Source organism: Delphinus delphis, chromosome 2 (assembly GCF_949987515.2).
Source record: "Delphinus delphis chromosome 2, mDelDel1.2, whole genome shotgun sequence".
NCBI lineage: Eukaryota > Metazoa > Chordata > Mammalia > Artiodactyla > Delphinidae > Delphinus > Delphinus delphis.
The window spans coordinates 115,796,496-115,940,674 of NC_082684.1; the positions used below are offsets into that span (position 1 = coordinate 115,796,496).

Here is a 144,179-nt window from a genome sequence, read left to right on the forward strand (position 1 = left end):
TTATCATCCGGTGTATCACTCTGGTCAGAGTGGATGCAGCTCATTTGGTACCCAAGGCTGCCTCCCGTGCCACAGGTAACAAATGGTCCCTCAGGAAGTCTTGTTCTCGTCAGGGGTGAAAGGACACAACTTTGGGTAAAAATCTGTGACTGGTAAAAGTCTCCATGGCTCACAGCCCATGGTCTTCTTTTAAGCAAAACAGGTTGGGAAATGACAAGAGGAATCTTTTAAATAAACCAATCCTTTGTTCATCAACTCATTGATTCTTTTATTCATTCATTTCATAAACACTCATCAGACACCAGCTATGAATGGAGCCCTGTGCCAGGAACTAGAGCTAGAGCATGGACATGGCCCCTGGAGGTTACATCCTAGTGAAGAGACAGACATTAAACAAGTAATGATGAGTTAAGTACTTAATTACCACTGTGAGGAGTATCCCAAATAATAAAGGACTCTGGGAATATATAAGAGGGGGACTGACGTTTTCTGGAGTTCCAGGAAGACTCCCTGGGGAAGTGACATTTAAGCTGAGACCTCAAAGACAAGATCGAGTTGTGAGTTCATAGAAAGCCACAGGGCACAGCATGTTCAAAGGTCCTGGGGTCGAAAGGTAATGTTTAAATCATCCAAGCACTCAAAAACCCAGTGAGAGGGAGAGTGGCTAAAAAACAGGACTGACAACGTGGGCGGGGATCAGATCAAGCAGGGCTATTTTAGGCTGAGTTAAGGAGTTAGAATTTTATCCCAAAAGTTTGATTGGAACCAGTGGTTTGTAAGCAGGAAAGTGAAATGGTCATTACCATGATAGAACCTTACTACCATTTTTGAGTAGTGGTAAAGTTGCACTTTCCTTGCCAGGCACTGTACAGATTTGTAATTTATGATCTCCAATGGTTCCAGCATTCCATTGAGGTGAGAGGAAACTGAGGCTGAATGAGGGTAAGATCACACCAGATCACACAGCTGGCAGTGTGGGACCAGGTCCTGGCCAGGCCAACCCCACACAGACTGACTCTTAACCTGCTAAGCATTTGTGACACTTATATAACATTACTTTGTCCAACTCTATGACACTTTAGGAGAATTTACAATTTATTTATTGATAATGTTCAAATGATGATAGCTCCATTTAAATCATAAGAGAACTAAAAATAGTAGAACTAACTTACCTTGTCCCTTAGAAAGGAATCTTGGCACAAAGGTATTAAATTAGTGCCATGTAGAAGCTAAAAGCCCAAGATCTGGAATTAGATTGACTTGGGTTCAAATCTCAGCTTGTCCAGTTCCTGACGGTGTGATCGAGAACAGGGGGACATGGAGACTGATGCTCGGTTTCATTCTCTATAAATGGATATGTGAACACCGAGTTCACTTGGTTGTGGTGAGGATTAAATGAATAGTTATGCAAACCACTTTTCTAACTTTCTGAGACCCCCCAATACACATTTGTCACTAACACCACCAGCACTGCCACCATCTTCATCATCATTATTATCGTCATAGCATCATCATCATGGTTACTTAACTAACTTGCCAGGTTAGTGGGACATTAAACATCCCACCTCTTTCTCCTAGCATGTGCTTTTTAGTCTATTGCAAGTGCATTGCTCATTTTCTAGCTCTCACATTATAGAAAGGAATGTGCACTAATCCCTGGCAGGTAGCTGAAAACCAAGAATGCCTAATAAGTCAGGCATCAAATAAACCCAAGAACATTTGAAAGCAGCACAAAGTAATTCCAAAACGACTTAACTGTGCAGAAGAAGATACTTGATGGAGATGAGTAGCTATGAAGCATTTTAAATGTAATTCCCCTTTTAAATAAGCAACTATAACAGATGAAAGGAACCTGTTTTGCTTTGAAAACTGCTTTTTTGTCTTGATAGTTTTTTTTTAATTATATGAGGAATCAAATGGATTGGCTTTTACATGAACAAAAGTTTAATTACAAATATTATATAAATTGAACATAGATGTTTATAGGTATAGGTGATGCAAATTCCTCCCAAAAAGATATCAAATATCTAAATCCAGGGCTTCCCTGGTGGCGCAGTGTCTGCCTGCCAATGCAGGGGACACGGGTTTGTGCCCCGGTCCAGGAAGATCCCGCATGCCGCGGAGCGGCTGGGCCCGTGAGCCATGGCCGCTGGGCCTGAGCGTCCGGAGCCTGTGCTCCGCAATGGGAGAGGCCACAACAGTCAGAGGCCCGCATACCAAAAAAAAAAAAAAAAAAAAAAAAATCTAAATCCAGGAAGATATCTGGGCAGGACCATCTATCTGCTCTCCTGATGGTTGTCTAACACCCACCACACTATTTTTTTTTGGCCACGTTGGGTCTTCATTGCTGTGCGTGGGCTTTCTCCAGTTGCAGTGAGTGGCGGCTCCTCTTTGTTGGGTGCATGGGCTTCTCATTGCTGTGGCTTCTCTTGCTGTGGAGCACGGGCTCTAGGCACGTGGGCTTCAGTAATTGCAGCACACGGGCTCAGTAGTTGTGGCACATGGACCCTAAAGCATGCAGGCTTCAGTTGTGGCTTGCAGGCTTAGTTGCTCGGTGGCATGTGGGATCTTCCTGGACCAGGGATCAAACTCGTGTCCTCTGCATTAGCAGGCAGATTCTTAACCACTGCGCCACCAGGGAAGTCCCAACACACTATTCTTGGTGTTAGTTATAGACAAATTTACACAGCAGATCCACAAAAATTACTTACTATTAAATGAAACGAGGCCTGTAAGAGCCTCCTGTCCAGTGCTTGGTAGCATATTCAACCTTTGATCAATGTTAGCTATTGCAATAATACAAAAAAAAAAAATTCGGGTTAAAAAGTTTTTTGCTTTTTCTAATTTTATTGAGATATGATTGAGCTATAACACTGTGCAAGTTTAAAGTGTACTGGTGATGATTTGATACACATGTATACAGCAAAACATACGTGTGCATGGTAAGATCATTTAAGATCTACTCTCCTAGCAATTTTCAAGTATATAATGCAGTATTGTTAGCTATAATAACCATGCCATACATTAGATCCTTGGAAATTATTCATCTTATAACTGGAAGTTTGTATCCTTTGACTAACATCTCCCCATTTCTCCAAGCCCTCAGCCCCTGGCACCAGCATTCTACTCTTTGTTTCTATGAGTTTGACTTTTTTAGGTTCCACATATAAGTGGGATCCTTACAGTATTTGTCTTTCTCTGTCTGACTTATTTCACTTAGCATAGTTCTCAAGGTTTATCCATAGTGTTGCAAATGGCAGGATTTCCTTATTTCTCGTAGCTGAATAATATTCTATTGGGGAATATTATATGTATAATATATCTCACATCTTCTTTATCTGTTCATCCATTGATGGACACCTCGTTGCTTCCGTATCTTGGCTATTGTGGATAATGCTGCAAGGAACATGGGAGTGCAGACACCTCCTCAAGATCCTGATTTCATTTCCTTTGGATAAATACCCAGAAGTGGAATTGCTAAATCATAGAGGAGTTCTATTTTTTATTTTTTGAAGAGCCTCCATACTCTTTTCCATAGTGGTTGCACCAATTCACATTTCCATCAACAGTGCAAAAGTGTTCCCTTTTCTTCACATCCTCACCAACATTTGCTATCGTTTGTCCTTTTGTTAATAGCCATCCTAACAAGTGTGAGGTGATACCTCATCATGGTTTTCGATTTGCATTTTCTTGATTATTAGTGATGTTGAACACCTTTTCATGTACCTGTTGGCCATTTTTATGTTTTCTATAGGAAAATATATATTTAGGTATTCTGACCATTTCTTAATTATATTGTTTGGGTTTTTTTGCTGTTGAGTTGCAAGAGTTTCTTAAATATTTTTGATATTAACTCCTTACCAGATATATGGTTTGCAAATATTTTCTGTCATTCAATTTTCATTTTGTTGATTGTTTATTTTACTGTGCAGAAGCTTTTTAGTTTGATGTAGCCCCACATGTTTAATTTTGCCTTTGTTATTTGTACTTTTAATGTCTTTTCCAAAAATTTATTGCCAAGGCCAGTGTCAAGAAGACTTATCCCTATGTTTTCTTTTAAGTGTTATGGCTTTTGGTCTTATGTTTAAATATTTAATCCATTTTGAGTTATTCTGAGTTAATTTTTGTGGGTGGTGTGAGATAGGGTTCTAATTTTATTCTTTTGCACATGATTATCCAGTTTTCCCAGCACAATTTATTGAAGAGATTAGCCTTTCCCTGTTGAATATTCTTGGTTCCTTTGTCAAATATTAGTTGACCATATATGCAAAGGTTTATTTCTGGGCTCTGGATTCTGTTCCATTAGTCTATGTGCTCATTTTTATATTAGAACCATATTGTTTTGATTTCTATAGCTTTGTAATATAATTTGAAATAAGTAAATGTGATGTCTCCCGCTTTGTTCTTTCTCAAAATTGCTTTGGCTATTCAGTCTTTTGTGGCTCCATATGAATTTTAGGATTTTTCTATTTCTGTGAAAAGTACTATTGGAATTTTGATATCTGCATTGAATCTATAGATGGCTTTGGATACTATGGGCATTTTAACAATATTATTTCTTCCAATCTATGAATAAGAGATATCTTTCCATTTATTTGTGACTTCTTCAATTTTTTCATCCAAATCTTACAGTTTTCTGTGTACAGATTTTTCACCTCCTTGAATACATTTATTCCTATTGTTTTTGATGCTATTATAAATGGGATTTTTTTCTTTATTTCTTCTTCAGATATTTTGTTGTTGTTAATATATAAAAACACAACTGATTTATGTATGTTAATTTTTTATCCTGGAACTTTACTGAATACATTTATTAGTTCTAAGAGTTTTCAGTACAGAAACAGTTTTACTTTTTTCTTTCCAGTTTAGTTAACTTATTTATTTTCTTGCCTAACTGCTCTGGTTAGGACTTCTAGAACTATGTTGAATAGAAGTGGTAAAAGTGGGCACCCTTGTCTTATTCTCAGTCTTAGAAGAAAGACTTCAATGTTTCACCAAAAAGACTTTTAAAACCATCCAGTTTAATTCCTATGTGTTCACAGATGATGAAACTACAGTCTCAATAGGTCATAGAACTTTCAAAATATTTCACCTCTACTAAGAACAGAGTCTATACCTGTTAGGACATGAAGACGTTAAGGCAATCTGAGATCTGAGATAACCAGAAAGTTCCAACCTACTTAGCCCTCTGACAAAGTTGTTCTCATCTTATGGGACTCTTCTTTCATCACACTAATCCAACTGCCATTCCTTTCTTCTCATCTGCCCTTACTAGGTTATATGTTTCATTAAGGCAAGAACTGTGTATATGTCATTTTCCACACTATTCCCAGCATCAACACAGTCACCTGGCATGTAGTAGGTACTCAATATATTATTTGTGGAATTGGATAGAAACATATCGGCATGTAGCACAATGCCAAAGTTCAAGCCAAATTGCTACATTGTCCATCCCAGAATTATGTGCAGGACTTAGCTAAATGTTAAGCCTCCTCACTGAGACTCTGAGAGATAAGAACATTTGTTAGATAAATGTTTGTAACCCAAAGATACAAGGTGGCATGTGCCCAATAAGCCATGCTTATTGTGACTGACTCATCCTCAGTACAAATTCCTGCCTATCTGAGAGATAACTCAGTCTATAGTGAATGAGACCAGGTAAAAGGTAAAGATGGTCCAGCAACTCAAGGGCTGAACCTGAAGCTTAAGGAAAAATGGCTACACACTGGAGACCACTTTTAGGCAGAGATGCATTTCCACTGCCATCCATGCATCCAGTGCATTTCCATTGCCAATCACACTGAGGTTTTGCTCATGGCTATCTTAAATGTAGTTGGATACTCCCTCTAGTCCTGGAAGTGACGTGACAGAGGTGAGGAAGGAGTCCTGTGTCTTTGTAGGAAAGCTTCTATCAACTGCCTGACACCTGAACTCAAATATAAAATTTGTCAGCAACACTTTTCCCACTGCCTTTCATGGTAAGGCTCCTTCCACTCAAAATGTCCAGATGGGGGACACAAAAAAATGGATGCAGTTAGACATGGAGGGAATCAAAGATCACTTGCTCTCTCTCTGAGACTTAATCATCTGTGAAACAAAGGATTCTAAGACTTGCCCAATCCACCTCACTAGATGGTTTAAAGCACTACGGACAGATGTCTTCAGGAAGATAAGGTCTATACAATTATAAGCTGGTGTTTCTTTCTTGAAAGCCTTCCACTAGGTGTTACAGGGTTAACAAAATGAAAAAAACCACACAGCCCTGCTCTTCAAGGCACTTACAGTCTAGTACACACATGCGAGCACAGTGAGTTAAAAAAAAATTTATACACACACAGACAGTTGTTATTTTATCAAATATCTCTGTAAAGGAATCCATTATAGAACACACTGAAGCACAAATTAAATAATCTTTGTTTGATTGATTTTGAATACCCTTAGACCATTTCAGTCAAATAAGTATATAAAATTGTACACTTTTAGGAGAGAGGAATAAAGAATATATAAACAGGGCCCTTTATGTGAAATTCTATATAAGTCAACTCAGAATCAGACATAACTAAAATGGAATAAGAAGATGTGTCCAATTACATATCTGCCTCTTACTTCCTTTACAGCATCAGTATTCCATAAGTCCACAAGATCACAGCTTGACCGACAGAGGTCATACACAGAGCAGAGGATTTGTACTGATGAAAAGTTTATTTTTTTCCCTTATCAAAAAACAGGCATATTTGATTGCCAAAAGTGCTTAAAGTGGATTATATCTACATTTGACTTTGTGTTAAGTGCAGAGACAGAAATCTCTAAAATTTATAAACAAAAGTTTCTCTCTTCCTTCAGAGTTCGAAGCAAAAAACAACTTGCACTGTATCTCAAACATACTACAGCTTGAATGTTACAGGGACATAAAATATATTTATTGTTGCTGTAGCTCAAATTTTCCATCCTACTACATGTACAGAGTTGGAGTTTACCAAAATAGCATCAGCAACACTGCCAACAAGATCCTATAACCTTAACACAAAGTAAATATGAAAGTAGAAAAGAAATGTAACCTTTTTAAAGTTCTCTCTATGCAAATACCATGCAGAAGTCACTGACTACTGAAAACTGCACATCTCTTCAATATCTGAACCACCCCGAAAAATCATCATGGCAAGCTTGTTATTTTGATCTTTCACAGATTTCTTTAAATTCCTATTCACTTTCTGTGATGGTCTGTGTACCTACAATCATCATCTATTAATAGTACATTTCTTAAGAGTCCCATACAGGCATAACCACAAAATCACAAAAAAGAGCTTTTTTATAAAGTTTCTGGGGCTATTTATCTTTGAATACTCACTCTATGATCAAGTCATCTTCTAAAATGATCATTAAAATGAAAAATACATTCAAAATATATAAAGAACAAATACAAGTTAAGAGCAAAAAAAACCCCAACAATTTGATTTAAAAATGGGCAGAAGATCTGAACAGAGTTTCCAAAGAAGACATACAGATGGCCAACAGGTACGTGAAAAGATGCTCACCATCATTTATCATCAGGGAAATGAAAATCAAAACCACAATGACATGTCACCTCACACCTGTTAGAATGGCTATCATCAAAAAGACAAGAAATAAAAAGTGTTGGCAAGGATGAGGAGAAAAGGGAATCCTTGTGCACTGTTGGTGGGAATGTAAATTGGTGGAGCCACTATAGAAAACAGTATGGAGGCTCCTCAAAAAAATTATAAATAAGGTTTCCCTGGTGGCGCAGTGGTTGAGAGTCCGCCTGCCGATGCAGGGGACACGGGTTCGCGCCCTGGTCTGGGAGGATCCCACATGCCGCGGAGCGGCTGGGCCCGTGAGCCATGGCCGCTGAGCCTGCGCGTCCGGAGCCTGTGCTCCGCAACGGGAGAGGCCACAACAGTGAGAGCCCTGCATACCGCAAAAATATATATATATATATAACTAGAACTACCCTGTGATCCAGCAATCTCACTTCTGGGATTTTTTCCAAAGAAACTGAAAACACTAACTCAAATAGATTGATTAACCTCCATATTCATTGCAGCATTGTTTACAATAGCCAAAATATGGAAACAAACTCTCTCTATAGATATATTGCCATTTATGACAACATGGATGGACTTTGAAGGTATTATGCTAAGTGAAATAAGTCAGACAGAGAAAGACAAAAACTGTTATGATCTCTCTTATATGTGGAATCTAAACAACAAAAAGAACAGCAACAAGCTCACAGATACAGAGAAGAGATTAGTGGTTGCCAGAAGAACGGGGTGGGGGGTAAGAGAAATGAATGAATGGGGGGGGTTGGTTTAAATAAATCGAATAATTTTAATTAAAAAATGAAATATACTAACAGTAGCAAAATAAGTATTGAAACTCATGGGACCACAAACTCCCTATCTTGCTACCCCATTTATTTGAACTCTTTATTTGCATGAGTTCATGTCCAACATTGGTTGGGAGTCTGAATTGAAAACGAAGAACTTTGGAGCACAGGCATCCATGATGACACTGGAGGCCAGGTAGATGGAGCAGGATGCTGTGTATTTCCCAGGCAGTGCCAGAAACTCAGTCTTACCTTCTATCAAGACACTGCAGGATGAGGCTAAAGGGGCTGATTTGACGAAAGCCATTGTGAGACTCAGGTCCAAGATGTGTTGCCTCCAAGCTGAAGTGATGAAGTGTGACACAGATCGAGGAACCTCCCACAGCCTACCTCAGACCCTGCAGCAGCTCTGACTCCCAGCCACAGATAACGGCCGAGCCCAGCAGAGCCCAGATGGAGCTATGGAAGGGACCAGGCATGCACACGGGGTCCTGCTGGTGGCCAGGCAAGGCCCTCAAGAACTATTAATGTTAATTTGACTTCCTGGGTGCCAGTTAATTGAGACCCAGGAACATCCAATTTCCCTTCCTGTATGGAATATTGAGTTGAACATGCATTCCCCACCTGAAACCTATGAGCAGTATTTGTTAAGTCTGGAATACTTAGCAGAAAGTTACCTAAAATGTTCATTGATAACATGAAGCGTGTCCCTGTGGTTCTTTCTCTAATATAGACTCTCCACCTCCAACACTAATACACCTCTTCTATGTATTACCAAATAATTCTGCTGCATATCTTTTTTAATATTTATTTTTTATAGAAGTATAGTTAACTTGCAATATTGTGTTAGTTTCAGGTGTACAGTAAAGTGATTCAGTTATACATATATACATATATATCTATTTTTTTCAGCTTCTTTTCCCTTCTTTACAAAATATTGAGTATAGTTCCCTGTGGTATACAGTAGGTCCTTGCTGGTTATCTATTTTATATATAGTAGTGTGTGTATGTTAATCCTAAACTCCTGATTTATCCCTTTCCCCACCCCTTTCTCCTTTGGTAACCATAAGTTTGCTTTCTATGTCTGTGTCTATTTCTGTTGTGTATATAAGTTCATTTGTATCATTTTTTAAATATCCATACATAAGTGATATCACATGATATTTGTCTTTGTCTGGCTTATTTCACTTAGTATGATAATGTCTAGATCCATCCATGTTGCTGCAAATGGCATTATTTCATTATTTTTATGGCTGAGTAATATTCCATTGTATAAATACACTATATCTTCTTTATCCATTCATCTGTCGATGGATATCTAGATTAATATAGCTTCTAAGGGTGTCTAATTTACTAGTAAGAAACTGCTTAAGAATTAGGAGAATCCAGCTCCCTGTCTTTTAAAATACATTCAGTTTTCATAAAACTTAAATATTATGGTTCATCTTCTTATAATGATTGGCATACAAAATTAGGAGAATCCAGCTCCCTGTCTTTTAAAATACATTCAGTTTTCATAAAACCTAAATATTATGGTTCATCTTCTTATAATGATTGGCATACATAATTATGTGTCAATATCTAAGTCTAGAATTTGGTGCTTACTTTGTAATGTACAATTAATATTGATAATATAGAATTAAGTACTCTTGATAAGCTACTCTAAGAATCTAGGTACAGAATAGATCAGTAAATCAATGATACAAAGAAAAGAGCACTTCTTGAATTTTTTTTACTGTTGCAATGTCAGAAGTCACTTAGAAACAGAACTACATGAGTAACTTAAACAAAGGAGAAAAATCCAGAACTCAGTATTTCTTCCAGCTTCTTGTAGGAGCTCTGACAAAGGGGAAATAATCTAAATAATCTAAATCTAAATAGAAAGTTTTGTTTTATAAGCTTGTGGGTTTGTTTGGGTTTTTTTATGCAAGAGACTGTTAAAATTTACACTTGTAAATTTGTATGAATCTTCCCTTTCACATCATCACATTAACTGTCCCCTTAGCAGTTAATAAGGAAGCTGTGTTTTCCCTGAATTAGATAAAACAATATCCAGATTCAAAATAAAAAGATGGAATTACTAGCAAACTTTGCTAAGTTAGTAAATCAAGGCCTTTTCTTATTCTTTGTATAAGGTCAAAAATGTGACATTCCAGGCTTCACTGGTGGCGCAGTGGTTGAGAGTCCGCCTGCTGATGCAGGGGACACGGGTTCATGCCCCGGTCCGGGAAGATCCCACATGCCACGGAGCGGCTGGGCCCGTGAGCCATGGCCGCTGAGCCTGCGCATCCGGAGCCTGTGCTCTGCAACGGGAGAGGCCACAACAGTGAGAGGCCCGCCTACCGCAAAAAAAAAAAGTGACATTCCCTTAAATGATACAATTGAGGATCTTTACCCAGTTGTTAATTCAGAAGTATGTTCCTGTGCAAAAGAAAAAAAAAGTATTTACCATGGATTCATGGATTCATATTTTAGCATTTCTGAAAGCATGCCTTTGTGAAAAAATTCCCTAAACAAAGAAAACCTTTACCTGTGTCAAATTCAACAATCTGCTTACGTTGGTAACATGAAACACAAGCTCCTCTTCCAGGAGCTCCAACTTTGAGAATAGTTTAAGTGACTAATGACATAAAAAATGAGTTTGCTTTAGACCTTTCTTTTTGGTAGCCATGACATAGTAAGGAAAGGATAAAGAAAGACACTTGTCAAAGTAATACAGTATTTCACGTCCGCTGATTAGGTCTGTTCACAAGTGTAACAGCTGTAACCAAAGTCTTATTACACAGTTAAAAATTCCGATTTTGATGAAAGGTATTGGACCAGGCCACATTTGTGGTAAAAATGTTTTCCTTTTTTTTTTTTAACTCTTCTGCCAAAACAAATGAATTTCTCAGTCACTATATGTGATACTACAATAGAATCAGTGGATCTTGCCAAATATGGAAATCTTCTAAAAAACTGCTCTTATCAACTTGCAAGAGGCCAAAAAGTGAAATGGATATTGTGACGCCCTGTAGACTCACGATATCACATTGGATGAGGCATGTGAAAGTACTTTGTAAATGATAAATAAAGCACTACAAGCATGCAAATTATTCAAACTACCTGTAAAGCTTCCTTCATGATGATGATGGTGATGGTAACAATAATAATAATAGCTATCACCGATTGAGTGATTTTTATTATATGGCAGCAACTATGCTAAGCACTTTCCATGTATTTGCTTATTTATTACTCACAACAATTGGTTAATGTTAGACTATCATTATCTCCATTTTACAGAGGAATACTAAAAGCTCAGAGAAGTTAAGAAAATTGCCTTAGGTCACACAGCTCATCAGCCTATGACGTTAAAGTAGTTCTTTATGCCCTCATGCAAGTACAAGTGTTGGTAAAGAATTCATGGATTAGGTCTAGTTATGTTACGTGATCCAGGTAACCCCGCATATGGTCATATTACTTTTTAGTTACTGAAGAAAAAGGACACGTACACATGTACACATACATGCAAACTTATTCAGATTCCCAGAGATATGTCAAGTATCCTTGAACTAACACATAGGTGTGTTCTCTTGATTTGACAATGATTCAAATGAGTCATGTGATTTTGTTCTGCAAAGGCTCTTTCTAGCATAAGGTAAGCATGTACTAAATGTTTGATAAACATGTGTTTCCCAGCTTGGCAGTATTTGCCTTACTTGCCTGGCACGTTATTCAGAAATCTTTGGTTTGCAAATGACAAAAAGTCAACTCAAACCAGCTAAAAGCAAAAGAGGAACTGATTTGCTCATGTAAATGAAGAGTCTAGAAAGCTCTGGTTCCCAGCATGGCTGGATGCTAGCACTTGGGCATGTCTTGTCCATCTCACTACTGCTCCGGCTCTACTCTGCCTTTCTCTTCCTTGGCTTCCTTCTCAGTCAGCTTCTCTTCACCAGCAGTTATTGGATTATATATGGCTGCTCTAGAGATGTCAGCACTTCTCTCTTTATATCACCAACTAAAGTCCCAAGGAAGCCTTGAGTTGGCATAGCCTGCATCGTACACCCATCCTGGAACGGATCACTGCCTTCAGAGAGATAAGGTATCTGATTGGCCAACCAAGAAGGAGGAAGAGGAACAGAGGAAAGGAGGAGAAAGAATAAGACAAGAAGAAGTTGGTGACAAACTGAAGCATGACACAAGAGTAGGCTTTCTTAGTCCGGAGATATCTTGCTGATTTTTAGTTTCAATATTATCTCAAAAATTTAGCTTCTAAGAAAGGAAGTGAATGATAGGTCATTCCATCCTCTTTGTTAGATTACATTCTGTATTTGTGCTGTCTTATTTATTATATTTAAAGGAAATGGACACAGAGCTTTGAAGAGGGCAAAGCTTATATGGATGATGCCGTTCAGGAGGGAAATTGTTTCTTTCCCTGCTTCATTATACTTGGTGATAATTATGATCTGCACCTCGGTGACAATTATACCATTCCAAGAAATCCACATTCGTCTTCCAATTCGTAAATTAACAAAAAGACACTAGAGAGTGTGCCCTGTTACACGTTTATAATCTTTTTGTCTCAGACTCTATGAACATGATGGGAGTTTCCCTGTGATCCTTTCTCACACAGTCATATCCTTCTGCCCTATTGCACACAAAAGTTTCATTGATTGGAAGGGCAGCTACACTGATGTGCAGGGCCAAAGGGTTAAGGATCCAGGAAATTCCCAACTGGTTTAACAGGAATGGGCACCACACCTTCTTGAAGCTCTACAGTGACCAAGTCACAAAAATTGGGTCCACCATGAGAATTGGGGAAACTCAGGGAAGTGCCTTCAGACGACAAGGGTCTGTGGAGATTGAGAGCTCGGATAAGGGCAAATGAGTATCTCACGCTGCTCTGCTACATTCTAGTCTTGCATTTTTCCTAAGACTTCTTCTCACCCAAGGGGGTGGGGGGAAGTGAAGAGAGAAATGGAGAGCCATTCCACAGCCACATAGGTGCCCATCCTCATGCCCTGATCCTAAATCCCCCACAGCACTACTCTTATTAGACACTCTCCCTCCCCTTTGAGACAGGCTGGGACCTGGGACCCTCTGCTGCAGTGCTTGCACCTGGACAAATGTCTCCTCAAGCAACAAAATACAAAGAAACTATAAGGGACTAAAAATAACTGTGTGCATGTGCAGTTGGGGCAAATTCTGGACAACAAGATACAAAGAGACCAAAAAGCCCAACTGCCACTTCTGAAGAGCCAGGAAAAAAAGCAGGGTACTGCACATGCCCCCTGCACACACCACCACCAAAGGGGTGGGCAAAACACCTAAGCCAGCCCTCTGGCCCAACCCCTGGACCCGCCCTCACCCTCACCCCATATAAGGGACCAGCTCTCCTGCCCCCCCCTCAGGGAGCAAGCTAGCAAAGAAACCTGTTACCTGTTCTTGCTGCCCCCTGCTGCAGCAAGGACTCCAACAAAGCCTTGCCTGAATTCGTTGTCTGGCCTCTGATCAGTTTCTATTGATTAAGGAGGCCAAGGACTCTGGTCAGTAACGCCTTGACTCTTTTCTTGATCTCTCCTTTTTCTTTTAGATCCAGAGGCAGAACGCCAAATAAGTCATACTCCTCTACTGATAACACACTATCATTATAAATTTGTACCAAGCCCTTCCCTCATTGTTTATTGCCTTTTATCCCATTTCCCTTCCCCATTTTCCTCTCCAACCCATCACCACAGCACTAGTAGATTTGATGATCTCCTTGAATTTCCATGTATCCTCATAAAATACGTGGTATGTCCTTGTGCTGTGTGTATGTACTTTTACAAATTATGTCCACAGACTTAGTTCTGTTTCTTTTACTTTTTTGTCCACCCAGCACAGTTTTTAAGATTTATCTAGATACTTCAAGCTGTTTTGCATGGTATTGCATGGTAAGCCTCATTATCTATTCCCCCGAGGATGAACCCCTAGGTCGCCACCGTCCTCACTACCACAAACCACACTTTGATAAATATCCTGGTCCAGCCCCCTCAGGGACCTGTACGACAGCTTCTCTGAGCTCTACATCTGGGAGTGGGACTGAAGGATGGTTTCCATCTGGCTCTTCTGTCCTGACTACTCTATGCAACACCTACCACGGTGACAGTACCAGGTTCATATCATGTAAATGGGAGAATCTGAGGCTTAGAGAGGTTAAGTGATATGCCTAACCCCACAGAGCTGGTTCAGTGCTACAGAGTCAGGATTCAAAGCCAAGTTTCTCTGACTCCCAGGCTTGCTCCCTTCCACTGTACCACACTGCCTTCCACAGGGACCTTTTGATTCAATGACCTATACTAGAGGCAGCAGGACACAGAAACAGGCCAGGAAAAAGTATCCGTTCCTTTCACCAGACATCCATTCCCCCAGGGGCCTTCAAACCTGCAGGGAGAGCTAACCGTGCCACAGGGACCTGGGTTCCCCAGCCTGGCCTGCAGCACTGTGTAATCAAAGGTGCGGGAGAGCCCCACTGGCTGGGGGCCAGGCAAGCTTAGCCCCGCCTCGCACCCCTGATGCAGGCAGATTAACAGCTGCCATCTGGCAAGCAGAGTCTTTCCATGCAAACTGCAAACCCCCCCTGTGGGTGAATCACTAGTGTGTCCAATACCAGTCAGGGCCAATAAAACTTTGATGGCTCTATTAATGAAGATGAAAACTTGAGATATGCCAAATACAGATCAAATGGCATCTTGGTAACATGATTATCTCTGAATTACTAGCTGCATAGTGAGACAGCCAAGCGACTAATCCTGGAGAAGGCTGGGTGCTTCGGATGCAGGAGACACTACTTCTTGCCTCCTGGGTGTTTTTTATTGCATCAAAGTAGTACTTTACTAAATGGAACACCTCAGAAGGCCCTCTTTTACAGAGAAGATTTAATTTCTTGAAGTTCTGAGGTTCCAAATTCAGAGTGGTCTGTAACAAGATGAGCAGGGACTACGTCAGGAAGAAACGAGGAACAAACACAAGAGTCTAGCAAATGTTCATGTCTACAGCATTGTTGATAAAATTAGCAGAAACAGCAGGATAGGAATGATAGAGAGGAAAGTAAAAGCCATAAGTCTCTCCTGCTTTCCTTTTATTTTAAATTTTAATAGTAGTTTTATTTAACTCAGTATACCAAAAAATGCCATAATTTCAATATGGATTCAATATAATAATTAATGAGGTATTATATATTCTTTTCCAAGACTAAGTCTGAAATTTGGTGTATATTTTACAGTTTTAGTACACCGTAATAAGGACTTGCCACAGTTCAAACGCTCCGTAGTCTGGGTTGGGTTCCTCTTGCATTTCCATCATAACCTGTTTCTGTCATTCTTCCACTAGACTGTGTTCTTGAGATCAGGGACTCTGCTTTGCTTCCCACATCCCTAACACATAGCACAGTATACATAGTTGGTACTCAACAAATACTTTGTTACACAATGAAAAGGTGTCATTGAATGAGATAAAAGCCTTCATGCAGAGCAGAGGCTCTTTCCATTTCTGACTTTAGCTCACTATTATCTAGTAAGTTCTTCTATGCTAGTGTTTTCAATACGTGAGCTACCTTAATGCCTGTCATTTCTATGAGGTAGGCATTGTCATTCCTTTTTTCCTTATGAGAATGTTAAGGCTTAAAAGTGTTAATAACTTGGCTGGAGTCAAACCTCGAGTATTGGGCCAAGCTGAGACTCAGCCTTGGGTCCTTCCATGTCCAAAGTGAGTGTTCTCTTAAGGAAATGCCATGGTTTGACATCCCAATTTTAGGGAGCTACAGAGAATTTTGAGAGGGTTCCAAGAATTATTTCCAAAACAAATGGAAAGCTAGCCCCAGTAGAGAGGCTTTGAACATTTCACCTTTAGGACAGAAAATTGGGACTCATCAAGTGGTAGTATGTTGGAGAAGTGGGGTTGTGTGTGAAGATCTGTGAATAATTTGACACATAAAATGTCTTTCAATTTAGCTGGAATTCTGTAACAAAGACTTGACTTGGCAGCTGTGGAATAGACTATGATACCTCCAAGAATCCCATTTAGCCACAAATGTCTATAAACTTCCTTACAATTTCCATAAGAGGCCAAGTACATGAATTGGTGGCATGGCACGTGGTCTAAATTGTGTGATGTATAAAGTTATCTAAAGATGTCTTGAGAAAACCCCACATTTTTCCTTTTCTCTTGAAGTGCATTTGCGTGCACACCAGATAGCTAAACAATCACTGACTCTAAAACTTCTGATATACTGTACCTTTTCAGTCAGATGCATAATTGTGGTAGGACTCATTGTTTAATGTTTCACAGGATCATTAGCAACTTTAATTTTTCGTTAAACTCTTTTTTTTTAACATCTTTATTGGAGTATAATTGTTTTTCAATGGTGTGTTAGTTTCCGCTTTATAACAAACTGAATCAGTTATATATATACATATGTTCCCATATCTCTTCCCTTTTGCATCTCTCTCCCTCCCATTCTCCCTATCCTACCCCTCTAGGTGGTCACAAAGCATCGAGCTGATCTCCCTGTGCTATGTGGCTGCTTCCCACTAGCTATCTATTTTATGTTTGGTAGTGTATATATGTCCATGCCTCTCTCTCGCTTTGTCACAGCTTACCCATCCCCCTCCCCATATCCTCAAGTCTATTCTCTAGTAGGTCTGTGTCTTTATTCCCGTCTTACCCCTAGGTTCTTCATGACATTTTTTTTTCTTAGATTCCATATATATGTGCTAATATATACGGTATTTGTCTTTCTCTTTCTGACTTACTTCACTCTGTATGACAGACTCTAGGTCTATCCACCTCATTACAAATAGCTCAATTTTGTTTCTTTTTATGGTTGAGTAATATTCCATTGTAAACTCTTGAAATCCCTTTCTGGAAAGACAAATGAGATCACATTCTGCATTCTCCTGGTTAACAGTGGCATTATCGCGTGCAGTTCCTCAAACAATCAGCTAAATTCCATTGTCATTCTGAATTTCTTCTCTTTCTTTTGTGATGCATTCACAAACTTACTCAGTCTTCTGCCTGCTTAATGGAAGAAATTTTATAGAAACTACCATAAACGATACTTAATTGTAAATGGCTTTAAAAAGCCATATGGAAGGATGAATAATCTTCCTTTTTGTTTCCATCTTTCCTAAATATTCTTTCGCTTTGTGTTTTGCAATACCTTTTGCACTCGCTTTGGTCAAAATTGTTTTTGGCCATTTGCCTGTTTGAAATGTCCTACAAAATGAATTGCTTCTTTTGTAAATAAGAAAAAACTTCGAGAAATATTGCTTTGAAATACTGTGCTGGAGTTATAGCTAGCTGGTAGCACTTTCTGTAGGGGCAAAAGGGGGTAGAGAGTTTATTGTTTGTTCAGCATATATAAATCATGATCCGGGTAATATTTTGTGCTTGCCTTCATATCTTCTAGTGGCTGTAGTTTGGAGCATCACAAATATACTTTCAGGAAAGAATTGCATATTTCCTGTGTAATGAGAGCCTTTCATTTTGGGTTAAACTTTCCAGTGACACCCGATAGAAATTGGGACATATCTTTAACCACAAATTTCTTGGCTGACATTTAATGAGGACACCATGATTTTCAAGTGAATGAATTCACCCACTTTTATTGGCTTCCTTTTTTTACTTTCTACTTTAAGAAGTTAATTTATTCCTCTTACAATTTAAATGCTCTTCTAATATTATTCTTGCAAGGTAACTTTGGATTTGGCCACTCATCATCTTCCGTCTTTCCCATATCACCCTATGCTTTTAAGAAAAAAATATCTCTAAATGGCACATCAGGAACAAATATCAGAATTGGAGATCATTTTTATACCAGAGTAGTTGTCAAAATTAACCCAATATTGCATTGCAGGTCAATTCACTTATAGGGCACATTATCGTATAGATAATAATGTTTTTAATTTCTTGCAAGCTTAGAAATGACAGTGAATGCACACTAAAAGGAAATTTTAAAGCTCACATTTAAAAGAGAAATAGTTTTCTACTTTTACCCATTTAAATGCAATGAAATCGTATATGTATATACACTATGAGTCACTATGTAGGATTATTAAAATAACTTTCCTTTCAGAGATTTTCTTTCCAAGTACAATTCTTGAATCACATATCTTAATATAATATTCAAAATTATGAAGACAGAGAGAAAAAACTTTATTGAAAAGATGGACCATTTAAGGCAGGATTGGATTGATGGTCAATTAAAACTGTATCTCCACACTTTCATTCATGATGTGGATTCTTTTTTTTTCTTTACCTCTGTAAAGTCGTTGAAATAAGATATATTATGCCAAGATATCTGGGCAGGAAATTGCCACTAGGTGTGAACAAGAGACATCCAATCTCTCCATTCTAATGAAAATGTGATCAGTCACATTTGTACTGAGAAGAAAAGACAAAATATGACAAAGACTCAAAAATTTAGAAAAGTACCATTAAAAATCAGCTCTGTGGGGCTTCCCTGGTGGCGCAGTGGTTGAGGGTCCGCCTGCCAATTCAGGGGACACGGGTTTGTGCCCCGTTCTGGGAAGATCCCACATGCTGCGGAGCAGCTGGGCCCATGAGCCATGGCTGCTGAGCCTGCGCGTCCGGAGCCTGTGCTCGGCAATGGGAGAGGCCACAACAGTGAGAGGCCCGCGTACTGAAAAAAAAAAAAAATAGAAATAATAATAACCAACTTTTAGGCTTCAGTTCCTTGTGAGATAGATAGAGAGAGAGAGAGAGAGCGAGAGAGAGTGTGTGTGTGTGTGTGTGTGTGTGTGTGTGTGTTTTAATACAAGTGTTTTCTACAAATAAACTTGGCCACCAAACTCTTTCTTTAGTTGCTGGTGTATTTTTGTTTTCATATGTGGCACTGAATGCATTTCTGTAGTTGTGAACAACTACATTTGATTAAAATCTGTCAGATTTATCTTTTTAGCAGGAGAAAAGAAATATGTGTTTCTCCAGAAAGGAAATCAATGTGTCTTTATGATAGATGCAGAGTGGAAGGCTGGGTACTGTCACTTTAAGTGATGAAGCAGAAAGACAGGGTAGCTCCACAGCTATCACCAACCTGCTGCCGACATAGCTGTTGGGAGGCAAAGCCCTGTTTAAATCTCATAATCATTGTTTATAGGATAGACTTACAGTCACTGACCTAATAGTTATTACTCTAACTTGTTAAGTTACAAAGTCTAGCGTCTAAGGTGTCCACAGTTTACTTTGTTTAAATTTTCTTAGCAATATCTTTGAGCCAGAGCTCTACTCTGTTGCTCTTCAGAGAAAGAGTCCTCCCCTCCCCATAGGAAGGCACCAGGTCTGCAAAGGCAGATAACTGTAGCACAGAATCTCCTTTCTCAAGAGAAACAGAAAACAGAAACCAGCTCCCAGGCTATGCCAGAGACACATGAAGCAGAAAACATCCTTAAGGTGACATAATGAGAGACTGCTTCATGGCAAAAATATGTCCAGAGATCTCCCTCCTGTTGAGATCCATGCACCTCCCCAGGACCCCAAGGGTAGATAGAGCTTCAGATAGAACTGTGCTGGATAGAAAAGAAACTTCTGCCCTGACGTTGTGAGGTTATAAGTTTCTCCATTCAGAGATGCTACAACCAGCGGACACTTACCCTATTAAGACTGCCTGAGAAAGTCATGGTGAGCAGAGATTTCTTTTCAGCATGAGTATTAGTGTCTCTGTGGCTACAACCAGCAAAACCATCCTAATGAGCTTGTAAAGGAATGTCAGGGTCTATGAACTCACATGTCAGCTAAAATTACTGTCTCTCTTGCCTCATGAATGACATCTGTCAGTAAAGTATTTGAAGTGCTTGTGGCCAATTTCTATAATAATGCTCTATGTATAAGCCCCTCGCCTAACCAACTTTTTAAAAATGCTTTGTTGGTTTGTGTTCCTTAATAAGTGTTTTTAGAAGGCATTTTATTGACGTGAGCGTGCACATGTATGCTCTGCATATTAAGACAGGCCTGATTAAACTATTAAATGACATTATATGCAGAGTACCTAGGGAGGGTTTGGAACATCATAGATATTCTTCACAGGTCCATTCCTTATTTATCACACCTCTCTTCAACTTGCATATCCTACAAATTAAATAAATAAGCACAAATAACTAATGCATTTGCTCAAAGCTAAATGACTCTTTTCCTTTTCCCCTAACGTTCACTTTCCACCACCCTTACTTCACGATCCCCAAGCTATTCAAGAATCAGGGTTTAAGAATTACACATTGGGCCTCCCTGGTGGCGCAGTGATTGAGAGTCCGCCTGCCGATGCAGGGGACACGGGTTTGTGCCCCAGTCCGGGAAGATCCCACATGCCGCGGAGCGGCTGGGCCCGTGAACCATGGCCGCTGAGCCTGTGCGTCCAGAGCCTGTGCTCCGCAACGGGAGAGGCCACAACAGTGAGAGGCCCGCGTACCGAAAAAAAAAAAAAAAAAGAATTACACATTAAGAATTCATTGGTCACCATCACATCCACTATAAATGATTGGAAGCCTTCCTACAATTTATATAAAATTGAAATGATTAAGATACATTCTTGCATTCTGATAATAGACTCTAGTAATGGTGTTATATGATTCTGATACAGTGATGGATTGGATTTGCTAATGTTTTGTTTATAATTCTTGGTAGAAATTGGTCTTCAAATTCTGTACTATCTTTAGAAGTTATCTTCACAAAATGATTTTAGTACCTTTCCTTTTTATGGTTGAATAGATATTCTATAACACTGGAATTGATTTTTAAAGACTGTAAGGAATTCATCTGTAAAACCATCTAGGTCTGGTGCCTTTTATAGTAATAGATCTTTTACTTTCCAGTCTCAATGATAATTGATCTGTTCATGATTCTTTAAGTGATCATTTGAAGAGTTTGTATTTTTACTAGGAAAACCGGACTCCAGGTTTCCAAATTTATTTCTATAGTGTTGCACATAATATCTACCAGTGAGTTTTCTCCATATCTGTGCTTATGTTTCCTTTACAATGCTGAATTTATTTTGCTTTCTCTCTAACCAGGCTTTACAGGGATGTATCTAGTTCATTAATCTTGCAAAGTACCTAATTTTGATTTTGCCTACCCCTTTTCATGTTTTTTTTCTACGTCATAAGTTTTAGTTTTCATCTTTATTAACTACCTCCTTCTTTAGTCCAATTTTTCTTTTACTTTTTAGTTTGAGTATTTTAAAATTACTTTCAATCCTTATTTTTTTAAACAATAAAGATAATCTCAGGATATAATTTTTTAAGAGTACAAAGTTTGCTTGAATGTCTCATATAGTATATACTTTACTGTATTATAACTACACTCTCATAGCTGAATAAGCATCACACCTCCATAGTTGCCATATTTGTATTATAATCTTTTATGTATATATTATCTCATACAATGAGAGTCTCTTCCTCTTTAAATAATTCTTTGTATTCCTGAAATACTGAGCACAGCTTTTTGCCCATGTAGAACCTCATTAAATACGTGTAGGATTTTTTTTAAAAAATTATGGAAGGCATGAAACTTGCTAGAGTATCTAATTCAGCAAAGCCTATGCACATCTACCCATTTATCTCCAAGAATTAGGTGATGCTGGAAAACTGAATGCTCAGGGGGTGATGCTATTAGAAGAAAGCATCAGATTTAAGCAAGATAGAGCTGGGCTCCAATTCCAACTTTTCCACTTACCAATCAAGTGATTTACCTTTTCCAAACCTCAATTTATTCACATATAAAGCAGGTTAAAAAAAAAAAAAAAGTTCTATCCTCACAAAGCTACTATGAGGATTAAATAATGCATGAATATGCCTGACACATAATAAGAGCTCCACAGCCATGAGCTCACAGTATTATTGTTATTACCATTATTGTTGCAGTAGGGACAGGGTGATGGGGTGGGAAATAATTGAGAGGCAGAAGCCAGGGAAGTGGAAAAGGCGCTGGGAAAAGGACAAGAAAGGGAGGACCTTAGCCCAGTCTTGACCCGGTGATCTTGGAAACACTGATTAGGTAAGGAAATTTTAAATCCTTTCCCTGTAATGTGACATTTCTACAAGCTGGTTCTATATTTCATTTCCACTTTGCTAAATAATGGTACACAAAACGTCTCAAGAGAGTGCCTAAGTTCACCCCAAAGAGGGCTGCAGGGATGGGAGTGGACAAGAGGAGGCAAGATGGGGTAGCAGTAATGTAACCACCAGCTGTCCAGTGAGTGCCCATTTTTGATGAGTACTTCAGCTTGGAGGGTCATTAGTGTGGAGAGAGGTAGAGCCTTTTTTTTTTTTTTTTTTTTTTGCGGTACGCGGGCCTCCCACTGCTGTGGCCTCTCCCGTTGCAGAGCACAGGCTCCGGACGCGCAGTCTCAGCGGCCATGGCTTGCGGGCCCAGCCGCTCCGCGGCATGTGGGATCCTCCCGGACTGGGGCACGAACCCGCGTCCCCTGAATCAGCAGGCGGACTCTCAACCACTGCGCCACCAGGGAAGCCCGGTAGAGCCCTTTTGCATTCTTTTCTGGGTGAAGTAAAGTCAGGGCAGAAGCAGCTGTAGCTCATCACTGTCTTGCACGGCCAGAGATCTCTCCAAGGCAGAATGGGCTCTGGTGCCAGATGGCCAGGTTCTAATCCCACTCCTGCCATTGACTAGCTGTGTGGCCTCAGACAAGACGTTTGATTTCTCTATGCCTCAGTAAAAGGAGAACTTTATTTACAATCATTTAAATAGAGTTATTTTATGTGCTTTACAAATATTAACCTATTAAATCCTTACAAGTATAGGAGGTAGGTCAGATAGGGTGCGGTGAGAATTAAAGGGTGAATATACTTAAAGTATAAGTACTTAAAGTGCTTACAGACCTTGTTGTTTGGCATATAGTGACTACTATGTAAGTATGAGCTGCTGTTATCATTATTATTGTAAATGTCATATATTAGCTGCTGTCCTCCTCATTATCATCACATCTTTCTGTTCTGTTGCAGTATGGGACTTGGTGGCATTTCCTCTCTCCTCATTCCATCACCAAGTTCTCCCCACTTCTCAGGCGCAAAGAGTCATTTGAGTATTTCCTTCACATTCTTACCATCTTGCCCTCCACTGTCTACATTCCTCTTCTGCATGTTCTGAGACCCTAGTTCTTCCATCTCATTTAGATGAGTATCAACTCTCCTGGGCCTACAGGGTACCAAGTATAGTGTTAGGTATTCTCACCTACACACAGAGGTCTGTGACCAGACCCAGTCAGAAAGCTATAATTCAATCAGCTGTCTGTTTGCATTTAAAGCCCACTCTCTTTTTTTTTTTTAATTGGAGTATAGTTGCTTTACAATATTGTGTTAGTTTATACCATACAGCAAAGTGAATCAGCTATATATACACTATTGATACTATGTATAAAATAGATAACTAATAAGAACTTACTGTATAGCACAAGGAACTCTACTCAAGGCTTTGTGGTGACTTAAATGAGAAGGACATCCAAAAAAAGGGGATATATGTATACGTAAAGCCCACTCTTATCCTAATATCCTTAAAATCTCCACCTCGCCTTCCAAACTTTTTTACCATCACTCTCAAACACTGGACTGGTTTGTTTATAAAACATAACATCCAAATTTTTAAAATAAAGAGTCAAGCTAACTTGATGTTTATATCTTATTCTCAGTTTTCCATATGTTTTAATTTTTTTAAGGTGATGTACTGATTTGCAGCATGTAATATGCTTTCTTGACAAACAATAGTTTCTTATTCTAGCACATAAACCTTTGAGATGATTACACCAATCAACATCTTACTCTACATATTTTAAAGCAATATCTTCAAATAGAGAAAAGTTAAAAACCACCAGATCGTGTCATAAATGCAAATTGTTTAAATATGCATTAGCAAATCCAGAAATGGAATAACTTGAAGCCATAAAAATGATTCTAAGGAAATAAGTCTAGTGATAAGGATGTATTTGATGCTACATTAAATGGAAAAAGCTGGTTACAACATATTATGTAGAATAAGATGCAATTTTATTTACTTACAAGAATATATAGCAGTGCAATCACAATGGCTGATTTGTGATGAAAGGGAAAATTCATTTTGGGGGTGCTCTTAGTTTTGCTTTGTATACTCTAATTTTTCTCTGTAATGAGTATACATTGCTTTTATAGTATCAAAAACAATAGAAAAAACTGCATTTTGGTGGAAAACACAGTTGGGCACTTATCTCCACCAGCTGAAACTAGCCTCAGTTAAGCCTTTTAATCTGCTGTCTCATCAGGCCATGCATTTGTTTGATAGATGGCTCAGTTGCCTCTGGCCTGTCATGTTGTTATTTGCTTTGAACTCTGAACATCTGGGTGGCAAGGACTAGCTGTCTAATATTGTTTTTTTAGTGTTTGGATATACAGAAAAATACATTAAAATTCTTCTAATCATTAGGATGAATCAAGAACCACTATTCCAATATGTTGAAGGCAAAATCAACCTTCTAAGCTTGGAGCACAAAGAGAAACAAAAGTGACCCATGTCACAGTCCTCTGTCCCCTTCTAGTCACTTCTGCAGAGTACGGCACACTCAGCCACCTTTAAAACAACCACAAACGCAGATTCCTTAACCACTGACTGTATTTTCTTCCTGGTATTACTGGGATTTATCTTAAACTATGCCTTTGCTTCACTACATATGTTAACCACATTCATTAACAATTTTTAAAGTTCTCCTTCTTCTTATCACCCTTAAAGTACACTTTATTTATTAAAAGATAATGAGCACATGTTCAGGAAATAGTAAAAGCCAAGCTTACATTTTTATCGAATTCATATTTTACATTTATATTTTCTGATTAAAATCAGAAGGGTAACTGGTGCTTCCTTCACTTCTACAGGAGAGAAAGACGGGCTGCGCCTCTTGAGAAACAAAAATGTATCTGAAAAAAATTAAAATTTATCTTAAAAAAACATATTATACCTTTACAATGTCAAATACATTAATAATTGGGTGGTAGTGATATTTTTTTTTTATTTGGTCAGTTGGCATTATGTAGAATGCCACAGTGGAAATGATGAACTTTTCTTCAAAAATTAGGATAGCCAATAAAAATTAATTTAAAAAAAACGGACATAATTAAACAAAACCAAACAAACAATCCCAGACATTTATAGTAAAACCTATAAAAGACCTAAATGGTAAAACAATTATTCTACAATGATCTATGAATTCAATGTAATACCAATAAAAATATACTTAGACTATTTCTATTTTTTTAATTTTTTAAAAGTGTAATGATAAGAATTAGCTACACATATAAGTGCTGTATACTAAACATGGAGAAAGCATAGGTTTTGGGGTTTTTTTAAACATCTTTTTGGAGTATAATTGCTTTACAATGTTGTGATAGTTTCTGCTGTATAACAAAGTGAATCAGCTATATGTATACATATATCCCCATATCCCCTCCCTCTTGCGTCTCCCTCCCACCGTCCCTAAACCTCCTCTCTAGGTGGTCACAAAGTACCCAGCTGATCTCCCTGTGCTATGTGGCTGCTTTCCACTAGCTATTTTACATTTGGTAGTGTATATATGTCCATGCCACTCTCTCACTTGGTCTCAGCTTACCATTCCCCCTCCCCATGTCCTCAAGTCCATTCTCTATGTCTGTGTCTTGGTTCCTGTCCTGCCCTTAGATTCTTCAGAACCATTTTTTTTTTTTAAATTCCATATATAAGTGTTAGCATACGGTATTTGTTTTTCTCTTTCTGACTTACCTCACTCTGTATGACAGTCTTTAGGTCCATCAACCTCACTATAGATAAATCAATTTCATTTCTTTTTATGGCTGAGTAACATTCCATTGTATGTATGTGCCACATCTTCTTTATCCATTCATCTGTCGATGAACACTTAGGTAGCTTCCATGTCCTGGCTATTGTAAATAGTGATGCAATGAACATTGTGGTACATGACTCTTTTTGAATTATGGTTTTCTCAGGGTATACGCCCAGTAATGGGATTGCTGAGTCGTATGGTAGTACTATTTTTAGTTTTTTAAGGAAACGCCATATTGTTCTCCATAGTGGCTGTATCAATATACATTCCCACCAACAGTGCAGGAGGGTTGCCTTTTCTCCACAACCTCTCCAGCATTTATTGTTTGTAGATTTTTTGATGATGGCCATTCTGACTGGTGTGAGGTGATACCGCATTGTGTTTTTTGTTTGTTTTTTTCTAACATCTTTATTGGGGTATAATTGCTTTATAATGGTGTGTTAGTTTCTGCTTTATAACAAAGTGAATCAGTTATACATATATATATGTTCCCATATCTCTTCCCTCTTGCGTCTCCCTCCCTCCCACCCTCCCTACCCCACCCCTCCAGGTGGTCACAAAGCACCGAGCCGATATCCCTGTGCCATGCGGCTGCTTCCCACTAGCTATCTACCTTACGTTTGTTAGTGTATATATGTCCATGCCACTCTCTCGCCCTGTCACAGCTCACCCTTCCCCCTCCCCATATTCTCAAGTCCGTTCTCCAGTAGGTCTGTGTCTTTATTCCTGTCTTACCCCTAGGTTCTTCATGACATTTTTTTTTCTTAAATTCCATATATATGTGTTAGCATACGGTATTTGTCTTTTTCTTTCTGACTTACTTCACTCTGTATGACAGACTCTAGGTCTATCCACCTCATTACAAATAGCTCAATTTTGTTTCTTTTTATGGCTGAGTAATATTCCATTGCATATATGTGCCACATCTTCTTTATCCATTCATCCAATGATGGGCACTTAGGTTGTTTCCATCTCCGGGCTATTGTAAATAGAGCTGCAATGAACATTTTGGTACATGACTCTTTTTGAATTATGGTTTTCTCAGGGTATATGCCCAGTAGTAGGATTGCTGGGTCATATGGTAGTTTTATTTGTAGTTTTTTAAGGAACCTCCATACTGTTCTCCATAGTGGCTGAACCAATTCACATTCTCACCAACAGTGCAAGAGTGTTCCCTTTTCTCCACACCCTCTCCAGCATTTATTGTTTGTAGATTTTTTGATGATGGCCATTCTGACTGGTGTGAGGTGATACTGCATTGTGGTTTTGATTTGCATTTCTCTAAAGATTAGTAAGTTGAACATCCTTTCATATGTTTGTTGACAATCTGTATATCTTCTTGGAAGAAATGTCTATTTAGGTCTTGTACCCATTTTTGGATTGGGTTGTTTGTTTTTTTGATATGGAGCTACATGAGCTGATTGTATATTTTGGAGATTAATCCTTTGTTAGTTGCTTCATTTGCAAATATTTTCTCCCATTCTGAGGGTTGCCTTTTCATCTTGTTTATGGCTTCCTTTGCTGTGCAAAAGCTTTTAAGTTTCATTAGATCCCATTTGTTTATTTTTGTTTTTATTTCCATTTCTCTAGGAGGTGGGTCAAAAGCATAGGTTTTTACATAGATAGCATTGAGATATTTGGCTCGTTTTTCGTATCACTTAAGTGATAACTTAAGAAGTTTTAAGTGTAAACTTAAAAAATTAAACTATGGATAGAAAAAATATACAAAAGTTACAACAAAATGAATTTGTTTCTTGTACCTTTATCAGAGGCTTTTGGAAAACATGAAAAGCACAGGTGAAGGTTATTAAAAGGCATATATTTGTAAATAAGTATTATAAGAACTGACATAACTGAATATGAAGAAGTATTTAAAAATGAAAAACATTTAAGAAACATTAGCCTGGAAAAGAGAAGAATAGGGTCTACCTGCTGAAATATTGAATCATGTCCAAATGAAAGAAATCATGTCCAAAAGAGAAGAATAGGTTCTAAATAAATAACAGGATGGAAGAAAAAACAGAGTAACCACATTGTTGCCAACCCCACTTAAAGACAATGACTCATGAGAACTGCCTTTAAACTGTCATGTCTTGGACCAGACTTCTCATGCTGGGCAAATGGTGAATGTCCTTCAACACCTCCTATTCAACAAATATGCCACATATAGGGACTGGTGGACACCTGAGGCAGGGACACAGATCTGAGCCATGGTGCCATAGAAGGAACCAGGAATTTTCCCACAAAAAGGCCACTGATAACTGAGGAAATGCAGAAAATCGAGGAAATGCAGAAAAAACTGGCTGAATGGACACAAAAACAAGACTTGTATATATGTTGTCTACAAGAGACCCATTTCAGACCTAGGGACACATACAGACTGAAAATGAGGGATGGAAAAATATATTCCATGCAAATGGAAATCAAAAGAAAGCTGGAGTAACAATTCTCATATCAGACAAAATAGACTTTAAAATAAAGATTATTACAAGAGACAAAGAAGGACACTACATGATGATCAAGGGATCAATCCAAGAAGAAGATATAACAATTGTAAATATTTATGCACCCAACATAGGAGCACCTCAATTCATAAGGCAAATGCTAACAGCCATAAGAGGGGAAATTGACAGTAACACAATCATAGTAGGGAACTTTAACACCCGACTTTCACAAATGGACAGATCATCCAAAATGAAAACAAATAAGGAAACACAAGCTTTAAATGATACATTAAACAAGATGGACTTAACTGATATTTATAGGACATTCCATCCAAAAACAACTGAATGCACTTTCTTCTCAAGTGCTCATGGAACATTCTCCAGGATAGATCATATCTTGGGTCACAAATCAAGCCTTGGTAAATATAAGAAAACTAAAATCATATCAAGTATCTTTTCTGAGCACAATGCTATGAGACTAGATATCAATTACAGGAAAAAATCTGCAAAAAGTACAAACACATGGAGGTTAAATAATACACTACTAAATAACCAAGAGATCACTGAAGAAATCAAATAGGAAATCAAAAAAATACCTAGAAACAAATGACAATGAAACACAATGACCCAAAACCTATGGGATGCAGCACAAGCAGTTCTAAGAGGGAATTTTATAGCAATAAAATCCTACCTTAAGAAACAGGAAACATTTTGAAAAAACAAACTAACCTTGCACCTAAAGCAATTAGAGAAAAAAGAACAAAAAAAACCCCAGTTAGCAGAAGGAAGGAAATCATAAAGATCAAATACAAAATAAATGAAAAAGAAATGAAGGAAACAAGAGCAAAGATCAATAAAACTAAAAGCTGGTTCTTGAGAAGATAAACAAAATTGATAAACAATTAGCCAGGCTCATCAAGAAAAAAAGGGAGAAGACTCAAATCAATAGAATTAGAAATGAAAAAGGAGAAGTAACAACTGACACTGCAGAAATACAAAAGATCATGAGAGATTACTACAAGCAACTCTAAGCCAATAAAATGGAAAACCTGGAAGAAATGGACAAATTCTTAGAAAGGCACAACCTGCCAAGATTGAATCAGGAAGAAATAGAAAATATGAACAGACCAATCACATGCACTGAAATTGAAACTGTGATTTAAAATCTCCCAACAAACAAAAGCCCAGGACCAGATGGCTTCACAGTCGAATTCTATCAAACATTTAGAGAAGAGCTAACACCTATCCTTCTCAAACTCTTCCAAAATATAGCAGAGGGAGGAACACTCCCAATCTCATTCTACGAGGCCACCATCACCCTGATACCAAAACCAGACAAAGATGTCACAAAGAACGAAAACTACAGGCCAATATCACTGATGAACATAGATGCAAAAATCCTCAACAAAATACTAGCAAACAGAATCCAACAGCACATTAAAAGGATCATACACCATGATCAAGTGGGGTTTATTCCAGGAACGCAAGGATTCCTCAATATACACAAATCAATCAACGTGATACACCATATTAACAAATTGAAGGAGAAAAAACATATGATCATCTCAATTGATGCAGAAAAAGCTTTCAACAAAATTCAACACACATTTATGATAAAAACCCTCAAGAAACTAGGCATAGAGGGAAATTACCTCAACATAATAAAGGCCATATATGACAAACCCACAGCCAATATCATTCTCAATGGTGAAGAATTGAAACCATTTCCACTAAGAACAGGAGCAAGACAAGGTTGTCCACTCTCACCACTATTATTCAACATAGTTCTGGAAGTTTTAGCCACAGCAATCAGAGAAGAAAAAGAAATAAAAGGAATCCAAATCAGAAAAGAAGAAGTAAAGTTGTCACTGTTTGCAGATGACATGATACAATACATAGAGAATCCTAAAGATGCTACCAAAAAACTACTAGAGCTAATCAACGAATTTGATAGAGTAGCAGGATATGAAATTAATGCACAGAAATCTCTTGCATTCCTATACACTAATGATGAAAAATCTGAAAGAGAAATCAAGGAAACACTCCCATTTACCACTGCAAAAAAAAGAATAAAATACCTAGGAATAAACCTACCTAAGGAGACAAAAGACCTGTATGCAGAAAACTATAAGACAATGATGAAATAAATTAATGATGATACAAGCAGATGGAGAGATATACCATGTTCTCCGATTGGAAGAATCAACATTGTGAAAATGACTCTACTACCCAAAGCAATCTACAGATTCAATGCAATCCCTATCAAACTACCAACAGCATTTTTCACAGAGCCAGAACACAATTTGTATGGAAACACAAAAGACCTCGAATAGCCAAAGCAATTTTGAGAAAGAAAAACGGAGCTGGAGGAATCAGCTTCCCTGACTTCAGACTATACTACTAAAGCTACTGTAATCAAACAGTATGGTACTGGCACAAAAACAGAAATATTGATCAATGGAACAGGATAGAAAGCTCAGAGATAAACCCACTCACATATGGTCACCTTATTTTTGATAAAGGAGGCAAGAATATACAATGGAGAAAAGACAGCCTCTTTAATAAGTGGTGCTGGGAAAACTAGACAGCTACATGTGAAAGAATGAAGTTAGAACACTCCCTAACACCATACACAAAAATAAACTCAAAATGGATTAAAGACCTAAATGTAAAGCCAGATACTATAAAATTCTTAGAGGAAAACATAGGCAGAACATTCTATGACATAAATCACAGCAAGATCTTTTTTGACCCACCTGCTAGAGAAATAGAAATAAAAACAAAAATAAACAAATGTGATCTAATGAAACTTAAAAGCTTTTGCACAGCAAAGGAAGCCATAAACAAGATGAAAAGACCACCCTCAGAATGGGAGAAAATATTTGCAAATGAAGCAACTAACAAAGGATTAACCTCCAAAATTTACAAGCAGCTCATTGCAACTCAATATCAAAAAAACAGACAATCCAATCCAAAAATGGGTGGACGACCTAAATAGACATCTTTCTCCCAAGAAGATATACAGATTGCCAACAAAGACATGAAAGAATGCTCAACATCACTCATCATTAGAGAAATGCAAATCAAAACTACAATGAGGTATCACCTCACACTTGTCAAAATGGCCATCATCAAAAAATCTACGAACAATAAATGCTGGAGAGGGTGTGGAGAAAAGGAACATTCTTGCACTGTTGGTGGGAATGTAAATTGATACAGCCACTATGGAGAACAGTATGGAGGTTCCTTAAAAAACTACAAATAGAAGTACCATACGACCCAGCAATCCCACTACTGGGCATATACCCTGAGAAAACCATAATTCAAATAGAGTCATGTACCACAGTGTTCATTGCAGCTCTATTTACAATAACCAGGACATGGAAGCAACCTAAGTGTCCATTGACAGATGAATGGGTCAGGAAGATGTGGCACATATATACAATGAAATATTACTCAGCCATAAAAAGAAACAAAATTGAGTTATTTGTATTGAGGTGGATGGACCTGGAGTCTGTCATACAGAGTGAAGTAAGTCAGAAAGAGAAAACAAATACTGTATGCTAACACATATATATGGAATCTAAGTAAATAAAATGGTTCTGAAGAACCTAGGGGCAGGACAGCAATAAAGACACAGACGTACAGAATGGACTTAAGGACACGGGGAGGGGGAAGGGTAAGATGTGATGAAGTGAGAGAGTGGCATGGACTTATATAATATATACTACCAGATGTAAAATAGATAGCTAGTGGGAAGCAGCCGCATAGCACAGGGTGATCAGCTGGGTGCTTTGTGACCACCTAGAGGGGTGGGATAGGGAGGGTGGGAGGGAGACTCAAGAGGGAGGAGATATGGGGATATATGTATATGTATAGTTGATTCACTTTGTTATACAGCAGAAACTAACACAACATTGTAAAGCAATTATTCTCCAACAAAGTTGTTAAAAAAAAAAAGAATTCCAAGGATTCCAGGGAGAGGAAACTGCATGTTCAAAGACACTGAGGTATCACGATATGCTCAGGGAATATACTTCTGTGTGACTAAAGAGCAGGACAGATGGCAAGAAGAGGTCCTGTAGAATCAGGCCCAGTGCACGTTAGCAGAAGTTTTCCTTTCTGCCATGTTAAGAAGTTTGGGTTTCGTCTTCAAGACAATTGAAGCTCTTACCGCAAGGATTTTTACAGGGAAATGACATCATTGTATTAGCATTTTAATGTTTAAAATATCATTCTGGAAATAGTATGAAATATAGATGGAAAGAATGTAATTTTGGAGACGGTTGCGATGTTTCAGACGAAAAGTATTAAGAAGTGAATTGAGGGTATTGCTATAGGGATGGTGAGACAGAAGCAGAGTCAAGCAGTGGTCAGGAGCTAGCATTGACAGAAATTGTGAATTGCTTTGGTGAAGGAGAAAGAGGAAGGGAAGAATCTAGGAGAATTGTAGTTTCTTGCCTTGGGTAGATAGTGGCACATTTTCCCAAAATAGGCAATACAGAAAGAAAGGGGTGGGGTGGTCAGGAGAGATAGCACATTTAGTTTTCTAGGTATAGAGTTTATGGTGCCTATAAGATATCAAAGGAAAAAGTTGCATTTACTAGAATGTGAGATTCCTGAGGGTAGCGACTTTGTTGGTTTATTTATTTATTTATTTATTATTTTATTTTAAAAAGGTTAAAATGATATGTATTTTTCTTTTTATTTTTTAATTGGGGTATAGTTGTTTTGCAATGTTGTGTTAGTTTCTACTGTACAGAGAAGTGGAGTTCCCTGTGCTCTACAGCAGGTTCTTATTAGTTATCTATTTTATGCATATTAGTGTATATATGTCAATCCCAACCTCCCAATTCATCCCACCACCACCACCCCACCACCCTGTTCGTTTAGTTCAACGTAATCATTGTTTAGCACATTATCTGGCAGATGATAAATGGTTAGTAAATTCCAGTTGACTATGTGTTTTTGTGTGAATTGGGTCTGGATCTCAGGACAATGTTCTAGGCAATTATTAATGCTCTTTGGTTTCCTTACACAGAAAATTCTAGAACCTCTTCTGATGTCCACCAAGACCATTTTAGTTCCAGAAATAGGACAATTCTGGTCCACTCCAAAAGGAGTGAATTACAGAAATCTTACTGAGATTCCTAATGGTCCTATTACTCTTTAACAGATATAAGAAGGGTTGTTTGTTTACTGACAGAAGAAGACAAATTTGCAAAATAAATTTTTAAAGTGATCAGAGTGAGCAGAATGAATGATAAGTCATAGCATTGGAGTGAGCCTCTGATACTTTTTTAATCACATGTGTGGCTTTTAAGTTGCTATTGAAATGGTTAGGAGAGCCAAGTATGATTGCTGAGGATGGCTGTGATCCACATACGCATCAAAACTCTAAAAGAGATTGTTGCATCAGAATGAGAAGCAGTGAGAAATGCAGAGCTCAAGTAGAAATCTGGAAAAGACTTTAAGAAAAAAGAAGGAAAGAGAAAAACACCCTATAGTAAATGGCTGTGCTACTTGGAGAAACTGGAACAAATCTTTTTTTGTCAGAGAAGCTTGAACTACCTGCCTATCCCTTTAAGCATTTTCATGTACAAATCAAACACAGATGGCCCATTACGTTTATGACCTCCTGTCAATTACTCTCGATGGAGCATACATTAATTATTGAAATATTTTCATAGTATATAAGTTGTTAGTGGTTACATTGCCATAGATAATTTCAGTTTTCTGATTAGAAGCCGGTATAAACAATTTTATTTATAAAAATTAATCTCTTGAATGTAGTACAAACTACAAATACAGTAGTAAATTTTTTTTTCCATTTAACAAAGCCAAACTAGAAATCCTGGCCTCTGTCCTTGGAAGTCAGCATTGTTAGCACTGCGTACAATACATAAACTCTGTCAAAATCTATTACAATTATATTAAATTTTGATTACTGGAGTTGTTTGTTATTTATGTCTAGAAGATAAAGATAATATTGGGAATAACCCTCTTCTATTCGATGCATAAATTACATCCATAAAATATCTTGTTTTGTAAACAGTAAAATTAAAAAAAAAAAGACTAAACTTGGTTGAAGTTTCAAATTGTTGCATCTACTTTAGTTCAAGTAAGTCCATAAACACTTCAGATGGTGGGAAAGTCCACCGAGTGTTTAGACTCTTAACTGGGTTGCTAGTTTTTGTCTGGCTTAATAAACAAAATGCTGGGGTCAGTTAACTGTTGGAGAACAGTAACAGCATTCCAGTGAAGCAGCACCTTCAGAGAATGTGGAGAAACACTTTGAAGAAACTTAGAGAAAAGCCTAGGCATTTTCTGTCACTGTGGGAGGAAGCTATTCATTCAAGAAACATCAACTGAGCACCTACTATGTGCAGGGAACTTCTCTAGGCATTTGGAGTACATTTGAGGGACAAAGCAAAGATTTCTGCTCCTACCAGTGTAGATTCTAACAGAACTGATTGCCTCCTTTAATCCTCGGACAGCTGAGCTAACTTACCTAAGGTCACTCAGCAAAAAGGTAGTCAAGACAGAATAAGAGCCCAGGTTGTCAGAGTCCATGTTCTTAACCCACCAGCTCTCTCAGGCCGTTACTGTTTCCAACTCACCTTTCTCTGGGTCCTTGAGACATGAATACTTATATGTTGTTAGCTAAACTTTCTTCAGTAAAAGTCTTCAGTTAGGCAGATTAACCCTAAAAGAAAAAGAAAAAAGTTGTCTTTATCTATTCTCTCTGAAATTCACTTTTGAAAAGAATGTTTAGGCAAAGAATGGTACAAAGGAGATAGTCATCACAGGAATGCTGATTTCACAGCCCAGTGGGATAAGGTGGCCCTGGAGGCAGCAGGCAAAGTCAACATGCTTCTTTCATTGGCTTCTTTCTCTGGCCAAAGCCAAAGAGGGTTAAAAACTATAATTCTCGAGAGAGATGAATAGGCAGTGCTGATGGCACTCTGCTTTCACAACGGGTTTGCGCAACATGGAAAAGAGCAATTCCCACATACCTCAGCTGCAACTAAGGCTGCAGAATTGTGGTTCCCAGCTAGAATCATGCCACAGGATGGAAATTTAGCATATATACCAGGTGCAAATCATCTACCAGTGAGCAATGCTTATATATTGGACCCCTCTCAGACATTCATAAGAAACATGACCAGTGGGGAGAATTCATGTAAAATTTATTGACATATTAATAAATGCTGTTCAATTAATTTTGGGTGTTAATTTTGCAAAATTAAACGGTAATGTATTTTCATATCATTAATAATGAAACTCTCAAGTTTATTTAGCACTTCATATTTTTTTAATTGAAGTATAGTTAATTTACAATGTTGTGTTAGTTTCAAGTATACAGCAAAGTGATTCAGTTATATATATATACATATATATATATATATATTCTTTTTCACGTCCTTTTCCCTTATAGCTTATTACAAGAGATTGAGTAGAGTTCCCTGTGCAATAAAGTAGGACCTTGTTGTTTGCCTATTTTATATATAGTAGTGTATATATGTTAAACGCAAACTCTTAATTTACCCCTCCCACACTAACCCTGCATTTCATATTTTTAAAACCTTTTGGTAAAAGAGAGAGAGGGTCAGAGACTTCAGATGACTTGTCTGAGGTCACATCACGTTTAGCAGAGAACAGCCTAGAACCTAAGCTTACCGGTTTACATCAGGTTCTAGACACTCCTTCAGGCTTCTTATTTGATCCTCGCCAAAGGAGATAGAGAAGGTATTATCATGTCCATGGACAAGTGAGAGCCCGAAGCTCAGAAACTCAGAGCAAGTCAGTGTTTAATTCAGTTCAAAAGCAAGTAACCAGGCATACAAAGTCCAGCGAGGGTGTGTGGGTGAGGAGGGCATGGGTAGGAGAAGCTAAGGCACACAAAGATAGAAAATGCAATAATAGAAATATGTGCAAGGTATGGAAGTTGTACAGAGGTGGAAGTAATTAACTTCATCTAGGATTAAATAAAGATTCAACTAGTTGCAAATATATCTGTGTTGTAATCAAAACTCCAATGATCTTGTGACTAGTGATGCAGTGTCTAAAGCTATTGATTTTTATGAGATTGAACAAGAAAATTACATGGGAATCTTGGAAAAAATAGACTTATGCTTACTGAATCAGAAACTTTGGAGATTCCCCCAAGTGATTTCCTCTCCACATTCAAGTCTGAAGAGCACTGGTCTACAACATCCCTCTCCTATTATACCTTAATCCTATCAGAAAAAAATCAGGCAACTTGACATAGACTGTTCTTAGCGAACCCATGAGGACTCCAAGCCAGCTAGGCTTCCATCTCCAATTTCCTTCCCAGTCTAGTGTTCTCGATGTACATCACCCTCTGATCAAGGATTACAAAATACTCAATTAAAATTTTCTCTTAAATTTTGTTGAAATTCAACATCTAATTCACGGGCTATCAAGTGTTTCAAGCATTCCAAAATTCACCTTTAAAATATTTGGAAAGTAAATCACCATTTGTACATCTCTAAATTCCCAGTAATTCTCCCATTTCCCACATTTCTAATCCCATCTGCTGGTTTTCTTTGCCCCCTTATAAGATAATCAATCCATCAAGATGCAGAGACCTGGGTGTGTTTACAGTGGCTGGGGAAGCTATGATGAATTCTACCCTGTGCTGAAGCTTCAGGTTTCTCTTACAAGTGTTTGTTTAAACCAGGCTCCTCGAGAGCAACTGGGGCAGTTTCTACTTGTTTGCAATTGTTCTCTTCCCGGCTTGGGGAACCCCTCCAGCCTCCATCCTGGGATAAGAGAAGAAGGAATTATCCTCCTCTGCTCCAATTCTCACTACTCAGCTAGGGGCAGTAGAGCTAGTATAACTCATTACTGTAACATTAAAAGAAATTTTAAATAAATAAAATTACTTGCAAGTCTACCATCCTGACAAGTTCATGGTCCATATATATATAAAGTTAAGTTTATGTATGGGTTTGCTTTTTAACTTTCCTTAAGAGTACATCACAAACTTTTTTCGATATTGCTATAGACTTCATAGCCTTTTACTGCAATCTTGATATGCTATGTGTATGGAATAAATCTACTACTCTTGGACATCGAGTTGGCTTCCAATTTTTCATTATGAGAAATAAATTCTAAAAGCTCATTTTAGAGATTTTTAGAGATTCAATCCCCATATTGAACAATTATCCTTAAAGAAAAGAAAAAAACTGGCCCAAAGTAGCCAGGATTACTTTGTTAACTTCCATTAGCCTACCCATAAGTATATATCATTAGTCACAAGAGGGACCAGGCAGAAAAGTATAAAGAAAATTATATAAAATTTATCCTTATCTTTAAAAATCAGCTGAATATACATGTTCTGTTGAGACCCAAAAGTATCATTTTCATTTATGAATTACTATAAATAATATAGACTAAAATATATTAGTTATTAATACACATGGGTTAGCTTCATTGCACTGAAAGTTTCTGAGTTACAAACAATTCATGGGTTACATGGTAGGCCATTTCCTGATTGATGCCTGCACTTGGGTAGAGCCGACTAGAGATTTGCTATAGCCTAACATTTTAATAAAGCTGTAATTTGATTACATTCTCACTTTCTGTTTTAGACTGTAGAGCTGAAAACACATTACTATCCCTCACATAGAATCTGTTTAACCTTTATTTAGATTACACTCAATCCAGCCATTGCACTGAGAACCAGCCCAACATCTGACTTCTGTTTTCCCTTTTCTGTTCTACTACCTGTCATTGGCCCCTCAGTAATGGTGACACTTATTTTGGTGAAGCATGAGGATGACAGTAGAAGCCTCAAGGAGTAGCCCACCTTTGAGGACAAGGGCTCCTCTGGCATTTCAGGCCATGAGAAGGGTGGAGAGGCAGAAAAGTTGAGGGAAGCAAATTTTTTTTTTTTTTTAGTTATTACTATCTTTATTTTATTAATGAAGCAAAGTGACTAATTTTTCTACAGCTACACATCTAGTAAATGACAGAGTTAGATTTTTTTGTTGTTATTAGTTTCTGCTTTATAACAAAGTGAATCAGTTATACATATACATTTGTTCCCATATCTCTTCCCTCTTGCGTCTCCCTCCCTCCCACCCTCCCTATCCCCCCGCTCCAGGCAGTCACAAAGCACCGAGCTGATCTCCCTGTGCTATGCAGCGGGAAGCAACTTTTTGTTGTTGTTGTTGTTTTGCTAAGTAGATGATCAGCAAAGGAGAAGGAAAAAAATAAGTTTTAAAAGATGGTTTGGGGATAAATCATGGAGGGCTTTGAATGACAGGAGAAAGAGTCTGGATAATAAGAAAGTATTTTAAGCAGGAGTAAATCAAAACCAGATTGCGCTTTGTAAAGGTTTAGCTCGGTGAAATGGATGGAAGAGAGAAGGGCCTGCCGAGGCTAAGTAACTAGGGAGCCACAGATGGTTAAAAGCTGGTGAGAAGGGTCTGGATGAAGAGGCAGGAGTAAGAAGGGAGAGGAGGACATGTGTGTAAGAGAAGAACAGAAATCATTGGGTGAAGGGGACAAGAAAGTTGATCTTAGCAATATGTTCTCAGGACAATCTCCTTCACAGGCCCGAAGTCCTAAGCAAACACCACTTTGTTACAAGGCCATCTTCTAAAATAGTAAAAATCTATAGGCCTCAGGTATCAAACTGGCTGAAACAATTGTTTGCACCTGGGCACAAATGTTGTGATTGAAATGTAAATGTGTCATTGACTTTCTGACCACATTTGAAAAGGACCAATAGGTGTGGTTTGGTTTGTTTTTTTGACTAATGCTGCCCAATCTCTGAATGGCTGACTACCTCAGTGGACATGAGCCACCCAATTTCTCAACATCTGGTAAGTGATTAGGCTGCCTGGCCCCGCCTGCCCTGGAAGAAGGAAAATTCAGTGAGAAAGTCACAATGGATGTTCTCCGTCTTCTTGGAGAAGCAAAGGCAATGTTAAAGAAAAAATGAGGGCTTCCCTGGTGGTGCAGTGGTTGAGAGTCCGCCTGCCGATGCACGGGACACGGGTTCGTGCCCCGGTCTGGGAAGACCCCACATGCCGCGGCTGGGCCCGTGAGCCATGGCCCCTGAGCCTGCGCGTCCGGAGCCTGTGCTCCGCAACGGGAGAGGCCACAACAGTGAGAGGCCCACGTACACACCCCCACCAAAAAAAAAAAAAAGTAAAAGAAAAAATGAGAAAATGCAAGAGGGAGGAGATGTGAGGATATATGTATATGTATAGATGATTTACTTTGTTATAAAGCAGAAACTAACAAACCATTGTAAAGCAATTATACTGTAATAAAGATGTTAAAAAAAAGAAAAGAAAAGAAAAAATGAGAGTGACTGAGTGACGTGTGGGTTTAAGTAGAGTTGAGAAAAGTTGTATCAGAGATTCTGGTAGGACTCACTGAAAATTAAAATTGGTAAATAATTTGGCAGTAACTATTAAAACATAAAATATGCATATCCAACAATTTCACTGTAAGTAGCCATGCTAGAAAAATACTCATAGCAAATGAGTATTATGCATATGAGCGCATGAGAAATATTTTGGCACATAAGGAAGTATGTACAGGGATATTCGCTGCAGTGCTGTTTATAATAGCAAAAAGGTGAAAAGAATCTTCCTGTATATTGATTGTACAGGAATAATATGGCTATGTTACTAGCCATAACATGGGCAATCTAGAAACAGAAAGCATAATGTGTATCTGTTCACTAACAAGATAAGCTCTCCAAGACACTGATGAGTGAAAATATCAAGTGCATAATGATATTTAGAATATGACACATGTTTTATACCAAAGACATCTTTCCTCTAAAATAATTTATTTTTTTTTAAGTCAAGTGAGCTTTAATCCAGGGGTTAGTGGTTGAATAGCAATAGATGATAGACAGACAGACAAGCAAACCTCCACTGGCAGTCTCCATTAGAGCTACCAATTTTATGTATGATTACCAAAACCACTCTGTTCAATATAACGGTGCAGCCCTCACAGCTTAAATAACTTGGCAAAATAAATATCCAAGGGCATGCTACTGAATTACCAACACAGGAACATCCTCATTTATGTCATATTTAAAAGGGAGCGTGAAACATTATATCCTCCTGAGATGAAATCCATCAGTGGCACTGATTTCAAATCAGCTCCAAATAATCTAGATTGGAATTTATTCACTCAAATATTTTTCTTTGTTTAGAAATAAGTGGAAGCAAATTAACTTCCAAATTAGAAACTATGTCTACCGTACCTTTCTATCAGTTCTAATTTTCGAGGACGAGGTAGAGCTGATGCAATTTTAATATAGTTTAGCTGGTAGTGATTATTGCAAGATCTTCTTTTGATCCCTTAGGACTTTTTCACTTAAAAACTTGATGGTGTTGGGGTAAAGTGTTATAAGAGGGATTCTAGCACATGACAGAAAAGAAAATATTAACCCACTACGTAGCCAAGAGCTGGATTAATCTTTTAAGCAATCCAAAAGAGAATCAGAACATGAACCCTAAAAGACAGTTCAAATATTCTGAAAAATGCTCAAATGCATCTACTTGTAACAGTCCACTTTGGTGGATTTTCAGTTATTTTGGTCACCTTGCTTTGACTCCTTATCTCTCAGAAGTAAGTTTTCATGTAAGTCGTTTTATTTTTCATGTGTTTGAAAGTAATCACCACTGAATATTTCTTTGAACCTAAAAGTTGAACAGTCTGTCATGCTGAGCACATGAGAGTCACTATGGAGAAAGGGTGTTTAATGAATAACTTTGCAGTAAAAGGCCTTGAAAAGTTCCTCTAAACATTAGACTCGTGCTTGCTTTCTGAAATACATTAACAGCCTCCAGAAGGCTCAGAGTTGCTGGCAACCCAGTTAGGCAGACTTCAGAAGTCCCTGATACTTGAAGTGCTTCGCAAGGTTTGTGAAAACTCTCACCCCTCCCCAGCCCTGTCCCTGCTCTCCATCATCCCCCACTCCCCCACCTCCATCCCCAGCCAGTGTTTGGAGATCACATGGATTGGAGTTCTCCTGGAGAGAAAGATTGATAAAGCAAAGCCATTGGAGTTATTTCCTATGCATGAAATTGATTAAATCCTTCACTAAATGGCTTATAAATTTGCTTCTCATATTTCTGTCACCCACTGAAAAGATTACAGAAACTCTGCATATAACCATGTTGTATACAATACCAAATTACAAAAGGTTGTAAAAACTAATGTTTTGTTTAAAGTTTTGAGCAGGACCATATGCCTTCAGTGACCTTGAGTAAGCTATTTTAATTCAAAACATTTCAAAGAATAGAGAGGGGAGAAATATTCAACTCCATAACAAACCAGACAAGTGGTGGGTAGACCTCGGTTAACTTTGCTGAACTTCTGCTCTTTCCTCCAAGAGTGGAAAGTGAAGCCCCTCCCACCAATGCCTTATAGCTCCAAAGCTGGGAAGCCCACGTTGTGTCAACAAGGATATATTTACAGAGGAGATGAGAAAAAAGGGCTTTTAGACCTCCCAAAGTTGAATCTGCTCTATTATTTTTAGTTCAGAGACACATCCTAATGAGTTCTGGGTCTTGCATAGACCTGTAGGACTATGAAGAAAAGCTGACAAATGTTAGCATGGGTGATGGGATTGTTTTATGTTTAGGTTTTTTGTTTGTTTATTTTTCATCTTTCCCCATCTTTCAAATGTCAGTTCTCTTCTTTCTTCCACGTGAGAATTCCTTCCAACTCTTGTGTCACCATGGCGGGATGGGGTGGGATTTTAGCAAAGAAGAGATTTATAGGCAAGCACGTGACTTACAGATGTGACTTGGGAAACTAATCCTTTGCTTAACATGGCCTTAAAAGTACCTTCACTTGGGTTTCCCTGGTGGCGCAGTGGTTAAGAATCTGCCTGCCAATGCAGGGGACATGGGTTCGAGCCTGGTTCGTGAAGATTCCACATGCCACAGAGCAACTAAGCCCGTGCACCACAACTAGTGAGCCTGTGCTCTGGAGCCCACGAACCACAACTACTGGAGCCCGTGTGCCACAGCTACTGAAGCCCGTGTGCCTAGAGACCGTGCTCTGCAGCAAGAGAAGCCACCACAATGAGAAGCCTGCGCACAGCAACAAAGGGTAGCCCCCACTCACTGCAACTAGAGAAAGTCCGTGCACAGCAACAAAGATCCAATGCAGCCAAAATTAAATAAATAAAATAAATAAATTTATTTTTTAAAAAATAAAGAAAATAAAAAGTACCTTCACTTCTACAGGAAAAATGATATTCTTTCATAACATTTATAAGACATCATGTCTCCAGCAAGAATTAACATTTGGCATTAACGGCCAGCTCTGACAAGAGCTTCAAGAGGAGACGTTTATAACCAAGGATGTGCTTAAGATCCCTACTGGCCTGACCTTCGTGGTACACATCCCCAACCTCCTGTCACCTTCAGGAATAGCCAGAGTAGGAGCCAAGATGCTGCCACAGGCGCCACCATCTGGACCCCAGTACAGTGGAAACAGGGCGATGCTGTCACGGGGGCCTGGGGGGACAGGGGGAGAGGGGGAAGGGCAGAGGACTTTCCAACACCAGCCTAGGTACACATCTGCTTTTGTATAACATTTCTGGGTACATGCAAGGAACTGTAATGGAATTATCCCTCATTTGTGAAAACACAATGTAATCTCAGTAGTAAAATCCAGGTTTGTTTTGTTTTTGTTTTTGTTTTTAATGAGTACCTGTTCTGGGACATATGCCAACAATTCAGGGATGATTTAACCAGACCATCAGCAGCTGGACAGCTTACTTAACTCTTTGGTGATGACTACACAAACCTGCTTGCTGGCTTCAAGCCACCACATAATTAATGTGGACACCAGACATACAGGGTTTAATAAATTATAACAAAGAGATTCTTTATTACACAACACAGAGAATAGCTAGCTTCTACCCACAGGTGTTTGCCATCTTAGAAGATGTGAATGCATGTTTCCTAAAGGTTACTCCCCTAAACACTAATTCTACAAGATTATCCTTTATAAAAGGGTTTTGCTGATCACATCCATTAGGCAACAACACTCTTGGAGAATCACAGCACATAAAAATGTGTTAGAGGCCCCTGCTGCAAACAATCCCTCTAGTTCAGTGTACCTAGCGTTTCTCATTTGACCCCAGACATTTTTAATTTTTTTGTATGAACACTTAGAACCTGGAAATTGTTCTTTGAAACATGCTCTGGGAAACACTGATTTAAACTTACTGCACATCTGGCAGACCAGTCCACCTCTTTCATAAGTGTAGTAAGCTCTGGACTGCCCCTTTAGTAAGAAACTCTGCCAAAATAAGAGAAATCTCTAACCTCACTGCAAGAAGGTCTCTTCCTTGCAATACACCAGCCTTGAATCGTACACACTTTCCTCTCCTAATTGGGGTAGTTGCATGTTCTACAGATATAGATATATATACATATAGAGAGATATTTCTTTTTTTAAGTAGATTTCACTAATCTACACAAGCACCTGTGAGCGTTGAATGCACAGATGGATATCAATTGTATTTATTAGTAAATAAATGCTTCACATACCTCGATTTTTCTTACAGATTCCTTTTTATGTAAGATTACTCACAAACCCACTTACCTTTTCTATGTTATTTTATTTATAAATTTATTTATTTATTTTTGGATGTGCTGGGTCTTCGTTGCTGCACGTGCGAGCTTTCTCTAGTTGCAGCAAGCAGGGGCTACTCTTCATTGCGGCGCGGGGGCTTCTCATTGCGGTGGCTTCTCTTGTTGCGGAGCATGGGCTCTAGGCACACAGACTTCAGCAGTTGTGGCTCTTGGGCTCTAGAGAGCAGGTTCAGTAGTTGTGGCACACGGGCTTAGTTGCTCCGCTGCATGTGGGATCTTCCCAGACCAAGGGTTGAACCCCTGTCCCCTGCATTGGCAGGCAAATTCTTAACCACTGCACCACCAGGGAAGTCCTCTATTTTAAATAATAAAACACAAGCCAAGTTTCTCCTTCCCCTTCTGTAATCAAAATCACTCAGACATCAATATCATGCAAGAAAACCTAGTGGTGTGTGCAAGTGAATGAGAGTGACGTGATTATGGAGATAAGCTTGGATCTACCCTCATTTAATTTTTTAAGTCAATCATTTGCACACTTCAGCCTCTTAACTAGTATGAGTAGAAAATTACCCATGAGGTGCCTGAGAGAACATGAATGATAGCGTTGGGTGGCAACCCCCTGGCAAGAGTCTTTGCTCTACAGCCTTGGTTCTCAAACAGTAGGGAGCATCAGAACCACCTAGAGGCTGTGTTAAAAAAAACAGATCTTGAGCCGCACCTCCAGAGTTTCTGTTTCAGTGGGACTGGGCAGGGGCCTGAGAATTTGCTCCTGAACTTGCCTAATCAGAGTTGCCTGGAGCCTTTGTTATAAACACCAAGTGGCAGCCCCATCCCAGACTCCTGAGATGGCATCTCTAGGAAGGAGACTCGGGAATCTCTATTTTTAATAAACTCCCCAAGCCATTCAAAACATCCAGGTCTGGACTACCTCCGCCAGAGGAGCAGGGCTTGCCTTTTAGACTGGGGCCTCAGGTCTTGGACCCCTGCCTGCCTCTGCGCATAGGGAGTCTCTTCCCTGCTCAAGGCCTCTTCAAAGTGCAAGGAGGCTGAAGACCCGTGAATGCCTCATCCAATAACTTGTACGGTAATTGGTATATTGATTGCTAATGTCATCATGTTTTAGTATATATAAACCCCTCACTCTATTACACAGCCCCCAACAATCCAAAAAGTCATTGTTTATTCATTGTGACTCCCAAACTGCCCCTTGTCAGTTCCCGCTGGAGGGCTTGCTGATAAAAATCAGTAGATGATTGGACGCACACATTCTTAACATGACTGACTCATGACATCTCAGAGGGCAGCCAGGGAGCCTGTCATTACAGTACAATACTTTTCTTTCTTCCTCCTTATCTAGCCCCAGATGACTTTGAGATTTTTATTAACTCATTAATGACTGAAGATGTCATTAGAACCAGTAGAAGGGTTTTTTTTAATTTTTTTTTCTTTCATTCTTTCTTTCTTTAAGTGAGAATAAGTGCACAATTTGCTCCTGGTGAGAGGGTGAATGGGCTCACGGATGAAGCAACTAAGACAAATCAAGTGGAGAGACCCTTTAACTTTATTAGAACTTGAAATCTGATTGACAGGTACTAGGATTGAACGTCTACACACAGAAATACCGTGTTGCTTCAGAAATAGGTTGGGCAAGAAAAATGGGGCAATTTGGTAAGGAAATAGCAACCCATAAAATTCAGCAGTTTCTATTGTGTTGTGGGACCAATCTTTCCAAACTAACAGCTAAATTTAAGAAAAGAAAAAATTCAGAGGAAGGCTACTGAAACCTCTAAATGTTTCTTAACCTGCACATTCATTAAACCATATCTGTTTCTGCCTGCCTTTAATTTTCACATCTGCAGAATTGCTTTTAAAAATCAAATTAGATCTTTAGAAGGCACTTAAATTGCAACAACCTTATGTTTTTTTATATACTCTTGGGTTTCAGGCTTTTCATCTGGGTTGTGTGTGCAATTAATGGGATATCTCAAGGAAGCACTAATCATTTCGAAAACTTGAGAATCTAAAAAGCAAGCAGACTATTTTCATTATAACTGATTGGATTGAGAATAAGCTACAGAGGAAATGTTCAATAATTATGATAACTTTTTTTAGATGAGATCACAAAAAAATGTCAGTCACATAAGGTGCTTTTCATTGCAGTGAAGTCTTTGAAGTTCGTTTCAGTTGATTCCTCTTTGGGGTTCAGCCTCGGGCATATCAGAAGGCTACTTAGGAGAGTGGGTTTACACTGATTTTATCAGGCTGGAATAATCACTTGGCAAAGCAAACGTCTATTACTAGATGTATCTCATATGTTATTAAGTGTTTATGAAATTTTACTATTGTCAAAACACATTGTAAATTAACAGATCCTCATAAAACATGGAAACTACTCACCAGGAGAGAAAATTGTTGTCTGAGCACCTAAAAAGATTTCTGCCCAAGGAAATTGCTGTCAGTAAACTATGACCAAGATTTCAATATGCCTGAAGACAAGTTTTATTCTTAAATCACCTAATTATATCTTTCTTTCTGTATTTATTTGCCCGGTGGAGAATTGTAGTCAGTAAATGTTATGTTAAACAGAATAATTAGTTAATATTTGAATATTAATTAAATACAATAATTTTATCTAATTCAGTAATGACCATATTAATTTTTTTTTAATTTTTCACCCTTCTGTACATGATATCAAACACCCAGATAAAACCTGGGAGAAAAAGAGTCAAAAGCCCAGATGTTTTTAAAGATCCAGATGTATGGTGTCAAGTAAACAAAACATCAAGGTTTTTTACTATTTTTTTCCATTTTCATCCAGATGTTTGGTGTCATACAGACACAGTTTTAATCTGTTCAGTCATAATCACAGTGTTCTTTAGTATCGTTTGCCAATATTTGAATCCTTTCTTCACCAAATTTTTTTCTAAAAATTTTGTTTAATTCATTCATGGGGGAAAACACAAAGAAACAAAAAATGTAACGCCCAGCAGACTCATAACACAAGACCACCAGCTAGAATGGTGCTCATGTCTTTCTGTTACAAAACACTTCCTATCTGCATTTTTAAATGATGAAAGATAATTTGACTTAAATGACTGGAATGGCAACTTAATTGACATGCATGTGCTAATTTCAATTCTAGTACATAGTATAGGAGAATCACAGGCTCTCGAGTGTAAATGATGGCCATCTTTTCAATGGGTTCCTTTCCCAACTTACTAAATCCCAAAAGAGATGACTTGACATTTTAGGAACAATTTCTGCCCTGGTGACTTTGGGTATGTAGAAGAACTGACCTAGGAATTGAAAGACTTGACATTGAGCCCCAGCACTTCCATTTTAACTGTGTGACCTTGAGCTCATCGCTTAAGCTCTGAGCCTCAATTTTCTCTTCTTCAAAATGGGAATAATAATCCTGTCCCCAGTCAACCTGGGGATCTAATGAAAGAAATTTGGAACCACAAAATGCTTTGCAGATACAAATTTTCATTAATTATAAAATACTTTACAATTATTTAATGTATGGTTAATGTTTAAGTATTAATAGGTAAAAGTATTGTTACTGTTCATATGGAATCCAGGGGCACAATAGAGATAACCACACTCAGAAAGATCTGGTCAACTATTCACTGCTTACAAATTGTATACAGGAATGGCTATAATTCCTGCGTGTGCAAAACAACACCAGATTATACTCCTTTGCGCACCTACGCCCTTCCTGCACTTCATCTAGCTGAATGGAGAAATAATTTTAGGGATACTCTCTTTGGTAACTAAATAGACTAATCGTAAGTCCCATTGAATGTGTCTGTATTACAATAGGACACTTCTGCCAATCTAGAACCATATTCTTGACCCACTGGTGCACTTCACTTTGATGGACTCACCCACCCTCCTGGCCGATGGCAAAGACTCAAAAGTTTGCATATAGCAATTTTGTGGCTGCTAAATATTCAAACAGACCTCGTGGTTTCTATCAAGGGAGATGGATTTTATGGTTTTGTGCTTATTAGCAAAACATACATCCTGAGATATTGTCATCAACGAACAGGCCAACCTTCCTCCCACAAGATAAGAGTGTTTCTAAGTGAGAAATCAACTCATGCATTTGTAAAACACTAAGCACTAAAAACCTTTCAAGCATTTTCATCTTAGACTTTTTTGTCATGACTCCAAGATTTGGGGGAAGAAAAACCCCAAAACTTTTTAGTTCTACTTTTAAGATACGAAAAGTTCCTTGAAGTACAAAAAAAGGGAAGAAAATAATCGAACGGAAGACAAACCTGGTTAATTTTAAGTTTAAAAAAAAGTCTGCAGTGTTGGAACACTACAGTACAAAAAAGCTCCCACATTAAGAAATTTCTTTAAAAGTGGAGTCTGACTTTTTTCTCAATGATGTGACTATAGAGAAGATGGAATGAGTAATCAGGTTGTAGCTCCTCAACTTTCTGAAGTCACAATCACTCACCAGCACGTGGCTCTGTGTGAACACTTGCTGTGAAGAGCCAGAAATCAATACAAAAGGAAACAGTAATAATAAAAAGAAAGATTTCCACCATCAGAATAGGGAAAGTTGTGTGAGCTGGAAGAAAGTACAGTACCAAAGCCCATGACAAGTCATGATAAATGGGTCGTTATAAAATTCATGTTTAGGCAGCACCAGGCCGGGGATAATGCCATTCGTCATGGCAACACTAGGCCGCTAATGAGCCCTCATTGCATATTCATGTCTGAGGCGTTTCTTCTCTCCCTCCCACCCTGAACTAGTGCCTGGAAATATCTCCACCTCAAGCTGAAGCTCAGGCCTTCTTCTTCTTCTTCCTTTTTTTTTTTTCTTATTTGTTATGTTGCAGCAATTACACTGTAAAAGTGCTGTCCAAGATTGATTGCTCTGATCTGTAGTTCAATTGTAAATTAGAATACACATCCCCCCAGGGACACATGGCCCCTATTTGTGATTAAGAAAAAAGCCCCATAATAGACTAATAGCTAAAGTTCTCTCTCTTTTACTTTCAGGCAATTAGCTTGATGAAATGGCCTCTTTTTGTGTACCCTGGAAGTGTAAACCGATATCATAATGAAGTATATGATGTTTATTCTATTATTTTCACCTTGCTGGGTATGCAGGAATGCATAAGTAATGGCTGCTTTGTCTGGTGCGTTTACCGATTCAGAAGTAAACTATTTCTTAAAGATGCAGTGTGTGCATTCTGAGGCTTGAGGTAAGCGACCCCTAACTGCAGGTTGACTTCCGTGGAAAGGACTCTCTACTAAAAAAGGAGAAAATTTTCCCAGGTAGTGGTGAGAGCAGGACACTGATATTGAAGAGCCATGTAGCTGCTGGGTAGCTCTGGGGTGGATGAGGTGATAATACTTGGGCAGCATTCAGACTCAGTGAAGACACCGGCACACTTTGGCAAAGTGTTCTGTGGCGACCTTATGTCCAGTGAGACTCCAAGTGACCATAATGTGTGTTTTATCTCCCCAGTTGGTTCTGGAACACCAATTCAGTCTCTACTCTTGGGTGGTTGAAGCTAACCCTACACAATGTATAAATTATATAGCCATCTTTAAGTGGATTGCAGCCCCTCCCCCCCCAAAATTCTTGTCTTGTCAAGATCTAAAACTCTGATCTCATAAGTTGTCAAGAAAATATTCTTCAGCTTCCTACACAAGCCAGCTGATTAAGGTTTTGACCAGTGAGCCAATGAATGCAATCACTTGATATTGGTGCATTCCCAAAGCCATTTCTTCTCTCCATGTGCAATATTTTAATATTTGTTTTAGTTTCATTCATGAGAGTCTCAAGAGTAAAGGAAGAAATAAGTGTCCCAACTGGCAAGATAGAAATAGAAAAGAAGGAAAAAGAAAAGAAAACAAAAAAATCTAGCTTGGTCAAAAATTCCCTGCCACTCATGTGTAACCCGTTTGTATGACCCACCAGACACTTCCTGGGCTTGTGTAGTCTGAATAAATCCAACTCTCTCTTCTTTACTGTGAACCCTATTTGCTTTTCTCAACAAATCACTTTTATTAGCAAAAGGATCTCACTAGTTTCTTAATGCTGAATTGAACATGCATGTTTAGATTTGCTATATTTTAAAATTAATGTTTGTGATAGTCTTTTGTTACATATAAAATATGTTTGCATTTCCTCCCAGTTCCTGGTTAAATAAAACCTTTTGGGAAAGTTTATCACTATACCCTATAAAGCAATACTAATGTTACGTAATTTCCAATAGTACCACAAAATGAGCTACTCAGAAATATTTCAGGAAAATTTACTTGATACTTTTCTTGCTAAAAATCAAAAGTTCTTACCAGTCCTTATTTGGGGGCTTTCTCCTTAACTTTTACAACATTAAACTGCTGTGTAAATTATAAACCTGCAACATAATAAATGTACATTTTCATTGCTCTTTGAAATGGTTGACTGTCTAGCTGCCACATTGCTGCTGTATTGGAGATATCCTAAACTTTCAAATGACATTAGGTCTGGGAAGGTATCCTCCACACTTACAGCACTTCCTTGCTGAAACTTGTCACATTTTTTTGAGTACATTTTTCGATAACATTGATGACTCACATTTACCATGCTTCATGGTTTTTGCAGTTCTTTCATATAAATTATATCATATAAATAACCCTATGAGATAAATGAGGCAAATAATTTTATTATCACCCCAAAATTAGAGGGCAGACAATTGAGGCTCAGAGAGGTTAAGTCACTTGCCTAAAGTCACAAGTCAGTAAATGCAAAATTGATCCTTGTCCCCAGGCCTTGAACTCAAAATCTGAGCTCCTTCTGTCAGGCCATGCTGCCTCTTTACTAGCTGCAAAGTCACCATTAGCAGTAACTCTCCAGAATACAGCTCTTACCATAAACAGTCCTTTCAATCTTTATTTGTACCTGGGCAAGACTGACAAATGAGTATAAAGACACACACACACATACACACACACCCCTTTATAAACACCAAGTAAGAAAGGGATAGAATTCACACTGCATTGTTACCTCCCTACCTAAATTTAAGATAAATAATCTATATTTGATTACAAACATATGCTTAGACTGGAGAGATATCAGCCACAAAATTGAAGCAATTATCTAGATAATTCAAATTTGAGGTATAGGGCAAGGACCACTCTTTTTAAGAGATATGTGTTTATATCCAAATTTTCCAGAGATTCGGTTGAGTCTTTTCACCAAACATCTCTCCAAGACCTTTGCACACACCCTCTGCCCCACTCTTACCGCTTGTCACACATTCCCATAGAACTAACTCAACCCTGACCATCAATCTAGAATCAGCTCAAAGATCACTTCTCTTTAGAAATAGTCCCTGACTTGTATCTCTACCCCTGTTCCAAATACCTCCTTGATTTGATCTCCACAAATGAGCCTCCTTCATCCCAGTAATGGCCTCTCCCATCCTGAAGCCAGTGAAGACAGGATTTGGATCCAGAATCCAGAAAATACAAACTCTTTCGAGGGTGTGCGGGACCTATCTGCTGCAGATCCCCAGCATACTAAAGTGTCATGCTCATGATTCAGAGCCCTGAGATTAGCAAAGCAGCTCTGGGCTGTTCTTTGCGAAGGAGTGGCCACCACTTTGATGAGAGATAGGCAGCTGACCCATGGTATGCCACTTGTAGAAGTGGCCTTGAAATGACAACTCTATCAAATAAAATATCCAAAGCAGAAGCCTATGGGAGTAGGCAAAAATCTAAGATAAAAATCACAACAGCCATGATTTCCTATGAAAAACTATTTCTGCCTGAACTGGAGAAAGAGAAGACACCAGAAATAAGCCTAAAACAAAGGATCCCAAAACAGTGTAAAAGTATGTCCAAATCCCAGTTTGTGACAGACAGTACCTAAAGTTATAAGAGAAATGAGGGGATATGTCATTATTTCATTTAGTCATTCATCCCTCCATTCAACAATTCATTCAATAAATACTTTTGAGTCTTGAGGAGATAATGGCAAAAATAGGCATCATCACTACCCTCATGGAACTCACAATTTAGTGGGGGAGACACATATATAATCACACCATTGAAGACAAGATTGCATACTATATAATACATATGGGGAGTATAAGTGAGGATAAAATGGGACTCATAGTGGGATCTTGATACAGACAAGTGCTTCAATATAGAAAGTCTTACAAGAGAAGCCTGAAGAATGAGGTTATAGATGAATGTTTAGAGAATGGGGGTAAAGCATTTCTGGAAGCAGAATTTGCAAAGGCCCAGGAGTAGAACACAGCTTAGCAAGTTAAAGGACCATTAAACAGGCCAGTGTGACTGGACCGCTAGGAACTGGAAGTAAAGTATAATGTGTTGAAACTGAGGACATAGGTAGGTTAGGTAGTTCATGTAGGGGCTTGTAGACCACAGCAAGAATTTTAGATGCTACCTTCAATCTAATGCAAAGCAACTGAGGGTTTCTAACCAGGAGGGGCCCCTGATCATATCTGCAGTGAGCTTTCTGGTGACAATGTTGTCACAGTTTGAGTAAAGAACCTCAATTTGTTAAGAAAGAAACATACAATGGTTTTGTTTCTCTAGCACTGGCTACCAACCATGCCCTAGGGAACATTTTCCCCTTTACTGTTAGAAAACAGAGCCCTCTCCAAACTGTTTCCTGTGTGAGCCCAGCACCAGGCCCACCAGTGCTGATGGGGGGGATCTGGCATAGCAGGTATGATACCAAAGACTGACTTTTGAGTCAGTTCTAAGAAACAATGACTGTTCTTGTGAGACCAAGACATCTGCTCAAATGCTGCAGCAAAGCTAGATGATACATAAGCTCTGAATGAAATGGAGTAGCAGCTGGTCCAAAGATCCCACAAGTAGTCAGTTTCAATATCTTGGAATGCTGACTGGACTACATGACATGCTCCTGAGTCACTGTCCTGCACCCTTTGACCCGGTCAGGACCTACCCACTCTGAACCCCCTGTTAGAGCCCTCTGCTGTCAGTACTTCTTAATGGCCTGTCTCCTCCACACAGCAGTAAGATTCACAGCGCAGGAGAGGCATGCATCTTAGTGACCACTTAATCGCTAATGCCTGGTACATTGCCAGACACTTGTAGGTGCCTAGTAATGTTGGTTTGTTTCATTTGTACTATGGTCTGCAACACTGTGTTGTCATTGTGGATTTTTTATTTTCAATCTCCCTCTGTGAGTTCTTTGAGAGCAATGTCACCATCTCTGTATCTCCAGTTGGCACTTGATATAGGATTGATTAATTGTTTAGTTAAGTAATGTATGGACAAAGTAATTAATATAAAGGATATTCATGAATGCCAACGACTCCACCTTATCTTTAGGCAGCCACAGGATGTATAAAACCACATCATCTGAGAATCTTGCATACCATCAATATTCATTGGTGAAAGATGATCCCTTAACACTGATGGTTAATGCATTTCTACATATTAATACACAACTAAAAAGAGAATGTATGTAGAAACTGCTGAGCTCCAAATAAGGTCTATAACTAGGTTAACAGTACTGAATCAATTTCCTAATGTTGACAAGGTACTGTGGTTATGTAAGATGTTATCTTTGGGAAAACTGAGTGAAGGGAACAGGGGATGTCTCTGAATTCTTTGTACAACTTCTTGTGAGTTTAAAACAGTTTTTAAATAAAAGATTATAATGGCTTAAAAACAAATTTTAATTTTTTGCTCTTATACATCTTTATATATTTTATATTTGTACTTTTAATTTTCATATCTATTTTTAGAATAGCTGAGAAAAATGTAATGATTAAATGATGCTGTCATACACCACACCATCATGCAGGAAAGGTAATGCCCTAATTCTGGGCACTGTTCTTTTGATCCAGCCAGGCTGGCATTTAAAATATGCTGGGAGATGAACAAGATGCATTACTTTTGCCTGATTCAAGTATATCCACGAAATGGTATTTTCATAAACAAACTGCCGATGGCTATGATCTTCTCTCTTATTTTCCTTTTATCCTGTCAGGTCAATAACAAATATCTCTGTCTCTTCTGCAGAGCCCAGGTTTTGGAAGATAGAGAGCAATTACAGGCTACAGGGAACTATTAGTGAAAAACTCACAGGAAGCCAGAGAGCCTTTAAACTTCCTTCTACTTAGCACCGTCCTTTTAAAAAAAAGTCAATTTTAAAAAAAGATGTTTTAAACAAATGTGGTTAGTGTGTACGCTCCAATGGTGCTCCTGGAGTTTTTAAATTACACGTTCAAGTGTCCACTGGTGGTTACATGGATAACAATGTGTGTCATGACATCAAAAGTCTGAAGCATAGTAGGCAATTTTTCTACTATTGGATCTGAAAACCACCAAAAAGAAATGCATATGTATGTAGATTAAGGAGAAATTGCAGTTTATCTTAAACTGCTTAAACATGGAAAGTCAACAAGAACTTCCTCAGCATGAAAAGCTTCAATTTCCAATACTATTTGATTAATAAACTTCCTGGAGTCCATACGATGAAAATTATGAAAAATCCTGTAGCTATCATAAACATAAAGTTAAATTCAAAGATGAATGACATTCCCCCATATTCATCCTTTTTTTTCTGAAAACTGAAAACCTTGAATAGGTATATCTGAGAAGACTACCTGCTCAGAAGTCCCTGTGGTTTTGTGATAACCTGTTTAAATCAAGTTCAGCTCCAGGTATGGCACTGTGACATCATCTTAGCAATCCATAGTCTTTCTCAGAAAAGATGCAGAAGGACTGTGTATGATAACCAGGTGCAGAAAAAGACTGCCTCTCTGATGGCTAGAAAAGCTCATTAGACAAGGGCATCCATCTTTACTTCTTCAGGATAACAGCCACAAGCTGTAAAGACAGAGTTTCACTTAATAAAAGAAAGGGAGGGAAAATGCAAGAATGTTTTTAATATTTGGCTTATTAATTCATGAATCAAAGAAGAAACTATAATTATCTCTGGTTCTGTCAGAACTGAGAGATTTCTTCCACACAATCTTTTGTATGGCAGGAACAAAGCTTTATTCCAAAGAAAATTCACTTTAAAATATCCCCAAAGAGATAAAATACCCGCAAGATTCTGCAGCTCTTTAATGCTTGCCATAGGCCAAATCGTGCAATTAGAATCAGTCACTTTAAGGGCTGAAGTCGTATAATGCTAATAGATCACTTTATAATATGAGCAGATTTTAAAAGTCGTATTTAATTTTCCATTATTACTGTACTGAATGCTAGTTGTGTCCATACAGTCAGTTAGAGATTCTCAAGTCCAGAGAGAACAGAGAACAGGGACAGACAGACTGCCACTTGCCAGGGCATTGCTCTATCCTGGCTTTAATTCTGAGATCTGAATTAGAACTCTAAAATAGACCATATTTCAACTTTCTTCCTAACTGTGTTTATTTTTACTTCCAAACCAAATGACAAGGGCTCCTTTGGTTTTGTAATTATTTTATTTCAAAAAGTACAGATTGAGACAAAATCCCCTATGATGTGTGTGTGTGTGTGTGTGTGCACGTGTGTGTGTGTGCACGTGTGTGTGTGTACACGTGTGTGTGGTTTTCTTTAAGAAAATGAAATGAACCATAAAATAAGCCCTTAACAGTAACCTAAGAAATAAAACAAAATCATTTACAACACATGGGATTGTTGCAGGATATGTCAAGATTAGATGGTTTAAGGGAGCTCTCCTGAATGTGGAAGCAATTATCATGAAATTCATGACTCATTAGCAAACATTCCATATTGTGTTTCTCATTTCTGGGTCAACGTTATAAGGAAATATAGACTTGAGATTTAGCTGTTTCACTGACTTCAGTGCTAGATTAGAGATAGTTGGACCATACGATAGTATAAAGCAAAGGCTCCATGGTTTTGAAGTTCTTCATTTCTCAGTTGCAGGCAATTTGGTCCTTAAGTATGAACAAAATAACCTCGAAAGCACATAGGTAAGAATGAAGTTGGTGATAGAAGCGCTGCCTGTAAACGTAAAGTTAAGAATTGCACACTGCACATACGTACTGGTGGATGTCAGAGGGGATTTCACAGACACACTGCTTGGTATGCAAAATGGCTGGTGAACTCAAGTACCCAATACTGTATATAATGGGAACCAGATGTCTAACAGAGAGAGAAAAATATTTTATAGCAATAAATGTGACATTGACTCTTAAAGGGTTTGCTGCTTTTAAACAACTTCCCAGTCTTCCTTTTCCTCATGTATTTTAAAGTAGATCATGGAAAGAAATTATTTTCACATTTTTAAAGGAAAAGTGTTTAACTTGCCATGAACTTCTAAAATGCATACATAAGGAGAAATGATCTGAAAAAGATAATTTTGGAATTTACGAAAGCCCTGTACTCAGCAATCCAAAAAAAAAATTATTAAGGCAAATAAAGCATAATTCCTCCTGCCCTTTAGCAACTTAAAATATACAAGATGTGATAAGATGCATACAGCTGTTACGGGGATGTGGCCAAAGCAGGTCCTGGGAAAGAGACACAGAGCGTTCTGAGAATTCAAAAGAGGGAGAGAAAATGCCTATGGCTGGCAGGTTCCATGAAGGAAGATCCCGCTGACTCATCCTTCTCTGGGCCTCCCATAGCCTCCTCTGCATGCACCAGTGTTGCCCTGGTGAAAGCCTTCTGTTCTCTTGCTGGCCACTGCAGTGGTCTCCCAGCAGCTCTGCTCTCTCAGCCTCCCTCCACCCACTCCCAATACAACCCTGATTTTGCTGCTGGGGTAGTTGTTCTGAAGCATTGGTGCTGTCAAGGAAGCTGGTTAAATTACAAGCTCTCTAGTTAGGCCTGGGTCCACATCTTGCCTTGCTATTTACTGGTTGTGACTTGGGGAATTCACTTAACTAACCTCCTTCTACCTGCATTTTTCATCTGTAGGGTGAGGATAATCAAAGTCCAAGTCTCATGGTCTTGGTGTCAGGATTTAATGAGGTCTGCACAGAACGTGCTTTGCTAGATGCCACCATGAAGTCAGGGCACTGTTGGTTGAGACTCTTTTAGCTAGCTGTTCCCCTATCAGGTCAGATCCAGTTTTTAAAGGACAAAATCTAATGTCCTTCTTTTGGGGTGCCAGGCTGCTCAGGAGCTGGTGCTTGCCTGCTTCTCCAATTCTTTCTTTCAATCCCTTTCCTCAAATACCCAACTCTCCTACCATCCTTGTCTGCTTGTCATCATCCAAGGAGGCCTTCTGGGCTCCAGCCCCTGTACCCTTGCACATGCTATTCTGCCTGCCATGGATGCTTCAACTTCCACCTGTCTACATGGTAAATCCTTGCTGACCCTGTAGGTCTCATCACTAGCAGATCTCTCTGTGTCTTCCCTGATATCTTGTGAAAAAAATAAGTGCTCCCTTTACTAAGTCAATGGTCGCAAACTCACGGCCCACACAGATAGCATAGCTAAGTGAAGGAGGACAAGGTAATGCAGTAGGGAGTGGTGGGGACTGTGGCAAAAAGGAGAACCCATGCCCTGGCTAAAGGGTCAGCCACTCCTCACTGTGGCCATGATAAAATGAGCATACGGTATTGCCCAAACTTCCATTTCTTCAAGGTAAGAAAGAAATCTGCATTTTTACCTGACACCTCCAGTTGTTAATTGTTGACACCTAAAAAGAATTTTAATGCTATAACTTTGAGCCAAACAAAACCCTCTGGGGACCAAACGGCTAGCTGTGTGCAGACCTTGGCTCTTGGGTCACCTGACTCAGGGATTTCCTTACAGGTGCACCCCTCCATTCTTGGTCCAATAATTGTTAGCACACCTACTTCTCCAATAAGGATAAGGAGAACGTTGAGTTTTCTTTGTCTTTCCAGTGCCCAACACAGTGGGTGGCTCAAAAAAAGCATCTCAGTGAATTTTACATTGATATTTCCTGAGCGTGAAAGCCAAGGTAGGGTCTGCAGGTGGGAGATCATTCCAGGCAGGTCAAAGAATCAAGGTGTCCCTATTCCAAATGTCCCTCTTTCTAAAGAGGAAAGATTTCATAGATATCATAAGCCTTGGTCAATATCTGACTTCTTCAGAAGTTTCTGGAACTCTTCCTACAAAGCTCCAAAGCCCACTCCACGGTTAGCAACACTGGAGTCAGTCCTGAAAATATAAACCTAGTCTATAAACATAGTCTATATATAAACTTAATCTGCACCTGGCATGTGAGTGAATAATTCAATGAATGAGTTAAATCTTCCTGACAGAGCCCCAACTCAAGTGTCAGATATAACACTGTCTTAATTTTGTTGGAAGGTGACCAGAGAGCAAATGCTGGATCAGAAAGAGACATGTTGTCTCTGAAACTGTGAACAAGAAGAAGAAAATGTTAAAGGTTGGGATGTGGACAACATAGAAGATTCAGTGAAAGCAACAATACATTTTTTTTAACTTTTTGAATACCCACAATCTTTGATCTGATGAGGCACTTATTTCAAGGAATAATCATACACAAATATTTGGCTACAAGTATGTTCATTGCAGCTTTGTTTATAATGTTGAAAACTATAGGGGCTATTACATGAGCAGTAATAGAGGACTTATGATTATTAATAACAATAGATGAAATCTACTGAACACTTATAAGGCAGACTGTGTACTGGGAATGTTGGATTCATTATATCACTTAACCATATTGTTCTATCCATCTTACAGATGAGGACTCTGAGACACAGAGTGCTTAAATAATTGGTCCAAATCACATAGCAAACAAGTGTCAGCACAGGCATTTGAACTCAGTACTCATTTAATGCCAGACCTTCCACTTCTCCCATAAATATTCAACATCCACTGTGGTCGTTGTGCAGTCACCAAAATTTATAATCTGGGAGGATATAGGATGGTACAGACAAAACTTACGAAGTGAAAAAAGCAGGTTACCAAAAAATGTGTCATCTTTCTCAGGCATCGTTAGAGGAAAATATCAGAACCCTTCAGACACTGCTCCACCACTAAAGAACGCTTTGAACTGAGAAGAAATGCTATCCCACAAAAGTCACTGCAGGATTCGTGCTAGATACAAGGAGTATCTCTAGCATCCTGCCATCCATTCCTCTGCTTCTCACCCTGTGTCTCTTTTGCCTGTCTCTTGCAAACCACCTTCTTCAGTAACCCCACTTCACTGTAACCCAGCTGAGGCCTGAGCTTCACCCTGGTCCACTTAGCTGGGGTCAGGGGCTAGAGTTCTATAACAGCTGATTCTACAAAACAGCAAATGGTTTACAGAAAAGTGCTGCCCATCTAAGTAGTAATTCTATTTTTTGTAACTAAAAACCATAAATATGGAGAAGAAAGATGGGAAAGACTCACAACAAGGTATTAGCAGTGTTAAAACATACAACATTTGTCTTCTTATGTTTGTTTCTCTATATGTTCTAAGTTTTCTACAGTGGATATAAATTATTTCTGTACTAAGGGGAGAAAAGAGGCCAAACCATATAGGTCTAGAGTGGGTGACATTTGGAGACTAGAAAGAGAAAATAAAAGTGTCCTTAGTGCTGCTAAGGTATAGGAAACTCTTACCAAAGAAAGGTTAGCAGCTGAACAGCAGACCCCACCTGGAAGTCGCCAGATGTGGAGCAAGACCTCGCCTTGAGGCTGTCAAAGCTGTATTGATGGAGATGTTAGGCATTGAGTGCACCAGTTCCAGCGCCCTGTGACACTGTGCTGGGCAAATGGCTCCTAGGATAAGGCAAGTCAGAGCAGAGAAGAAAGGCATGAGCTACACGGAATATAAGATATGATTATAGAAGGCAAGAAACAGTGACCATAAAAGAGGAAACCAAAATGAAAATACGTGTTTCAAGCACTCAAGTGAGGAATGGGACAAGGAAAAGCAGGGATATTGCTTTGGTCTGAAAAGTGGCAATCGAGTTGCAGATAGGTGATGAAGGGGAGTGAGAGGTAAGATTTTCTATGCACAGAAAGATAAAGTGATGCCAAGGGAGATGAAGGAATGGAGAGATTTTTTAGGTCCATAGAAGGTATAGTACATAGAAGAGTAAAGGAGCTGAAAGAAGGATGGTGGTGGAACCAAGGTAGGGCAGAAGAAGAAAAGACAAGTAACAGGAAAATGAGATATTGAGGGCAAACATTTGGGCCTGAATAAAGCTAGCAAGGACACCCAGTCCAGAGTTAGGGAATGTTACCCACTGCCATCTTATTTGCCTCTGATTCTCCCCAAATCATAAGCTGCCGTGGGCCTTCCTAATCTCACACTGCCTGTGGCCTCTCTGGAGGCATGTGTTCATCTTGTACATCACTTGGTACAAGTTTCCCTATCACCTTGCTCGGCTGAAGAATAGATATTTCATTACTTTTCACTACTTACTTCATCAATTTTTTATAACTCCCACTAGACAGGAAGTTCTTGGAGATTGGGGGGTTGGGAACAGTTGACATTGTTATTGGACATCAGTAGTTTTAAGATGTGTCCACAAGTTTTCTAACACTCCTCAAATCCAGAGGAGGGGGCTATGTGCTCTCCCCTTGTATCTGAGCTGAGCTTAGTGACTGGTGGACCAATAATGTATGTGCCTGGGCTAGGACAAAACAGATGCTTTAGTTTTTGCTTTGTTTTCTTGGGATGCTCATCTTTGGAGCCCTGAGTGGCCAGGAAAAGAGCACAAGAAAGATGCTGTAAGGAAGCTCAGGCCACATGGAATGACCAGGCATTCCAGCTGATAGCCCCAGGTGAGGATGCAGCAAGGAAGGACCAGCATCAACCATCACACATGTGAGTGAGGAAGCCTCAGAGGTCGCTCTAGCCTCTGCCACCATCAAACCTCGTTCTCGTGAAAGGCTGCTTGAGAACCACCCAGCTGAGCCCAGCCACCACTCAGAACCATGACGGATCATAATAAAATGTTGGTTGTGTTCTTATGTGAGTAAGTGTCAGGCTGAATCTGTCACACAGAAATAAATAACTGGAGCAGGCCTGGTTGGTTCTCAACAAACATCACATTTACTTCAACAGCAGATAAGGGAAGGCAACAATGTCTTTGGATCTTTTTCTCCCTTTTTGTCTTACTCTCCATTATTTTCTGTTCCTTGGTCAAGCTCTCCTTATATCCTCAATCTCTCTCTCTCTCTCTCTCTCTCTCTCTGCAAATCCAGAATTTTCCCTGTAGAAGAGAGAGAGAGAGAGAGCCAGGGCTCTCTTCATACCTATAAAAGGCCACTTTTATTTTCTCTCTCTTTTGGTGTAAAAGAGCTCAAATTCTTTATTAAAAACAAAACAAAACAAAACCTTTCCCATTTTCCTGTTCTTTACTGACTTTATTCCTCCTTCCCCAATGACCTTTGAGTCTTGTGTGTTCTTTTTAGGTTGTAAAAATTAAGAACAAGATACTCTACCAGTGATGATCTTGGCTATAGCCTCACCCACATCTGGAAAGCACTGTTGTTTGGGCCACCTTCAGATCATCTTGCAGCTGCCCCACCCATCCGCTGCAGGAGTCCTGACTCACTTCCCCAGGCAGTACAGGGGGTCCGCAGGCAGCAGCTGCATCTGGATCCTGAGTGGGAAGACAGCAAGCCGGGTGGTCAAAATGGCTGTGAGGATGCTGAGTGCAGCTTCAAAGGTCTCATAGGAGGGACGCTCAGACCATGTAACCTGGAGACTGGCCCGGCTCACCTTGCACGAAGAGGGAGTGAGGCACTGAATGGTCACTAAGCAGCTGGTAAAGCATGGAGGCTGAGGGATAGGCAAAAACTAGACCAGAAAATCCCCCCACCCCCTATGTGGAAGGGCGTGCATACCATCTGTGCTGCCCCTTGGGAGTAGCCTGCGCCCCTACCTTGAGAGATCACCTGTGACAAGCCTAGGTGGGCGCACATTGACAGAGTGATGCTCCTGCATAAATGCATGGAATTCTGGAGGAGCACGGAGCTGAGGAATGAAGAAGCAAGCCCCAGGAACGCCAAACACGCTGCTAAAAGGACCACGTGCAGGGTTGGCCCAGCTCACTAGCAGCAGGCAAAGTAATATCATCTCAGGTCAAGGAGAAAACCCACAGCCCAAAATAGCCACCTTCCCAGTTGCCACTGGGTCTAAAATTATACCATTGAAGATTTATTCCTTTGCACACCTCACTTTCCCTGGGGCCAGTCCGGGTGAGGGCAGGGACCCATGCACCCATATGTCTTCACATTAAGGTGTAAAACGCCTGACAGCTCCATGGAGTTACCTGGAGGTGGGAAAGGAAGGGAGGTGTTGAAAGGAGAGGAACAAGGCAAAGGAAGTGTTGGTGAGGAATACCAAAAGGAAACTTCTCCTATTTCAGAGTTTTACCCAGAAGGAACCTAGCTGGCAGCTACATCATAAAACAAAGGCCTGAGCAATTTGCCAGTAAATCTGAACCATGCATGTAAACAATTCTAATCATTTATTCTTTGAAATGCCTTTATAATATATTATTATGCAGAGTTACACATGCTTCTACTTCAAATTGCCTAAAGCAGGTGTGGGGGTGGGGTGGGGGGAGGAGTAAATGAAAGAGCAATTAAAAAGTATAACAAGAGGGAACATGAGGAAATGGTATCTGCCTATCAGGCTAGAACACAAAAGGAAGCTACAGACAGGTAATCAGATCATCCTCAACCAAAGTCTCCACTTCTGGGGGAAGATATGTCCTCAGAAATTCAGGCAAGGTCTCTGTTTTTATATAGAGAAGATTGGTTAACCTTACCCTAGAAGATTAAGCAGTAAACAAAATGAAAACAAATAATCACTATTGGAAATATACTTCCAGTCTACTGTTCCAACAACTACCACCTCCATCCTATTCTATCTTTAAAGTCCTTAAGAAATAGACAAAAATGTCAGAATGGTAACCCACCCCCCCTTTTCTTAAGCCACCTCTTGGGCAGAAAGCTAAGTACATGGATGCCAGGGATGAGCTTTAGGCAGAGGCAAGAATACACATAGGGAACAGAAGAAGGAAAAGAGTGAAAGGCAAGGAAAGAGAACAGAGTGCTGAGAAGGACGGGTTCCTGAAAGAATGAGCAACATGTTCACACTGTTTGGCTGTTTCTAAAGGGCTGCCACTGAACTTTACCTCCAGTCCTCCAAACTCCATGAAGGAAGGAAGTTTTAGTCCCATTTTTATGAATGAGAACACTTCGGATGAGAGAAATTCGCTGACTTGCCCAAGGTCATACAGCTGGGTATTTGGGGACATGCGCAGGTCTTGAAAGCTGAGTCTAACTAAGTAAATCCCCTGTTCCTTCTACTCTAATAGTCTTTGGAGTTACCAAACCCAGGGAGTCAAGAAATGTTCCTCCTGGGTCTGTGAGTAACATACTGATGATTTCCGTAACTAAGATTTCCCTTCTTAAACTTGATTCATTCATTCACGCAGCAACGATTGTGTTTCAGCTAGCTCTGGGCATTGTTCTAGGAGCTGGAGTTCACCTTTCATGGGTGAAGGGTTCTCCTTGCATCTATGTCACACAGATGACTCCTTGGTAGTCAATCTCAACTGTCCCCTTTTCAGGGGGACAGTTGACCAGGCCACCTCAAGTGGCCCCTGGCATCCTTTCCTAGTGACTCTTGTCTAATTTTCCCATAATACATAAGACACCTGAAACAATGTAAGTCCTATCTTTTTTTTTTTTTTGCGGTATGCGGGCCTCTCACTGTTGTGGCCTCTCCCGTTGCGGAGCACAGGCTCCGGACGCGCAGGCTCAGTGGCCATGGCTCACGGCCCCAGCCGCTCCGCGGCATGTGGGATCTTCCCAGACCGGAGCACGAACCGTGTCCCCTGCATCGGCAGGCAGACTCTCAACCACTGCGCCACCAGGGAAGCCCTGTAAGTCCTATCTTTATCCACTATTTTACTGCTTGTCTTCTCTCTAGGAAACCAGGTCTTTCAGAGCAAGGACCTTCTCTTATTCAAAGCTGTCTCTCCAATGCTTTGAACAGTTCTTGCCCATAATAGATGCTCAATAAATGTCTCCAATAAACAACAGTGAAAATCACAGAGAGCTTTTCCCAGTGCCTACTATATGTCCAAAGCAGTATGAAACTCTTTCCATCAATCATCCCATTTAATCAAGATTACACGTGCCAAAATAGAAAATATATGAAGAAGATAAGGTTTTAATAATGGCAGAGAAAGTGCTTGGAAGAATTAAAGCTCAGTTTGAAATGCCTGTACCCTGTACCACTTAATGCAAGAACAAGGGCCATCTTGTGACATTAAAAGGTAACAAATTTAAAATGAATAAAAGGAAATACTTTTTAAAACAGCATATAATCTACCTGTGGAATTCACTGCCGCAGGATATTATTGAGGCAAATAGTCTAGCAAGATTCAAGAAAGGATTAGACATTTATATGAATAGGAATAATATTGGCAGTTACACTAACTAGGTTAAAAAGTTACAAGGCATGTCCGTCCTGGGCTCCAGGGCATAACTGCTCACCAGCTGGAGTGAGGAAGGAATTTCCCCCCGTGATAGAACATTGCATAATTGGCCAGATGCACAATGGCTGGTATTTTTGCAGTCTTCTGTAACAGAGGTAGAGACCGCTGCCCAGGGGAAGTTTCTGGAGAAGTCAGACCAATGACCTCTTAACATGGTTATTTCTGTCTTCGTGTTGTACAATCCTAAATAGAAGGTAGAGAGGACACATAAATTTGGGGGGATTTGTACCTGAAAATTATTCAACAGCAGAAGGGGTAAAAATAATTTTCTTCTTCCTGATGATGAAAATATTTCATAGAATGAAATCATACTCTAGCTGTAATCTTATTATCAGCATAGTCAATAGTTCCAGGAGGCTACCTGTGCAATTCCAAACCTCAGCATGCTAAAGTCCTGGCAAAATCTTATATAAGGGCATCATCCATCCATCTTTCATGTCCATCTAACACTATGCCTTCTGCATGTGCACTTAACAAGTATGTGTTTAATGAAAGTACATTTTTGCAGGTGTGGCAAGCAAAGCTGTTCATAATGCAGTCCACTCACATTTTGAAGCTTTTCTCTTTGTTATAGAGTCAGGCACTTCCTTTGATTCTTAGTGATGCATATCCTCCTTTTTTTTCTTCATCCTAACACGGAAAACCAAAAAGGCAGTTGTTAGCCACACATCGGAATACAAGTGGCCATAATAACATGTGAACATATTAAAGAAAACATGAAAACTAAATTATTCATTATACTAACTTACTTTACAAACCTTAGTTATCCAAGTATAGATAAGACTCTGAGGAAACTGTATCAGTGTTTGAACGATTTAGGAAAGAATATCCCCCCAAATTGTGGGACAAAGAACACTATGAAAGCCAAAACATAAAAGGGAATTTTAATTTAAGTCCTCAAACCATCAATGAACCCAAAAGATTTCAAAGTAGAATAAAAGTAGATAGATATGCAATAAAATGTTGTATAAATATTAATACGATGGGCTCTTGTTAACTGCGGATTCCACATCTGAATGTTCACCCAACCAAAATTTGATCCGCAGTTGGATGAATCTGTGGATTCGGAACCTGCCACTAGGGAAGGCCAATTGTACTACATCATTTATACAAGGGACTTGAGCATCTGTGGATTTTGATATCCTCGGAGGTCCAGGAAGCAATCCCAGATGGATACTGAGAAATGACTGGAGAGAGAAAAACAGAGACAGACCATAGTTATCATTAGTATTTTCAAATATGTTCTCACACAAAGTAAGTTAAGAACCACTGGTCTAGGACCCAGTCCACCAGAAAATTCTCAATTCACCCTGGACAGAGTCTTTTCCATCTGCATACAAGAATTGCTCTCATTAAGATTTGCTTCTTTAAGTTGGCAGAATAATATTACTTAGATTCTCTTGGTAAAAGATCAGACATGTCAAGGGGATATGGGGATATATGTATAGGAATAGCTGATTCACTTTGTTATACAGCAGAAACTAACACACCATTGTAAAGCAATTATACTACAACAAAGATGTTAAAAAAAAAAAAAATGTAGGATCTAATTCCCATCCAGAGGAAAGACCTTAAACATTTAAGTGTTGTTTCAGATAGCTACCTGTCATTTTATTAACTGGTGGAAGATGAGTCTTTTCAAGTTTGGCTGTTTTCTCTTGGTTTAAGCTTTCCTATTTACTTTTTCATGTGATTATCATAAGAATAGAGCTTGTCAGACGTTTGTTTATTGGTGTTGGGTTGCCTTTAGTTTGGGGTGCTTTTTTCTTTCTTTCTTTCTTCTTTTGTGGTTGATGATTGTTTTTTTTACTCAAAATTAACCACATAGCATGAGGAATTGCATGTTGTGTAAGGTCTGTCATCAACCAGGATGGGGTTCAAATTTCACCCTAGCAGTGTTACTCTAGATAAACCAATTCCTGTGACTCTCTTTCCTCATCTGTAAAATGGAGATATAATAAATTTGGCTTAATCTGGTGAGCAGATTAAAGGAGACATGACTATAAAGCATTTGACACATTGCCTTTTATATATTAAGCAGAGAATAAATTTTATCTATTATTATAATTCTGCATATTTTGCCTGTGTATTTGTAATCATTAAGAGTGCATATCCTATTTCAATATTATTACAGCAGCTGCATAACAATGAATATCAAGAAAATATTTTATACTTCCATTTCCTGTTCTAACTATTATAAGCAAGAGTTTGATGAACATTTTCGAGCATAATCTTTTTGGTACTGAGAATGGATTCCTAGAAGTAAAAATTAATTGGTCATGGGTTATAAAAAAATCTCATGGCTCTTGATACACATGGTCAAATGAGTTTCCAAAAGGGTTTTGCCAACGTACCCTCATCTCAGCTATACAGAGTGTCAGTTTCGCTGCTCTTTGGTGAATAATGGGAATTCCTATTTACCAGTAATAAAAAGAAAAAAAATTAAAATAATGAAAAGACTCTGTATACGTAAGCCATTGTGTTTCCAGATCTAGGAAAAAAACATTCTTTGAATGGTACACATTTCCATTCCTTCAACATCAGCAAGTTTCCGTCCAAGTGTTTTCTCAAAGTGTTATATTCAACCTCTGAGGAACTTTTCATCCTACAGTCACACACCTTGTAGTTTTCTGGCTGAGCGAAGTCACAGAAGGGAAGGAGAAGTTTCCTGGTTTCCTGCCAGCTGTCCAGTTGTCCCATGAAGACCAGCGATTCACTGCCTGCCGCTGGCATGAAAACACTGCACGCAGGACCATTCCCAGAGGAAATGGGACCTAATGAGACTCATACATAAATATTTTCTTGCAAAGTGGAATACTATAGAATGACACAGCACACATCAGACCACAAAACAGGGAAGGTATAACCCAAGGAGGCATAGCACCTGAGCCCTGAAAGGGATAATCTGAGGAGGAACAGTTGGTTTGTGCCGCTTTGCAAGAGACCTAAATAAGAGCTGGTTTTGTGGCAAGAGAGAAAAAAAAAAGGAAAGAAAAGAAAGAGAATACTTTGGCCTTTGGTAGTGAATTTATACACCTGAGAGGTGAGGGATTGACAATGTTGAAATGGAAATTTTCTAACTCGAGGTGACCAAGTAGAAGCTTTTTCTTCCCTTTCTACATTAATGTCCTGCTGACCCCCTCTTTCTCTTTAAACAAATCTTGAGGAGCCCCAGAATTTCATTTGAAATCTATGTGGGCATTGTTCTAATAAGAAAGCATCTGACCACCCTCCACACCAAACTGTCCGATGAGAAATCTCTTTTAAGATGCTGTCACTTAGAAGGCTAGTTCAACGGCTTCTCCTGGCTCAGTTACAATGCAGTATTCACATAAGGCGCAAATCACAGTTGGGCTCTTTCGACATTTATGGATGGTGTAGCATTATTTATTAAATTCCAGAATCTGGTGTTGGTTAAATAGGCTAAAATGATTAGTGACTCCAAAGATGGAGACCATTGGCATGACATTTTATCCTGGCTCCATGGATGTCTGCACACGTGGGTGTGAAGCACACCTAAAAGCAGGCAACAGGGTAGAAGGGATAAAGACTCAGCCTCCTATCGCTACTACCTGTGTGACCCTAATCAAGCAATGAACCTCTCTGGGCCTTTGCTGCTACTCTGTTAAATGGAGATAGTAACACCTGCCTTGCAGAGTTATGTGAGGAAAGCGCCAGTTCCCAGTACAGCGGAGATTCACTGTTGTGGCCTCTCTCGTTGCGGAGCACAGGCTCCAGACGCACAGGCTCAGCGGCCATGGCTCACGGGCCCAGCCGCTCCGCGGCATGTGGGATCTTCCCGGACCGGGGCACGAACCCGTGTCCCCTGCATCGGCAGGTGGACTCTCAACCACTGCGCCACCAGGGAAGTCCCCGGGGAGATTTTTATGTCTACACACATGAGCGCACACACACGCATATGTGAATATGTGTGCGTGCACTTGAGTTTTTGAAAATCAATTACACCTCTCCATTTTTATAGCTCACAAGGTGAGTTTTGAAAAGTCAATCAAGAAAGGAAGGAAAGAAACAGATTTTCCTTTCCAACAAGAAAAAGCAATTAAACGTCAAATATGAACTGTTCCTGGGAGTAAATTTTTTTAATGGGTTAAAGACTTGGCCATTATAGACCTCCAATATGTAATTTCTAAGAAAGGACCAGGTAATATATATATATATTTTTTTTAATTAAGTGGAAGATAAAACGCTAGAACCAGTGGATCCATTCAGAAACCACTTTTTTAGCCATTTTCCAGAGCTTCCCGATTGCATCATGCCTTTTAAGAGGTCCGATTTATTTAACAGCACTTTATTTTAAACCTTCATTTGTGAAAAGCATTGATTTATGATGGGCTGATTAAAGCAATGGTATCTTAAGCAATAATTATTTCAATTATTGGACTTTCACCAATGTGCATTATTCTGGCTTGCTCTCCATTCTTTCCCCATTTTGATTCACTATAAGAGAATATGGTAGGTGACTTAATTTTGAAAAATTCCTGTACAAATGTAACATGAGAAAGAAAGGTATAGACAGATGGACCGCTATACCCTTTTTGATGATGTGAGGGTATGGTATTTTAATATGCTCTGACAAACTTGAACAAGTCCCTGATGGGCTCCTACTCAATATCATTTGGATTATTCCAAGCTCCAAGCCTGCTCTATTCTCCCTGGAGCACAGAGGAGTCATAGGAATGTACATACTAAAGATGACCCCTCGAAGCCTAGTACTTAGAATCTTGCCTTCTCTTTTCATGGACCTGGAGAAAACAGTTAAGCTCGCACTCAGATCTTTAACTCAATTCAAAATTAGCACTGATATAATGCAGACCAGATATTCTCTCCTGATCTGAGAGCCTGTCCCGTGGACCAGGCTGGTAAATAAAAACAGTGAAATTGGCCTGGAGTCATATGCTAGGGAATAGTGGCAACTTGGAAGGGACACTGTATAATGGGGGCAGCTGCTCCTGGGCCCCAGCTAATTGTCACCAGCTGTGGCCCAAACGGTCCCACATCTTTAGATTTTTCAAAAGAATCCAGAAATCCATACTGTTGTGTGAAGTTGAAGTTTCTCAGTTTCTAAAGGTTAGAAAAGCACTGGCCAAATTTAGCCTGTAGGCCACCTCTGCTCTACTTCCTAGCTGGTGCACAAGTGGTCAATCCATCTAGTTACTGGGGAGAAGATATGCCACACATTTTTTAAATTAACAAAGTATTTTTATTCCACTATTTCACAAACATTTAATGGAAATATATTATGTGCTAAGAACTACATGCGGGGCACTGGGAAAGCAAAAAAGAAAGTAGCACCTAGTATCTGCCATCAAGGAATTGACAGTCTAGCTTTTATGTATATGAACCATGAAGGACTTGGGGTTTAAAATCTTAAGAGGAAAAGCAACCTAACATTGGGGCTCAGTCTATCACATTCCTTTTTGTACATAGCTCCTTTGTTATCCTTCAGGTAAGTTAGTTTGTCCCTATGTTCTGCTTTGAAGCTCTCTTTTAATTTCAGGACTACTCCCATGAATATTAAAGTCCACGTCACGCACATTCCCATTAAAACCCCCAACAGCAATTGGAAGGGAAAATTCCATTTGTACCTTGACAGTTTATCTCCATCAAATCAACTTTACAGATTTCTTAGTTTGGTGCTATTAACTAGACTCTTGCATGATTTGAATCTAGTTATTCTATGCTGCTGTAGTTTTTATGAGAGCTGATCAGCAAATGCTTTATGTATTAATCCCTCTGGAAAATCACCTTAATAACTTTTATAAGTTTTGGGGGGGAATTATAGAAGTCCCAAGGCACAAATGAAAGCGTTTGGGTCCAGCCATTAGAATTTTCAGTTTAGCACTTGAAAAATGATGCACCTAATTGCTTTACAGAAGAAAATCAGATCAAAGTTAAGATTCTTTCTTCTTAAACTCTGTAATTATTTCTCAGACTCCTACTTGAAGTGCCTTAAAGTACTTCCATTGAAATGTATATGGGCTTTTTCCCTCTTTCTTTTAAATATGCCTTGACGTTGCTGGGTCGCTTTTCATTGCCCTCTTTGATGGCACGACCTGAAAGGAAAGTCCTCAAACATCACCATCACTTGCATGGTATAGAAACAGACAAAACAGGTGGGGTGCAGTGCTAAGAGCCAGGCATTGCACCAATTTAAAAACAGCATTTGATACAGTCTGCAGCTCAAAAACAGGCAATTACAGGTGGTCTCATTTCCTTCTTTGCGTATAATTCGCAGTCAACCCTTTGCATATAGATCCCCTTCCCATCCTCTTTTTCCCAGCCCATCCCCATAGCAAGCTCAGGTATGGCTTCTCAGGGAGCATTGAATCATGGGTAACATGCTCTGACTGCTGTGGGTACTGGATGTTGGGGGACATTTGACGCTTCTCATTTGCTTAACACAGCAGGCAATTCTTACAAGGTCACTGACTTTCTCAGTTGAAGCTACTGTGCTGATTCATTGCCAAACCCAGTATTTGACAGATGAAGGAGAAGAGACTGAGAGAAGGGAGGTGACTTGCCTCGGGTCACACAGCTGGCCACAGTGACTTCCGTCTAGCGCTCTCCCCACTGCCACTCACGGCCATGGTACTGTACAAACCTCGTCTCAAACAGAATTTTACTTAGGCTTCACAATAAAAACTAATGTATGATAAAAGCACAGATGAGCTCCTGTTTTGCGCCAAGAGCCTGCCCATTGCCAGAGACTCAACAATGAATGGGAAGCAGCCTAATCCTGATTCAATCACCTGCTGATGATTTGTCCCCCCTGAATTGATGCACAGAGGGATCATTGACTGAACACTGCCTAGATTGTAAAAGGAGGAACCTTAGAACTTTCTTCCCAACTTTTGTTTTACAGAGGAGGAAACTGAGGCCCCTAAAAACCTTAAGAGCTAATTCACACCAGAGGCAGGTTTAGAACCCATGATGCTGATCACTGAGCCATGTTCTCTTCACTTCCGTGCATCCATCTAATTCCGAATGCAACCTAACTTGGGGGCCCAACCTATCACATGGATCCCAGATATCTCCTTTGTTATCCTTCAGGTAAGTTAGTTTGTCAAGTGCTCTGCTTTGAAGCTCCTTTTTAATTTGAGAACTAGTCCCATGAATACTAGAGTTCATGTAAGGTACATTCCATCAAAATCCCCAACAATTGGACAATGGTTCCTGGGACCCAGAGTTTAGCATGCAGTGACTGGCACAGTACACATGGGTCCCAAGGGGCAGAGATTGGGGACATCTCAGTAAAGAGGGGCAGGTCATGAATAGAGCCTCCATTCCCAGCTAGGGGCTCTTGGGTTCTGCCAAGCTCTGGGCTTAAACGTGAAAACTGGACAGTACACAGAACAGCACGTACCCATAGCTCTGGCATATTCAAGACAAACCCAGAGAAGTGGAGTGATAAGCCAATGTCCACTGAGACCCTGGGGTTAGTGTTTGTACCTTTACCAGACTAATGGGCTTTTTAGCCTTCCCATAGATATAGTTAAAATAGTAGCTGCAGTTTATATATTTTTTCAATGACCTTGTAAATCAATAGTATTCAGTAATCTTAGCTGAAACTATAAATGGCTGCTGGACCCATTAAAGAAGTAAGTTAGATCTTCTATTTTTTTTAATATGGTCTTCCAGGAAGCTGCCTCTGGACATAAGTACAGAAAATTAACACAATAAGTAAAGCATTATAGAACAGCTATTAACAGATTACACTAATAAAAACCAAATGGGGGCCTTAATGCTGCCCCTCTGGGAGAGAAGGACAGATAAAATAAACAACAGGAAAAGAATATGGAGTAAAGGAAATTGATTTTAAACAATAATAATACAGAAACCTCCCACCACGTTAAAAAAAAAATTAGATCTCTAGCTTCATTTTGGGAAAGATAGAAGGAAATTTTCACTCTGCCTTGGTAAGACTTAAGTTTGATACTAATAAGCGTGTTATCCAGGCTAACAAATTGGAAAAATGAAGACGTGCTGACAAGGAAGTTCTTAAATGCCAGGCACATGGCCACAAGGACTATTTACTGTAATATCAAAATGAGGAGCCCTTCCGGTCTCCTTCAGCAGAAGAGGAAATCTAAACATTTGGAGCTCATGGTCCGTCACGGTAGGATGAAAAGTCGGTTCCAATGATACTTGGCATTCACAGCAAAGGCCACGCCACACAGAGGAGTAAGAGTTTCTATCTCCTTGGGAGGTGTTCATGGGGATGTGTAGTTTAGAACTGCACACACACACACACACACACACGCACCCGCCCCAGGTACAGCACTGCCTGTTGGCTAAATCCTAAAATCCTTGAGCGTGCTCAGGGTTAACTCTATGTAGAAATTTATAGTAGAGAAGGGTCTCTTCTTTCCATTTTGTTACCTATAACATGGCCCATATCCCTACCTTCAAACCTAGCCGGAAGCTAACAGTTCGTCTTTGTGAGTGCCTGCTAGTTGCCAAGTGTCCTCCAATATGCCTTACACATGTTGTCTCTCATTCCTGTATTTTGCTTGCAAGGCAGGTAATGATCCACAATCAGAGTTGAAGAAATGAAGGGTCAGTGTGATCCAGAGACTAGTTCCATTTCCCACCTTGTAGACACTCACCCTTCTTCCTTCCCATAGGTAACCCCGGCAGGATCCCTAACTGTCGCTGTTACTCTTTTCCTTACTCCGTCTTCACATATTGTTCTAACCAGCTGAACCCATGGAGCCAATCCTTTTTTGCATGGCATATGCAAAATCCCAGGTTATTTTTACTTTTCACTGGCAAAAAGTCAGCAAATTCAAATGAAATGATAATTTCTATGTGAGAAAAATAGTTTAGCATTTTCTTAAAATGCAAACTTAAAAAAAAAAATCTTACACAAGACTCTAACTTTTAATTTGGCAGAAAATAGCCCAGTGGTTTTGTGGGATACACTAAGTAAAACAATAGTGGTTTAAACGTGTTGGCCTCAGAATTGAAGGTGAGCTTTACCACAGTGAAATGTGGGTGTTTCAACTAGAAAAGAAGCGTCGGTAGGTAAGAGATGGGGTTGTCTGTATGGAGATAGACTACTCGTGTATTAAAAGGGGATGACTTGTTCAATACTGGGCAGAGAGGGGCTGGAAGGTATACAAGGGAACCAGTGAACAGAAGGTTCACAAGGGAGATTGAAATTTGAAGCTTTGAACACATTCTAAAAGCTGCAGCCCTGCAAAAATACATTGTTTTCAGGCCACCACACGTGGTAGTAAAATATTGGAGTCATTCCGAATAAAGAATATTTTAAATAATGTGGAAGTTTACTCTTTGGTAATAAGACAGGGAAAAAATGAAGAAATTATATAATTTGAAGGAAAGGGACAAAATTATCATTTTCTACAGATGATAAGATTTAATTAGATGGCTCAAAAGAATCCACTGGCAAACTCTTTGAATAAGAAACCAGTAAAGTGGGAAAATACAAAATAAAAAAGCAAAAATACAAAATAAAAATCACTTTCCTCAGAAAACAATTATAAGATTTAATAGGGAAACTGTATTCACAATAGCAATGAATAAATTTGACACCATGCACATTGAAAAATACATGAAGAAACTACAAATTTAATAGGAGTTCATGTGAAAAAATAAATTAGAAGGCATGCTTTACTTCTAAATGAGAAAACTCAGTATTAAAGACCTCAAATCCTCACACAGTAATGTATCAATTGTCTTTTCTTACATTTTGAACTTGATGAGTTCTTATGGGATAACAAATAAGGAGGCATAACCCAAAAAACTAATTGTAATGAGAAAAAAAAAAACTGCATTACTGGATATGAAAGCATATTCTTAAATTGTGATAATAAAAATGGAGGGTTTTGGCAAAAAAAGTGATGAAGACAGAAAGATAATGAATAAAATTTTAAAATACAGAAATAAGCCCAATAGCATACAACATTTAGATCAGTGAGGAAATAGATTCTTACCACACAGACCAAATATGTGACAGATTTAAATCCTTTAAAAAGAGCCACAAAAGCACTAGTGGAAAATATAGGTTAACATTTCTCTGACCCTGGGATGTGCCTTTCTAAACATAAAGGTAGAGGAAGAAAGACTAAATGAAAATAATTATGTATTTAAATTCATAAACATATACATTAAAAATCCATTCACAATTAAAACTTAAGTGACAAAATGAAGAAATGCTTGCAATGGGCAATAGTGAAAGGGTTAACAAATTTAATAGGCAAAGAACTTTTACAACTTTATATGCAAAGAACTAACACAATTGAAAAATTGAATAGAACTTCTACAATTTTAAATAAATAGAAATTAGAATAACAGACAAATAACATACACACAAGACAGCCAAGAAACATGAAGAAGCTAGAATCACAATCAAGGAAATACGAATCACAGTAAGTTCTAAGTTTCTTATCTTAGTTTGGAAAGAATTAATGATGGGTTGTGAATTCTGTATTCTCACTCACTGCAGGTGGGAATATAAACTGGCATAAATACTTTGGAGGGCAACTCTGCAAATTTTAGCCCCAAAAAGACTTTGACCCAGGAATTTCACTCACAGTAATTTCCAGAGGGAACAGAGATGCACACAAACGTTTTAAAAAGGCAAAAAGTTACATGAATATCTAACTAGAGGTCAAATGAATTATGATACCTTCAAATAAGGAAATATGATGCCAACATAAAAATCATGTTTTATAATAGTTTTAACAACATGAGCAAATATATATAAGGACTTGTCAGATGGGAAAACCGGATTCCAAAATAGTGGATGACAGCAAGGTGTCAGTCTTACCTTTTCAACATACAAATATATGCGTGTAAAAAAGGAGAGGAAAAAGATGAGAAAATGCATATCAACACGTTGACAATGATTATATACAAGCGGTGGGACTAGCAATTTGTATTGACTTCTTTGTGCTTTTCCATAATTTCCAAATGTTCTGTGATGAACGTGTATTATTTTTGCAATCAAGAAAAACATAGTTTCATGTGTGTTTTAAATCCTAGCTGGCTGGAAGCGTGGAACTGTGAGGTAGGCTGTCCAGAGAGAATGCTGCGGGAGTATAAAGGGAACTTCTCAACCCCGTGAGTCTATGCCTTTACCTTATCCTGGCCTTTTTTTGCTCTTTTTTGTCAGTTCTCGGAAAGTTTGCAGCTTCCAACACCATTTTACATGCTCCCCCTGTGACTGACAGAGCAGTGTCCCAACAATACTTAATGTATTTTGGGTCAGGGGCCCGTGGGTCAGCAAGGTTATTAATAAACATCGCCTCTTGTTCTAATTTGGGTCCCTTCTCTCCTTCTTGTCTCTCCTCCTGCCCTGCTTTTCCTTTCACATCTCTTTCTGTCTGACCCTTTTCCCCTTCTCCCTGATCTCAAAGATTTGGCCTTCATTTTAGCTCGACTTCTGGCACTTTTACCGTAACACTTTTCTGATGTATTTGTTGGTCCTGTTAAGTTTTCATAGGGAATTTCATTTTTGAGGAAAGATTTCGTGTCCTAAATCGATTTGACGTGGGTTGATATGATTCTCTGATCTGACATGCCTGGGAGGTGGGGGGATAAGTCAAATTGAGGCAAATGTGGATGAGCAGGGGAAGGACCTTGTTTTTGAAAAAGAATTTTTGTTAAACAGTATTCACTGACACAGAATTAGCCAGATTTAAGAGGCCACTACTACGATCAGCTCTACACAAAAGGAAGAGAACTGGAAGGCAGAAGTCAGCTTAATTTTATTATTATTTTTTCTATTATCTTTGATGAGACAAAAAGAATTTAAAGAATTTATCATGTATATTTGGATGTATGTACAGCCATTTTATTTTATTTTTTAGAGCTTGATTTATGACCTTAGCTTATATTTAGAGTAAATCTTGTTGTATTTTTTCTGATTTTATTACACAAATAGAAGTGGCTGCATGGTCATCACCACTACCAAATTTTTACACATCAGCTCTTCAAAGCCCCTGAATTTGGTACAAATTCAATTTTTGTTTTTACTTTCAACATTTTCTAACTGTAATTTCAAACCAGACAAGATTCCTTTGTCAACTGAAAAAAGTCAATTCCTACACACACACAAATTTGCACGTACTCTTTCCAAATTTATTAAACTTCAGTTGTTATTTTCTTCTAATAAACATAATATCGCATCTCCCATCAGAGCGTTCAGAGTTAAATGTGCCAATGGGAGTTACTTAACAATGATAGAGCAACATATTTATATCAGAAAACATATAAAAAGAAATGTTTGAATCTTTACTTAATTACTCATACTTTTCAAATTTACCTATTGCACTTTTTCCTGTTCAAGAACGCCTTCTTTTTTAAATGTGACCTAGACTACCCTTTTTAGAATGACTGGAAGTCTTTTAGAGTGATATAATTTTTTAACACATGATTAACATGATTAATTTTACTATAAACTAGGGTCCTCATATTGAAAAAACTGAAAAAAAAATGAAGAAATGGCAAGGAAGCTAAATTTATCCAGAAGAAAGATAGTTTTCTATACCTAAACTTATTATCATGAAACATACTAGTTTTGTTGCATTACCAGAATTGCACCTGAGTTTGATCCTTCACAAACTAAGACAATCTATGTGAACTTTGAATGAACTATGCATTCCGCTTCTTAATATGGTCACCCCTCACCACTGTACATTAACAGTCAGACAGGCAGGGATCCTGAACTCAGTTCAAATCACCATTGGAAGTAGCCATTAATCAGACTTGACTAAATGTCTAATTTGGTTCCTTGCTTACTCTTTAGTTTTTGATTTTCCTTTTGAATAGATTATTCTTATCTGTTCTGTAACAACTATCAAAGGATGAGAATAGCTTTAAATGTGCTCTGTCACATGTGTGGCCATTTGTCACACATGGGATAATATTTATTTTCTTTAAACGCCGTATTTTTCTTAATAGACCTAGGTTTGCATGAGCAGTAACTTGTTAGGCTGTCTTGGGTAAGAAGAGAGGAAAAAGAAGGAGGAGGAAGCTTTTCTTGAGTGCCTACTATGTACCATACAGTATGACATGTGCATCCATCCATTCGATGGAGCTTTTATGTTGTGCTAAGTGTTTCACACATCTTTTCTGGTATTGTCTGCACAGCATCACAGTGAAGAAGAAATTGTTAACCTCAGGATACAGATGAGAAAATTGGGGCTTAGAGATGTTAAGCAACATGTCTAAGACACACAATTAGGGTGACATGAAGCACAGACTGGCACCCAGGCCCTGCTCGCCAAACTATGGCACTTTCACTGATTATGAATAGACTTCATTGTCTGCAGTGGCAAGGGCTCAGAATACAGATTAAACCCTGGAGTTTATTGCAGGCTGGGCTTGAGGTCAATGACACCTGATCACTTATAAGGTATGACTTGGGGTTGTCTGAAAAGCCAAGAAAGACCTCCCAAACAATTACATTAGATAACATGGCAAAAACGTTATGAAAGGACTAAAAATAAATTCTCATATTAGTATGAAAAATATATATTATAACACCCATGACACCGTCTGACTCAGACTAGCGGCTTTCAAGAGGTGGGCATCTATGTACCTTTGTTGTATCTATTTTAAATATTCTCTATTTAAAGAGGGTCACTGGTTCCAAGATGTTCCTCGAAATTTTGATAAATAAATGTTCTGAGGATCATCTATGTATGGGGACTTTTTCCCTCACATAATCAGGTTGGATGCAGAGCACAGTTTTATGCCCTGTAATAGGCCTTTTTTTTTTTTTTTTTTTTCCTGATCTCTCTGTTTCGGCTGCTTCCAAGTCCCAGGCTGGGATCCGCAGGCTGTGGGATGAGGGTGGTGTGGCAGGTGGCAGGCTACAGTTCTTCATGCTCTAGGGGTAAGATTTCTTGTGAAAACGGACAGCTTTTTTGTTCTTCCTCAGCCTTTTTAACACACAGCCACATCTCTGGCTGTGCCTGCTGTGGTTGTGACTGTACTGAGCTAAATTTATGCTGCTGACAACTCGCACTGAAGTACATCGGTAGCACAGAGTCAGTGGGAGTTGTGTGTATATAAACTCGGGCAGCCCTTGGCCCGCTGAGTGTAATAGCATCTCTGCCTTGGTAGATTATGGGTATGATACGGGTGATGCGTAATGGATGGGGCAGTCTGTGTACAAATTTCCAATGACTTGCTACACCCCTTTAGGATGGTGGCTGTCAAAAGTGTTAGCAGGGCTGCCCTGGTGGCGCAGTGGTTGAGAGTCCGCCTGCCGACGCGGGGGACACGTGCCCCGGTCCCGGAAGATCCCACATGCCGTCTGGGCCCGTGAGCCATGGCCGCTGAGCCTGCGCGTCCGGAGACTGTGCTCCGCAACGGGAGAGGCCACAACAGCGAGAGGCTCGCGTACAGAAAAAAAAGTGTTAGTACTTTACACCCACAACAACCACGGATCCTATTACCTACCGGTGGCCCCTGCGCTCACAGACCGCCTCTTCCTCCGCTTCTAGTAGGTAATTGCTGCAGGGGTACCTATCGAACATATACAAAGGAGGAAGCACGGGTGAATTTTCTTCCTTGAGCTCCACTGTATTAATAGAAGGAGGAAAATACGGAACGTGTTTGAATTAGCCTGGACGGAAGTTCAAAGGGAATTCCATGTAAAAGATATCTCTGAAAGATTTCACATACAGAAACTGAACCAAAGGGGGCATTATGTTGCTATGCACTTAAATCAAGACCTACCCTGATGTCAGCGCTTCATTTGGGGTGTTAATGGAAAGGTACACAGATGTGGAAACTTCCACGCTGTGGATGATGTTTAAAACATTTAAATTGTTTATCATGTCTTTTTGAATGAGTCTGACGATGGCTGGGGAATCTACAAAAGTTTAAACATGAAGATCTGACTAAGGAACGCTAGCATTCTTGGGTTAAGAAACTTTTCATGCTAAAAATAGACAGTGTCACCTCTCAGATTGGGGCAGGCAAACTAAGCTGTATCCTTGCTCTTTTTCTGCGCTGAGACTAAACTTCGTAGTGTGATTTTTCTGGTCTTCCAAGCTAAACTGAGACATAACAGATTAACATCAATAAAGACACTGGTGACAATGATGATCGTTCCTAGAAAAATTGGGGGCAAAATAACCACCCCGATGATGACCTGAGATTGAATGTGGACAACTTCGTTTTTATAATAGTATTGAAAATCTGTTAGCATTGGAAATCATAGCATTGATTATATTATCTGTCTGCATCTAGTGTCTAGAACACTATGGAAACTCACTCATCCATATACTCAATTTACTAGCCCTAAATATATTCCAGGCACAGTGCTAGTCTCTGGAGACACAGATACAAACGAGAGACTGTCCTTGTCCTTAGGGACCCTGTCTTGATTTATTTTCATTGTATAATAAATAGTGTATGCTATGTATCTGTCACTCGTCTAAGTGCTTTACATATATTAACTCATTTAATCATCAAAACAACCATAGGTATAGTTATATTATTCTCCCCCATTTTACAGATGAGGAAACTGAGGTACTAAATCAGCAGGCCCAAGGCCACACACCTGGTATGTCAGCAGACCCAGGATTTAAATCCAGGCAAATCTAGTTTCCAGAAACCTTACTATTAATGGTTGCTTAGGAGCTAATTAAAGAAATAAAGCTTTAACTATTTTCAGCGTAACTACTAGTGACATCAAAGAGCCTAGAAACCCCAGAAATCCTGGCTTCTGCAATATTCAGATCAATGATTGGGCAAAACTGTAAGAGACATGCTAATGCAATTTGTAAAGGAACAAAAGATGAGAGAGATAGACTCTAAAAGCCACCAAAAGCCAAAACAAAATGCAGTTTAATGGGGATAAACATGAGACGTTCTTAAATGCAATAAATCCCCCATACAAGCCGTAGATGACTGAAGTCTGACTCCACAGTATGGGGGCTCCTCCCTGACCAGGGCTCTGATTAAAGTCACGTGACCTGATAGATAGCACTGGTCACGAGACTTCTGAATATTTTATTTTTTTCTGGATTCTTCTTAAGAGACTCTGGCAAACTAAGGCCAACTCAGGAAGACAAAACTTCTGCGTCCGTGTCATATGGGGCACTGGGGAACTTAGCCAATAAAACAAAAGCAGTGGCTTGAAGGGGTGGGGGAGAATGAAAGTTACCTTCAAGGTTTTGAAAGTCTGCCATACGATGTAGGGATGAGGTGTTTCAACTCTGTTGCTTCTGAGGACAGACTCCAACTCTGTAGAAAGATGCTCCAGGGACACCGTTCTGGTTCCCACAGAAGGAACAAAACTTTCTAAAAAAAAGCTCCCAATAGTGGTAGCCTGGGGGAAAGGGAACCCTATCCCTCCCATCTCTTAGGTGGCTGGCCAGGGCTAACTGGCAACCTTCACCCAGACCTTCACATATTTACATTACCTGCCTTGAATTTACAACTCTTGAAAATGCTGAATCGGTGTCTGCCTGACCATCTGCCCATTTCCAGACCTCTGGCTTCAGTGGGAAGTTGGACCAGTGTCCTCCAAGCTTCCTTCCAAGGGAGCCATTCATGACTTCTTGATTCCATTATGGAGCCTTGAATTCCACAATGTTTTAGAAACCGGTTATCCCTGTTATATAGATGAAGAAATATCAGAGGGCTTAGTAACCAGCAGAGTGAGAGGCAGATAACATCTCCCCCTCACACATAGATTCCTGCTCACACTTGAATAGCTACTTCTACACAACCAACCTTAGCGTTGTTACAGAGCAACTTAGCCCTAACCTTATTCTAGAAAATTGGTCTGGTCCCCAGTGGCCACTATATCATTTAGCTGAGAGCTTACTATCATTTCTAAGTTAATTTGTGAGTTAATTGTAAATGTCAGGAAGCTCTGACACTGCCAAAAATGGTAAATTATTGAGATAGACCAGGGTCAGAAGAATCCAAAATTGAATAAATTTGGTTGTTGATCAGTTTTTATCAAAAAAATATGTTGACATCCAAGGGGACCGGAATGCCCTCAGATATGAGTTGCCTCAGAAGACAGCCCTCCATGAAGTGGACCCTGGATTACGGGGTAAAAAATGTTTTCCAAAACAAAACAAAATGTTTTCCGATCCTAAGATTCCCATAATACTCCACAATCACAATGCCAATCACGTTTTCATCTAAATGACTATCCAACCTATAGAACTTTAAAAAGAGCTCAGTCCCTACCTCTGGATACATCCAGTTTGATGGTCTAAATGTGGTATCGAAAGTGGTTAAATTCTAAACCTCTGAACACGTGCATTACGGCCACTGATAAAATAATGACTCGTCTTTTCCACACCACTGGGTTTGGCAGGTCTGTGCTTCAGGAATAGATATGCCTCCCATTCTTCTTGCCTTCTGACCTCTGTGGTTCCTTTTCCCCCGGCAAGGTCAAGCCCTTAACATCAGGATTATGTTGAAAGAAAGACGAATATTTTCCCCAAACTTCTGGAATTATCAGGATTATATAAAGTGGGGGCTGGCCTCCTTAGTAAAGGGAGAAAACGAAATCTCATTCCCAAATGATTCTGACCTGTATTGGCCTCCAAGTTTTGGCCAAATGATGCCTCTTTTTTGCCCACATGGCTGTATTTACCATAATCTGTGTCTCTCCATTCTCAGCAGTACAGTCCTCATGGTAATGATGCCACTAACTCCCATTTGTTACGGATTAATCCACAGCATATTGGAAAACGGAGTTAAAGTGGAATGCAATGGTAATTAAGCAAAAGATGTCAGAGAGCCTTTACTTTTAACTTCTTTTGCAAAAATCATTTTTGAGGAGTGGCAAACTGAAAAACCACATCCTGACACAGCATCCACAGTCAATTAGCCCCTTCCCTGAGTGAGAAAATGCACGCTTTCCTTGCAGAGGATCTGTGTTAAACATCTTACCTGGAAGACAACATTCAGTTCCCCATTCATTGACATTTTAAGGCAAGTAACAACAGGGTTTTTCTAGCTGCATTTCTCTACCCTCAGACACACAGGTCAAAAGAGAAGGCAATGTTAGGCTGAAATTTCTGTAATTTACAATCTCCAGCTTGTGGGCCAGAGCCAAAGGGCTCTTGGCTACAAAGTGTAAACAGAGCATTGTTGCCTCTTAATCTGGGTAATTGGTCCCAAATGCTGTTGCCACTTTTCAGATCAGATGCTTTACATACTTTTTAAAGAACCTGGAACTTTTCTCCTTTGGCAGAGAAAAGTTTGGTGCATTAACTCAGTCTTTTCATCAGCACTAAGACTCCTATAAACAGCCATGTGATTTCATTTGGGGGCCTGTAAACACAGGAGACTGGGGGCCCGCTTGGAGAGTTCCAGTCCATGTTTGAATGTTCATCCATCTATCGTTTGCTCCCCCATCCAAGCCAACTTCAGAGTGTTTACTTAACATACATAGCTTCTGCAAAAGTTGAGCAGACAGGCCACCTCCTAGAGGGTGCCCCCAGTTATCAGAAGCCAGGTTATGTCCCATTCCAGCAGAACGTGTTCTTATCAGTACATGCCTTAAGTGTGATGCACCGCAGTAAATTTGGCCTAAAACCAGTTGTTCTGTGACATCATCTTCTGGGAGAAGTCCTGGGGATGCTGTGGGAGAGAAGACAGTGTATGGTGTTCTGGGAGGAGACGAGGCTTGGGACGATGCAGGGGGACCACAGGCTGCATGACCCTGGGCAGGTAACACAACCTCCCTGAGCCTCGGTTTTCATATCTACAAAATGGAGCTAATAATATAAACCTCACAAACTCATCATGAGAATTAAATGAGAAAGTGAATATAAAGGTTATGGGGGCATTCCACATACTATTATGAGGTAAAGTAATTTTAAAGCCATATGGCTTAAAAAATACTTTACATCATAATAGTATATATATATTAATAATTGTATAGTATATATATATTACTATCATATAGTAATATATGTAATAGTATATATTATATATATATTTATATATATGTATGTGTATCTATATATATATATAATATATATATGCCTATCTTTCTGCTTCAACCTACACAAGGCAGGGAACATATTTTTGTTTTCCTGTGAAATCTCTGATTTAGGCTTCAGTATTCCAAGAAAATATAGCTTTCATTACTGGTCTTGCAAGAAAATGACAAAATCTGAGTTCCCTTAATTTGTTTTTCTCTTAGACCTTCCTCTTTACCTATTTCCAATCTCCCTGGTGACATTTGTAGGCCTTCATTTTCCTTCTAAATATTTCTAGAGTGCTATTGAGTTCTATATTAACTATTGCTTCTCCAAGTTTCCCTTATTTAGTTCTTCTGATCTTTCCTCCCAAGTCAATCTCTCACCCTGTCATTTTTGTACTTTTTTTCTTTGAATTCCAGTCCATTTATCTCTATCTCTTTGGCATTAAGGTATTCTACATATGTAGCATTCCAAGTAGACACTCAGCAAAGACTTCAGGGAGATTTGGGACTTCGACTCCCTTCCTACTTCTGGGTTAAGAAGATTAGACAAGAATGAGCTTTCTCGACCTTGGTTTCTGCCATTACATTTACTTCTGTTCTCAGCAGTTAAAAATGGGAAAATACTTCTCCTATGTATAGTCTGTAGCAGTTTGTTTTCCAAACAACATTGCAATTATATTTTCTCTAGGGAGGCAGTATAGCATTGTGCTTAAGTACAGAGATTCCAGAACCAGGCATCCTGGCATTCAAATCCCTTTTAGGAGCAGTGTAACCTTGGGCAAGTTATGTAATTTCCCTGTGCCTAGTCTTTCTTATCTGCAAAATGGAGATAATTGTGTTTGTTTGGTACTGTTATGGTCAACTAAGTTGAGTTAATACATGCAAAGTACTTAAAATTGTGCCTGGTTACAGTAAGCACTCAAGAAATGTTGGTTACGGACATTTCATTTAGATTCTCCTTTTTTAAAAAATCGTATGCGTATTTAACTGTCAGTTTCCCCTCTGGTCTCTCATATGTGGTCACATTTCCACATATATCATTGAAAATGGGCTTCATATACTGTTCTTCCCTACTTCAGAATGTTACAGGAAATACGAAATAAAATAGGACAAAACAGCAATTCCCAAAACATCTAGCTCTCTTCCCCAGCCCATCATCTCTTCATCATTAGCTAAAGTGGGATGAAAGTTTTATTATGAACCCAAAACACAACTGTAGTTTACCCCAAAGTGAGTGACTCTGGGTTAGCTTTAGGAAAATCTGGTTTGAATTTTAGGTGAACCTCCTTTTTACTCTCAAATGCCGAAAGAGGATTTACAGTTTCAGGTGGATACCAAATGAAATTTGGTAAGTTCATCTGAGTTTTACTTTGGGTTTGTCATTTGAATGAACTCAAATTTCATGCAGCCTTAATCCTTATATTTATGGTTTTCCTGCCATTTTCACCTCAGTTGATAAAAAACATTTTTAAATAAAAATTGAGACATGCTGTTCAATATTTCAGCAAATTGCAATATTTTAGAGCATATACATTTCTTTGTCTCAATAATATACAACTATGAGGAAAATACAGTTTTGGTAATATATGCTTTAATGAGTCATGTTATTTTTGCAAATATTCTCCTTTACTTCATACTGTGTTTATTAGCCACAAAATTCCAAGTTGACCAGACAATAATTAACAAGATTATCTATTTCTGTCAACATTTAAAGATCTGCAGCTGCATCAATTTTTAATCCCTGGCTCAGGTAAACCATGACTTTAAAATCAAATTTGTATAATATAAGCTTTCTCCAGTTTTACATTTCTTCCCCCCCAGAAGTCAGAAGCCCAGACTTTAGCTAATTTCCTCAAATTATATGCTAGAGGTTTGAGGAGATTTAAGGATAGATCTTTTATGTCAAAATGGTAGGTTCACAGTTTGTGACTGATGATCTTGGACATATAAATGATATATGCCCATTAAATAAAGAGGCCTTTGGGATGAGAAGATTAGGCAAAAGTGAGTTTAGGGAAATTTCCAAATCCTACATTTGCAGAGATATGGGCAACATGCTTACAGTTTCTGTTTTATTATAAGGCAAAATAATCTTAAATAACTTATATATTGAGACTAATATATCAATGAGATTAAAAAGATTATTTGCCTAGAAGTGCATTTTTCACTCCAATAGTTAACTAGAAGCTTTGCAGTTACATTACTTTGAATACCTACTTTTCTTAATGGAACTAAACAAAGTTACCCTGGGATTTAAAAAAAAAAAAAAATTCTCTTAAGAAATGTGCATTAGATAAAATTTCTCCCAAATACTACTGACACTTTTTCATAAATTAACCACACTTTATATTATTTAAAAAATTAAAACCTGAAAACACACACAAAAAATGTCACACATTTTTTCTTCTAATCTGTAGTCCCCAAATGACTGGTAATAAAAATAAACTTTACAACATCTTTGAGAATACCAAAGAACCCCAGTCAAGATTATTTTGGCTAGAAAAGAAAGCAATTTTTATATTCAAAAATTTGGCCTTCGGACATATATACGCTACCAAATGTAAAATAGATAGCTAGTGGGAAGCAGCCACATAGCACAGGGAAATCAGCTCGGTGCTTTGTGACCACCTAGAGGGGTGGGATAGGGAGGGTGGAGGGAGGGAGATGCAAGAGGGAAGAGATATGGGGATGTATGTATATGTATAACTGATTCACTTTGTTATAACACAAAAACTAACACAACACTGTAAACCAATTATACTCCAATAAAGATGTTAAAAAAAATTTTTTTTGGCCTTCCTTAGTCAATTCCCAAAAGGGAAAAAATCAGCTAATCTTAGAAAGGTGGTAAATTTAAGTGATTCTGTAATCCAAGTTAGTCCTCAATCATGTTTTGAAATATGATAAAACAGTAAGGACCGGGAAAAGACATAGAAAGTTTCAAAAGTAACTCCAAATAGAAACACCGAGCATTTCTTTAAGAGGCTTTCGGCTTCTAAATTAGAGGATGAATAGCGTCTAACTGGAAAATAGCAGCAAGTTTGTGCTAGCGTGCCCGCTTCATGGTATTCATGGCAACCAAAAAAGAAGAAAAATACTCTTAACGTATTCTATTACCGGATCATTTAAATCAGCATGAAACATATTTTTGTCGGTCACGTATTCCAGGTATCACCCTAGACAGCAAGTCAGCTAAATATGGACACATCCATACACAGGTTCTAACACTCATACAACAAACAACTGGGCATGCACGTACACTGGCATACGCATGCGCACACACAAACATATACGTCCGAAACCTGCCCAGGCTTCCCTCTGGGTCCTTGAAAACTCTGGCATATTGTAAAGCCAGGAAAGAATTTTAATCTACATGGTTTTAAAATAGGAGCCTTTTAAATATGCTGCATACAATTTGTGATGGTCATCTCTAAGATGCTGCTCCATTATCCTTTTCCATTTGGAATGAATGAGGCTAATTAATTTCAGGCCATACTTGATGAGGTCAGCACCATACGAGGGGTGCGTGCTAGACATTGCTAATCTCTTTCAGCTGAGAGTGATGAATTAAAGATGAAGCATGCCTTTGCAGGCCTAATTTAGAATGTATATCAAAAAACCTACAGCCAATAATACTATACCCTACAACAAAGAAAAACTGGTTCACTCAAACTCCCTGAGTTGTGTTGATTTTAAAGACATTTTCAGTCCTCTTTCGAATTCCATCTGTGGATGGGTGAACCATATCAAGAAAATCAAGCCATCTCTCACACATAGCCATGTGGACAAAAAGTGGGATTAAAGGAAAGAAAGAAAGAAAACAGAAACAAAATACAACAATCAGGGTTTGATCCCTTATGTATTAAAATTCCACCTACACATTAGACGTTTTTTTTTTTTTTCTAGAGCTACCAGACTGACAAAGATCCCAAATTAGCAATACCTGTATTCAAGCAATGACCACCCAGCTCTGCTGAGACATTTCAAAGCAACATGCTAAATGAGGCAGCCTGTTGTTTTTAAAGCAGGTATCTTAATGAAGCTTATTAGGTTTTTCCATGTCTCTCTTTTGAAAGCCAATAGAGATTGACCAGGTAGATAATGTGATACCTTTTATAAAGCCAAGAAAGAAATTGTAATACTGATGCCTCCAGGCCAAAATGTTCTTATGAAGTTAATGCTGAGCCAACTTCCGAGTTGTGAAAATGGAGATACTCGCTGATCTAAACTCTAAAGAGAAGAAGGAATTAGTCTAAATTTCTCAAAGGTAACTACTCCAAGTCCCTAAGGGTGGCAAGAAAGGTGTTTCAGCCCAGAGAGTAGAGAATACACCTTGAAAAAAGTATTTCAACATACCTAGCAAGAGAAATCCTGACATTCTAATGAGTGGGCATTTCCTACTGGTGGCCACAATAACTCCTGCCTCTGTATCTCGGTAGCCTTCACTAGAAAAAAGCTGCTTCAAATTAGGTCCAATCTACATGCTGAATCAATCTTTCATCCCTTTGATTGCTTCTGAAAATATTTATATTTCTTAATAATGCACATTTTGTCTTGCAACTTCTGATTAAACCCAGACGGGGTTTCCCAAAGCAGCCAATGTATGTGGAAGGGTGATTTGGGACAGGAAAAGGAAGATAAAAAACACAGGTTTTTCCCATTGGGGAACCATTAGAGAATATAAATCTAGCAATTTTGGTTATGTAAGCATAAGAGGAGGGTTGTAATAAATACAGATTGGAATATTACAGTGACCTAATGGAGATTACAGAATATTTTTATTATTGTGTGATTCTTCATTGCAGCTTAAACTCTTCGGCTGGTTAGCTTAACAGATTTTATGAAAAATTATTGTGGGAGAGATTTAGGAAGATTTCATATTACAACCAATAATAACCCACACAAATTATCATATCAAAATAATTAGAGCAGCAAAATAGTTATAATAGGGACACGACGAGATCATCTAAAATTTTTTTTTTTTTTTTTTGATGAATAAGGAGCATAGTTTGGAAGATATTGGGGGAGGGAGGGTGGATTCCTGGTTTGGGGCCCAAGAGAAAAGGAGTCTAATTTCAACCCTGTCATCAATCAGCTGGGAGAACTTACAGAAGTCACCCAACCTCTCCAGACCTCAGGTTTTTCTTCTTGCTTTTATCTGGGAAATAAGGGAGGTAAAGTTCTCCTTGTAAGTTTTAAATTCTATGGTTTTGTAAAGCATTATCCTTGTCCTTAAGCATTCCGTGTTCTCTGAAAGCAGAGAGGAAGAAAAGAGACTTTGTCCAATGCTGTGTCCCCAATGCCAGTCTCTGAGAGATGGCAGTCACAACTTCTCAAAGTACCTCATTTGTCACTTGTCCCTGCTTGCCTCCTCAGACATGGCTGTCACTTTTCTGTTCCTTACTTCTTCTCTCTTAGAGACCATGACAAAAGGAAGCACCCAAAAGCAATGCCCATAGTTTCATTTGACCCAACCACCCATTTTAGAGATGAAGAAAATAAAGGCCAAAGAAGTGAAGGTCACATACTTAGTAACTGGTAAAGCTAGTATTTAAATCCAGGTCTATTTCCAAACCAGGATCTATTCTGCTATGACACACTGCCTCAGAGTCTGAGGGATTTTTATATTCCACAAATAAGTGGGTTTCTTGTGACCACTCAGTGCAGTTGAAGACTCCTTGCAATTGGAAACGGGAACATAGGATAGGGAAGTGGCTTTGAATGTAGACTTCCTGGATTTGAATAACATGTCACCAACTTACTAGCAATGTGAGTTTCAGGCAAGTCCCTAACCTCCATAAGCCTTGGTTTGCTTTTTATTTTTCTCTTGGATAATGGAAAATAACACCAACATCTACCTCAGAGTTGTGTAAGAGATTAAATAAAATACATGTGTATGTTTACCATAGTTCTGGTATATAGTCAATGTTGGCTGCTGTTAGTATCACCACCCTTTTCTTCTTCATTTACATAGAGAAAAACCCTGAAAGGATCCTAGGAAACCTAGGTATGAATTCTGACTGTGCTCCTATTAGTTCCATGGCCTCAGATAAGTCTTTGAGCCTCAGTTTACTCGTCAGCAAAATGGGAATTTAAAATATCAACCTTGCAGGATTTTAGTAAAAACCAAATGAGTTATGCATGTGCGAATAACTTTCATAAATAGGTAGAGTCCTATAAAAATACAAGGGTTGATGGTTTTATTAAAACATTATTATTCCTAGGTCAGAAAGCCTCTGGATGCTTAGAGCTGGTTAACAGATGATAAAAGAGATAATGCCACTGATTTGTTTCTCAAATAAATCTCCTTAGAAATGAGATACATGCAACACCATGTAATCATAAAAGAATAAATGCGTTTCCTCAGTTATCACTGTTATCCATTTAATCCTATTCTACTGCTCTCTACCTAAATTTGCAATTCTCTCATAATTTTATCTTACCAGGGAATTAGAAGATGATTAGGTTGCAGGAGCAGGGTTTAGAACAGGAAAACAGCACTCTCTTCTTTGCCTTCCAAGTAATTAGAGAAAGAAATATCTCAAAGTAAAGAAAACACACTTTATGAAATATTCAATGACAGCTTCCAAGAAGTCTTCATACCTTGTTAAAATACTGTCAGACTTTGCCATTGACCAGCTGTCCATTGCACGTGAACTTAAAAATATATACATTATTGAGATACAACTTTTTTTAAGCTAAAGAAGCATCATGGGACGGGAATTGTTTTCTGAGTAGGATTAGTAAAGAGTTGGGGCCTAAAGGTGTATGTCTATTTTAAAAAGAAATTTTCTGATTGCAGATAACTTCTCAATTTGATTTAGTGTCGAACGATAGTGATGGGGTTGATAAGTGAGCATTCATCGGTAATTCATCTTGTGCTGGTAGAAATTTACAGCAAAGCAGTGCTTTCCCAACAGTGACAAGCCCTATTAATCTTCTTCAGACACATTTCAATAGGTGTTCCCATCTGTGGCCAGCATCTAAACATTCTGGCATCACTGGCGACTTGAAGACACCTTCATTTCAAGTTACACTCGTGAAAATGTGATACTAGATTGTACTCTATTTTTTAACCTAATTCTCTCTCCTCATTCAATTAGCCTTTCTTGCCTAGATTTTCTGCTCATGTGTAACATCATTTCCCAGGGAGAGCTCTCAAAGATTTGGTTTCTCAGAGATGCACAATCTCCCCCAAGGTTAACAACTAACAACTTTTTTACAAATTAAAATTGCATAGATTCCTGTTCTGGCAGTCACTGGCCTCAGATTGCATATGTCCTTAGAAAGTAGAACCTGCTCAAATACAGCATTGAGAGGCCTGAGGAAAAGAGGAAGGCTAGAAATTCCATTGTGTTCATATTCGGAATGCAATTTGTTATACTGAACTATGATGCTTAATTTCAGTGCAGGGGAATGCCGGGAAAAGGAGAAGCAATTAGGAAAACCGAAAAAAAAATGAAACAGCAGCCAAGTGTTCAAAACAGCCACATGTACTCAACATAGTCAGTCTATAGGATAAAACCCCTCTCCTGTTCTTTGCATCTGCTGGAGGACCTCCAGTTAAGAAAGAAATACAATAAGCACTTTAGGGATAGCTTATTTCACTTAAATTGCCTTTATCTACAAGCAACATGCTCTATCTGGCTGCAAGGTTAGTCTAGGTGAAAAATCTGGAGGGGGTGTTTGATTTTGGATTGCACCTAAGTGCTTTTTTGTGCCATTTCATCCTCATAATGGATTTGGTCTTGCAAGGTGGATTTGAACAGCATTTTTCTTGTTCACTTTAGAAATCATTCAAAAGAGAAAACTGGCTTACACATTCTTAGTTTAGAAAGGTTAGATCTACCTGCATCATGAATGGATATTTTTAACTTTACTGAACTTTTTTGTTTGCACGTGATCTGACATGTATGTGTGTTACTAGTATGTGTGTATGTATATATGCATATGTATGTGTGTGTATATGTGTATATATATATATGTAATAAAGATATTCATTCTCAGAAAGATCTCCCGCCTTCACACAAACTATTTTTCACAATAATCATCTGAGTTTTTTACAGATCTCAAAAACCTTATTGTAGGTGGCAAGTTTAAATGTGCCATATTAATAACTTGTTACCCAAGACAAATTAAGTCCTTATATGTCAAAAGCACTTGGCACTGTATTATCTACAAGACAAGTATTTATTGAATAAATGTTGAATCCAATTTCATTTTAATGTGACTGACTGTATGTTTCAGCCTCTTAGAGATAAAAACACTCAGACCCATAACTGTGTTGCAACATTACACCTAACTTGTCTATTTCTATTATTGTCTCCTAACTTAGAATATGGAAAGAAGGGTTTTTTTGTTTTGTTTTTTTTGGGTTTTTTTGGTTGTTGTTCTGAAGAGCAAGGGAAGAGATAGAAAAACGGCTGGCATTCAGCCTAAAGAGAAATCATTGAAACAAATTAATCCTATGCCGTTTAAATTGACGTGGTAATCCATCATCAGAGAAGGCAAACTCTGAAAGCAATCTAGAATCTGCCCTGCTCTTTCACTAGCCCTGGAGGCACAAAGATGGATAGTAAAGGAAAGGGGGGGGGGATCATAAAAGTTAGTGATGCCTTAGAAAATAATAAAATTGGTTATATCAGCTTTCACTGTCGTGCCTCTGAAAACCTTCTTTGGAAAGGAGAGGTTAACTTTCAACAGTTGCTTTCCAAACTTTACCTCAAAGTGGTAGGTCATCTGCAGTTGAGCTCAGAGAATCTGCCTCCTTCTTGAGGCTGCCAGGCTATGGACTAGAGTCTAACCACTGCAGGACCCACAGTTACACAGAAACTTTCCTTATAAGTGGTAAGGGTGGGGGTTAGGATTGGGGTTTCTTTGGGGTTTTGTTGTTGTTTTGTTTTTTGGTGGCGGAGAGTGGGAGGGAGTCTTTTCTTCTTTTTTCTCCTATAATTATCTTGTTTTGCACCCAATGAAAAAGCATGTTATTGTAATTTTTAAAGTAAAACTTCTGTAACATCCCTAAAAACGGAGGCAAGCCATCATGCCCTGTCACTTATCTGTGTTTTTTTTAATTCTGGAGGCTTATTTTTCAAATTTTCTTCACTTCAAAAAGCCTGTGATATGTTGTTAAAACTTGCTCAAAATTCAAAAATCATACAAAACTGAAGTGTCCCATCTTGGTAGATAAGATGAAAAAAGCCTTGTAAAGAGCTCCATTGTAAAAACAATGATTCTGTATTTCCAGCACACTGAAGCCTAAGGTTTTTGTTTTTGATTTTGTTTTCCTCTTTAGCTTGTATATGTAGTGATGTTTTATTTTTTGTTATTAGGGTTTTTTTGGGGGGTAGTGCAGAAACTCACCTCTTTACTATTGTCTGGACATAGAAATTTGAACACAGAAGTGAATATTATTTTCCAATTTAATAATGCATTGAGCTATAAAGGCAAGACAATTTGAAAATATTTTTTAATCTCCAAATCTGCTAACAATAGACAGTACGTGAAGACAAAAACCCAGATACCTTAGTGCCAAAGGCAAGAAGGCAGAAGCACACGAATATAAACCATACCCAATAGCTGCCCTATTTAAATTTATCTAGGATAGAGTTTCTTCTAGTTTATTAAAACTTTACATGTTCCTGAAACTTCAGAGTAAACATCACACCTTTTCTCTATAATTAGAATTTTATTCACTTTTTTTAAAAAGGGGATGAGTAATTCTTGCATATGGACTAAACTTTTTTTAAAAGTATTTAAGCATAAAAGACAAATTAGAGGCATTTCCCTGCTAAACAAGAAGAGAACAAAAGGCTCGTATATAAAATATTCATCCACAGCCATGCCAGTTGCAATTTTAAGAGTTGTTCGGAAAGAATAGATTCAGGTGTTTGTAAGTGTGTTTGTTTTTAATGGAACCTGGGAAATTTAAATAGTAGCTCTTCATTAACTGAACATTCAATTGCACTTTCTGAGAAAGATCTGATGCCTTTGAATTTGTTTTCAATGTATAAACAATGACTTCAGCACAATAGTATATGATTTTAAAAGCTATTAAATTAATCAAAATCATATGAAAAAAGTCAATGAGTAACTAAGCATAATTATTGAAGACTATAAAGAAAAACATTGTTTAATATTTTTTAAACCCCATCCCCCCTCGCTTAAATTTCACTTCTTTCTATTTGGATGGCAATATGGCAACAAAGTATATGCAAAATAAAAAATTCCACCATAACTTTTGGAGTCAGTAAATACATTATTAACATGCATTCTGCAAGAAATAGGGTTGCCTAAATTTTTAACTTCTCCCTGACATGCGATGTAATGTGGTCCTGTCAATATATACCCAATGTGACATTTATCACTGAAGTCAATATTTTCTTCCTTCTACATTTTCACTTTTGTTTTAAACTATTTTAAGTGATATCATCTCAGTCAATTTACCTCAGTCAAGCACATTGTACTCCCTTTGATAAGGTTGATTAATTTATTATAAATTGTAATGTAGGGATAGGAAAGGTACCTTTCTGTGTCCTGTATTCAAAATAAAAAAGATCAGTGTAAATTTTATTTAAACATTACACTTTGTAAAGCCTCAAGTTGATACTTCCTATGGTCAAAAGAACTGAATATTATGTTAGCCTCCTCTCACTTTTGCACAGAAGTCCTTTATTTTTAATGTGTATGTTCAACATTTCAAGAAACCATCCATTTAAGAAGAGAAGTGCAGTTGATAGTTAATTAATTATGTTTTCTAAATTCATACATTATGTTTTTCTATTATGGCAGTATATCTGTCTTTGTCCATTTACTTACTTCTCTAATTATATGCTTTATATTGAAACTGGGGTTTTTCTAAAAACCAACAGAATGGAAATTAGCCCTTGTTTTCTCCTTCTGAAATTCACCTTGAGTTTGTGGCTAAAGAAAATTAAGCAAGATAAATCCCCTTTGTTGTTCTGTTTGTATTTTCTTTAAGTACACTGATGCAGCTAATTAACAACATAAATTTACCTGGATATTTGCCTTACTAACACCTGCACATTTAAATGACTGGCACTTGATACCATTTGATTAATGCCTTTTTTGACATACCAAAAATGAACTGTCATTTAAAGGTTTCATTACCAGTCTCCTAAGAGAAAAAAATACAGAATCAGACAACCTTTCCTCACCCTGTCCACTTCTAAATAAGAACTGATGTCCACATGGCTTTAGATATCTTTAAAACGTTCTCAGCTGGAGTTGCCTTGCAATATAATATTAAAAGCATATACAGCCCACATCAGACTTAGTTAAATGGGCAACAAATCCCTTATGCTAGCATCTATAGCTAGAGCCTATTCTCTTTTAATTCTTCAATTCATTGAAAAGTAAAATAAACAGAGTAGCATATTGTTGAATTTTAAAATAAATGTATTAGGCAAAAGATGTTCACCTCTTGTTTAAATGCCCTGCCAAAGCTACCAAACTGAAAACTGACGTTTTTACCTTGAAGTATCTTTCCATGATTCTGCAAGGCACAACAGCTTTACCATTACTAAGTTGCTTCAGCTTGTATTTCAACAATAGAGATTCCAAGGAACTCATTCAAAACTCTTTTTTGCACTGTTTTCTGCCAGACCCTCAGCATGTACACATGAGTGACAGCCTCTGTCTAGTGCTTGAGTATATAAACCTTTAATCTATCATGGAACTTCTACCACCATAAGAATATATACACACCCATGTGCATATACCTTCATTCACATAACTATTATATAACTACTCATTAAAAATGCCACCAGGTGTGAAAACAGCAGAATGGATTTTCCTAATCTCATCTAGATTTCATGGCTATAATTTGGCTACTGACAAGATTCTAAATTAGCTTTTACTTAAATGAAAGAAGGTAAAACGTATATTAGGATTTGTATTTTTTAAAAAACCTCTCCCACAATAATTAATTGTTGCATATATGTTAGAATTATTTTTCAAGTGAACTGGGTAGTCAGTTAAATAGAAGAAAATATTTCACTACATTGTGTTTTCTTATTCCCTAAAGTCCATCTCCGTGGAGTGAGCTGCCTTGATGGATGAAACTGTTGTCTCTCAGAATGGAAACCCGCTTTCGTAGGAAGGGTGGGGGTGGGGGAGGACCAGTGAAAGACAGAGCTCTAAAATCCTTGCAACTAGAGTGAATTTACCTCCCCTCTCTCCCCCTTCTTCCCTTTCACCCTTCCTTCCTTTTTTGCTACAGCCCCTTTGGTACATTAGTGTAGTTAACCTTCGCTCTGGCCGAGACCAAGAAGGGTTAATGGAGACCCGGCTTCTGACAGCCTCCAGGTCAGCGATGCTCTCGAGCTTCCATCGCAGGAATTAGAGGATTACCGAGGAATGAATTCGAGGCACCAATCGCCTCACACCTGAACACATCACTCCAAGCCACTGGGATTCATACTTAAAAAAAAAAAAAAAAAATTCTCCCTTCTGAAAAACGGTTAATTAGATCTGCAGTTATATTTCCTGTTGCACCGAGGAGCCAAGTAGGGCAGCCTGAACTGAATTCCTCAATCTGCCAAGGAAATCGAGCAATTTGGGGAGAGGGAAAATAAATAAATAAATAAATAAATAAATAAATAAATAAATAAATAAATAAATAAATAAATAAATAAATAATAAAGCCAGCAAGCTATCGGTTTCTTCAGCAAGGGCAGATTTTTAGGAAAAGGTTAAGAGCGAGAAAGGGAAGAAGAAACGAAAAAAATTCTTCCCTTTCCTCACCTTCGGTCTCCCCTTTTCCCCCCGAAATTAGTGCCTTCTTGATTATTTGCAGCTGTTTCGAACCTCAAGGTTTGTTCACAGCAGCGACCGATGCCTCCCGCTTCCAGAAGTGAAAAGCCATTTTCGCGCCAGGACTTTGCTGCTTGAGTTTGGGGAGAAGGTTTTCTTCTCCCTCCTAGCAAACTCCACCCAAAGCCTTGCTAACTTCAGCGAGCCCCGCAAGGCTTTGCGCCCTCGCACTTTAGGCTTCTGCACCCAGCCTTGGGGCCACAGAACCATTTCCCTCGCTGGACTGTCGCTTGAGACCCCCAAAAGCTGATTTCCCGCCCTGGAGAGGACGGGGACATCCAGGGGGCGTCGTTGGTGTGTGTCACCCTGCCTCTGCCTTCCTGCTCCCCCTCAGACTTCCTCCCACCTGCCTAGGAGCCCCGAACCTGGAATCCACTTGCCCTGCGGTCCGCAGCGGGTTCCGCCACCCGGCGGCCGCCCTTGACACTGGGTGGGTGGGATGGAGAGGCAGCCCGCTGGGCTGGGCTGGGCCGCTGCGTCCTCTCTGGAACACTAGGGGAGACGAGGGGGCAGAGGTGCATCCGGGAGAAAGTTCGGGGATGCTGCGTGGCGCGCCGGGGGAAAATGCAACCCGTTTGGGCCACGTCGTTACTCCGGGAAGCTGCCTGGAGAGCCCGCGCTGTGCGGGAACCTGCCGGCATCTCCACGCCGGGCCTGCGATCCCCTTCCGTGGCCACCTGACCACTGGCACTCGCGACGTAGAGCCCCGTGGCGCCCAAGCGCTCTGCCCCGCGGCGGCCCGCGCAGCTCTCACCCAGCGCCAGCCCAGCCGCGCCGGGACGCGGCGGACTCCCTGCCGCTGGCTGCGCCCTCGCGTCTCCCGTCGAGGAGGGAGGGACACAGGCTTGCCCCCGGATGCTCTCTGGCGGTGGTCGGGTCGCCCCCCTCGAGGCTCGCTCCCCCCTCTCAGCCTCGCCAAATCCCTGAAAGCCCCGGCCCCCTTCGTCACCCCGGGGGCTTCTAATCACTCCGTATCGATTTCCCTAACTCTTTTCATCCAGTTGAAGACACATCTTAAAACACTCCAGCCCGGAGTGTGCTCTGGGCTTTATCCACACTAATAAAATGATTTACCCTTCTCTCTGCGCTCTCCTCACTGAGGAAAATCGTTCGAGCCCCGGCTATTTGTGTGTGATCAGTAAATATTTAGTGCGGTGACATCCTCAGCTAGGCTTCTGATCGATTCGGGGCCCACCGGGAGGTGCGCACGGTCAGGGCGGGGCCGCGCCGAGCCCGCCGAGGGGGCTCCTCCCGCCCTCGCCGCTGGCCGCTGATTTACGGCCTCTGCAACCAGCAAAGGGGGGCGAAAGCGCGCCGGGAAAATTGGCTTTTCAACCTTTTCACTTTTGACATTCAGCTGCCTCCCCAGGCTCTAATTCTCGCCCTACTCCCCCCTCCTCACCCCAACCAAGGGCGCCCCGTGCGCCCTGCGCGCCCTTCCTAAGGCAGCGCGCTGCGCTCGCGCCCCCGAGGCCCGGGGACCACCTAGCACAAGCCTACGCCTTGACGCGGGGAGGCCCAGTCCCCTGCCCTGGGAGTCGTCGCCTTCGGGGCGAAATGCACTCTGCCCGCCCACACCTCAGAGGGTGGAGGGGTTGTGGAGAAGCCGAGAGCTGCGGTGGCCCGGACGGGGAGCCACTGTCCTCGCTACCTTTTCTCCGACCCTCAGTCTTTTCCCCAGTTCTGTGTCTGGTCCTCGACGCCCCTCGGGCCGGATGGCGTCGGGCGGGAACTTTACTTTCCTCGCAGAGACGCTCCCGTTTCCTTAGAAGCGGAAAAAGCGCTTAGCTTGGAGGAGTTGGAAGGGGGCCTCCTACCCTGATCTTGGCTGCCAGAGGGTTGCGGCCGCGGCAGTGAGAGTGTCCTCATCCCCACTGGCCTCCCCGAGGCGCACACTCTTTCCTTATTTCAGGGCCGCGCCCTGAATCTAGACACCAGGCAATGGGCCGACCTGGAGTAAGGCATGACACGCTCTCGCCCCCTCCTACAGACCCACCACCTCGGGCCGCTGCCTTGTCAGAGGAGGAAGATGTGAAAGATACTAACCCCCTGGGCTCCACCGCTCTGCAGTCGGGGGCACGGGCCTGAAAAACTCCAACACTGTTGCCCACCTGTTAGCGGCCCTGATCCCCTCTCACCTGAGGCCGAGGCTTCTGCAATTCCCCCCGGGTCCAGGGAGGGAGGTGAGCCACATCGATGGTTCACGCACCCCTCCCCAGCGCTAGCACCCTCTCCTTTGTCGCACACGTGATTTTCTAAACCACTTTATCTGCAGACTATATCTTTATACTAATGCATACTTAATTGGTCCGTCTTGACTGTCCATATAAAACAATTTAATTAGGGTGCTTTCTTGCTTTGGAAAGCAAAGAAAAAAATCTGCCCAGTGCTTATTGTATTTAGCACCAATACAGGCAGAAAATGTAGCACAAGTTTTTGGTTGAAAGAGCACCTCTGTGCCCATTGAAGGGCGTTGATCCGAAAAGACAGAAAGGACAAGTAAAATCGATTTGAAGCGACCCTCTCTGTCCCTTTCACACCATTCAGAAACTCCATTCCTTCTAAGACAAAGACCAGAGCCTTGGGAATTCTCAGGGAAAAAGAGGACTCCAGTCCCACAAGCCTAGGGCACTTTTTAAAAACCTTCAATATTGCACTTAAAACCCGCTCTCGGTTCTGTGCCCCCCCCCATGCGGGTTTCACTGGCACCCTCTCCAAAGCGTCAGGCGGCGTGGCTGACAAGCCCCCACTCCTCTGCGGGCTCGGCCTTCTGGCCAGGCCGGACCAGGCTTTTAGGGTTAGTGCAGCCCTCACCTTTGACCCCCAAGATCGAAGTGGCTGCCACACTGCAGAGTGCAAAGCTACAACCCAGGCCAGAGTTAAAACAAAACAGCAAAATATTTCTCTACTCCCAAACCCAGGGAAACCAGTTCTGGTTCAGCCGCCTGAGCCACCTTACCCAGTAATACCTCACTCAACTTTTTTTTTCTTCTTCTTTTGCAATGAACTGCCCTAGCCACCTCTAAAGCAGGGAACTTGGGTTGTCAGGGCTGCATCGCTGGGTAGCGGTGAGTTGTCCTCCATTAGGAACCCAAACACCAGGTTATCCGACAGGCGCCCTGGCTGGGGAAGGCAGTCATCGATCAGACCTGGCAGGAAAGGGAGGAGGGAGAGGAGGAGAGAGGAGGACGAGGGGAGGGGAGGAAACAGGCTGAGCTGTGATCACCTTCACCTGCCCTGAGCCCGGCCCCCCTGTTCAACTATCCCTCGACCTTCTGCTGGGGTTAAAGGGGGCGGGGGTGAAAGGGAGGGGGGCATCCCCAGTTACACAAGTGGCCTCCTTCTATAAGAGAATGAGTTCATCACCTCCCCAGAGAAGCCTCACCATCCATCCACTCGTATAACTGATGAGACAAACCACAAGGAAAAACTTCTGTAGCCCATATTTATGGTATTAATGAATAGTTAAAAAAAGATTTACACTTCTTATGATCAATATTCTGAGTTATTTCCCTCAAAGTATATAATTACAGTGTCTTCAGAGTTTTCATCATTGTTTGAGGTGGCAAAACTATTTGTAATTTTCATTAGCCAGTAAACATGTAATTAACATTCAGCACTGTGTTTAACTTAATTCCTGTTTAAGACAAGGACAAGAAGCAGCCGAAGAGGGTTAGTTCCATTTGTCAAGTCTGACATACATCTTACCATAACAGTTTCCTAAAATAAAAGATCCGTGTTTCCCCATTATTCTTCTCTTAAAACAAAACAAAAAAATTCCATTAGTTAAAACGGTATTAAACTGCGAGGGGAAGCATAGTTTATTCTCAAATTTTGCTAGTTACTGTATTCCTGCTTCCTTTATTCATTTTGGGAGGTGGATGTAGAGAGGGGGTGAATTAAGCATGCATTATCTGAAGACAGAAAGTGGGGAAACCCCTCCCCCCAAAGAAATAGGTTTCCTCTTCAGGAAAGTTCTAGAAGGGGAACTGGGAAGGGGGGACATGAATCTGCAGGGGAGAAGGAAAAATCACTTGGGGGGGGTTGAGTTAAAAGTAGAAAATGAGGATTTCAACGGATTCCTAGGAAAGATGTTGCCCTCCTGTTTCAAGTTCTATCTTTGATCTAGGGTGAGGGGAGCCTGTCTGCCAGTCTGCGAGGCTGCTGCTTTTTTCCCCTCCTCTCCCACCTCTGTTTTTTTCCAACTTGCTTTAGGATTAGCCTCCATCCCTCTCGACCCCAAACAGTGGAATTTGGCTGTGCCTTGGGTCGTCTTTGCTCTGCAATATCGCCTATAGTTGTTGGCGGTTTTCTGCTGAGGCTGAGCCGTTAGCTCCAGCCTCCGACTAAACTCATTAAGTTGGGAGATTTTTTTCAATTGGACGGGTGTTTTTAAAGTCTCGTCTTTCCAGCCCCAAACAAGGTGTAACAACGCACTCTTCCTTCTAAGGAATGAGATGAGAGACAAGGATCACTCCAGACATCTCCTACCTACGGTTTGGGGTTTTTTTTCTTAAAGGCGAGGCTTGCATTCCTCAGCAGCTATGTACAAAGCTCCCTGAAACCTCGTCTCTCTAAAGTTACTGTGCAGGGCTTTCCAAGGCTGAGAGCGCCTAATACATGGGGAAGCACTTCCCTGAGGTGGAAGATCTCTCCCTTCACCTTTCCTCTTTTTCCCTGCAGGCTAGTGCCTACTTTTTATCAGTTTGCACAATCGCTTAGATAAACACCGAGGAGGAGATTCTCTTTAATTATCAAAGACACATCTTTTCAGGGGGCCAACAAAGCATTTATTTCACCCGCCAAACTAAAGGAGAGTTATTCCAGTTTAGAAGGAAGATGCAAGCGGTTTGGGACCTTGAACAAGGCAAATATGGTTTTGGTATGTTTACTTACAGTATTTTTTTCTCTCTCTCTCTCTCCTTTCTCACTTTCCTCCTTGTGCTGTGTGGGGTTGGGGATGACTTGGGGATTTTCAAAAAATCGGATTGCTAACGTGTATGAAATGCCTAGGACTGTGGTTTAAGGTGTTCGGGGAAGGGGGGACAGTCAATTCAATGCCTTGCCATATTTTATTACATGTGTGCGGTAGGAGAGGTGGTGGGGGGCGGGGAGAAGGGGAAAATACAATTGCGAAGCTGCCAAAATATGATTAAACCGAAGCGTAAAGACTGCGGTGCCTCCCATCTCCTCAAACTCATTTCCTTCGCTAGAGCAAACTAAAAACCAGTCCTATAAGCGTGTTTTTCCAAGCAATAGACGACTCGGTTTTCTAGCAAAGGAGCTGCTAGGCTCGCACTAAGCGTCAGAATTTACTGTTCGATCTGCCTCTGCGCTGTATTTTGCAACCTTGTGCAACTGACATCCAGCCAGGCAGGGAGGGAGAAAAGCTCTGCCCGGCGCCCTCGCCCGCGGCTCGGGGAGCAGAGCGCTCGGTTAAGCTAGGAGAATCGCAACGAGAAGGGTACTCACCATCGGGCGGGGTAGTGGAGCTGGCGTGCGGATTTCAGGCAAACGTTTACCTTTTTGCTGTCTATTACAACCGTGTCGGGCTGACTTAAGCAATTCTGTGCTCTGTCCAGAACGTTCAAGGAACGGTTCCTCATTTTTAAAAAGCCAGCGAGAGAGACGACAGAGACAGAGAAAGAAAAAAGAGAGGAGGGGGTGAGGGGGACGCGCATAAACCCAGTTCAGAAAAAAAAAAAAAAATCATCACCTCTCCGGCAGTGACTCAGGAAACGCAGAGGTGGCGAGATCGGAGTCCGGTCCAACCAAGCCAGAGCCAATTAATTTTAAACCCTGAAGAATTATTCAGATTAAAATGTACAGAAGTTTCATTCTGCTATGCCTACGTGAGCTCAAAGTCGTTTCCCTTTAAGAGCTCTTTTCTTTTAAAGTTGCGTTTTAGGCAGCGAGGACTCTTACACTAGGGGGCAGACAGATACTGTACTTGCTCCAATCTTAAGCAATTTTTTCCCTCCCAGCATATGCTCTGATTTAGCACTGTAAATTTTTCAGAGGACCCAACTCTGACAGCCCCTGGTGATTTTCAAAGTACCACAAGCCAGTGGTTAAAAATTGCATTGACTTGGAAGTTCAGAGAGACACAATGGAAGCCCCTTTCTCTATTCATGGAGCTCCAGTGTGGTGGAAGAGAAAAACACACACGGACTAGATTGAGGGGAAGGAGGAATTCAATGAATCCTGGTGGACAGAACTGGTTTCTACTGAGTTCAGAGTTAATCTCGACATTTGCTGAGGTCTGTATTCATATTATGATTTAATTTGTGGAGAATTACAGCCACTTTCTGGAAGAAAATCATATTCCTGGGTGGCTTTTTTTCCCCCTACAGTAAAACAAATGTTTTTTCAACTTTCTCCGGCCAAATTAAAGCTTGCCATTCTTCTCATTAAAATAAATTTACATCTACAATAAAAGACTGGGCTGGATTTTCTTAAAAAAAAAAAAAAAACAGTAACAACATATTGATATTTATCTTTTAGCCTTAGAGCTGTTTTAATCAAGGAATATGAGCATCTCAGAAGAAGACATTTTAAAATATTTTCTCCTTGTTTTTCTTCTCAGTCTGCAGTCTTCTCTCTTCTTCTATACAATAAATTAACTACAATTGAAATGGTCATTTTTTTGTTGTTTTTGTTTTTTGGCTTTTTAATAGCACCCCCATAACTGAATGAGTCCTAAAATACAGAGTAAAACACCTCTGACTTATTGGCAGCCCTGTGGTTGTATGCCTATCAGGATCCAGAGCTGTAGGAGATGGTTGGGAAATCCTTCATTTTAAATCTGAAGCCATCAGAGCGTACTTCAAATACCAAAAATCTCAAAGTGTCCTGGAGAAGCTCTTCTTCCTCAAAAATTTCCGACTGCATGTTTGTAAAAGGTGATCTTGCCATGGAAGTGTCTGTACCCAAGAGGCGAGTTTAGGATTTCCTTATAATCAGTTATATCTTCTATTAAATTGAGATGGGGATGCCCATTAGATTTTCTATCTCAACCCCAGCCCTACCACATCTCTGCTGAGTTTGCCCCTAATCTACTGACATTTGTAGCATTAGGAAATTCCTCAAATCATAGAGGTTGAAAAGAAAAAGAGTAAAAAAAAAAAAAAAGCACAGCCTTCTCCGAAATGATTTCTTTTCCATCCTTCTCGTCCTCTTTAGGAGAAAGTTATATTGTGTCTCTAATCAACCTGAAATTTTCTGCCTGGCTTTGCTCTATGGCAATCTCATTACACACCAGGTTTATGATAGCTCAGTGTCCACTATAGTTCTTTTTTTTTTTTTTAACAACTTCCAAATAATCCCAGCACCTGCAGCCTTAGTGAAATATGTGATTTCAGCGGAGGAAGGGTGAGGGCTAAGGAGGTTTCAAGAATGAAGCATAAGGAGAATCTTTCCTTCCCTATAAACTAGTGCCTATCTGCCTACATCTTCATTTAGTTCCTACCTCGTATTCTCCCCATGTGTGTAAAGGGTATTGAGTGCAAAGTGCAATCTATACATGTCAGTTATATGTATGGTTTATTATTTTTTAATCCTTCATCACTCCGATTTTTTAAACTATCAAGGATGCTTTCCTATGGTCATTAATTTACTCTTTGTGTTCATGTTTCCTGAAGCTCAACATGTTTTGTGTAAAATATCTTGTTCATAAACCTGGTTGCATTACCAGTCTACAGTTTTTTCTTGGTGCAAAGAGTGTATGATGGAGTCACAGTTTTGTTCTATAAATTTTGAATAATCATAATCCACTAACTGGTCAAAATCCAACAGACAGGTTACTGATTTGGAATACAGTGTGTTCTGAGGGGCAATTCTAGATGTTTGATGTTTAAAACCAAAAGCCCTGGAATTCAGAGACATAACTGGCTTGATGATTTTAGCACATTGAGCAGAATGGCACAGGAGATGAAGTTGTTCTCATTGCAGTGAATCTCCTGAGGAAGAATATGGCTTGTGCGTGATTCCTGTGAGTTGTACTTGTTATTATTCCCAATTTGGGGCAGAATCTCTGGGTGTGTTTTAATGACTGTATGAATGCTTAAAAGGAACTTGAGGAACAATGAAGTCGTACTCAACTGTTCTATTACCTAGAAGCATAGTCGCTGAAGCCTTTGTCTGTGTACATTGACAAATGCGCATCTGATATATGTGCGCTTACATATGTGTACAGAGGGTATGCACAGGGGACGCTGGGAGGCTGCCTCCGCTTGTCCATCAGCGGGCAGAAAGGTCTTTTCACCTCTCACCACGACTGGGTGTGTGGCAGGACGTGGGCTTGGGAGTTAGCTGAAACTAACGAGAGAGGATAAAGTTGAAGAAAATTGATTTTAATTGCATCATGACAATGAGATGAAGTCTATTTCTGCTTCTCAGCATCCGAGATGCTTTATTTGAGCAATTAAAATGTCAGGCCACATTCCTGTGAAATGTTAACCCTACAAGGAAAACACAGCCACTGACGGCTCCTTTTCTCTAAAAAAACGAAAGAGAGAGAGAGAAAGAAAGAAAGAAAGGAAGGAAGGAAGGAAGAAAAGAAAGAAAGAAAGAAAGGAAGAAAAGAAAGAAAGAAAGAAAGAAAAAGAAAGAAAGAAAGGAAGAAAGGAAGGAAGGAAGGATGGAAGAAAAAAAATAGCCACCAAACCAAGCAAGTGATCAGAGTATACTAAGGGAAGGGTCTACCATCACCCGGATTTGACCAAATGTTTCGTTTGGAAAATGCCTGCAAGCTCGGCTCGAGGCACCTTCCCATCCTCACCCACTACCCCTCTGCAAAGAAACCGGGGAACTTTTCTCTTTCTCTGGTACTGTGGGCATAAAGATGCGCTGGGAGTCCCGGGTGGTGCGCGAACAACGGATTTGGTGGCATCGCCAAGTTGCGAGAGTCGAAGTCCTCGATTCCATCCAAAGCCTCTCGCGGAGCCTTTAAGAGGCGTTGTGTGTGCGCGCCGCGGTCCTCTCCCCTCTGGAGCGGAAACCTCGGGTGCGGGGTGCGGACAGAGCCGTGGCCGCGCGCCCGGGGCCAGTGTGGGCCCATCCCCCGCTTGGCAGTGGCGGCGGCACAGCCGCCCCCTCCCCGCCCCCCTTCGCCCCCCGCGCCAGGGCCGCGACACTGCTCGCGCTAGGACCGGGCTGAGCCCGCGGCCGCCATGGCGGGGCCGCCGCGCTCCGGCCAATGACTGCGAGGGGGCGGTGCGCGCGCGCCTGGCCAGGCCAACCCCGGCTGCTGCCTTATAAGGCGCGCCGTCGCCATGGCAACGTGCGCTAAGTTGCAGCAGTCGTGTCAAAGTTCACTATATAGAGAGCTCAGTGAGCTGATCGCGGAGAAGCCACTTCTGCCAGCCCCGGCGCCTATAAATCGCATTCCCTCCCGCGCCCCCCTTTTTAGCATATTTGATCACTTTGATTCTCTGTTCTTTTCTCTCCGCGGTGTGTGTGTGCGTGCGCGCGTGTGTGTTTTCTTCTCCTCCTCCTCCTCTCCCCGAGTTGTCTTCTTTCTCCGGGTGCCGTGCTGCCTTTTTTCCCCTCTTTCATTCTTTCTCTCCGTCTTTTCCTCCCCCCTCTGCGCACGAAGGATGTGCTTCTAGGTGGTGATCTGCCCTCCTCTCTCTCTTTTATCATTTCTCCCCCGCCGCCGGCGAGTTGACTCTTTCCCTATGTGTGTGAGGCGGCGGCGGCGGCAGCAGCAGCAGCAGCGGCTCCGGCGGCGGCAGCAGCGGCTTCAGCGGCGGCGGCGGCGCTAGACGCGGCGGCTCCGGGCCCGACCCGGCGGCTTCGGCGGCGGCGGCGGCGGCTCCAGCGGCGGCGGCGGCCCAGGCGGCCCGCAGGGAGCGGCGAGCGGCCTCTATCCGGCGAAAGCGGGCGGCGGCGGCCGGAGCAAGCGAGGCGCGCGCCGGGCGCCTGTGGCAGGCGGCGGCGGCGGCCCAGCGCCAGGACGACGCCGCGCAGCGCCCGACGCGGACCACTTTCATGCTGATTCCCCCGGACCCGGGCAGCGCTCCGGCCACTCCGTGGGCCGCCGGCCTCCGCCCCGGCCTGCCTGGCTCTCTGGGTGCGCCCGAGACCGGCGCCTCTGCTCTCCTAGTCCTCCTGATTTCGATGGCTTTCCTGAATGGCTGACTGTGGGCTGCCCTGGACTTGGCCCCCGGACAGTCGCCTCTCCTCCTCCACCTCCTCCTCCTCCTCCTCTTCCTCCTCCTCCTCCAACTCCTCGGCTGCACACCAGCTCTGAGAGCGAGAGAGTGAACGAGAGAGGGAGGGAGAGAGTGAGAGCGAGGGAGATCTTTGGAGAGATTTTTTTTTTTTTTTTTTTTGCCTCTTACTTCTGTCTTGAAGCCAGACAATCGACTTGCAGCTCTCCCTCCCCTCCCTCTCTCTCCACGTTCTGCTCCCACTTGCTCTCCCCCGGCCCCATCCCCTCCCCTCCCGGCGGAAAGCCCCCCGAAAGCAACAAAGCTGAGCCGAGAGAAACAAACAAAACAAACACACCGGGCCAGACAAGCAATCGACAAAACTTTGCAAAGCAGAAACAAAAAAGGAAAAACTAACCAACCTCAACCAACCAGACCCCGAGCCACCCGGGGCGCCCTCTCGCACCCTTGCACACACAAAAGGCGGCGCGCCGGAGCCCGAGACCCGGGAGCCGCCGCCGCCAGCAGCCAGGGGAGCAGGAAGTCCGGACGCGGCCCCCATAGATATGGCAATGGTAGTCAGCACGTGGCGCGACCCCCAGGACGAGGTGCCCGGCTCTCAGGGCAGCCAGGCCTCGCAGGCGCCGCCTGTGCCCGGCCCGCCGCCCGGCGCCCCGCACACGCCACAGACGCCCGGCCAAGGGGGCCCGGCCAGCACGCCGGCCCAGACGGCGGCCGGCGGCCAGGGCGGCCCTGGCGGTCCGGGCGGTGACAAGCAGCAGCAGCAGCAGCACATCGAGTGCGTGGTGTGCGGGGACAAGTCGAGCGGCAAGCACTACGGCCAGTTCACGTGCGAGGGCTGCAAGAGCTTCTTCAAGCGCAGCGTGCGGAGGAACCTGAGCTACACGTGCCGCGCCAACCGGAACTGTCCCATCGACCAGCACCACCGCAACCAGTGCCAGTACTGCCGCCTCAAAAAGTGCCTCAAAGTGGGCATGAGACGGGAAGGTATTGGCCTCTCATTTCTACCCCCCTCGCCTGGGGTCCCGGGGCCCTGGGTGCGTTTGGCTAGCCTGCTCTGGGTAAGGACACGGAAGCCCCAAGCTCTTCTCTTCGTATTGCAGCTGAAAGGGGTTTTATACTAGAAGCAAGTTCTGCATTGGAACCCAGATCCCCAAATCCGCATGCTTTGGCCGACTGATTTCCTCTTCTACTCTCTCTTCGGGCTCTTTTAATTTTCTTTGCATTGACTGCCAGTTCATTCGAGTTCGCCTTTCTGCAAGTGATGGGGTGTTGTTTGTTGTTGTTGTTTTAAAGCCTGGTTTACTTCTCTTTCCTCTCAGTTTTTTTTGTCTCCTTGTTTTTCCTGCATGTTCAACACATGTCCCTCCTCCCCACCCCCTCCCCAGCCCCCACCCGCTCAAAAAAAAAACCAAAAAAAAAAAAACCCAACAACCTGAGATTGTACTTTTGTACAGGAGGTTCAAATTACAAATGGCAATTTTACGCACTTCGCCGTATTAACGCTGCCGCCCGGGCAGCACTCATGTGACCCTCCGTGGATTAACATTCGGCTGAAAAAAAAAAAAAAACCCTCTGTTTTCTTTTTTCCTTTCACTTTTGAAAGGAGGAGAGCGCGATAGGGAGTTAGGGGAAGGGTGGGCGAGGGGCCCTGGGCGGCTGCTTTCGCTCTGAGCGAGTTGGGTCTTTGTGATATGAAATTCGCCGAGCGCCGCAAGCCGTGCTCGGCCAATGGCGCGCTCGGCGCCGGGCGCGGGCTCCGGGTTGGGGCGAGCGAACGCCGCGGTTTCTTTGTGTTTCTGCGAGAGCGACTCTCCCCGTCCGGCGTCAGATAACAGCTCGTGCCCGAGCCTGGCCGGCTTTCCCCGGCCCTCCCCGGCCCTCCCCGGGCTGCGCCGGCCGCCCGCTCCCCGCCTCTCCCCGGCTTCCTCTCGCCTCGGCCGGCCTGTCTCTCCGCCCTCTCCCTCCGTCTCTCTTCCTCCGAGCACACCGATTAGGATGCCGCCAGACCTCGGTTCTCAGCTTGTCTCTCACCGGGGGTGGCCCGCGGGGCTGGGGTTGCGGGGTTGGGGGAAAGCGGTTCCGGGGTGGCCACAGGCCGTCCGGGGTGCAGCTTGATGTCTTTTGCAAAAGCGTCTCACCCTCCCCCCAGCCTCGCCCCTCCCGCTCCCTCTCCTCCAATCAATAAAAAATATCAGCCGTTTAGCAGTAAGGAAGAAAGATGCCCCCAGAATGCTCCATCCCTCCCATCGTGCCGGGGACCGCGAGGCAAAGCGGCCAATTCTGGGTCCTCGGCCGCCCAGCCCGGAGCGGGCCTCCGAGGCCAGTGTGCCGCCCTGGCCGCCAGAGCTTGCCTGGGTGGTGATTTGAGAGGAGTGCAGCCGGGCTCCCGGCGACTCCCAGGTCTGTGGCCCTAGCGCGCTGGTGAGAGGGGCAGGCCTGCCTGTTCCTGCGCCCCGCGGGGTCTGGGTCAGGTGGGGGTCGGGCTGGGGCAAACCCTGACGGGGGAGCAGGGGAACGAAGCTGGTCATTAACTGCGGAGTGTCTCCTTTCCTCCCTGCAGCGGTGCAGAGGGGCAGGATGCCGCCCACCCAGCCGACCCACGGGCAGTTTGCGCTGACCAACGGGGACCCCCTCAACTGCCACTCGTACCTGTCCGGATATATTTCTCTGCTGCTGCGCGCCGAACCCTATCCCACGTCGCGCTTCGGCAGCCAGTGCATGCAGCCCAACAACATCATGGGCATCGAGAACATTTGCGAACTGGCCGCGCGGATGCTCTTCAGCGCCGTCGAGTGGGCCCGGAACATCCCCTTCTTCCCTGACCTGCAGATCACCGACCAGGTGGCCCTGCTTCGCCTCACCTGGAGCGAGCTGTTCGTGCTGAACGCGGCACAGTGCTCCATGCCCCTCCACGTCGCCCCGCTACTGGCCGCCGCCGGCCTACACGCCTCGCCCATGTCCGCCGACCGGGTGGTCGCCTTTATGGACCACATACGGATCTTCCAAGAGCAAGTGGAGAAGCTCAAAGCGCTGCACGTCGACTCCGCCGAGTACAGCTGCCTCAAGGCCATAGTCCTGTTCACCTCAGGTAGGAAGGAGCCCTGCCCTCTCATGCCCATGCGCTCCTAGCTCAGAGTTAGGGCCTAAACTCTTCGGAGCCCCCAGAACTAGCCCAGCCTCCCCCTTAAAAAGCCAAACTGTCTGTGCAACTTGGAATGGGAACTTTGCATAGCTGTTGGGGCCCCACCAGGCCTGTCCTGGGGAGAGGGGAGAGGAGAGGAAGGCTGGGTTGCAAGAAGGATGCTTCAGACACAGACTCTCAAAATAGGCCATGGGGAAGCCTCTCAGGCCTGTTCCCCTCCCACCAGACTAGGATGCAGGCTTCTGCTCCTTCCCTTAGCTCAGGCCCTCTGGGCCAGCTGAGCCTGTGGAATCTCCTCTACCCCATGGCTGTCTCTGTCACCCTGGCTGAACCTCTAGAAGATGCCCCTAGGCACTGGAGCAGTCTTGGTATCATCCCTGCAGGGGAAAGTTTGCCCCTGCAGGGGAAAAGTTTGCCTGCTAATTCAGTAGGAGTTGGAGCTCCAGGCACATCCAACCTGAGGGCAGCAATTTTCAAAATCATATTTTTATTAAAACAATGCAGACTGCCAGGAGAGGGGAAAGAGCTGTCAGAAAGGGGCAAGAGGAAGAAAGGGGCCATCATAACTCTTCAGAATGCCTGTAGGGGGTTGAAGACTCTGGCCTCTCGCTTCCCCTGCCCAGGCAAACAGTTAAGGCAATTTTCAAATAACCCAAAGTGTATGCCAACTTGGGCTGAGTATGAGTATTGCTTGAGATATAAAACCATCATTGACTGCATTATGAAATCTAATTAGTTTGCAGGTAGTTTAACCTGTGTGAGTAATAGACCTAATATTAATTAACTCTTGAGGCCAAACGATTGTTGAAGGTGTCTGGCTTACCACTTTGGGCCACACCTGAGCCTTTTGGCTGCCTCCAGGCTGAGTTCAGCAGAGCCCAGGTGGGTGGAAATCACCCCTTCCACATTCCTGTTCTAAGTTGTCAGCTGATCCCTTTGTCACGGCTGAGAGGGGAAGGGGTTCCCAGTTCAGGATAACAAACATCTGGACCTGGGTAGGGCTTGGAACCTAGTCACCCACTGCAGGTTTTGCAGCTTGTAATCAGGACACGAGGAGAGCTGTGGAATTCCTGTGGCAGACAAAAAGATCCACAGTCTCTTCCTTACTGTTCCAAGGAATTCTGGGGGCCCAAGTCATTAGCTGAATCTATTGCAGGTTCTGAGTCCTTAACCCACTGTCTTTTACATATTGCTGCTCTTCACATAAAATCCACTGCCTCCACTGCCACCCCAAATTCTGCCTTTGAAAGTCCTTAGGTAATCAATTAAAGGACAGTGTCTGGGCAAGGAAGAGCTGTATGCAGAGGCTTGGATCTGGATTATTTTTCTCGGGGGACCTGTCATAACTAGAACATTTGCCTGATGCAGAGGTACAGGCAGAATCTTCCCCTAGCCTATAGGCACCTTCACCCCTTCCCAAAACCCTAACCCAGCCCAAGTTCCCAGACCATCTGGGTGGTGGTTCATTTCTTGATATCCTTGTTAGCTCTTAGACTTACCCTTGGTCTTCCAAGGAAAGAAATGTCTGATACTGTCGTAACAGTTTAATTTATTACTATTTGCAAAATGTAGAGGCCTGTGTGGAGAATGCAAATCACCTCACAAAGAGATAAAGGTTCCTGTTATCTGATTCTGAGACAGTCCGCTGTAAGAAGGAGTCCTATGCAAACAGATCTTTTAATTCCTGATCACAGACACCAATGCATTCTGTATACATGCAAAGTCCTAGATCCACACATGAGGAGATTGTATGTGTGTTCTGTTTCTTGGGGTGGACGTGGTGGCAGCTCTTTTTGAATATCTGCTTTAAGAATTCACAGTATGCATGTGTTAGCCCTCGTCTTGCCTGGGGAGCCCCCAAAGGTCAGGTCACAACCTGCACTGCCTTCACTGAGAAGCCTCTCATTTCAAAGGCACTTATTGTATTTTCACGTATCCGAAAAAGAAAAGTGTTTTCCTGAAGATAACGGGGAGGGGTCTCTTCTTGCAGGGACCTGGGTGTAAAAAAAAATAAATAAATAAGGGGGGGCTGGTAGTAGGAGAAAAAGGGAGAGAGAAGAAAAGGAGGGAAAAGAAACAGCTCAAATGAACAGAGAGATCACAGTTTGCATGGCTGCCCTTCAATAGGCTAAACTGACAAGATCAGTTTTAAAGGGCCACTTAAATCAGTTTCAAAGACTGGAGAAAAATGAGTCGCCCTCTTTGGGGAGAATCTGAGGCTGGGTCGTGGGCGCCATTACCCGGGGCTGGGCCAGGTTGTTGCCCCCCCCACACACTGTATAATTATAAGCCAAACTATTATTTACAGAGGAGGAGGGGGCAGAGCACTGGCAGTTTTGGTTTCATCTGTTTGTCTGTCTGTTTACTGACCTGGGCCAGATTTACCCAATGCACTTCGCTTGGGCCTCCCAGTGACCAAGCCTGAGGACTCGGACAGGGAAAGCCTGCAACGCATTGAGCTGTGTTTTTATTTTAAAGCAAATACCCCAGGACCATCTCTTGCGGTCCCCACCCCCCCAACCCCCTCCATCCCAGTTTTCAGTATGTAGGCATTTGCTCCAACTCCGGTTGGGGCAGTTTGACAGAGCACCGTACACACACCTCATGTGACCCATTTCAGACCTCTTAATCTGATGACTGAATTCTTCGTCTTCTTCTTCTTTTTTTTTTAAACTTTCTTCCAGATGCCTGTGGTCTCTCTGATGTAGCCCATGTGGAAAGCTTGCAGGAAAAGTCCCAGTGTGCTTTGGAAGAATACGTTAGGAGCCAGTACCCCAACCAACCAACGCGATTCGGAAAGCTTTTGCTTCGTCTCCCTTCCCTCCGCACGGTCTCCTCCTCAGTCATAGAGCAATTGTTTTTCGTCCGTTTGGTAGGTAAAACCCCCATCGAAACCCTCATCCGGGATATGTTACTGTCCGGCAGCAGTTTTAACTGGCCGTATATGGCAATTCAATAAATAAATAAATCAAGATAAGAAGGGGGAGTGAAACAGAGAGAAAGAAAAGGCAAAAGACTGGTTTGTTTGCTTAAATTCCTTCTATTAAGAAAGGATATAAAAGGATGTTACAAGTTTGCTAAAAGAAGAGAGGGGAAGAATTTAATGGACTGTGAATTTCCAAAAAAAAAAAGACTGTCAAATGAACTTTTACAGAATGCATTAAAAAAAACAAACTCCTGTGTCGTTCAGAACAACTTGCTACTTATCATTTTTGTATAAAAAGGAAATTAGTCTTTTTCTTTTTTTGGTAAATTTTGGAAAAATATTGCTAAAAGTGCATTTAAGGAGATTGGGAGAAAAATTAGCAGAATGGAGAAAGTAAGTCTTTTTTTTTCCAAATTATTAATTGTCCTGTGTCTATGTACCTCTAGCTGTTCTTTTTTGTACTTTTCTGGTTCCAAACCAGTTTATTCTGTGGTTCTATAATAAGTTTTGATATAATCTTGGCTTCTTAAAAACTGTGTATCCTTAAAATATATGTTCTGCAAGAATTAAAACTCAGTCCATGAAAATATCATAGGAAGACATAAAACTTTAAAAGGCAACTCAAAGATGATGGAAACGCACTTACAAGTGGTGACCAAAAATTTTAGGTGAAGTTGAGCACTCTAATTTGAGAACTGGAGGAACCACATACAACACTTAACTTCCCCTACCCTCCCCACCCCCCCAAAAAAAGATACCATGACAAACCTAGCTTTTTAAAAATATTTTAAGAAAGAGAATGAACTGTGGAATTTATTGGCAGCCAAGGAATGTGTCCAAGACACATGCTGAGGTTTTGAATAAAAAGTGAACTTTTGTAATTTGAATTGGGTCCCGCTTACTTCTTGAATTGTTATGAAAATCCTATATCTGTTTGTATATTTGCAAACCCTTTGTATTATAATTGTTGATATTTTCCCTTTTTAAAAAATACCATTGAAATCAGCATGACAAAATAACACTGTTGGCACTTATAGGTAACGTGATTGATTCAGTATCTTAGAGTTTACAGTTTGTGTTTTAAAAAAACTGAAGGTTTTTTTTTAAGTGCAACATTTCTGTATACTGTAAAAGTTATAATAACTGAACTGTTTGGTCGAGTCTTTGTGTGTTATATTCCAAGGAAAATTGAAAGTATTCAGAAATTAAAATATTATTTGATATCTGAAACCTGTTTGGCTGTCCCCACTCACTGTCTTTCCTTCGAGAAGCCCCTGTGAGCTCTCACTGAGCTGGGCCGGGGGCTCTATTTGTTTACTCCCCTCAGCCAGTTTGTTCAAAGGTAGACTAGTGTATTTGCCTGTTTAATTTGGGTGTGTGTGTGGGGGGAGCTGAAGTTAATGGTTTATCTATGGTTTAGGAAGTGCCATACTGATATAGTAAACCACCCCTATTCACCTAATCCTTCTTTTAATTAAAAATGGATTTTCCAGGAAAAAAAAAGGCCCTTATATTTGTCACACTTAAGTGCCTGCTTAGGGAAGGTATTGTGAAAAGTATTAGAAATCTTGAGATCAGTATCTATTTTATGATCAGGAAAAAAATACTGTTTTGTACATTTCTGACAGTTACGCAGAAGACCGTTCAAGCAGGCTATCACAGCCTTGTAAATAGAAGGCAGTTGTTTGCAATGAGTTTTTCCTTAAGTAGGTGTGATTTTTAAAAATATTCTGTGGTTCTCATCTAGTGTGGTTGTTGAGAGGATTTCAAATTCAGTGGTATAGCTTAGAGCGGCTGAAGGGTTTATTTTTAATGTATATATGATAACTTGCAGTTGGCCTTCCTCCCCCCTCCCCCCGTACGTTCATTCTGTGAGAGCATGACCACAGGTCAAGGGAATCTTTTCCATTGGAGTTCTGTACATAAAAACACGTCGACATTTTGACATTTCAGATTGTGTAGATGCAGCCTGTACTGCTCTTGGGATCCTTTGTCCTTAAAAGCCAAATTAAGAAAAGGAAGAGAAAGAAAGAAGGAAACTTTACAGGGTGTGCGGATTTGGAAGTATCTTGTTTTGGAGTCTTTTCCTCTTTCTCTTTTCCTGGTTCGGAGGAAGCTCGGTGTGTGGGAGCTTTTGCAATTTTTGTTCCTATTGAGGCTTTGCAGCAGCCCCACCACTATCCCGTGCCGTGGTTTGATTTTAAAAGGGGGTGGTGGGTAAGGGGATGTGAAAGAAAAGGGATCATTTTGTAAAGTGTATTAAACTTTGATACTCAGTTCCAGTCAATACATGTAGACCAGAAAAATCTGTCTGATTTGTGCATTTGAGCGGAGTTCTCCATCTGACCCTCAGCTTCTTTCTGTAGATATATACATACATAAATACAAGTATGTTCTTATGGCAGAACATCGCTGACCTCTAGATCGAGGTTTTGTAGGTTGTTGTTTTTCTCCTCTTGCAAGTGCTATCCATGTGAGTGTGTGAAGTTTCTCTAATAAGTAAAACACAGGCCTTTTCCTTGTTTGTTTTGTGTTAGTTTATTGTAAACAGCCATTTGTTGTAAATTATTATTGGCATTAAATTATAATTTATGATTTTCAAAGCAAAAGACAGTCCCTGTTTTATTATGCTTTAAGCATGTGTTCTAGACGTTGGAAATCTCTCTCTCACTCTCTCTAAGTTTCAGCAGTGAGCTTGGGGTCTGCGAGGCAGAAAAACAGGACCCAAAATTTTTCAAACGGTTAAAACAAAACCCCTTGTATATGTTTAGAGTGGCCGGAGGAGGATCTGTTTAGAGTCTTGAGTTTGGTTTAAGTTTATTGCATTTAAAGAAAGTTTTTCTTTTCACGCTGAGTTAGAACAAAAGATCTTTGCTGCGACTGAATTGGACAAAAGACGAGGGCTGGGACCCAGCGAGTGCGTTCTGTGTGAAATTGACGAGATCTTTTAAAAAGCTGCTAAACATGGCGACTCTTTCCCTTTAAGTGTCTCTTTTTCCTTGCTGGTTTTTTTTTTTTTTTTTTTTTTTTTCCTCCATCTGATCTGAGCTCGCTTTATTTCTTTTCCCAACCCCGCTCCCCCTCCTCCTGTTGGTGCTCGGGGGAGTGAGAGAACCCAGTTAGAGGCGAGATGCAACAATAGTCTGAGGAGGGAGAGGGAGAGAGAGAGAGAGAGAGAGAGAGAGAGAGAGAGAGAGAGAGAGAGAGAGAGAGAGAGAGGGAGAGGGAGAGGGTCGGTCGCTGCTTCTCGACACTTTCAAACAAACCTGGGGGGAAGACTAAGCTGGGGTGGGGGACGGTGAATTCTAGCCTGTTCGCTCGGCTCGCGGTCGTCCTGCCTCGGCCTTTCACCAAGAGTTCTCTCTGGGCCGCCAGGGACTGGGGCTCAAAGTTAGCGGGCGACGTCCGGGGCTGGTTCCGCGGAGACCGCTGGGTTAGCATCCGGCCGGCTGCGGGGACGGGAGCCTGGAGTTGGCAGCAGCTGCTGAAAAGTGCCTGCCCCCCCAGCCCCCGCCCCCCACTTACGTGCGGCGGAATTCCGCCCGCGACCCCGGAAAGTCCGGGGTGCCGGGCGCGCGGAGCTGCACTCCTGGGATGTGCATTAAGCGGCGACGGGCGGGGGGCGGTCAGGGGGAGCTCGAGCGTGTGAAACTCTGCCTCGAAGCTCGCTTTTGACTTGGTCCTATGAGCTGAGCCAACATGGCGTCTCCCATTGCACCGCGAGCGCCGGGCTGCCAGGCACGGCAGGGCCGGGTAATAGAAAACACATTGGTTACCAAAAAGAAAAAAAAAGGGGGGGGGCGGCTAAAGGCCATTCCATCTGCAGGCAGAAAACCCTCTTTTAAACTCTCTGGCGAGTGAGTGCGGTCCTCGATTATTCTGTAATTAAAGCAGCAGAATTACTAGGGAACATATTGGTGACACAGTATCCCCTTCTCTGTTCGCTCCCTCCCCCTTATAATCCGGAGAGTTTATTTCAGGCCTCCCCTCCCAACAAGAACCAAATGAGAAAAAGTCTGTATCCTCAACCGTGATCTTAAATGTTTGAATGGTATAGGGGGAGGGGGAGAGGCCAGTATTAACAGACCTCGGTCAGTTCTCGCGCTCATTAATGCAGGGGCTGCGCCGGGGGGTTGTGCCGGGGCCTCCTCCGAGCTGGGGGGTGGGGACCGGGCTGAGATCCCCGCCGGACGTGGGCACAACTTGCTGCTTGCATGGCAAACTTAGAGGAAAGCTGGCTTTCTGGGCGGAGGGCTGACTTGGGGGTGCGCAGGGGCCGAGGGCGGGTTCCGGGCGGGCGGTCGCAGGCGCTAGAAATGTGTGAGCCGGCGTGGACGGCGCCCCTGACAGGAGCACTTCACAGCGGGGGATCCCCTTTATCTAATAGGTTTGAGAGGAGGCGAGGTCGGCCGTGGGACAGACCTGGCCGCCCAGAGAGGGTCTTCTGAGAGCCTCTGGAGAGACAGTGTCTTGGCCCGGGCTGAGCCTTCAGTCGACGGGGGAATCGCCCCTTACGTCCAACTGCAACTCCAGCCCAGGCCTGGAGACCCTTACCCTCAGCCGCCTGGGAGGGGAGTGAGGTACTCTGAATTCTGGGCCGCGTCAAGATTTATTGAAGTTAGGTTTAAAAAACGTGCTTCAGATGATTTTTCCCATTTTCTCAGATTTCAAAGGCTCCCTGCAGTGCGGCTGCCTAATTAATGGTGAAATTCAACTAAATCTAATTATGCAGTAATTTTAAAGCAGTTAGTGCTGGGCGTTGGTTTGTAATAGGACCCCAGTTTTTTAAAGTTTGCTTACTCTGTTGGTTTAGGGGAAAGCTATCTTTTGTAAGGCAAAGAAAGACGTGGAAATAGTTTTACTGCGTGAACTGGAGGGCTGAGAACGGCCCCCACCCCGTCCATTTCCATCCCCACTTCTATCTCCCTTCCCCTCTCTCTCTCTCTTTTTTTCCTCTCTCAAACTCACGCTCAAAAACTGAGCGAGGTGCTAACCCAGCCAGGGGACCCGGTTTCATAGCCAAAGGGGAAAGAGAATTTTTCATAAGGAGACACAAAGGGACTTGGTATCTGCCCTCTTGGACGCATCTGTAAATGCCCGAAAACAGGGAAGCGACTCTCATCTCTTCTAATAGAGAACAGATTTCCTCTCCTTAACATCCATTGTCATTAAGGAGAAAAGCTGACTCTTGGAGTTATAAATCTTATCGTCCTTCTGATAACACACTTGTAATAAGTGTCTTATTCAAAGTGAATTGTAAAACTGCCTCATTTAATATGGCATCTGTGTCATTAAAACTTTTCATCCCCCCCCTCCTTGCGTCTTGCAGGCTTGGCATTCGAGCAAGCGCCTAGGTGCCATGTGGGCCTCTGGGGTAGGACCAAGGGGGAGAGAGGTGTAAGAGATGGGCTACCCGGATTTAGCCTGTGGATCTTAGTCTGGGGTGAGAGACCCCTGAGGCAGAGAGGGCCTGGTGAGGGGGGGTGCTGTGTCCCCCTTTCCCATCCCCCGGAGCAGCCCCCTCTAAATGACGTTCCTTGAAAGAAACATGCTTGTGATTAGCTAAGCAAACACATCTGCTTTCGGAGTTGGGCCTTCGTTAATTAGCTGAACAAAGGGCCGTTTTGCTTTTTACCTTTTGCTGGGGGAGAGGGTGTTATTTCAGGAGTGTCGCGGGCCCTCCTCTTTTCAATTGCAGCCACGACGTTAATTTTATTGGGATTACTGATGGGAAATGAGGTGGCGCAGGCTTCCGAGAGGAAAAGCTTGATCATTACCCCCTTTGGAACTATATTTTTCCACCCAACCTCCTGCTCGCAAGGAGGGGGTGGGGGGCGAACTACGCAGCAAGTTCGGAGCAATTGGAATCAGGTTCGCCGTCCGCTGATATCGGGTGACAGAGCGTGTGTTGAAGCTGAACTCTATAATTTGCGCCTCTGTTTCTTTATTAGGCCTGGACAACGAACTAATGAGCTTTGGCCCAGCACAGTGTCACTTGTATTTATTTTCTTATGGCAACTTTGAGATAGCAGAAGTGTTCCTTACCAGGAGCCAGAGAGGGCTCGGAGTCCTGACTCAGGCTGTCCCCGGCCGGGGTTGGTGGCTGCGTCCCCGGGGAGCGAGGGCCTGCGCAGAACTGACGGAGCCCGGAGACTGGGCCTTTAGGTGAGGCCCTGGGGCGCTCAGGAAGGGGTTAGGCCCTTTGTAGGCCCAGACATTCCCGCAGGCCCAGCTCCCTGAGGTTGAGGTCGAGGGGCGCGGGGCTAGCCTAGGGCAGGTCCCCAGGCAGGATGATGGTCGGAGGTGCAAAGGTGGCTTGGCTCCCTCCTGGCGCCGGGCGGAGGAGGGATCCACAAGCAGAGCGTGTCGGGCCAAAGAACCCTTGGAGCGAGCGGGACTATCCCACCCTGAGGCCAAAGCGTCTGTCTGCTTTGTGTTGAGGGAGCCCTGGCTCAGCTCTCTGGTTAACTGGTTTGGGGGGTGGGTGGGGGAGAGGATGCTTTAAAGTAGCTCGCGGGGTCCTGAAGTGCGGGGGCTTCCCTTCCCTCTCTCCCTAGTTTGCTCCAAAGAGTCTCAGTTGGAGAGGCCTGAAATAAAGTAAAGGAGGAGCTGGGGGGTGGGGACCGAAAAGGGTCAGCGGAGGCAGCACGAATATCCCTTGTGCTGTGGCAGAGAATACGAGCCCCCCACGCGGAAGGGGGGTGGGGTGCAGGGAAAGGGGAAGCCCAGGGAACTGCGAGGCGAGCCAGGACTTCTCCGCTCCGCAGCAGTCGGAGACTTCCCGCGGCTGCCGCCTTGCTCCCCACCAGGCAGCCCTGGCTAATAACGCCCAGGCTCTGTGTCCCCGCCCGCCCCATCTCTCCTAGCTCCATCCCTCTGCCTTACTAGCCCCCTCCCCACCTCTTCCTTCCTTCCTGCAAATGGGTGTTAACGTAGGTCTTTATGTTCTGTCTATAACTAGGATGTAATCACGCGCCCCATGCCTCTCTCTAAAAGCATTTAATAAATGTCTATTAAAGCGCTACAAATGTAAGATGAATTTAGTGGCGCGGCTGCCTCCCTGAATCCGAACGGTAATGATGGATTTATCAACGGGGATTCGCCTTCAGCCCAGCAAGGGAGGTTTACTCAGCAAATATGTCGTTGAGCACCCACCCAAATACAACCATTTGACCCCCTGCAGGCGTTACCCACCTCACCCCTTCCGGCCCCTGCCTGGTGGGCCAGGGTTGCCCCGGGGCCAGCGACAGCCCGAGGACCAGAGGGGCACCGCCCCTCTCCTGGCCTCTCGCCCCCTCCTCTGCCTCCTCTCGGCCTGCGGGTCTCATCTTTTGGCGAGTGGGGGACCTGGCTTGAAGGTTTAGATGTGGGCAGTGGGTGATAGCAATATTAGAGCACATGACGAAGCGTGGGCTGTCTTGGTGTTGCCGACTCACATCAGTGGGCGCCTTCGCGCTCCTGTTGGTTTTTAGGGGGTAGCAGTTGTTCCTGAGAGTGGGCTCTTGAGCACTCAGGCTTTGACCAAATCTTAGGTTGTGAGATCCTCGCTGGGCCCCCAGCCCATCCCTGGGCAGCATTCTAGGCGAGATGGCTCGAGGACAGAGGCCTCGGCCCCCAGGCCCTCCGAGGGCCCTAAGTGTGTCCAGAGTGGGTGCCTCTAGTGCCCACATTCTCCAGGCTCCCCGGACCCGGCCAAACCAAACTAGAGGCGGCTATTTTCCAAGGTTAGGGTGTAGCCCCCAAGGCAGAGGACAAAACTTCCAAGTCTCTTCCCCTAAACAGATCTGGCCTCTCTCCCACCTGCCCTGGCAGGGCCCACCGGCCATTTTAAAGTTTCTGTGGCTGTGGATTTTGTAGAATTTGGTTTGGACTGTGATTATTAACGCGCACAAACCCCGGTGACCACCACTTCTTTCTTTTTGTCTTTTATCTTTCTTTGCGAGGGGGAGGAAAGTGCTGGCCTGTTCCGTCAAGCCCAGTTCGCATTTGCTTTGGCCTCTGATTTCTTTCTTCTTTGGAAATTTCATTGAGATGTCTCTGTACTTCTCTTGTCAGTTATCTTTGTTCCTTTTAAATAAAGGGCTTTTAAATGGACTTATTGCTCCCAGCGTGGGTTCCTCTCTCTAAATGTTAGAAAATTGTGCCATCTACCCGCTATGCTGAGTACTGTCACACTCGGAGACCTCGGGGACCTCCGGGCCGGCTTCAATGCAGCGGTGTCAGGGGCCGCGGGCGGCAGGAGGAGGGGTGGCTCACGTGGATTTTTTACAGATCTCCGCCTGCAGTCGGCCCGCGTGGCCACGGCAGGGCACGACCAGCAACGCGCGCAGCCGCCGGCTTGATGGCGGCCGCGAACTTGGCGGCTGCGGCTGATCCGGCACCACATCACAGGCGTGGCTGGGACTCTTCCCTTCTCAGAGATGCCCCGGGCCGCGAAGGGGAGCGCCGGGGCTGCTTTTAGACCCGAACAGCCGCTGGGGGTCGGGGATAACAGTGGCCAATGTGGGGGGAGGCTACCAGGGAGGGGCCGAGGGGGGGACTTGGCCACGCCGCTTTGGAGCGCTCCTACCCGCCTCCAGCCCTGCTGTCTCCCTCGGGGAAGCCGGGCCGAGGCCTGCGGAGAGTCACAGCCGCCAACTGGCTTCCCAGCCTGGGTGAGCGAGAGGAGGGCTCGGGCCAGGCAGTTCGGTTGCAACTTTCAGCTCTGTCTTCTGGAAGGCCACAACTTGCTTTGCTTTAGGGGAGTGTAGTTTAGTTGGACCAAGTTTGAACGAATCAGAGGTCTGACGTGGGGTCTCCTCGCCCCGACCCCTTCTCTGCAAAACATCCCACCCGCAACCGCAGGTTCTTTTTGAATGAGTTAGAATGGATTAACAGTTCCGATTTTATTATGTGGCTACCCCTCTCAGATGCCTTTCTTTTTTTAAAAAACCAATTAAAAGTATTAGCTAAGATCTTCAAGTGTCATTTGGGTATTTATGCTTGTGTGTGGGAGGGGGTGGGGAAATCTCCGATACGGTTTATGACTTTTATTACATGTTTCACACTGTTCGAGAAATGGAGTTTTAAACAACATACAATTAAATCTATATTGCTCTTTGGAGAAGGGCCAAGGAACTCGACAGTCAATTAGTTTAGATCTTTTGATACTTGTTGCTAAAATCAAAGTGTGAAACTACAACCCCAATGTAGAGCTGCTTCCCCATTTTCCTAAGGTCGTGGAGCTACCACATAAGAAATGGCAGTGGCTTTTTTCCACCCCGGGTTGTTTTTCCTGATAATTCTGCACAGATTATTCTTTTAAAAAATCAGACTATTTTCTATGTTTTTCCCCCATTTCTCTCATCTCCTGACTTTATCAGCCCGATTTAGTTTTTAAAAATACATTTACTTTTAATTTGTATTATTTGAAAGTGAATTTTCCATTCACCCTCTCTCTCATCCCTCCTCTCCTTGCCTGACAGTAAGAAGGGAAGCCAGGTTGTTTAATAACCACAATAATACAGTGGTTTCCAGACAAAGGCAAAATTAAATTCCTTATAACCACAACAGGACGAGAATCGGGGATTCATTCTCCACCCCCACCCCCCCACCCCCGCTTTCTCTCATCTCTGTCTCTTTCAATAAGCAGTTTAGGAAATAATCTGCATTGAACAGAAACTGCTTCCTCCTTGAAAATGTCACCGTTCCCACCTCCCTGACTCTCTCTGGGCCAATCCTCTTGACTGCCTGGTGGCAGTCTGCCTGTCCTTGGCCCGAGCAGGGGCTGATGGGGGTGGGGGCGCCTATGGAGACAGAGCATCACGAGAAAGCGGTGGGGTCCAGCTCGCCTGTACCGGGCCGCTGAGGCAGGGCTGCTAGCAAGTTCCAAATAGGGGCTTGCGAATTGTTTAGATAATTCTTACTTCCCCTCAGCATCTTCTCCCTATAGACACCCAGGTTTTCAAAATGAGGGGGAGGGGTCTGAGGTCTCATATCTGTCCCCCCATTTTCTTCTCCATTTTCCAGGCTGGGTTGCCCTTTCACCAGCTTCATCACTGATTTTAATACCCTGTGGCTTTGGGACTGAACAGGCCAGTCATTGAACTGTCATCTCCACCAGGTTAGAACATCCAGAACCTCCTCTCTTCTCCAAAAGAAAGGTTCTGAACCGAGTGAAGTGATTGGGTGGAATGTCATTAGCCTCTCTCCAGAAGCCTTCCTTTTCCTCCCAGGGAATGACGACTCCCGGGTGGGGAGGAACTTTGCCTCCACCAGTGCTGTGGCCTTGCAGGGTCTGGGCCTCGAGTTTCCACCCCGTCTTGTGCCCATCCCTATGCTGTGGCCCTAATTGTAAGGAAGGTCTGGGAAACATTTTCTCTGCTAATTTTATATTTCCCCTTTCCCCCTTGCAACATTAAACATAATTTTGCGCTGTCACTGTCACTAAGATTGTGGTTTGTTGATGTCTCTACTTGGAAACATGACCCCTTCGCCTCCAACAGGGAGTCCTCCCTGTGCAGCTTCTGGGAGGCCCCTTCTCCATCCGGGACTTCAGGGTTTCTGGAAAACCCTGAGAGAGAGAGAGAGAGAGAGAGAGAGAGCGCGCGAGCACGGGAGAGAACTGCAACAAAGGCCAGAAGGGTCCCTACCAGAACCCCACAATCATTTCAAATCCCCTTTCCCTATGACAGCAGGGGCCAATGTGTTTTTGATGTGCGTTTGGTTGTTGGCTTGTTTGTTTAATAAAATCTGTGTGTGTGTGTGTGTGTGTGTGTGTGTTTTAATGTCTCAGTGTCTGTGATGTGTAACCATAGCCACTCCACTTTAAAAATTTCCCTTCAAATTTCTTTTTTGCTTGTTTGTTTTTGTGTCTGTCCTCTTCAACCTCTCTCTGTTCTTTATCCCCCCACGCCCATATATTTTCTTTGCCTAAGCAATAATCCCCTGGCCCAGTGACCACGTTCCTGGAGATAAAATCCATTTATCCCTTGTGTTGCTTCACCAACGCCCAGTTATCCGGGGCATTTGGTGACAGACTGGAGCAAGAGAGATGAAGATATTTTTTATTTTGCAGGCCCTGCTCCTTTCTTTAATGTGCCAGCCTGGAGGGGCTTGGGAGTTAAGCAAATGCACCAGGGTCTATGGGTTTGATCTCTGTGCCTGGTTGTGGTTCTGGTTGCTTCTCATCTGTTTTCCTTTTCTTTGGAAGAGCTGCTAGCTACTCTGCACTTTCCACAACAGTGTTTCAGAGCCTGTGTGCACCAAGGCTGGTGAGTTTCAGGGCGATTATCTCATTTCGCTGGTGCAGAGTGAAGCGGCTTGCAGCCCCTGGGTCAGGCATTCAGCGGAGGGCCCATGTCACAGACCCAACCCGAAGGTTAATTTTCCCTCATTAGCATGTCCATAGTTTGCTTCTAGCCCAGGATCTCAGGTCCTTGCTGTGTCACCTCCCTGCTCCCCTCTCAAAGTCCCTGGTATATTCTGTCTCTCTCCTGGACCCTTCTTCACAACCTTACATTCTGCCAGGTTCCTACTGGGTTCATAGACTCTAATCACTGAAAACCCATTTCATCAATTTTCAGTTTGTCTATTTTTATTCTAGAGCCTCTTTCCTCCATCCACCTCTCTCTCTCTCTTTCTCTCTCTCCTCCATGCACTTCATTTACAAAGTATTCTGCTTTATTTGAATTAGTTCACTTCTCCTCTTTTACTTTCTCTCCCCCCCCACCCCTTATCCTTTGATTCACTGCTAGTAAAAGCAAAAGATACAAAATGGCCAAGTTCAGCTGCATGTGCGTGGGGGGAGCCAACCATCCCAGCCACCTAAAGTGAAGCTGGAGGTTTCTAATGACAGAAGAAACAACAAAGAAAAGAGAATTGCATTTGCAGCTTAAGTGGGGGCGAGTGTGTTTGTGTGTCTATATCTGTGTGTGTGTTTTTAAGATTTTTTTAAACTGCTTTTGTGCTGACTTGACAGAGGCGTTTGCCGAAGCTAGTCACAGTATAGGAACTTTGAGTTAACCTCTTATATCAAATGAATCTTCTCATTTAGAGACCAATACATCTCAATCTCTAGCTACGTTGTGTAGACCCAGCCTGAGCTCAATGATACAAGACTGGGGCTTATAATAAAGACCAGATAAAGTTTGCCAAAGTTATTTTTTCCCCTCCATCCTTTTTTAACTAATCTAAAAAATTCCCCCATCTAACAAATAAAAGTTCGAGGAAGTAGCAGCTTTTCCTCAGTGAGCAGAAGGTTGGGGATTTCTTTACCTTTTCACAGCAAGCCTGTTGACTGAAGTGGTTTTCCAAGCTCAGACGCTGAAATGATTTATAGTTTTTCAACGTCATTATTTTGGTGTGTTGTTTAGGTGGGGCTGAGACAATCTAATAATCAATGTAAGGCTGGGGGGAGGGGATTGCCTGTGACCAAGAGGAGAGTTAACACCAGAAACATGAAAGCCAGTCCGGTCTCCAGGGGTGGAATTTGGGAAAGAGCCTGCACACGTCTGCTCCTGGGCTATAAAGAAATACATTGTTAACAACAACAAAACAGACAATGCCCTGAGCTCTGCCTTGATTCAGAGCTGAGCTACTTTCAAGATTTTTTAGCAGCACTGTTCATTTTGATGGGGTTTCTGGGCCATTTGAAATTCAACCTTTAGCCAGCCTGCTCATGGGGTATGGTTACAGAATTCATTTTCTGATTTACTACCCCTCCTCCTATATTTTCTTTATTTCCTGATGGCCTCCCATGAGGCTAATTTTTTCCCTTTCTTTTATATTTTCCAGTTTTGTTCTCCCCACAAACGACTCAGTGTTTTTCCTGTTTCTACTGATCACTCATTTGCTTCCTTTCTTTCCTTCCTCAAGAGACAGAGGAAAATAAAAAGCATGGGAGGGGGATTTCCAAATCGTTCCTCTCTAAGTGTTATTAATTACTGTTACAAGGCAGGCGATTCTTAACTAATAACAAAGTTGTAAATTATCCCTGACTTTCAAATATTTCTCATTTGTCAGCTCTGATTGACTTGATTAATATTCCGTTCTTTGAAATAATTTTAGCCACACTTACAATCAGCTCTACTCATGAAGCACTGAGCAGATCATCACCCCTGCACAGGACCCTGTCCCTCTGGTTTTACTTTTCAAGTGAAGTGTTGGTTTTCATCCTGAGGTCCATGATTCTGCCTGCAAAGCAGTGCTGGAAAGGCTCACGGGTAGTTAAACTGCAGAAATTGAGTGGATGGGGTACCTGCGTATGTTCAATGATTATATGTAATTTTGAAAACATTGTTGGGGAAATTAATTGTATTGAAAGAACCAAAAAACTTCATTTCCTAGGTCTCCTAAACATTTTTTTCCCCCCAGATTCAAGGCTGAAGGAATGGATGTTTAAAGGATGCCTAAACCCGGGACATTCACCCAAGCTAAGACCTATTTCTCCTTATTCTCCTCCATACCATTTCTAAGAAAGAGCTGGTCTACTCCTAGCTCACCTAATCAGAGATGGGAATTACTGATGGGGAAAAAAGGTGTATGTTGGGAGTGGGGGGCAGAAAAGGTCAAAAGGGCTCCCGGGACAGGAGCACTCTGAAAACCCCACCTTTGGGAAAGGGGGGTTATATTTTCCAAAGGTCTTTTTCCCTTGCACCATCATATCCAGAATGCGATTTTTGAAGCTATCAATACCTGCTGCCTCCAATACCTCTGGAGTTTTAATCTTAATTATATTATTAAGTGAAGTACTGTGCTGTCAAGGAATTGAACATGATTTATGACGTCTGCCTATTAAAGAATCGATTGTGAATATCGCTACCATCATCTGTCAATATTCTTAGGCCGGGGGTATTTCTCGCTCCACGGTTGTTATTTGTAATACCGAAATGATAGACTGCAGGATAAGGCTATTTCTTCTTCGCAGGACTAGCTTTCCAGGTGCGGCGGGGAGTGAGCGTGCGGAGACAGGAAACTCCGCGCGGCCCACCACTTCTCTCACCCAGGGAGAGTTTTAAGTGTTTTTTTTTTTTTTTTCTTAATGTGAAAACCAGTGAATTCTCCTTCGGGCGCGTAGTAGAAGAAGGAAAGCCAGAGTCGTTTTTAGGGAAAGAAATAACCTCTGCAGGTCGATATCAGGAGCGAGCATTTCCGAGCTGCCAGGTGATTTGCAATGAGACCAGAAGCAAAAAAACAGCGACGAGGGAGCCCCTTTATAGGAGAATGGCTGGATGGGGGCTGGTGGAGCGGGCTAGGGCAGATACCCGGGTCGTGGCTATGCCCTTGGACTCGGAGGTGTTCAATTTCTGGGATCAATCAAGGCTCTCTACTACGAGCCACCCCTACCACGACACTTCCACCTGCTCCCGGATGCTCTGCATAGGTGGAGGCGGGTGCGAAACGCGCAGCGGCTGAGCCCGGAGGAGCCTGAGCGCGGAGGCCTTTTGTCTCCAGACAGAGAGCAGCGCCTGCTTTTTTCCACCCTCGCGGGGCACGGCACGGGGTCATCGGCGAGTCTCAGCCCCTGTTTTAGGGGGATGGGAGGGAGAGGCCATGCATGGCGCCAAAGTCCGGTTCCCGGAGAGGCCTCGGAGCGGAGGCTGGAGCACCCGTGCGGCGTGGGGCGTGGAGAGCAGCCCGAGCGCGGCCAGGGGGCGGCACGGCCTGCGCCCCGTTCCTGCCCTGGGGCCCGCACCGGGCCGCGAGGGCTGCGGAGGCCCCGGAGCCGGTGCAGTGTCCCCGGCCCCGCGAGGGAGGCGCACCTCGCCTGGAGCAGCGCCGCCGCGCCCTGGGCCTGGGCGGGAGGAGGAAGCGCGGAACACGGGGCCTCGGGCTTGGCTGTGGGCCTGGTCTCGGCACGCCCAGCACTCGCCCTGACCCTCGCCTGGCCTTCGCCGTCCTCACGGCCCAGTCGACTTGCCTCCAGAGTTCCAGCGGGAACAAATGAGCACATCACTGAAACTGTTGGTATTCCTTTTCCCCGGCCAGAGATTTGGGGCCCACACCGTGCGTGGCCACGCGGGGCAGGCCGGATATGGGAAGAGGACCACAGACAGGGAGGGAGGATGCCATGACCCGGCTCCTGGCAGCCCGCAGTGCCCCCTTCTCACCGGGCAGAAAACGGATTGCGGGGCAGAAACCTCTATCCTCAGCCATGGGATCCCACCTAACTGGCTACCTGCCTGCTCCCTCCCGGCTTCCCTGCTCTGAGGCCTACCCTTGGCCACGATGGTGTATCCTCGGCCAAGGGTAGGCCTCCCTGGGGGGATGGACACGATGTCTGGTACATAGTAAGCACTCAATAAATGTTAGCTGTGGTTCTTATTATGAGGCTCGTCCGGTTTCCTCCGTGAGCATCTCCTCTCTCCTACACGTTGATCCCAGATCAACCACCGCATAGCTGCGGTCCCCAAGCCCCCAACACGTGCCTAGGTGTCCACCAGCTGCTTCTGCCCCCTCTAAGCCCCAAAGGCACAGCCCTCCACCCCTAACATACAGGGAGAAAACCCGAGGCCCCTGCCCTTCCTCCCCCAGCGTGTTTGTTCAGGCCTGGACCACTGTGAATGGAAGACACAGAGGCCTGAAGCAAGTGTTAGCAGGTTTCTAATGCGCCCTGCCCCGGTCAGCGCCAAGGGAAGGGAATGTCTGTTAAATAAGAACTTCCTGGGAAAGGGGGTAGTGGTTTGTTTTTTGAAAGCAAACAAGAAAAAAGAAAAGACACTTCAGTGTGGGGTTTGGGAGGAGCAAGGGCAGGCCGAGACAGGGGGAGCAATAGTAGCTGGGTCAGAAGCATCGGAATGACACCTTTTTCTTCCAGAAACAAGTTCTTGGGTAAGCCTTTAATCGGCCTAGGCCGAGGGGAATAAGTTGTCATAGACAGGCCACTAAATATACATAGGACGCCTTGAGGCCGGAATTTATCTTAAGACCTCAAATAAATATCACCCCGCCTTCTAGATTCTTCTTATTATCAGTAATACTCCGAATATTGTCGTTATTGTTTTGCAAACGACGTTTCGGTCCCGGACAGCCCCTGAATCCTCAGCAGGAGCCACGCCCAGGACGGCGATCACCTGCAGCGCTGGGGCTGGGACTTTGCCCCCATCATCGTCCCTGCCCTCCTCCCCACTCCCCTTAGGCTGATTGATATTCTTGGATGTGGACCCCTTTGAAAAGGACAAATGTCAATACAGACCATCCATCCCCTCTTGCTTTCTAATTGTGTGTCGGAGCGAGGAGGGACCCAGGCGCAGGCCCAGCGGCGCGTGTTACGCGGCCTGCGTTGTACTGTAATCACCAAAACCTTGGCCTAATTTACAGCTAATAGATCTCGAGCTAGGGAGTCGGGAAGAAATCAGTGGCCCAAGGAGCTGATTTAAGCTTTGGAAGGATCGGAAATTAAGAGACTGGAAGGAGGATGTGATTCATATTATTCTCTCCCCCTCCCCCTCCCACACAGGACCAGGCGTCTCCCGGCTCGGCTTTTGGGGATGCAGCCCTTAGCTCTCCGCGGCCTGTGTCCCTGTCGCTCGCTTCCCTCGATCGGGACCACTGTGCGTCTGGGGCGCCCTTCCGTGCGCTCAGACCCCGCGCCCTCCGCCTGGCTTCTCCCAGCCCCCGAGAGGAGGCGCTGGCGCCCGGGTCGGCCTCTGATCCCTCCCAGCCGGCGTCCCGGAGCCCCCATTCACAAAGCCCCGCTTGGAGGAGACGACACACACACGCACACACACACACACACACGCACGCACACGCACACGCACACAGCGAAGAGGCGAGCTTGATCTTGTCTCATTGGTGTCTCGGGCCTGAAAGGAAAATCGTTTGGGTAAACAGCCAAGCTTCCAGGCTTAACGCCCGGCTCCCGCCTCCGCCCCCTCCCCCTCCCCCCTCCGCCTCCCCCACTCCCCTTCCACCCCACCCGCCACCCACACTCCGCGCCGCAGCCGGGCCCCGAGCGAGCTCCGCGCGGCGGGCCGGGAGCCCAGGGCTCCCGGGTTCAAAGGGCCGCGGCCCTGAGGGGATGCCCTTCTCGCTGTGCCCCGGGGGGCAGAAGCAGACTGCAGGGCGGTGGGACCGGCCCGGGCCACGGTAGGAACCGCGAAACCTCCCGCTTCCCTAAATAGAGCTGGTCCCGCGGGAGGGCGCCGGGGAGTTCGGAGCCCGGAGGGACCTTTTCGCCAAGACCAAGCGGAGGCCGACCCCCGGGCCCAAGCTGGGCCTGGGCGGCCCCGGCGGGTACCCTGAGCCCCGGCAGGCGTTCCCAGGCAGGTGTGCAAGTGTGTGCACGACCGCGGGCGGGGGCGGTGACCCTCTGCAGGCCGCGTGGCGCTCCGCACACCCCGGGGTGATTACCGGGTCCCCACCTCCCTCCAAACGGGGCGGCTCCTGGAAAAGCCTTTAATCTGATATGAAGCGTTTTCCGAAGTTAGATTCTTTCCGAAAGGAGAGTTCTTCACTTAACTGACTGTAAACATAATGAATAGTTATTAACATGCAAAAAAAAAAAAAAAAAAAAGCAACCTTTGTGGTGTTTAAAAGGTTACTGCTCTCTCCCTAGCTCATACTCTCAAGCATGGAAAGAACCTTGAAATCTGAAAATATTCTGATTAGATTATTAGACTTGATTATACGGTGACCCCCCCTTCTTCTAATGAAATTCCTCTCTCTTCTCCTTTCCTCTCTCTCTTGTTCTCTCTCTCTCTTTCTCCTTCTCCCAGTCTCAATCTTGCTCTAATCCAGGAGTCATTAGCAACACCCTCTGGCTACATGTTTTGCATCAGTGAAACATTGTGACATAGTTGTAATACAAACTCTGTCGCCTTGCACTGCATCTTGCGGTAGGAAGTGTAATAGCAATAAAAATCATTTTTCATCTCTAGGCATTATTCGGTGGAAAAAACAAACCCCAGAAAATCTTAATGTGAGAAGTGGAGGGGGTGGAGGAGAGAGAAATGAAAGGAGGGAAGAGAAGGAGGGAGGGAGAAAGAGAGAGAGAAGAAAAACCTTTCCAATTTAGACTGCTCGAAACTAGAGACACATCGATTCAAGCATATTATTTTCTCTGCTTTCCTCTTCTCTGGTTTTGTCCCTGGTCCCCATGGCTGTCCCTCAGTGGACCCCTGGACCCTCTCAGGAATTGCCTCTTAGTTCCCAGGATATCTCAGCAACTCCCTTCTCCCCCAGCACAGCATCCCTTTGGGCGAGAAAGCCCCAGGACTCCCAGGGTCTGGGCCACCCCTTCTCAACTGTCTGGGGTGAGGAATCCTTATTCAAATCCTGCTAAGAAATTGGGGCCTCTTTCCTGTATTGCATCTCAGGAATGTTTCCTTGCCTGATGAAGAAGGGACAAACCACCCAGCAAGCCAACCTGTCTATTTTCCTGACGCAGCCCTATAATTTCTGAGCAAGGGCTCTCTGAGAGCCTCCTAATCTTCAGTGAGGAGTACTGCCTCCTTTGCCTGCTGGCCCTTTGGGAACTCACCCTGCCAACTTAGGGAGGGCAGAGTTTCAGAGAAATGGTCTCTATGTTGGATTTGCTTAGGCAGGGAAATGCAGGGGCTTACACACCACCACGTGCACACTCCCCCACCCCGCCCACACCATAGTTCCCAGTTCAGCAATCATTCCATATGGGATCCGCCGAGTTCCTTTAAACAAAAACAAACTTGCGTCAAAACTAAATTAGAAAAAGTTTCTGTACCTGCCCGAAAACAAAGAAAACACACAAATTTTATCAACATAAGGTATACACTCTATTTTTAACAGGAAAAATCTTTTTTGTGTGTGAAAATATTTTACTATAACCCTATCTCTGGGACAGTGCACTTTGAAAACAAATTGAACAAATTCACATATGAGTTAAATTTTCTGTATATTTTTAGTTTTGTGGGCTTAAGAGTAGGGCAAAACTCCTAAGTTACCAACTGGATAAAATAGGGTCAAACTTGCACCTTAGAGAGAAATGCTGTGTGATTTGTAACTCTTGCCGTTCCTGTTTTCACTGGCCCACAGGTGTACAAGTTAGGGGCTGCATTTTGTGGTTATTTTGTCAGCAGAGCCAAGGGCTGCAGGGAACAAGTCCCAGTAGGCTGGCGACTGGCATGGCGCAGCCCCCCTGATGTCCGTCTGATCAGAATGAGTGGATTTCGGTGGAACTCGTAATTGGGAAGGGATGACTTCATAAGCACCCGCCTCATGGGAGATATCTGCATTGGCCACAGCTGAGTGGCCCGAAACACACGGCGGCCCCAACCCGTGGCAACCCGTGGCCTCCGAGAGGACATCGCTCATTTATTTTATCTTTTCTATGAAAGCAGCATCACAATTTAGACTTGGAGATATTGTACTTATATATTTGTTCCTCTTTCTCCTGTTATTTGCCCTTTATCCCAGTGCAGACATTACGGGATATGTCGGTCACAGATCACGGGTTTTAATTGGTGGGAAGAAGGCCTGCGCGTTTCGGCTTCTCTTAAGGTTTAGATGAAGGAAAAACTCCGGTGACGGTCAAGTTAGGCAGGAGGCTGGGCGGCATGTCCGCGTAATTCCAGTTTCTGCAGCGAGGTGGCGCTCCAGGGTACGGCAGCGCGCCGGGCTGTCCGGCGCCGAGCGGCGTGGCCGCGTTCCCGCAGTGAGGCGGCGGCCACCGAGCATCGTTCACGCCGGCTTCCTTTCGCCTCGGCGTCAAAAGTCGGGGAGCGCTCAGACCCGCTAGGCCGACCTGTCCTCGGGGTGGGCGAAGGCCCGAGGCCACGACGGGGAAGCTGGCGGCGGCAGGGAACGCGGCGGGACCCAGGCCGGGGCACATTCCGGGCGCCTTGGCTCCGGGGAATCTCTGAAGTCCGTATTCGCGGTGGGACCCGGGCGGGGCCGGTGCAAGGGTGCGGGGCCCGCAAAGCCCGGGGACCACGCGCGGGGTCAGCCTTGGTCCAGTCGTGGAAGGCCGAACCCAAACACACCGAAGGAGTCGCCCAGCTCCTTCTCCCCGGGCTCGGGAGACTTCGCTTCTTTTTTTTCTCCCCCTGCTTTTTTTAAAATTAATATAAAATAAAGGAAAGAAAATCTAATGCATTCGTTATTGGTTTGTCCCCAAACTAGGTAGTTTTCCAGTTTGATAGGTTTTTCTTTTTCCTTTCCTTTCCTTCTCATTCTTTACATTTTTCCCTTTCGTCCCCCCCCCCCCCCCCGTTTTTCTTTCTTTTCTTTCTTTATTCTTTTTAAAACCTACTTCTGAGAGCTGGTACCTTGTGGGTGGGTGGGTGAGAGAGAGGAAGAGAGAGAGAGAGAGATTAACACCAGCCCTGGAATACCCAGAATTGGGCAAATGGCAGCGAAATTGAAGAAGAAACTATTTTGATTTATTGAACTACTTCCATACATGCGATTTCATTTTCACACAATTGCCTTCCGTGGGTATCTCACAAGCTCTAAGTCAAAGACGACTGGGAGGAAATGCTTTTCACCCTGTCACTCTCAACTTGTGGTTGTTGGGCCCATTACGACCAGTTTGGAAAAAATACTAGAAATAATAATACTAATAAATAGTCACGATGAACAGCATTTCCATCCTGCATGAACTTTCTCCTACGTAGCTCTGTGCCTGGGTCTCTGGGACCCGGGCGACACGCGCAGCCATTTAGGCTGGGCCCTCTTTTCAACAGTTTGATCCACTGGAGGGCCCTGCCTCGAGAGCTGCCCCCTTACCCGGTGGCTTTGGGTGCCCGGCCTGGGCCCTGGCCGCCACCGGGAAGCTTTCCTGAGGCTGCACCCGGTCGCTGACTTGTCACCAGCTGCACTTCTTCTTTTAGTCCGTACTTTTGGCCACCTCACCTTCCTTGAAGTTTCCTGGTATAAACGCAGGAAATTTCGGCATTAGGAGTCTGCAGAAACTCAGAGGGTCAGGTCATGAGGAATGTTAACGTGGCGACCAAGGATTATAAACATGATCTAAAAGTCTCTTCCAATTCATTTCTTCAAGTATTTATTTGAGTTAAGCGATGAAAAGTGACAGTTGTGAAATAGACAGCTTTTAAAAGTAATGAAGTCAGATGAGGATTTAACCTGTCGATTGCTATAAATCAACTTTGAAAAAGACAAATTAAGAATATTACTTGGGCGCCTAACCGCCAGCATTCGCTGTGCGGGCTGCAGACCCTGAAATCTGCTTGCTATTGCCCTGGGAGCAGCGGCCCCGCAAGGCTCTGAGATTGGAGCTTGGCCGTTGGGTGACTGAGCGGTCCTGGGACTTGCGCTGCCTGAACATGACATTTTGGCAGAGGTGGGTGTCCACTTCCCCTCGAACTTGGGCAGATTTGGGCCACCGCAGTGTGTCTTGGGCAGGTGACCCCAGCCCTCAGCACAGCTGGAAGTTCAGAGGGGCCGCCACCCACAGTAAATGCCATGATATAGATGGGCGCTTAGCCCAGCTCCCCGCCCAGCTGAGGGTGCCAACTTCCTCCAGCCGAGCGGAGAAAGACCGGGGCCTGCCTGACCCCCAACCCTGGCCTGCCTTAACTAACCCTTTGGAAATGGCGGCAGAGGCAGGGAGGAAGGTGAGGAAGAAGAGCAGGAAACTAAATTTCCCAGGGGCCCAGGGATCCTGGGGGTGGGGTGGGGAGGGGAGGGGAGGGAGGTGCTTCGGGTTCTCAGTGACATCAAATGGCCTTATCTACAAGGGAACCCGGAAAAGAAAGGGACCGAGACAGGCATCCGGAGGTCTTGTGATGGGGAGAACGATCTTAGTTCTCCACCTGCCCCAGTCAAGGGGTTCAGATATGGCTTCTAAGGAAGGTGAACTGGTGGGGTGTTTTGAAATAAACTGGACACAATTTCTTGGAGATCTTAAGTTTCCCACAACTGCAATTTTAGTCAAAGCCAGGCTTGGGGGGACAGTCCCCTTCCCAGTGACTTCACCCCCAGGTCCCCATCCCACCCCAAGTCTGAAGGAGCATGCCCGGAGCTTCTGGCCCTCTGGGTTAGCTAGGGTCTCTTTCCTCCAACACTTCTCCCAGATGAGGAGGGCATAGAGGTTCCCCCCTTTTCCTTTGCCCCTCTCCGACGTTGCTTCTTGGAGAAGTCGGGCATCCGATATCCTCCCGGGAGAGGCGCCGCTCTGCTGGAGCACCAGCAACAGGTCCTATGCACTTTATCCCCTGAGTCCTCCACCTCTTTCCCTCTCCATCCTCACTTCTTGGGTCAACTGAGAAGAGGGAGTACCTCTCTTTTGCTCTGTCCTGGGACCACCGAGCGCAACCCAAGGAAAGTGAGGAGACGGCGCCGGAGTTTGGGGGCAAGTGCCAGGCCACTTGGCTCTTAGAGACGTTCTGTTGCCCCCGCCTTAGCCCTGCTCTGAATTCTGACTCTAGGCTGGAGGCTGTGACTCAGAGGACTGAGGATGAGACCCAGGAGAAAGTGATTGGGAGAGAGAGCGAAGAGGACCACACCCTCCCCAGGGACAGTCACTAGCGACGTGGGGGCAAGTTGGGCTGGTGGCTCCACTCGGCCCATCGTGGCCTGCGACGCCACCTCGCGGCCTGGGGGCCTGCTGCCGACCTCGTGCAGCGTCCTCTCCCCCTTCAGGTCGATTTCCCTTCTCTACAGACCGCGACTCGGGGAAGGAGGCGCCCCACCCGGGCGCACAGGGCTCCCGCACTTCCCGCGCCCAGCCCGCCCTCCGGGTCAGCCGGGCTGGAACCCGGCGGCTGGGACCCCGCCGTCGGCTGCGCGGCCACCACCCTCCGCCCGCCCCGCTGGCGCCAGGGTTCCCAGTGTCCCAGGCTGGGGCATGAGGGGCACAGGGCACGTCCGGACCCGCCGGGGTGGAGGGTGGAGAGCGGGGACGGCAACTTCCAGTTTCCGGCCGGGCGGAGGGAAACTCGTCGGAGGGGGCAGGTAGAGACTCCTCCTCCACTCCGCCCCGAGGCAGCCGGACGCGGCGAGCAGCGCTTCTCCGCCCGCCCGAGCGTTTCCATAAATCAGGCTGCTGGCAGGCTGCTAATTAGCTCAGGCCGAAAAGAATAGGAAGAGGGAGAGTCCAGTAGCGCTCGCTGGGGTGGGGTGGGAGCTCAGTAGGTGGGAGATCAGAATTTCCCGGGGACCAACAGGAGAGTCCTTGGGACAGGTCAGCAGCCCCCCGCGGAGGCCACTGCAGGTCACTCCCTCCGCCCCCCACCCCCAGCCAAGGCCTCCAAGCTGGGCCTCCAGATCACCAGCCCCCAGCACTGAGCGCACCTCGATGTTCGACCCGGCCCGCCCACCCACGCCGACTCCCCCTCTACCCCTCGCTGAGCCAGCCCCGCGCTAATTAACTCTCCCCTCACCCCCTGCAATATCGCAGGACTTTCACAACTCATCCCCGAATGTTTCCTCAAGGAGGGTCAGTCACCTCAAGGCTTTTGGAATAACGGGGTTCTCCCAGGGATGGAGGATGGTGTGGGATAGGATGTTGTAAACCTGTTCTTCCTCGCCCAATGAAAAGGCTAGACGGGTCATTCAAGATTAGAAATAACAGTAAAGTTGGATTATTGATTTCCATGTAAATCCAGAGCAGAGGACGCAGCGAGTGAGAGCAATTACTGTTTATTTTCTCTCTTTTCCTCCACTACCCTTCTCCCGGTCCGCCTGGCTCTGGTCCCCCCGCCACCCCCCCCCCCAGTCCTCCCCGCCCTCCGCCGGGAAGGGACTCTGCGATGACATCACCGCGGAGACGCGCGGCCTCCCCGCCCCCGGCCCCGGGACCCCAGAGCGGAGATTGACAGGTGTCGCTCGCAAGGACAATGCTTTCCAGGTGTCACCATCACAGTCTCAGCCCTCTCAACCTGCCCTTTCTACCCCCTTCACTTCCAACTCTGCTGCCCCTCTATTTCTCCTCAGAGAGAAGCCCTCTCATCCCCCCCCCCCCCCCGCTCCAGCTCCTCGCATCTGGGCAACGGGGCCCGGGTCTGGAGATGCGGGCAGGGGTGGCGGGGTCTCTGCCTGCTGCCTGCCGCGGGGCGGCTGGGAGATGCCAAGACCATCAGTAAGGGGCCAGGCGGCGATAGCCCGAGTGGGCAAAGAGGGAACGTGTGTGTATTTTAAAGGAACCAGAGCGGTCTCTGGACTTCCCTGCCTTCGCTCTCCATCCTCTCCCCCACCCCGACAGACACACACACATAATATAACAGACGCGAAGATAATCCTGCCATCTGGCAAATCCCAAATTTGGCGACCAAGCTCTGAAAGCCACGGCGAAGTGTCATCCTGGGAGTAGATGCCTAGTCCTGCCCGGCTCTCCGGAGCTGGGACGAGGGCTCTGAGGTCTGCGCCTGCACCTGCCCGTACCTCGGCTGGATCCTCTATCCCTGCCCGGACCCCACAGATTTTGTGAAGTTTTCCTTCCTCAGTGGACAGAGGCTCTGGGGGTCGGGAATGGGGACGCAGGAATTTTGCCCCCCCCCCCAGTTCCCACCAATACTGCTTCAATGAGCTAAAACCCAAATTCGGCTTCATTATGTAACACCAAATGTAATTTATAGCTGGGCAGCCAGTCGGCGGCGATTTAGATCATTTGGTGATAAGGATCACACTTATTAGATTTCTTCAAAGCCGATGGGGGTTTTCTTTTTTTTTTTTAAAGGAGGGCATTTGTGCTAAATTGCCCAGTGCTGGTGTGATAACTGTCAAAAGTTTGACATCAAAAGAGCTAATATTATTCAGTTACTAGAGAAGCTGTCTGTCTAAATAAGAATATCTTAATTACTGCATGACAAAGGTAGGAAGGGGTCGGATCTGAAAAGGGGAGAGGCATTCAGCCACTCCTTTTGATGCTCTATCTATATTAGACCAATGTGCCGCTCTTAATCAGGCCTAGTCCGATTTTTTCTCCTCTCCCCGTCGGTCCTCTGAACTTTATAACTATATGTAAACACGTTGTCAGTGGGGACATAATCTCAGGTTCTTATTAGAAGAAATTTCCATCCTTTCCCGTTCTAGATTAGCAGTGGAGTCCCTCCATCAATGAAGGGACTAAGGTTTCGTGGACAATAATGTGGCAATTGTTGATGGTTTGTGACCCATAAAATGTGGAGGTGACTGTTCTGGCTTTGGTATGTAATTATGCAAAACACTTACCATAAAGGCTTGCCATTCGATCTAATGGCAGTCCCTGCGGTCTATTTCAAAAAGGGAGGGTCTATGTACAGAGAGAGAAAAGTAACATTTGTTTTAACACAGGTTTTATGGGGGGGATAGATAAATACAAACACATCGCAACGCCACCCAAAGTATTTTTTCGAGTCAAATTAAAATAATTACGAGGGGATTTAATAAGTTAATCATAGCAACACGGCCCATCCAAACACAGAGGGAGGGTCGTTCAGGCTTCAGCCCACCACCTCCCCGACCTGGGACTGGGTTTGTGGGTGGCGATTCACCTCCTGCTCATGCAGGGTGGTGTGCGGCTCTGTCTCAGCTCAGTCCACCTGGGCGACTGGCTAGGATCTAAAGCTCAGTCTGGGGCTGAGATTGGGGGAGGGGTGGACTAAGTCCCCACCCCCAAATCTTTTCCACAGAATTATTTGACAGAAGGCATTTTAATAAACCAGTTCTCTCCCAAGAAGCCCTCCCCCACATTCCCTTTGCCTCTAGTGCCCTCAAGCCCCCAGGATTTAGGGGCCCACAGAAAGGCTGGTGGCAGGGGATGCCGGGGCAGGAAGGGGTGCCCGGCTGATTTGGGTAAGATGTCTAAACGCAGCGTCCAAGCTCAGGGTCGTCAGCTCGGGGGCCGACTTCCAGCAGCTAAAGCAGCACCTTTCCAAGCCACCTGAGGGTTTTTCTTTTCTTTCTTTCTTTCTTTCTTTCTTTCTTTCTTTCTTTCTTTCTTTCTTTCTTTCTTTCTTTCTTTCTTTCTTTCTTTCTCTTTCTCTCTCTTTCTTTCTTTCTTTCTTTCTTTCTTTCTTTCTTTCTTTCTTTCTTTCTTTCTTTCTTTCTTTCTTTCTTTCTTTTCTTTCTTTCTTTCTTTCATAATAGAAGGAATTAAAAAGGGCTTGAAGGAGGAGAGGTGGAATGAGATGGGAGGGTGGTCACCGGTCCCGACCCAGCCCTAGCCGCTGGCTAAAAAGCAAGCGTTTCTCTGTAATACCACGGGCCCCCACCCTGCCTGGAGAGGAACCCCCCGCACTCGGATCGGCTCTGCGTCCAGCTCGGCGGCCTCGCTGCCCGCCGCGCAGTGACGTTGCAGTGTGAGCCCGGCAGAGGCAGGCAACAGGGGATTTTTTCAAGGGGAAATGATGATTAAAAGGGAGAATCATCTAAATATCAAAGTGACATATGGGGAGACCTGGAAAAAATATTTAAGCTATTGAAAAGCAAATAAAGAAGCAGGCACTTAGGCTGGGAAATTAAATGTTATGTTTAAGATGGTGCTTTTGTGCGGGCTTGAAGATTTCCGATTCATGTACACATAATAAACACTCAGGTTTGTCATCTGGAGGTGCAAATCTGAAAGATATTCCAACAAATGAAGTGCTGGCAGAGAGAGGAATAAAGAGATCGGCGCCTGTCAGGGGTCAGGCAGCCTGAGATTGCTTCTAGAGATCTTTTGAAAATTTCACACGATTGAAGGCTTAGGGGCTTCACTGTGCTTGCATTTCAAACTCAGATCAGTGGGATCACAATCAAAAATAGAGGTCTGGAAAATTTTGATGCAAAGATGGCCACGGGCTGCAGCATTTCGCTCACTAGCTCACTCTCTCTCTCCTTTTTTTTTTTTTTTTTTTTCTTTCCAAGACAGACACCCTGACATGGCTGTGATCCTTTGGATGACAGAGTTGTCAGAAAAGAAAGAGAAAATTGCATCTTGTCTCGTAACTTCCTTTCAGTCAAAGGAATTTAGGATCTTATTTCCAATAACAGAGAAAAATGATTATTTTCTGGCAGGCAAAGGACTCTAGCTCAGAAGAGTTTTGGATTTCATGATTAGTTATTTACTCCTAGACATTTAGGTCTGGGGTCTCCTCTTCATTTATCCAGAGTATTAAGATGATTTCTCATTCAGCTTGTGTTCCTACATTACATTAAAATTTCTTACCACTGTCAATCTTATGCAAGTTCGGGTGGATAAACAAAAGTATATACTTACACATACATATGTCTATGCACACACAACTGTAATTGTTAAACCTGGAGACTGGCCTAGCTGCTTCATATTTTGTGGGATTTCGTGCTCACTCATATTTCGTCCACCCCTCAAGATGTCAGCACTTTCTGATTCAAACAGGACACAGGAAAATCAACTGTCTCTGTGATTGATCCATGGCGGGCAGGGGGAGAAAATAAAGGAACTGGGGAGGGTGGGTTCTATGAGAACAGTTCTAAGGAACTCTGAAATGGGACCAGGCTGAGTAGATGCAAAGAAGCTGGTTTGACAGGGCTGTAGAAGACTTTGCGAACAAGCATAAATAATGCCAATTATGCTAAAGTTGGAGCCATCTAAAATCAATTTCTATTAGTTGGGCAGACTTTAGGAAGAGAAAGAAAACAAGGACTAATTAATCATCAATTTGCCAATTTTAATTTTTACCTAGCTGTGTTAGACAAACGACAATGTACTTTGGGGAAATAATCTAAATTATAGTTGGGTTTCATTAAGTCTGAGACCAGGATGAGCAGAAATTAGATTGCTGAGAACTTCTCTGAAGGGCATGTATTAAGAGCAGTGATCCCACAGTGGAGGAAGAGACCGGAATAAAGAATGTCTCCTTATCCCTGAATTATGGAGTCAAACCACTTAAGAATGTGTGTTCTTTAACAGGTGGGCAGACAGGGAAAACTGTAAGAGTTGCTCTAACTGGTTTCACAAGTTCAAATCCTTGATTCCTCTAGTTTCTGTAAATTGGAGCAGCCGCTGCCAGCGCCTTGGAGTTGGGGAGTGGCGGCAGGACCCGGGAGGCCGCTGGGCCGGTGGGACAGGCCTCAGCTGTGGAAGCTTTCTCTCCTATGCCAGGCCGAGGGGGAGAACTTGGCTTCTGGAGCCCCGGATTTAGTGATTACAGAAGGAAGGCGGGGAAAAGTAGACTGCCCCTCAGACCTCACATTTAGAGCCTTAGCAGACACCCAAGTTGCCAGGGCAGAACGTCCCACTCTGGAGGTTTAAGGAGGGAGTGGCCCCATGTCGACAGGGCAGCCGCTACTCTCAGATCAGCTTCTCCAATATATATATTTTCCAGACCCACAGTAAAGGAATAGACAGCAGGTCCTAAGTATAACTTTTAAAAACTTGAGCAGAGATGCAAACGAAGGGGAGCCTTCTCTTTGCAAGAGGGCCACCCACTGGGATCTCAATCTCGCTCTTTCTCTGTCTTCTACGAGGGACCAAGGCCCCCAGCTGGGCTTTAAAAGCGGGGTTTTGCACAGTGAATACGGTGGGGCCTATGCTGGCTTCCAGGAAAATCGCTTAGAGTAAAAAAGGGCAGGCGGGATAACGGGCAGAAAGCAGGGGAGGCAGGAGGGGATCCTTGGCCGAATGGAAACTGTGCCGCCTCCGAGCCGGAGCCGCGCGCAGGCCCCAGCGGGGAGGGGCACAGCGGGGCGAGGATTCGGCGGAGATCAACGCCACCGTGGGCGCGCCGAGTGCCCGCGATAGCCCCTGCGTCAGGCTGGAGAGGGTTCGAGGCTCCTCCGGTGGGACGTGGGAGTTCTTGGGGTAACCTTCCCTGCAGAATGTAGAGCTGGCAGGAGGCTCCATAAAAACAAACAAACAAACAAAAAACATCATGAAGATGCGGTCTTGAGGGCCGCCTGCTTTGCCCACAACAGAGGGGTTTTCTCGGGCCTGAAGGGGAGGTGAAACTCATGCATCTCGGATCCCACCTGGGACCCGCGAGGAATGCCCCTTCTGCAACCTATTAACCAGGAACTCCGGGAAGGGGGGGGGAGGTGGAAGAGGGCGACAACTCCAAGTGAAAGGCTGCGGGTGACCTCCCGGTCCTCATGTTCTACCATCTCCAGTCCTGGGAGCTGAGGACACGAGTAACCTTCTCGCCGTCCTATTCTCGCCTTGAAAAAAAAAAAAAAAAAAAGAGTGAGGTCACAGGGGAGAACGGCAAAGTGGAGGTCAGAGGCTTCAGGGAGCTTGAAAGGAACCCGTGCCTCTAGGTTTTAAAGCATACTAAGCCGAAAACAGCCCAAGCGCCTCTGGCAGCCCATGGGCCAGAGCTCGGTATGTCGAGGACAGCGCGGGCGCCGAGCACTCTGCTCCCGAAGCGTCCCGGGCCAACCCCTGGGCTGGGCCCCGCGCGCCTCTGCCTGTCCGGCCTTGAGTCAGGAGACCCTGAGTGCACCCCTCTTCTCAGCTTCTGGATCCCTTCGGACAGGGTGGCTGTGGGGGGCGCTGCCAAAGGCAGGGAGAGCGCGGGGCTCAGGTGGACAGCTCCGCGGCACTGGAGGTTGGGCGCCCACGGCCGGGGCCCCATTCCAACCCCTAAGCCGCACGCTCTGCCCGCTCCAGGAGTGAGACATGCAAACATTCCCGGGCCTAGCCGAATGCTGGAGAGGGGAAAAATGGAGCGACCAGAGACATCTTCCGGCTGTGTTACCACTGGCGCGGAAAACTGAGCGTTTCCAACGTTGGAAACCTCCCGTGTGCTGGGAGAGGCCGGCCTCGCGGGGCGGCGAGAAAGCAGTCGAATTCCGTCATTGCCATCTTGACCTTTTCTAAAATGATGTTTTTTAAAAAAATTATGAAACTAAGAACTCCAGGCGAGGCAACTCCTTTCTTCCCGTTTTGATACGACATCCACTAAATAAAATCCGCTTTTAAGCCGTTTATACTCTAACTTCAAAGGAACACATGTTAATTTTACCTTTATTTAAATTATTGCCCGGCTGACTTGTGAGGGGTTCTTCCCCTCCTCCAGCCCTCCCTCTAGATTTTAACATATGGAGTACTGTAATGATTCAGCACCACTCTGAAAAGCAGGCAGCTTTTTTGTTGATATCATTAATTAATATCACTTTTGTTGAGATTGTTAATTTCATGGAACCCTCTTTAAAGTTTAGCCTGAAATGCACGTGCCAGGACACAAATGGCGAGTGTGTCGGTTATCTCCAATGACCTCTAAGTGGCGACACACCAGGAACAGATCCGACGTCTTCCTGGGTCTCCATGGTCTGCTCCTGCAGACCATGCCATGTGGGATTTCGTGGCACGATCTCCTGGTGCCCATGGCTCCTTGATCTAAGCCCAGGCATGAATATTTTTACGCTAAGCACGCCCAAGTGACCACACTCCCAGGTGGTTTGCCACTTGGGACTAAAACTCTGTTCCTTGAAGGCAAGGGCTGTAGACGTGGAGGGAAACACGGGGAACTTCAGGCGACCTTTTTGACACCACGTCCAGTTTCTAGGATCTCGTGCCAATTTCTCAGTGTGTTTCTGTCCAGATAGACTAAGTTCTTTGAGTTAATTAACCTGTGGTCCAGCTACGATTAATACAGAGCGAAGAAAAGACAGAAAGAGGGGGAATTAGAAAGAGGAGAGGGAAATAAATAGCGTGCCTTTAGCGGCATTCCTTTATACCGGTCGGCCACAGTTAGTTACCGACTTTCCAGCCGCGAGGACGCTATGCGCCATTTACTGTAATTGAATTGCTGTTATAACACCTTTCAGAGGGACAGCAATGCGTTTCAAAAAAGTTGCGCGCGCGGCCTGAGGCTGCCTGTCCTCCTCCTGCCGTCGTCGGCCGCCCGCCAGGCAGAGCTGCCCCTCGGGGATTGGGGACACAGGGCTCGATGTGCCCCCGGGCGGAGCTGGAGGAACCCGGCCCCTGGTGAATCCAGCCCAGGGCGTCCGTAGCCCGGCAGATACTCTGGGACTCTGGGGATACCGGGGACCCCGAGAGAGCCGGAACCCGAAGCCTAAACTGAATAAGGGATGAGGCATAGGACCTGGAATTGCAGAAACTGGGAAAATCAGTATGCATCGGGGGTAATCTCCGAGCCACCAAGGCCTCTGCCCTCACTCTTCCATTGGATTTGGATTCTCCGGCGCTGCCCGGGGTGCTTAGACGGCACTACCTTCCCCTCCCCCATCCCCCAGACTTGGCCTGGCCTCTCTGGGGACCTGCTTGCCCTGAGGAAAGAGGAAAGTTTCCTGCCCAGGGCTAGGAACCAGAGGTTGGGGCCGGGTGCTGAGATGCCCTGTCGTGTGTCCCCCCCACCCCCACTCCGACTCTGATAGACCTCCCCAGCCTCGGATTTTGGCCACGCGGTTCTGGGCAAAGCCTCGAAGGCAGCAGGATTCATCACCTCGGTCTCTTGGCAACAGCCTCTGGCTTCCTTCCTCGTCTCCCCTATCCCTCAGCAGTGTCCTTGCTGAGACCTCAGGCCCAGCCAATTCTTTTCTCCGGTACCCCTCACTCCCTGCTGGCCCGCTCTTGGGCTCCACACAGCTTTCTAGGCGCAGAGAGCAAACCTTATTCATATGCGTATCCCTCCCAGCCCCAGGACAGCCAAGGTCTCCCAGCCTTCAG

The 144,179-nt window shown here is 43.0% G+C and overlaps 1 protein-coding gene and 1 long non-coding RNA gene across 6 annotated transcripts; one reads left to right on the forward strand and one right to left on the reverse strand.

Moving 5' to 3' along the window:
- Window positions 1-25,212: 25,212 nt before the first annotated feature.
- On the reverse strand, window positions 25,213-102,311 carry LOC138414000 (uncharacterized). Of its 2 annotated transcripts, XR_011246376.1 has the most exons (9): window positions 101,926-102,311; window positions 81,086-81,276; window positions 79,113-79,178; window positions 65,206-67,398; window positions 64,657-64,841; window positions 62,319-62,417; window positions 61,585-61,745; window positions 35,236-35,321; window positions 25,213-25,272 (listed from the first exon to the last, which is right to left on the reverse strand). It is a non-coding gene; the product is annotated as an uncharacterized lncRNA (long non-coding RNA). The 2 variants fall into 2 exon arrangements; XR_011246377.1 differs by lacking the exon at window positions 62,319-62,417.
- NR2F2 (nuclear receptor subfamily 2 group F member 2) lies at window positions 100,829-116,112 on the forward strand. Of its 4 annotated transcripts, none has more exons than XM_060005494.1 (3): window positions 100,829-101,335; window positions 109,189-109,716; window positions 112,455-116,112. In XM_060005494.1, the coding sequence occupies exons 1-3, from the start codon at window positions 101,293-101,295 to the stop codon at window positions 112,727-112,729; spliced, it is 846 nt and encodes a 281-aa protein (XP_059861477.1). In that variant the 5' UTR covers window positions 100,829-101,292; the 3' UTR covers window positions 112,730-116,112. The 4 variants fall into 4 exon arrangements, with proteins under 4 accessions (XP_059861477.1, XP_059861476.1, XP_059861478.1 ...); XM_060005493.1 differs by lacking the exon at window positions 100,829-101,335 and adding an exon at window positions 106,861-107,612; XM_060005495.1 differs by lacking the exon at window positions 100,829-101,335 and adding an exon at window positions 107,594-107,686.
- The last annotated feature ends 28,067 nt before the right edge of the window (window positions 116,113-144,179 follow it).

Coding starts and splice junctions, on each gene's coding strand:
- NR2F2 (XM_060005493.1), top strand. CDS start 107,171: ATGGCAATGGTAGTCAGCACGTGGCGCGACCCCCAGGACGAGGTGCCC. Junction 107,613..109,188: donor AGTGGGCATGAGACGGGAAG/GTATTGGCCTCT, acceptor TCCTCCCTGCAG/CGGTGCAGAGGGGCAGGATG. Junction 109,717..112,454: donor CATAGTCCTGTTCACCTCAG/GTAGGAAGGAGC, acceptor ACTTTCTTCCAG/ATGCCTGTGGTCTCTCTGAT.